General features: G+C 38.2%; 3 protein-coding genes and 1 pseudogene across 8 annotated transcripts; 1 reads left to right on the top strand and 3 right to left on the bottom strand.

Moving 5' to 3' along the window:
• Positions 1-9,563: 9,563 nt before the first annotated feature.
• Positions 9,564-55,286, bottom strand: crtc3 (CREB regulated transcription coactivator 3). 5 transcript variants are annotated; one of them, XM_077563644.1, is made up of 16 exons: positions 54,873-55,286; positions 54,103-54,279; positions 50,094-50,204; positions 45,293-45,421; positions 42,007-42,068; positions 31,348-31,410; positions 26,005-26,108; positions 24,685-24,735; positions 24,507-24,592; positions 23,826-23,875; positions 23,042-23,262; positions 21,022-21,257; positions 18,885-19,046; positions 18,687-18,770; positions 14,892-15,099; positions 9,564-12,798 (listed from the first exon to the last, which is right to left on the bottom strand). In XM_077563644.1, exons 2-16 carry the CDS (start codon positions 54,232-54,234, stop codon positions 12,593-12,595), a joined length of 1,905 nt encoding a protein of 634 aa, XP_077419770.1. In that variant the 5' UTR covers positions 54,235-54,279; positions 54,873-55,286; the 3' UTR covers positions 9,564-12,592. The 5 variants fall into 5 exon arrangements, with proteins under 5 accessions (XP_077419770.1, XP_077419769.1, XP_077419771.1 ...); XM_077563643.1 differs by having other exon boundaries at positions 54,103-55,286; XM_077563645.1 differs by having other exon boundaries at positions 24,685-24,723; positions 54,103-55,286.
• LOC144050264 (uncharacterized) lies at positions 34,650-35,255 on the bottom strand (annotated as a pseudogene).
• An 855-nt stretch (positions 55,287-56,141) lies between the features above and the next one.
• On the bottom strand, positions 56,142-101,771 carry iqgap1 (IQ motif containing GTPase activating protein 1). Of its 2 annotated transcripts, XM_077563372.1 has the most exons (37): positions 101,476-101,771; positions 100,420-100,522; positions 87,103-87,259; positions 86,126-86,203; positions 84,906-84,982; positions 83,636-83,703; positions 83,125-83,238; positions 82,431-82,609; positions 81,395-81,482; positions 81,157-81,314; positions 80,992-81,076; positions 80,342-80,505; positions 78,766-78,926; positions 78,564-78,688; positions 78,307-78,470; positions 72,490-72,580; positions 72,227-72,394; positions 70,934-71,076; positions 70,680-70,850; positions 70,132-70,215; positions 69,960-70,031; positions 69,645-69,714; positions 69,196-69,560; positions 68,842-69,005; positions 66,575-66,799; positions 63,828-63,968; positions 63,647-63,731; positions 61,699-61,931; positions 61,469-61,601; positions 61,230-61,332; positions 59,886-60,021; positions 59,701-59,788; positions 59,051-59,260; positions 58,327-58,493; positions 58,125-58,244; positions 56,893-57,001; positions 56,142-56,800 (listed from the first exon to the last, which is right to left on the bottom strand). In XM_077563372.1, exons 1-37 carry the CDS (start codon positions 101,519-101,521, stop codon positions 56,687-56,689), a joined length of 4,959 nt encoding a protein of 1,652 aa, XP_077419498.1. In that variant the 5' UTR covers positions 101,522-101,771; the 3' UTR covers positions 56,142-56,686. The 2 variants fall into 2 exon arrangements, with proteins under 2 accessions (XP_077419498.1, XP_077419499.1); XM_077563373.1 differs by lacking the exons at positions 87,103-87,259; positions 100,420-100,522; positions 101,476-101,771 and adding an exon at positions 86,559-86,716.
• A 3,160-nt stretch (positions 101,772-104,931) lies between these two features.
• On the top strand, positions 104,932-106,692 carry cartl (cocaine- and amphetamine-regulated transcript-like). Its single transcript, XM_077563375.1, has 3 exons — positions 104,932-105,185; positions 105,958-106,032; positions 106,355-106,692. The coding sequence occupies exons 1-3, from the start codon at positions 105,048-105,050 to the stop codon at positions 106,460-106,462; spliced, it is 321 nt and encodes a 106-aa protein (XP_077419501.1). The 5' UTR covers positions 104,932-105,047; the 3' UTR covers positions 106,463-106,692.
• Positions 106,693-122,799: the final 16,107 nt, after the last annotated feature.

Here is a 122,799-nt window from a genome sequence, read left to right as displayed (position 1 = left end):
ATCCAGTTGCACCCGAAAAGCTCCACCCATGCCCTTTGCGCTAGGACCCAATTCTGCTCAGACCTTTTAATATCATGCAAGGCTGCAGTCTTTAGACTTAAGCATTAATACTGATGAGGAAAAATAGGTCAACGAACCAATCCCCAAAAGAGAATACATTTAGCACTGAATGTAACTTTTTGGCTAACTGATGAAGTACAGTTGTCTGTCTTGGAGACTGGGCTTCAAGGCCCAGTGCGGGGAACCATCAGCTCGCTATGCTGCTCAATGCATGTATCTTTTAAATCTTGTATGCAGGCCAAGTGGAATGAGGTAAACACACGGGCGTGGGAGGAGTTTGGTGAGGACATGGAAAATGACTTCCGGATGGCTTCAGGGAAATTCTGGTTCATCATCCGGCATCTCAGGAAGTGGGAAGTGGTGCACCATCAATAATGTTTAATGTACAGTGGTCGATGAGGTGCTACTGACCTCAACTCAGGACGCTGTAAGGCAGTGGGAAGAATACTTTGAAGACCTTCTCAATTCCACCGACTTTTGATGGAGCAGTCTGGGGACTCTGAGGTGGTAAAAAAAAATCATTGTTTTTTTTTTTTAAACCTGCATAGTTATTTGTGTCATCTCTTGTGTCATACCTAAATATAAAAATTAAAATCGGTTGACATTTTGGGAGAGTTACGCAATCTAAAGCTATTTGAAAGTCTGTGCTCCATTGACTGATTATCTAGCAGTTACAGTTGCACAGATTGCCACATTGTTGGTTCTTTTTTTGTGTGTGTTTGGCCTGCAGGGGCAAATGTGAGTTAGGGGATCTGATTATTCGTTTGTTTATGGTTTTGTTCCTGCTATTGCCTGTGACTATTAGGGGTGGGAATCTTTGAATGTCTCACGATTCGATTCCAATTTTTGTGTGCGCGATTCGATTCGGAATCGATTTTCGATTAAGAACAATTTTTGATTCAAAATGATTTGATTGACAATGATTTTTGTTTCAATTTATAGATGTTCAAGGAATCATAAAGATCTACTCCAGTCCGACTCGCTAATGCTAATTAGTGCGCTACTCACGGCACTTTTATCACTCAAAAGAACGTTTCCACGCTGCAAAAAAATACTGCTTTTATTGGAATAACTTGATCGGGACTTTTTCCTTCTATTCTTTAATGTGGCTACAACTTCACAGTGTATCAGACTGCGTGGAACCATACTGCCCCTAAGTGGCCAAATCGGGTACAACATGAACAGTGCTCTCAATAAAGGCACACACAAACAAAGGAAAGACGGTATAAAATAATTTCAATAAAATCGATTTTGGGACATTTAAAATTGATTCTGAATCGTACTAAATGAGAATCGCGATTCTTATGAGAATCGATTTTTGGGCACACCCCTAGTGACTATGAATAATTATGTAAATTACTTTTTTCCAACATCACAGCTGAGGACTTTTTGTTTTCGATCCAATAGAACCATCGAGACTCTGAAGTGTGATTTAAGACTCCAAGTCTATTTTAGTTTGCTCTTAAGGTCAGCGAAAGTAAGCAGAGTCTGCATGAATAGTCATGTGTCTTAAGTTTCGTTCATGTTCTCTCAAGTCCTCCTTTATACCCAGTTTTAGTTTAATAAGAAATTAATTAAACGCGTCGTAAATTTGACACAAGTCTTTCCAGCAAGTCATTCAAGCAAAGATAAATGTCATCTTGAATTGCAATAAAATGATTTTGTCTGTTACACAGTGGTGTCTTTCAGCTGTCTTCCTGTCCCTGCTTGTAGAAAGATTTTCCTCATAGTTTCATCCTGACAAATGGTGAACCCACTTCATGCTTTAAATAGTGAGTTTGCTGAGAGACAGCGACTGTCAGGACGCATGTTTACAGTAATCATCACATTCATACACGTGTGTTTGGTATCTTTTTCATTATGTGCATTTGGCAGCATGCCGCTCTGTAATCAGAAGCAACAGAGCCCAAGGAGGCCCTTTAGTCCTCCAACATGACATTAAAGGGCCTTCCTCAACCCCCACCGTCCTTTTTCAGTCTTTTACCGAGCTGGCAGTCTGCCAGTATGACTGCAGACTCTTGATGGATGGTACAGGTTTCACACACTGATAAAATACTGCCAGCGTGAACAGTCATACCCATTACACACAGCCGGGATGCGTCGAACTAACAACTTCGTAGATGTACTCAGGAGTAGGGATATTATAGTTTTGGAATTTTCATTTTAGTTACAGGGAAGTTTTTATTTCATTTTGAGTTCTGTTTTTTAAAATTAGCTAGTTTTCAGGGGGTCTTCTGTTAGTTTTATTTTAAAAATGCTTAGTTTTGGATTAGTTTTAATTAATTATTTTCAGTATTAATTTTCGTTTTATGAAATGTGTGCAATATTTAATAAAAACCATGGTAAAAAAAATAATAATTTCTTACCGAGCGTTGCATTTCGGCTGAGTTAAATGAAAAAGCAGGCGAGCTGAGCCATTGGAGCCAAAAGCCCCCCCCCCCCTTTTTTTTAAAATAAACTTTATTCAACAATCTTAACTTTGCCCCCCCCCCCCCTCACTTTTTTTTTTTAAATATTTAAAACAAACTGGTCAACGTACGGAAGCATATTGCATTCACTTGGGGAAAAAAAACCCTCCTGTTTTTTTGACTAGGGGTTATTTTTTTGGGTTGCTTTGTTTTTTTTGAGTATTATTTTTTTTCTTTCTGTTTTTCTGAATATTTTTTTTCAGTTTTACAGATTTTTTTTTCTGTCAAAAAATATTCAGAAAAACAGGCTGAAAAAATTTATTCAGAAAAACAGAGGAAAATAATAAAAAAAGAAAGAAAAAAATATTTAAAAAAACAGAAAAAAAAGTATTTAAAAAAAACAGGGAAAAAAATTATTCAAAAAAACAACGCTCCCCCCCAAAAATTAGTCAGAAAAACACGACTTTTTTTTTCAAGTTAATGCAATACGCTTCTGTAATGTTCTTAATTTAATCATGTCAATCTTTTTTTTAACCAGCTTTATTGAACCATAGAATAAGTACAGAACAGTATACCCGAAATAAACAAAATGAAACATTATATATTAGTATACTAATGTACAATATAAAGGAAACAAATCAAAACCACCAAAAAAAACAAAAAAAAAAAACAATAATGCCAGGGGTTTTATATAAAGTTTTCAGAGCCTTTCTGTTATGAGAGTCATTTAAAAGTCTAATATAGGTGATAGTGTCAAAGCGAAAGTGTGTGAAGTTGGTTTTTGATTTCCAAAGTTGCATTTATGATTTTGTTGTTGTTGCCCAAAGTATTAACAAATTAATAATAGTCAAAAGTCAAGCATGTAAAATTGTCAGCTAGGAGCGACGTCATATGAAGGTGCTTTTCTTTTGTCTGCTGCTGCAAGATGACGTCACGTCTATGCGACACACTTTCAAACATCCTTATTCCAGTGAATGTCGAAATAAATAAATATACTTAAACTCACATTTAAAATCACCCCCAAAGGCACATGTGTTAAATTAATTACCAAAGACTAAAACGAAGGACGTCTGGGAGGCAGGTGGATCGGAGCAGGGGGATATCATTTCCCTCTGCTCCATCTCACCTGCTCCCAATTTTAATGCACCACACACACTTGTATATACACTGGGTGGGGTCACATTCACGGTGTAGGGGTAGAGTTCGCCAGCTCGCCGACTGGTGAACTCAGTAACAGGGTTAGCTTTTACTAAGGACGCTGGCGTGACAACCGGGGCCTTTCCCCGCTGGGCCTGGGGTTCGGGGGTGCCGCCCGTCCCCCGGTGCTCCCATCTCCCCTTCTGCCCCCAGTGCTCCGTCCCACCACGCGGCTGGAGGTGGGGTGGGCACGGGCGCCCTCGCCGCTCCGCTGTTTGGCCCCTCTTTTACCGAATGAACAATACTGAGCTCTCTCAAAAAAAAAAAACATTTTTGTTTTATTTTCTTAATGAAAAAGTTTTTTGAATTTTTATTTTAGTTATTTAGTTATTTTGTTTCGTTAACTAAAACAACCTGAGTCAGGAGTAGGGTTTTGTTATCTGGAAATAAAAATAATGAAATAATCCCCTCTTGTGTGCGTGTGTGTGTGTGTTTACTACCTGTATTTGTTGTTGTAGGTGTTGTATTAAATTTTTCTTTCTCACATCAGCATGATTATATCAGGTTTATGCCAAGACTGGTAAAACCAATACAGACAAGGATGATTAAGGATAGAGATGGAAAACAAGGGTGCCAGTCGTGTGCTCCATAGATGAAATGAACATTTTGAGGAGTTGATGAATAAGGAAAATGAGGGAGATGGAAGAGTAGAAGAGCCAATTGTGGTGGACCAGGAAATAACAATGTGGAGAATGAGAAAAGGCACTAAAAGGTCCTGATGACTTATCTGTGGAGGAATGGAAGCATCATTTTGATTCCTCAGACTTCTGAGGAATGGAGTAAAAATGTCTCGGTGCCCATTTTTAATAACAAGGGTGATGTGCAGAGTTGCGGGAACTATTGAGGACTCAAGTTGATGAACCACACAATGAAGTTATGGTGTAGCGTGTAGTGGAAGATAGACTCAGGACAAAAGTGAATATTTGTGAACATCAGTATGGTTTCATGCTAAGGAAGAGTACCACAGATGCTTTATTTGCCTTGAGGTGTTGATGGAGACGTACAAAGAAGGTCAGAAAATGGTGTATTGTGTCTTTGTAGATCTCGACAAAGCCTATGACAGGATAACCAGAGAGGAACTGTGATACTACATGAGGCAGTCAGGAGTGTCAGAAAGTGTGTTAGAATAGTACAGGAAATGCAACAGAACAGTGGTGAGGTGTGCTGTAAGTGTGACAGAGGACTTGAGGTTGGAGGTGGGACTGCATCAGGGATCGACTCTAACCCCCTTCCTCTTTGCAATAGTGGTGGATAGTCTGTCAGATGAGGTTTGTCTGGAATGCCCATGGACGATGATGTTTGCCTATGCAATTTGGTGACATTCGATTTTAGACTTGCTAAAACCAGGTCTAAGTGGTGACATAATGCGATTTGGGTGGATTTGAATGGGGTGCTGCCAGACAGATTCTCAGCTCGGCGGGCCCGTGTGGAGCTTGTCATCCATTGTCATTCATAAATATGACTCTGAATCAGTGTACAAATCAATCGAATGCAATCATTAGATCCAAATAATCTTTAGTAAATTATTTATTTCCGGATCACTTTATATAATAAGTCAATTTCTCCTTTTCATTCAATGGCTTCTTGTACTGCAGTGTCTTGGAAAGCAGATCACATAATTCTGAGTGAGTTTAGCATCACTGACAATTAATCTTAAAAGGCTTAAAATACCGTTAAACTTAGATGGCAATTTGAGTATTGTAATGCAACAATGACCATTGAATTTTTTTTGTGTCAATCAAAGACATATACTCCGTTGATTACTCAAGACTACAAATGCGCAGCTATCATATTGCGCAAAATTGGAAGAGTAAACAGAACTATTGGCGACAGATATGTGCAAAGAGCCCATTGACGCCCACCCAATAAGGTATGTATAGTAATTGACCATACAGTTGATGCCATAAGCACTTTTTTCTGTTAGTATAGATGGCATTTGCATGGGTCATGTGTGGGGTGCACGGAAAATTGCAAGGATATATCAAAAAGATTTCCAATCAAGTCTACCAAAGTGTGTTCTGACCATTTTGATTAAGAGTGTACTTGTAAGATGGTTAAAATGCATCTTACTGTAATGCGATCGTAATATATGTGTCCTGCTAGCCATGGCTAGCTCTGGCTAAAAATAGATCTAAGTGGTCAAAAGTTTCCATTTTGAGATTTCTCCAAATACCCTCCTTAAGATATCTATTTTCCTTTCCCAGCCGCCCAAAAGCTGAAATTATAGTCAAAGTGTATGAAAAAAAAGAAGTGATGAGTCAACAATGTTGTTGTTCTAGCATGCTAGCGTGTGTAGCTAGCATGGTCGAGGAACTAGCTAACTTGGTTACAAAATAACCCAAGACTCGTCGCCTCTAATTCACAAATCATAATGCACGTAGCAACTAATAAAACCCGAAAGTACAGAAGGCGCAAGAATATCCGTGTTTTGTGATCGAGCCATCCTACCTCAGAACACGCGTGAATGTCGCCATGGACTTCGGACACCGGTAAATGTTTCTAATCCAATTGAAACCATTAATCAAATGTTTCAGCGTGTACCACTGCATATGTCTTCTTTACATGTTTGAAGAAGCTGGGGATAAAAAAATAACATTTGGCGTAAACACAATGTGAACACTGCGAAGTAGCCTACGCTGAAAAGTCGTCACATCAGATGGAGTCGACTTGCGGGCCGTGACGTTGAATATCATCAATTACTAAATGAGGCTCTTCAGTTCACTATCATGGGCTCTGGGTAGCCCCCTGCCTGGAAACCACAAAAAAAGTTAACCATTATTGCTTAGCAGTAAAATGCCACCAGATGGAGCCACCACAATATTTTAGTTGCAAAAACATTAAATGTGGTTAGTTTTTCAATAAATAACAGATATATGCGAAATTGCCAATGCAGAACAGCATAAATGCAGAGGTTCCATACTGTACAATATATCAGCTAGTATCAGACAGCCATATATTAAGGTAATGATTATAAAAACAGCACTGTAAGGTTCGTGAGCCAAGTACAACTAAGCTAACATAAATAGTTAATTTTGCAATGGAATCACTGCTTTATAAGTTCTAAAAAGACCACCACTTGCCCCCTCAAACTAAGGATCACTATCAAGAAATATGGGGTGTGATTCCTCAAAAGTAAAAAGCAAACAAAAAAAGCATGTAGTGTTTATTTTTAGGACGTTGGGATGCAGATGGTGGGAGAGTCTAGAGAGCTGCTGTTGTGAGGGTCTCAAATAACATAATGTCACTCAAGCCAACAAACTTGATCCCAAAAGGAAGGAAGCAGCGTGTGATCTGTGAATGGAAGCCTTGACATGCTGGACTGGACTGGCTTGTGGCCTTTGTTTACATCCTTGGCTGTGTTATTCTCACCCAATCGGATCGCATCATTGCTCCATGGGAACAGCTGCTTGCAATAAGCCACACACAAATAACAATTTGGTGGATTTGATAGATAAGAAGTTATTTTTACATGCTCAGTGGCTGCAGCTGTTATTTCTATTGCGATGTGTGAATGGAGAGATTTGTCAAACTATCGCGCCACTGACATGAAACTGCTTCCAGCTAGACACCTATGCGTATGATTTAGGGGCTTCTGGGTACATCTCTGACACTGTGCACACTTTGGTGGTTTATTCCACTTCACACGCAAAGGAAAGACCCCGAGGTAACATCCGTGTATTGTGGACAGAAGCAGCACATGTTTCTCATCCAGATTCTTTGGGTGGACCAACTCTACTCACGGGTCACCTTGGACATGGAACACAAGTCTTTTGTATCTATCTATCTATCTATCTATCTATCTATCTATCTATCTATCTATCTATCTATCTATCTATCTATCTATCTATCTATCTATCTATCTATCTATCTATCTATCTATCTATCTATCTAGCTGGCTAGCTTGCATAAGGTGACTAGATTGTGGTTATCAAAAAAGAGGACCCCACGACGGAGTGCCATAACACATTTTAAATGCTACTCAAAAATGAAAACATGCAAAAACAGTGCAGTCAAAGTCAAAACAAAACTGTACACCTATTAATAATAATGTCTTTTCCCAAGACATTTACTCCTGTTTGCCACTTACTTTTCAGATGATCTAAACTTTTGTAGAAGTCTTTCATTTCCTGCCAAGTATAAATGAAACTCTTTGCATGACATGCGCTTGAAATTGTACTAAGTAAACAGAAGTCCCTTTAGTGAGTCAACAGACAACTTATTCCTATCCTCCAACAGTGGCTTATTTGTAATTTAAAAAATTATTATTTTTTTGCTTACCGGGTAGTTGAACTCATATGGTGGTCCAAATCGCTGGGTCCCTTTGTTGGCGACGGAGATGTACGTGCCAGCTTTGCATACCAAACATTCTGCCTCGAATGAATCCCGACCAAAAACGGAAACAGGTGTATATTTCTTCTTGAGGTTGTCCGTAAACAAACATACATTGTCGTTTTGGCATTTTGGAGGTCTGGCCACGGTACAGTATACGTGAATGTTAGATCTTTTTTCATCCAATCAGATTTCCATGTCGATCTAATCTGCCCCAAACCTTCAGAATAAGAAGACAGTGCAGGCCAATCAAACCTAAACTATATTAAAGATAACACAATTTCATTAACTAATTACTTTGGAAATTCGGCACACAGGGGCAGTTAGTTAGCCCACAAAAATGTTAGTATTGTTCAGTCCTCTGTGATTGGTTGGTCAGCGTAAGCGGTCATTCATAATTAGCATTCGGTGAGTATGATGTTTTCTATGTTTATGTTTGATTTTAAAATATTCCAGATCTTGTAGGTAGGACTGTTACATTTCAGTTTTGTACAGTATTGATAATTGTGACATGTTAATAATGGTGGTAAAACTCACCACTGAAGGCCCAAAAACCAAATTGAACATTTGACTCCTCTATAAAGCCCAATTGTCGTGTAATCTGTTTTGGGATGCTTGGAACAAATACAAAATCGGTGTTGTTTAGTTTTCATTACACCCTTTGAAATAAGCGACCCATAAAAACAGAAACCAGCATTCCAAGATGTTTATGAATGTTGTATTCTTAACATCAACTGGAATCAATATTTTACAATTACCCGGGGACATATTCAAATACTGCTTGGTTTTCCAAGGTGGGGTAAAATTTAATTCACTGGCCGACCGCACTCACTGGGCCACATGAACACAACAGCACATATGAGCACTCGAGGAGGTAGAAGTCAAAAGGCCGTTCAAGCTGTAAAAAGATGAGCAAACATACAAAGAGCTCAATGCAAATGAATGAATCATAATGTTAATAATTGAATTGTTTAGTCTAAAAGTCAAGACATTCACTGGTTTTGCAACAACACAATTTTTTTCTCTCCCCAGTTTTAGTTTAGTTATTTCATTAACTCTAATAACACTGAACAGCTTAAGGCATAGACAAAAGTTTTTTCTAAGTTCCTGCTTTCTTGTATAATTTAATTTGATGCTGTAAAATCCATTCAAACAGATTCCAATTGTTGGTTGATTGCATTGATGTGAAATCTTAATTGAGGTAGGGAATTTTCATGAAATTAACAGCGTGTGGGATAATTTAATGGGAAACGAGCGTCATTGTCTCCAGTTTTTCCACTAATAAAAGCCCAAAACAAAATGATCACATCTATCATGATTTGTTTAATTCTTATAGTTTTCTATGAATCTTAAATTATCTACCAGGAGATTTAAGGACAATTACAAGCTTCCAAATGTGTGAAAATCACCTTGGGAAGGCCCTTTTCTGTTCCAACTTAAGTGCCTCACATATTAAAAGCAAGATCAGATTGGAAGGCAAGTCCTATAAAAAAATATTGGACAAAATGCTGAAGTCACACCTGTGCCTTTACTGCCATCTAACGGAAAAAAAAGGAACATCACCAAGTATCATTCTTGAAGTACACAGTTATGACATTTATTGTTTATATTAAACCAAAAGGGTGAGCACTAACATATATCAAAAACAAAGACAGTTTAATTTTATGTGAAAGGGAAAAAAAATAAAGATGTAGATCAAATAACAAAATAATCATAACACTAGTGGACATTTCTTTAAATAACAGAACTGTACATAATATGTCGCTAAAAAGTAAGACACACACACAAAAAAAGTGATACTAAGTGACAAAATAGAATTACAGGCAGCTGATACAAACAACCCAGGCTATGAGGAAGCGGTGGCTAGCTGGAATATAAAAAGTACAAATACACATGTAAGGCAGCAGAAGGTAGGCAATTGAGAGACCGAAAAGCAGGAAACAGGCAGGGCATAGACAGAAACACAAAAAGAAAAATGCACACAAAAGTGGCTCCATCACTCAGTGACCCCCACACCGTCTCACGCTGTTTACAACATAGCCAGTACAAATGTATATAGAAGCTCAAACTAAATATAAACTCTGATAAACAACCCCCCCCCAAAGCCCCCTTCATTTTTAACCACACATCATAAAGGTGAAGCTCTTTTGTACCCGTGCATCACCTTCTGACTGAAATGTAAAACGCAAACAGTGCCATTAAGGGGAGTTCTAAATTTAGTGCCGTTCCTATGGCACTGCAGGCGCGTTTTAAGTTCTCCAGATGGCGACACCCACCCAACGCTTGCAAACACTGTGGACACTGGACACATGTAATATTGAGACTTAAAATTATATATATATATATATAGATATACATATATAAACTGCATGTTTAGTTCCACTGCATAGTGTACATGTACCTGTTCAACAGGTGGGGGGGGGGGGGGCTAAATCAGAAAACAATTGCATAGCTGAAAGAGCAAAGCCAGAACAATGCTTTGTTTTTATGCTTTCATTAAAAATATAGTTCCTGACTTTCAGTGAAAACAGACAACAGGGGCACTCAATGCCCAAAGTGGCGCATTTCTCTAAATCAGATGGGTATAAAAACATCGCAATGGTCCTAAATATGTATACATGTGGTGTCCAAAATATGATCCAGTAGCCATTTGCGGCTCGCCCTTTTTCAGTGGCCAGTGAAATACACCAAAAAATGTCATTTGACACAGTTAAAGGGGAAGTACCCATTTTTGGGGGGCAGTGGGTGGCGGGGTGGGGGCAATAACATACTCTATGCAGCTCCACTAATCTAAATAAGGTATTCAAGATGATATTGCGTTAGTGGAATATGAGTTGAGCAGCAAAATCCAGCCGTTTTTATCCATCTCAGGGGGCGGCCATTTTGACACGTGCTGTCGAGTGAAGATGGCATCAATGTTGCTCGGGTAACAACCAATCACAGCTCAGCTTCAGAAAACAGATGAGCTGTGATAGGTCGTTGCCTGAGCCCTGAGCAACTGTGTTGTCAACAGCAAGTGGCAAAATGGCCGCCCCGAGATGGATAAAAATGGCTGGATTTTGCTTCATAACTCTTTTTCCACAAATGTAATATTAATCAGAATGTCAAGTTAGTGAGGTCACATATAACATATTATTGTCAAGAAATGTTTAAAATTGACTTCCATTTTGAAATATAAAAAAACATGGTGCCACTATTACAAATAAATTGGTTTATTTACTAGATATGCAAAAGCACAAATTAGTACCAATTTCTTTTTTTTTTAGGACTAAACACAATTTTTCTTCATAACATTATTGGCCCATGAGTTCAGATTTTCTGTATTTGGCCCTCAAATGGAAAAAGTTTGGACACCCCTGATGTATACTGTATATATTTAAATATCCTCTATATTTTTATCATAAAAAAATCAATAGTTGCTCCATTAAACTTAAAATTCTCATTCTCAATTTAATTGACACCTTCTTCATAATGGCTTCATTCAACTTCTTTGGGTTATCAGGTAACATAATCACATTGGAGCAGGTGTAAGACACGTGAACCAATCAGTGCAAAAGACGTGAAGTGCAATGTTACACGATGTCCCGCGTCCACGTGAGTCGTCTGCACTCAGTCACGCACGCACACGCGCGGGGTTTTACCGTACTGCAAACACAATTGATCCACAGCAGTACAACGCATGCCCTTTATCACAACATTTAAGCACAGTGCAAGCGCCAGCACAACTTAGTACAAAACTTAAAATACAATACACTGATGTAAAAAAAAAAGAAGAAAAAAGTTATTTTCATCTTTTAAAATTGATGCATACAATGTTTCCCTGTTGAGGGGGTTATATAGGCTTTATGCAGCATATATGAGAATTTTAGCTCTTAGTTATAAATCCAAACATCTATATTCTTTAGTAACGTAGGTAAAATATCTTTGTAAACAGTTTGCCCTTTTTGTTTTGTAGTACATTCTAATCATACTAAAATTGAAACTTATATTAGTATCTCTCTCAAAAAATAATCTGTTCTCGATTCCAAACATCATCTGTGATCTTTTTTCTGATACGATTGTTCGAGAGCGTGAAGCTGTTTGATACCTCAGCTGGAAGGAAGCGAATGTTGACCTCGAGCACCTCTCATCTGGCATTCCCTTACTCACGGGAGCTGTGAGAAAAGTCAATTGTGGTGGGTTGGCATCTGTGCGGCTCTTCAGCACATTCATAGGATTGCCATGGGATGTAACCTTGGCAACGATGCTACCAGGGTTACGAGGGTTGGCTGTGAGGAAGAGGAGGGTGAGAGAAGAAGGATGGCCCAGGCTCCTCAATGGACCAACTCACTGGACTTTTGGATGTCAGTGGGCGAGGCGGCCTGGTGGATCACTCCCATGACCACCAATGTCGGACAATTTTGCATGGAGCAGGTTTCTTTAATATCCAATTTGATGCATTTTATGATTTTTTTTTAGTGGCTGCCAATGCATGGCGCAGTCGGCCAAATGAATACATGCATTTTCAGATTCATGCTCTTTATACTGCAAATGTGACTGTGTGTTGTCTGTGTGTGTGAGAGTTCACGTTTGCAAGAAAGGGGGATAAAGTGTCCCGTTCAGAGTCTGTCACTGCGGAAAGTATCCTCGACTGATGGGTCCGGCAGCACCATGTCAGGATCGCTGAGCATGCTCAGACCATCCAGGCTGAGGGGCTCGATGTGCAGCTCGTCCTCCAGCGGGAAGCCTCCTTCCGAGTCGAAGCACTCTGGCATCGTCGACAGCACACCGCTGATGTCCTTTGACAGACTCAGGTTGGACTCATCTGTAGGGAGAGGGGGAGACAAATTAAAGTGGTTCAAATTCACTTCCACCTGCTGCTTCATTGACCTCACGAGTACTCATATTTAAATGACACTTATCTAGTAGCCCAGAATTGGTTCACAAAATATTTGCATACTAAAGGTTTAGGGGGGGTCTTGCATAACAGCCCAACACATCTCATTATGATTCATGGTCTTTCATGCCCTTGCTGGTTATTTATTGACAGCCAGTCGTCTCTGTAGAGGAGGATGGATTCTTTGTCATTTGTTTGTCAGTCTGTCAAGAATATCATAAAAGTGAGCACACCCCTCACATTTCTGCAGATATTTAGTATCCTTTCATAACAGAGTAACTGTATTGTTCCCTCAAAACACAGCCATAAACTCATTCACTCCCAGCCATTTTCACGGAAGCAATCACCTTTGCTCCCGGCTGTTTTACTGGATTTTGACTGATTTTGCAAGGCCCTCAGAATATTGTGTTCTGTTACTATAAAAAAATATGAAAGATTAAAGTCTCTTCTTTTATTAGGAAAAAAAGGTGTATTTGTATCTCTTTCAGTTTTTTTTCTTTCTTTCTGGAGAACTCAGTAATGTTCATTCGGTAATTTTACCGATTTGACATGTCATCATCATTGCTCTCCTTTTTTTTTTTAATATATATATATATATTTTTGTATTTTTCTTTATCTTTTTCTGTATCTCTTTCCGTTTTGCAGCAATTAGCATTAGAATATAGCTAAGTTTAATCATTTTTCACAAATCTTTTAAGAATTCTGAGTAATTGAGGGTTTTTTCAACATGGTCCTGGTTCATTTCCTATGCTCTGCTGCCACCTGCTGGCCGCTTGTGTAATAACTACCATTTCTTCAACTGTTCTGTGCAGTTGAGCGGCTGCATCAAACCCTTCTGTATGCTCTAGAATAAAAAACATTTTTCCCTCCTTAGTCTTATATGACTAAGTCGTTAGTGTTAGCACAGGTCTAAGGTGTGAATACGGATCTGGTGTGTTAAATTGGGTGAAGTGTCCCGGGCTAGCCAGACCCATCACTTTACCAGCGAGCGAGTCTGCCCCTGCGACCCGGACCAGACAAAAATGGATGGATGTAAGCTTAAAATCCTAATTGGTTTTAATTCTATGCATGAAAATGAAATGCAATGGGAAGGCTGCTTATTCTATTCCAAATCGCATGATTTAAAATTCCTCTAGAGTTAAGCCTAGAGGTATCTGTGAAAAATAGTCTTATAGTAATTTATCTTTACAACCCAAACATTTACTTGACTATAAAGGAATAACAAATTTGACATATTTCCCCAAGTTTTGAATTGGAATGGAATGAGCAGCCTTCCAGATACATTTGTGTGTATTGAATTAAACATTGAATTAAACTTTTCAGTTGTAGGTTTGCCTCAAATATAGATTATTATCTCTTACATTGAAGGATGATGAATTACATGGATTTTTCTTTCATTTTATGTTACAGTGGAGGTCGAATTTAAAGCGCCCATCACATTTTAATGATAAGAAAAGCCATTATCTTTCGACAGGCAGCAGTTAATAATACATCTGAAAAGTTTTCTCTACATTTTTTAAGCAAATTACATACGCAAAATAAAAAGAGGATATCTCTGCAACCACAAGGTCTATTCGAATAATTCTTGTGTCATAATAAAGGAAATGCTTGTGAGATTTGTATATATGTAACTGGTTAAAAGTAAATAAAGATGTTACACAGCACAAATGCTAATTAAATTAGTTGGCGTTGAAGCTGTGTTTGAGCCCGGGGCATGTAAAAATGGCTTTTATATTCTTGTAGCTCCAATTCTTCAGTTTAATTTGATGAGTGACATCCTTATATTCTTTCATGATTAGCGCATTGTTTCACACAATTTCTTCTTCAAAGTCAGAGAGGCCGCCAATTGGGGGCGCTCGGGCTTAAAGGGCTAGATCCGACCTAACCTTGAAATAAAGGTATTCCAAAAAAAAGGGCAGGTTATAATGACCATTTTTATCTTTCAGGCCTGAATGTAACATTACTTTGTGTTGTAGTTTCAATCTGTTGTCTTCTGCAGAAGTCTGATGGTGAACACTCACCAGTAAGTATGATGTTGGGCAGTCCTCTGCTGCAGTTGGAGTACAGCATGTTTGAAGGCATGTGCATGGGGTCATGCAAGTTGCCATGGCTGCCACCCAGCCCTGCCATGGCCGCCTGGGAGGAGTACAGAGAGGATGGAGAAGGGTCGAAGCAAGATCCGCCTGCTGTGGAATTCATCGCATTTTCCAACAGACTGAACTGGTCCGACTAGTCAGCAGATGGTTGACAAGAGGGCAAAAAGCAGAAAACAAAGTGTCTCAGTATTCCATGCTTCTTAACATAATCAATTACAATGATAAATATTCATTACAAACATTGCATATTCATTCATATCACACATTCTGTTTTGTTTTGCTCTACAGGGTTCCTTAAGGCAAATTTAATTTAGGACTTTCTTTTAGTGAACATTTTCATGGTTCGCATGCCCATCAAATTACATTTCACCGTTCTCATACATACATACGTCTGAAAATTACAGGTTGATTTTACAGCTATGAATATTTGTTCTTTCCACTGTAATATGGGAATACAATGAATACAATGTAGTAATTAAAACTCCCTAGCGAATGAATACTGCTGTGCACCTTTAGGATATCTAACAAAGAAAGCTATAAAAGTGAAATAAAGATGGATGAATACAAAAATGACTCACAACTAAACATTATCTAAAAGAGGGTAGTACTTGTGTTTTTCCATTTGGTCAGAAACACACTTGTTGCAGTCTTATTGCTAAATTATTTCTGAGCATCTTGTCAATTCATTCATCAATCATAACTTTTCCTAATCTTAACCACCTCCTTGTAATCCTACAGGCAGCACTAAGAATCTGAAATAGGAATTTATCATTGGAGGACAAATGTCCTGGTGCCATTTCCCTGAGATAGAGAGAAACAAAATTAAATGGAATATAAGTGGGTAATATTTGATGCATATTTTGATCGACCTCCTGAATAATATGTAGTGTTCTCTTCGCTACTTTTCAGTTCAGTTACTGCGGATTCACTGTATCCCAGATATTCATTTGTGACCAATTTGTGACATTTGTAATCCGGTTTCTAGTTAAGGTAAACCATTTTGAGATTAAAAAGAAAAATCCTGAAACTGTTGATCAGACATATGAATTGGAAGGGATTGAAAGAGATACAACATCCTCAGCATAATCATTTGAAGTGATTCAAGAAACTGTACCAGCTCCCATCTTTTTACGTCTTCCTTAATTTTGTTGTTCAGGCGGACAAAGTTGAGTGAACAATTTGGGAAGTCTGTATGTACGTACATTCACCCCGAGATAACTTGTGGAATCAGTTTCCCATCTCAACATTTCTGAGGGGCTATAATTGAAAGAAGGAATTTGTGTTTTGGAAACAATTTATAGCCTGAACAAGATAAAAAAAAATTGTTCCAAAACTGAAAATATCTGTTCAAGAGATTGCTCTGGGCCGGATAACTGAAACAACACATCATCAGCAAACAAGGAAATCTTTTATTCTCTTCCTTCGATATTTATTCCTTTAATTTCCTTATTTTGAATAATCCAGGGCGGCACGGTGATTGACTGGTTAGCACATCCGCCTCGCAGTGCAGAGGACGTGAGATTGAGTCCGGGCTTCGGCCTTCCTGGTTGGAGTTTGCATGTTCTTCCCGTGCTTGTGTGGGTTTTCTCCGGGTAGTCCGGTTTCCTCCCACATTCCAAAGACATGCACGGCAGGTAATGAGTGCTTAAGTGAACACTCCAAATTGTCCATAGGTGTGATTGTAAGTGTGGATGGTTGTTTGTCTCTGTGTGGCCAGTGATTGGCTGGCAACCAGTTCAGGGTGTACCTCGCCTACTGCCCGAAGCCAATTGGGATAGGCTCCAGTGACCCTTGTGAGGACAAGCGGTTAAGAAAGTGGACGGAGCGGATGAATAATCCACTGGCTAGGGGGCTCAATAGAAATTGTGACTAAAAGGGGACTAATTGGATAACATTGTCTCGTTCCATGTTTCAGTAAAAAGGAACTTGAAACCCATGTATTAATTTAAATCACTGAAAGCTTGTATTCTTTTAACAAAAGAATTATGGAAACAAAAATGTTTCTTTAGTTGTTTTTAACAAACCAGATTTACTTAAAAGTGCTGTTTTAGCTGGCAAAGTTGCTAGTGTGGTTCTTAAGCTATATTCGTCTCACAGCTCAAAATCTCACTAATGTAGCAGAGCCCAACAAGTCAAGTTGGATCGTGTTATTATAAGAACAAGTAATTATTTACCTTTAGTAAAAAATCCAGAAAGGTTGTCATTATTTTATTATTGTTATTTTAAATAAAACAAGTAGCTTGGTTAAGTAAAGCCAGGAAATACTGTCTTTATTTTAGTTTTCCAAAAAACTTATTATATGTATTTATTATTATTTTTGGATTAAACATTACTGTTAAAAATGCACTTCCAAAGAGCTGGCAAAGTTGCTAGTGTGGTTCTTAAGCTATATTCGTCTCACAGCTCAAAATCTCACTAATGTAGCAGAGCCCAACAAGTCAAGTTGGATCGTGTTATTATAAGAACAAGTAATTATTTACCTTTAGTAAAAAATCCAGAAAGGTTGTCATTATTTTATTATTGTTATTTTAAATAAAACAAGTAGCTTGGTTAAGTAAAGCCAGGAAATACTGTCTTTATTTTAGTTTTCAAAAAAACTTATTATATGTATTTATTATTATTTTTGGATTAAACATTACTGTTAAAAATGCACTTCCAAAGAGCTGGCAAAGTTGCTAGTGTGGTTCTTAAGCTATATTCGTCTCACAGCTCAAAATCTCACTAATGTAGCAGAGCCCAACAAGTCAAGTTGGATCGTGTTATTATAAGAACAAGTAATTATTTACCTTTAGTAAAAAATCCAGAAAGGTTGTCATTATTTTATTATTGTTATTTTAAATAAAACAAGTAGCTTGGTTAAGTAAAGCCAGGAAATACTGTCTTTATTTTAGTTTTCAAAAAAACTTATTATATGTATTTATTAATTTTTTGGGATTAAACATTACTGTTAAAAATGCACTTCCAAAGAGCTGGCAAAGTTGCTAGTGTGGTTCTTAAGCTATATTCGTCTCACAGCTCAAAATCTCACTAATGTAGCAGAGCCCAACAAGTCAAGTTGGATCGTGTTATTATAAGAACAAGTAATTATTTACCTTTAGTAAAAAATCCAGAAAGGTTGTCATTATTTTGTTATTGTTATTTTAAATAAAACAAGTAGCTTGGTTAAGTAAAGCCAGGAAATACTGTCTTTATTTTAGTTTTCAAAAAAACTTATTATATGTATTTATTAATTTTTTTGGATTAAACATTACTGTTAAAAATGCACTTCCAAAGAGTGTTGGCAAAACCGGTAATCATTTTTATGTTGCTGAATGTAGCTGATAAAGTAATTTGTCCAAAATTTGTTACCGGAACAAAGTGTCAATCAGCAACAAATGTTTGGTACATGCAGTAATACGAAAGTGGCCAAACATTGGTTTTGAGTGTCACAAAAACGGTTTGCAAATGATTAATTATAGATTCTAGGGAGAAATTTATGTCTCACCCAATTTTTGTGGTCGACTTAACCTTGTTAGCTGATTCCCCCACCCCAGCCCGAGTAGCAAAACTGCTTGTGTTCATATTCAGGCGAGCAGTGTCCACACATTTGACTGTATCATTTAAGCAGATAACAATTTTTTTTTTCAATAAATGTTCACAGTTTAGTATTTTTTTTACTGTCAAATCTGCTATTTTTATTGACAGCCCAAGTGTCTGTCCATCGTTACAGAGTCGACCAACCTGGTACGGAAGGGTTTTGTTGTGGTGACTGGAGAATTGTTGCTCCATGAATGAGTCACTGAAGAGCGGAGCAAAATTGTTGTGCTGTAAGGAATGAAACAATGTTCAGAAAAAGTCATTCATTTCTAACTGTACAGTGACAAGTGACATGTATTATGTGTGTAATATTGTGATGGAGACCATCTTCCTGGCACTGACTTGGCTTGGGTTGAAGTCAAGTGCGACGCTTTGCAGAGGGGAAACACGCTGATGTTGATGCTGGCACTGACGCACCTGGTCCACTGCATGCTGGGATTGCTGGTAGAGTGGATAGGGAGGGGGTGGCTCCCTTGGCATATTGCTGGTATCTAAAGCAACTCCCTACAGAAGAAAAAGAAGCCAGCAGGGGTCACTAGTGAATGATTATAAGTTCATTCAGAGTTAAATAGGGGATCATCCGTTTTTTGGTGGGCCCCACATACATCAGGTTCTGAGATTACAAACGTTTTGTTAAATATTTATGTTTTTCAAACAAATAGTTGCTGCAATTATGATATTGCATTAGCATCGGATTGTGATTGACGACGTTCCAACTTCTGTACAAATTCAGGTTACACCAATATTGGAACGGAACTCTATAGTAAACCAAAATCCCTCTGACTGGAAAGAGATCAAATTAACTTAGTAACTATGGTATAACTTGAAACTGGAACAGCACTTGAACTGATGATTTTTACAAGATTTTTTTTTTTGGAGCTATATTGTACTTTTGTCTGATTGTTTTCATACTTGTATTTTTTCCATTTATCTCATTACTAGATTATGCAAAATCGTAAAGGGGACGCCAACCCCCATTTTTTTTTGACAATAATATATTCTATGCAGCCCCTCTGGTCTATGGTATTGTGGTTAATAGTGCGCTAGTGGAATATGAGTTAACCCATTTAGGCCTTAAGTGCCTGGCGAAACATGTCTCTAAAACCTATGGGTCACTTTTGAGTCACTGCCGAAAACCTGAAGTTTTCCTGGAAATTCAACAATATTTAAAAGAACTGATATCAAAGCTCTGCGATTGGCTGGCAACCAGTTCAGTGTGTACCCCGCCTACTGCCCGAAGCCAGCTGGGATAGGCTCCAGCGCCCCCCGCGACCCTTGTGAGGAAAAGCGGTTAAGAAAATAGATAGATGGATGGATGGATATCAAAGCTCCTGAAGGAGATATAAACATAATTCCAAAAACATTTCAGAGCTTACACTTTTGGTGTTCACACAAACCTAAGTTTATTATTAAAAACATTTATTTTCATTTTTTTTTAATCAACAAACAAATGTCGCATCTGCGGGTATATAACTCCATATATATTTACCTTCAGCTTTAGAGCGTAGTTGTAATAACCTCAGGGGATCGAGTGGTAATTATTCATCGTTCATTCCGTTACAAAGCCGCCCAAATTTTCAACATACTCAATGTCTACAAACAAATTTCTTAACAGTATGTCACTGTCGACTCGCTACACTGATTTGAATTCCTCCCGCGGCGGCGTCAATCGCGTAATTTATTTCATAACTCCTGCAAATCTGTGTCAACCATAAATGCTCGGATAAAATTCCAGGACATGCTATGGAGGCCCACGTCACCCTCTCGTGCACATTCTGATGCATTTCATCGGCTAAGAGACCAAGAATTGGTCAAAACAAAACAATATGAAATATCCACTCTCCCGGATTTAAAGAGAAAAAAGCGCAGGAGTGCTCCCGGCTTTAATGGGTTAAGCAGCAAAATCCAGCAATTTTTATCAATATAAGAAGGCGGCCATTTTGCCACTTGCTGTCGACTGAAGATGACATCACAGTTGCTCAGGTCTCAGGTAACAACCAATCACAGCTCAGACTCAGAAAACAGGTGAGCTGTGATTGGTTGTTGTCTGAGCCCCTGAGCAACTGTGATATCATCTTTAAGACTCAATGCCAAGACTGCTTCATTAAATAAGATAATTAAGTAATGAGTATCTTAAAATAAGCAAAATGATCTTGTCTGACAATTTTGTTTTAAGAAAAATAACTTCAGAGCAAAATAAGCAAATTTAGGTGACATTTAAGAAATTATATGTTACTTAAGATTTTAGTTTTTGCAATGTAATGGTCTTTGAGCTCTGACTTCTATAGTCAAATATTTTCACATCAGAAAATATATCCTACACTGTTTTTTGACATGATAGAGATTTGCACACACAGGCCAGATGATTTTAAATCCACGCACATGCCTGTGTTGTTTAATTAAGATGTTTGTTTGAGTATTTCCACTTAAATAAATGTTACATTGCCACAGTATTTATTAAAATGTTTGGTATGTGTACCTGTGTGATGGGAGACAAGGATGGGGACATGGTGGGAGACAACTGCTTTGACAGACCCCGACGCTGCTCAGCACCTGGAGATAGGGTGAGGGGGCTGATGGGTGCTGGTCTTCGCCGAGGGGAGTTACCAGAAAGACGCAGAGAAGAATTTATGGAGGGATTGCTGAGAGAAGACTGCAATTGGCAGTTGTTGAGGGAAGCTTGAATTGTGGGGTTACTCAGAGAAGAGGAGAGGCCTGCAAAACAAACACATGTAAGACATCAAACCATTGATCAGCCAGATTCAAAAGGATAAACTGAGTCATGTTCCCTTCAAATGTTATACAGCGGTTGGTCTTTGAAATAGCTGCATCAAATATGTAAATACTGCATAATTAGGCCATGTCAGGGTGGCACAACTCAGGAATGATATTCAACAAAAAAGAGGGATTTTACCAGGAGCACATTGTGACAATAGCAGCACCAACTGGATTGCACTCAGCTTAACCAAATTGCGTTGCTTGGTAAAAACGTAATTTAACAAAGCCATGAAACCGAGGCAACTGAAGGCCTTTGGAATCCCAGAGAAACTGTGGGTGCTGCAGTTGAATGCATTATGTATTACATTTCTGGCATGCTTTCCAACACCACGTTAACGACACCAGCCCCATATTCTGTCAGTGGGGATTTTTACTGTGTGATTGGCAGGAAAGTAAGGCAGCCAATATGAGAAAACAGAGGCAAAATAAGTGAGAAGAAAAGACCTCATTGTAGGGACCAATGGGTCAAAAGTTCCTGTGTCCCCGCTCACCCAGGCTGAACTGTGTTCTGCCGCGCATGCGTGGCAGCCGAACTACAAAGTGAGAACGTTTGTGACAGAGAGATCATTCACTGAGCTTTCTGTAACACATAGTCGGCTGGCAGAGATAAACATCTCAAGCTCAAAGCAGTGGTTTTAGTGTGAAAGCACCCGGCAGAAACTGGCTGGAAGGAGAGGAACTCACAAAAGAAAGAAAAAAAAAAGGTATGTGATTGGCCAAACTGTGTCACATGTATTATGGGAATGGGACTAAAAAGGACAGGACACTATTGTCTATGGTAGTGTGCATGACATTCTTAAGGGGTTGTTTACAATCTCACAGTCACTTCTAACTAAAGCAACACGCCACTGAAAATTCATTGTCTTCATTCGATTAAGCAGTGCGTAGAAACTATAATAGTGTAAATATCAATTGCATCTGAGTCCCTGAAAAAAAGTTGAATCCAATTAAGTAAGCCTGTGCAGTACCATTTTGGCCAGTTTTGATCACTATGATGTCGTGCATGCTGTAACATGGCACTGTTCATGCTTTTTTTGTTTCCTCGTCTACTTTGCTATAAAAATGCTGTATGGTGTCGTCAAGGATTGCCATCTTAACTATGGAGGACCAAAACTGCCAAAATGAAAAATAAATAAATAAATGACTAAAAGAATAAAAACAGATATATAAAATACAACAAATATCTCTCTCCTGCTCGGACTTCAAACTGCATGTACAGTAGTCTACTTTTCATCACCAAATTGCTAGATGCACTGCGGATGGGTGAGGACCAATTGCCATTTTTTGTGATGGTAGGTCGAAGGCATGTTTGTAAGTATCACGCATTGTGCGGCAGCCCTAACGTACAGTATGTTTGTAAAATGTGGGAGTAAGCCAGAGTACCCAAAGAAAACCCACGCAAGCACATGGAGAACATTAAAAACCTACACAGGCAAGTGTGATTCAAAATTAGAGTCCAATGCCTCTTGACTGCTAGGCAGCTGTTCTAACCACAATTTACTGTGTAAGAAAACATGTCACATGGACTCAAACACCAAAGTCTCTGAACAGTAGATGGAGGACTGAAATGTCTCTGTAAGCTTGTTTAGTTTACTGAATCAACAAAAATCAAAAACATATGGCGCATTTTTAGAATCTCTCTGACAGCTACGTGGGTGGGAACACACCAGTTCACCAACGGTACTCTTGTGTAAATGGTGGAGCTCTAAGCTTCAACTCACCCTGTGAATTGCTAATGCCAAGGTGCATCATGGCAGCCGGTAAATTTCCAGTACTGCTACCTCCGCTGAGATTGGGGTATCCGCCATTGTCCTCGGGGTCCAATGGAGTTGAGAGAGGGGACGGGAAGTGCAGGTTGGTGAGATCGGGTAAGGAGCCTCCTGTATTTAATGAACCCTGGTAGTGGGAGAGACCAGGGTTTTGCTCCGGAGATGGGAAAATACTGCAAGAAAAAAAAATCTTACACAATCTTGCTTATCCTGGGCATTGTAACAGTTGAATCTTTCCCAGTTGACTTCGGTGGGCAAATGACAGACGTGGTGGACTGTTCGCAAGTCAATTGCAGGATGCACATAGAAAAGCAATTATTCAGTGACATTTAGACCTATGTGCATTCTAAGTCCTCAATCACCAACCATTAAAACCACACAGATGTCAGCGCTGGATTTGAAGCCACAACTAACTGCTGCTAACTAAAAACTATAGGGGTAGTCACCCACCCCGGGGTAGTCACCCCCCCCCCCCAAAAAAAAAAAAGTTCTTTACAATAATATGTTCTATGCACCCTACTGGACTAATATGTGTGTGTCTTTGCTACATTGTGGGGCCCATACACGTGTGTTTTTCCAGGTTTAACTACTATTGTGGGGACCGACTTGAAATTGTGGGGACATTTTGGTGGTCTCTCTTTTTGAGGGTCAAGACTTGGTTTTAGAGTTTACGTTTGAATTAGGTTATGGTCGAGGTTAAGGTAAGGAATAGGACTTTTTTTTATAAAACACTTACTTGATACCAGGCACTTCACATGATTTAGGCCTCAATGCGAGAGACTGGGCCTGAAAAAGAAGTGTTTTCAATTAGAGTAACACATAAGTATGTACTCATTCAGTATACAGTATACTTTTCAAAGTGAAGAGCTGCGGTCTAGTTAAATGTGTTGGTAATTTGTGAAAAGATAAATATTTAGTAGCATCGCTATCGTTATGCAAATACAGTAGAATTAAGATGACACCGCTTTTCTGATTCCTTCTCGTAAAAAATAGGTTTCCAAATCACAAAAAATATCAACCACAATCTCGTGTGTGGAAATATTTTTGCATCATACACAACTTGATGTTGATCATTTTACTTTATCACAGCTGAATAGGGCAATAGGGCAAAACATTTTTTACCTATCTGCAGTGTGAATTAATGAGGTGGGGACAACTATTTTCAGAGATCTACGGTAAAAAACACCTTAACGTAAGATTGTATTTGTATTTCATTTTCTCCATAATGGTTTCCTCGCCATTGTTTTTGGATTCAGGATATCAGTTTGCAAGATGCATTAATAATTACGGAGGAGGACACTTGAGGACGGATGAGGATCAAAGTCCCTTGGTTTTCATACTTACCTGCTTTTTTATGGTTCCGGTAGATTTTAGAAAGCATTAACATAGCACCAAGTACAGTATACGCCAATCTCACCTTCTTGGCTTCCCACAGCTGCTTGGGGAGAAGTTTATTGACACCTATGAGACCCTCCTCATTAGACAGGGAGGGGAAAGAAAAGACTGCAGAAAGGATTACAAAGTTGAATTATTGATTTTGTGCAGAATAATACAGACCTATTACATATATAATGTGTAAGGAACATACTACTTACCGTCACGAGACCCATCCAGCTCTGCCTCATTTACACTAGCTGTATGCCAGCCTCCATGAGAAACACATGTAAACAAGCAGAAAAAATGGCATATGTAGAGACAATCAATAGAGAAATGAGAAAGAAAAGAAAAACACATACAATGTGTATGTGTACCCCCATTCAAAGAATGCAACATATTGGCCGCTAATCCCAAAAGTAGCGTGACAAGGGTGTGTGAATTTGCTGGCTGGCTAATTCATTTAAATACATGTATTAGTACAGGCAACATATTACTGGTGGTGAGTGACAATCACAAATGCATGCAGCACACTTCACGTAAACATACATATTTACCATAATACCATTAATTACATTTTGGGAATTTTGCCTCTATTATTTCAACAGTAAGAGACCTAAGTGGAGACTTTGAAACGCCAATTTTTACACATCATTAACAAACATCAATAATGACGCAGACTTTCATTTCTGTAGCAAAGGTAACATTGCAGAAACCAGTAGAATGTGTCAAGTTGTGCTGCATGCTTAGAATGTGAAAAGTGTGAACACTTGTGGGCAAACCCAAAAATCAAATGCTAGAGATCAAAATTTAAAGGAACACTGGCCAAATTAACATTTATAGCTTGATTGGTAATAATTATTCGTGCTTGGAAGATTGCCTAAAAGATGAAAAATACGTCGTCTATATTGATTTGCGTACTTTTACGGCACCATTTTCAATTAAACGGTGTGTCCGTATTGGCCGCTAATCTTAAAAGTGGCACAACTGTAAGTTTGGCGTATTATACTGACCATTCCTGATTACTGTGGACGAAATGGTTGACCCACATGCCTTTGATTTTACTTCCTTTTTGGATTTTGCTATTCTATTTTAACGGTTGTGTTGTTTTTAATTCCCTGTGCATTTTGCTTTTTTTTTTTGTGTGTCAATTTTAACCCAGCCAACATGGACGTATAACCAGGTTGAGCTTTTGGTGGTAGGCCTTAAAAGCAGCTGGCGAGATTGACTGTGTTTTCTGTTAATAAACAACCAGTAAAACAGAAACACAAACACCATAAATGATTACAACACTGGTCTCAGTCTATAGAAGTTTAGACTCAGATAGGGCACGCTGTTTTACATCAAATTAAGAATAAAATGTGAATGGATAACAAAAACATGGCGAAGCTGTTTAAATGAGAAGTACACATGAGAGGGCATTTCTCATTCTGATTATAGTTATTGTATTATTATAAGTATGACCATTAAATCACAACGAGAAAGCATATGAAGAAACAAGCATCTTGTGCCCTAAGTGCCTGGGTGAGTGCTACCCTCACCATTGCGCTGTGGGGGACCTCGACCCATCTGCTGATTCATGCTGAAGGGGTCCTGTGGGTTTGGGTTCATCGCACTTGTATGAAGAGCAGAATCTGAGTTGGTTCTGTGTAGGAGTATGAGGACAAATATTCATTGAGTTTTAGCACCTTGGACAGAGGCAGATGACTTCCTTGGGCCATACATTCAGTGAGTTATTTTGCCTCCCCCGCATTTATCTGTATGCTCCTACGGACCCAACATAAAAACAACAGGGGAAAAAATCCTGCAAAGTACAGTGAAGGACAGTGATTGTGTGGTATGTGTACTGCTGGTGGTACATGGAGTTCCCTCTGGTGATGACAACCATTAACATGTGCAGTACCTGCCCTGGTAACATACATACTGATATAATCTATGATAGTGGTCGATTTAGCAACATAATTTTCCAGAATTTTTGGCACTATCAGATCATTTCTTATTTTATACTTTACACATTTCAATCTTTTAAAAAACATCAAGTTGTCTTTTAACTGTGTGTACAGCGCACCTGGAAAGCATTTACAGTGCTTCACAATAAAAAATGTCCCACAAAAATTCTACACACAACACCCAATAATGACAATTAAAAATAAATGCAAATCTATTTTTAAAAAAAGAAAAGAAAAAAACCCCAAAGAAATCACATATACATAAGTATTCATAGCCTTTGCCATGAAGCTCAAAATTCAATTCAACTCAAACTGAAAATCCTTCAGTGGCTTTAACAGCTACACTGGAGTCCACCTGTAATAAATTCAGTTGATTGGACATCATTTGGAAAGGCACACACTGTTTTCACAAGGCCCCACAAGTGACAGTGCATGTCAGTACACAAACAAAGCATAAAATCAAAGTAATTGCCTGTAAAATTCTGAGACAGCAATGTCTCAAAGCGCAATTTTAGGTAAGGATATAGAAAAAAACCTCTGTTTTTTCCAATTAGCACAGTGGCCTCCATCATCTTTAAATGGAAGAAGTTCCAACCCACCAGGACTCTTCCTAGAGTTGGTCGGCCGGCCGTCTAAACTGAGCAATCCGGGGAGAAGGGCCTTTGTCTGGGAGGTGACCAAGAACCCAGTGGTCAGAGGAGAACCTTCCAGAAAGACACCCATCTCTGCAGTCCTTTACCAATCAGGCCTGTATAGTAGTTTGGTCAGATGGAAGCCACTCCTTAGTAAAAGGCACGTGGCAGCCTGCTTGGAGTTTGCCAAGAGGTACCCGAGAGACTCTCAGACTTAAGAAAAATATATTCTGGTCTGATTAGACCAAGAATCAACTCTTTGGCATGAATGCCAGGTGTCATGTTTGGAGAAAAGGAAACCAGGAACCACTCATCACCTGACCAATGCCATCCATACAGTCAAGCATGGTGGTGGCAGCATCACGCTGTGGGGATATTTTTCAGCGGTAGGAACTGGGAGTTTAGTCAGGATTGAGGGAAACATGAATGCAGCAATGTACTGAGACATCCTTGATGAAAACCTGCTCCAGAATGCTCAGGACCTCAGACTGGGACAAAAGTTTACATTTCAACAGGACAATGGCCCTAAGCACACAACCAAAACATGTACAGTAGGAGTGGCTTCAGGACTTGAACATCTTTGGAGAAATCTGAAAATGGCTGTGCACGAACGCTACCCATCCAACTTGTTGGAGCTTGATACAGTGGGTGTACCAAGCTTGTGGCATCACAACTTGTATACATCCATGTGATGTCTTAGTTTAATTTTAATAAGTTTGCAAATTCAAATAAATAAATAAACTTTTTTCGTTTTTGGGGGGTTTGTGTGTAGAATTTTGAGGATTTTTTGCGGGATGGTACCCATAAAAGAAAAGAAAAAGACTCACAGTGGATTGGTTAAATTATTATTATTATTTTTTGCATATTCCTTATATTATTTGTACTGTATATGAATTATATTAGTATAATAGTACATTATTGGACACATGCACAGCAGCAGCAATCATGAAAATATACAGTACTCTTTTATTTTTACAAATAAAATCAATGATAAAAAAGAAAACTGAGAAAAACCTTGACACTGTAACAAATCTTTTAAGTCAGCACATTGAAAATAAGTACTTATTTTTCGGTTGCACATGATTAAAATGTAGTTAGAATGATGTAATATTCCCCAGCTTTTCCTGGAAAATAATCAAATAAAATGTGTTAGTTTATCACATTTTAATCACATGCAACATGTGTTCATGTTCGAATTAAGTAAATTCAGAGGACGTGTTTTCTGTGGATCTGTGTAAAAAAGGCTTTTCTTCACTCGTGTGTTACTTTTCCTGAAAACAGTCATTGAAGTTTTGGATAGAGTAAAACATTTCACTTGTAACAATGCATACGCAGCAAGTTTGAATATAACATAATTTAAAATTGTTCCACATTATCAAGTACAGTTGTTTTATATTTTTTAGGAAATATTTGAGAACCACTGTTTGAGAGTAATGTTAATGTTCGAAATGCATAATGTTTGTGTCTGGTAGTGGCCTTCCTTTTAAATGCACAGTATTTTCTTTAGGAATAAAACCTCTGCTCCTTTTTTTCCTTCTTTTTTGTGAACACTTGGGCCTATGTTACTGTATTTTAATGTTAGCCATCATGGTGTTACTTCGAGTGCAAATTTTTTTTATGTGGTACTTCGTGTAAATAGTTCAAGAACCATGCTAAATGTCTATAAATGATAAAGATGTATTTTTGGAACATAATTACGTAACTGGGACCGTCAAATGTGAATGACATTGAAATACACAGCAAAAGAATTGCAATTTAATTGTCTCCCATTTTACTGTTATTACTGAGTAAAGTTTATTTTTTAATTAACACAAATTGTGAGAAAAAAAAAGTAAAATATGTGTCACTTCTGTTTATCACAAGGTTTCCTCAATAAGTAAAATCTCATGCTTTTATTATCATATAGTTAGGTAGATGGGAGATTGGACAATACATGTTTGTTTTTCCCTCTAGGACAGAGGTGGGCAATCTCGGTCCTCGAGGGCCGGAGTCCTGCAGGTTTTGGAAGTTTCTCCCTTCCAACACAAGCTGATTCCAATCAACAGTATCGTTATCAGGCTTATGCAGAGCTTGCTGATGAGCTGATCATATATTAGCTGTGTTGGAGAAGGGCAACATGCAAAACCTGCAGGACTTCGGCCCTCGATGCCCACCTCTGCTCTAGGATGTCTCCAGGACATTTTCAGTGATGATTCAACTAGGACAACAAATAACGGATGATGATAAGATAAGAATGATAAGATTTTGGGATGTGAGAAAAAAGTTTTTAAATTCCAAGCAAAAGAGAAATTGGACACTTCACTTGGGTCACCACTGGAGGCCAATATCACCTTACTTCTACATATCTTTTTATTAGGCACCACTGCTTTTAAGTTGATCTGTACTGTCAATAAAGCTTACTATAGGATTTGCAATTTAGGCTTAGGTAGTAAAATAACATAAAATTGCTAGCACCCATTCATTAAAGAAAAGAAGAAAAGAAAAAAAAATCCATGGAAATAATGTAAACCTGTCAAAGTAATAAATACAAATTTACTGAAAATTAACTACTTAAACTCAGTCATTGCTTTTTATGGGTCCAACCAAAAATGAAACTGGCCTAGACAAAAGCAATGGTATCCTTAACCTAATACACTGTAAATCTGCAGGAGCAATCATCGCAACAAAATGATTTAAGCAGCACATGTCTCTCTTGGATGGTTTAATAGCCATATTTTATTGTACCTGGCACAGATTCAAGACACAGAACGCTAGATGAACAAGCAAGCCTCTGGGTAAAGATGAAGATACGCTTTTTTGTCCTGGACACTATAAACATGAAATTTGACCTCTGCATTTGACCCACCACAGTGAACACACACCGTTAGTGGCACCCACTGTAGCAGGTGGGCTGCTTAAGCGCCTGAGAAACACTTTGGAGTATTAGTGTATTGCTCACGGACACCGTAGCTGTGTATGTGGGGATGGTCCCCAGGTGGTAAGTGACAATCTTAAGCACTTGGCCATGGCTTCTTTGTACCCACAGCAAGGGATATTTGTTGCTACCCTTTTATTAAAAAGAAAACCCCACAATCATTACAATAATTGTCCCAGAAGCATTGTGGCTTCTCTCATCAGTTAAGTTATTTCTGTGAAAATTGCAGGTTTTTCCTTAACAGAAGTATACCAACAATTTTGCTAATGCCATGTGTACCCCAAAAAATAATTAAACAAAACACACACATCAGAGGTGGGCACTTCCAATGGACTGTCCACCTCTGAAAAAGAGAACACTCCACCTATTCTGTGAAACATGAAGGAGGCTCGGTTATGATCTGGGGCTGCTTTGCTAATCTGGCCCAGGGTTTTCTTGAATCTGTGCAGGATACAATGAAATCTCAAGACTATCAAGGCATTCTACAGAGAAATGTGCTGCTGTCTACGGTCTCAGTCGGAGGTCATGGGTTTTCTAACAGGATAATGACCCAAAACACAGATAAAAAACACCTAAGAATGGCTCAGAGCAAAACATTGGACAATTCTAAAGTGGCCTTATATGAGCTATGACCTAAATCTTATTGAACATCTGTGGAAGGAGCTGGCATCTGGAGAAGGCATCCTTTCAAACCTAAGATAACTGGAGCAGTTTGCTCGTGACAGTGATCGCCTTGTAAGGCTGGCCAACAAAATATCAAGTTAAGGGTACTATAGTTTTTGTCCAGATCTGATTAATTTGTTTGTTTTTAAATTGGTTGGACCACAATAATAAAGCGATGTGTAATTTCCTCTTACACCCTTTCGCTAATGGACGGGTACCAACAATTTTGTCCACGTATGTAACATTCACGAAATGTGAGTCAGTTTAATAGACAGTTGAATGAAGTAGTTCATAGAAATCAAAATGGAAACATAACATTGTTTAGACAACAAAAGAGAATGACAATATCAAAATGTAAATCATTATGCTGGATGCTAGCTTGGAGGAGGCCTTGACTCTAAAGATGTGTTAGTAAAGGAGAAATGGGTGATTAATGTCTCAGCTGCCACACTGCATAGAAAATCGGGAAACAGTTGGGAGAAAAAAATACTGAATAAATCATCCAAAAAGACATTAGTTGAGACTTCGTTGCATTTCAGTGCTACGGAGGAAAGAGAGAGCCATTGTGATGTTAGAAAAGAAGCAGAAAGAATTGAAAAGCAAGACACGCTAGCCAAATGAGATTGCAATATGACAACATGGTGGTGGTTATGTGAGCGTGGGATGAAGCAGTCACCAGAGACTAGAGCAAAGTGATGATAGAGGGGCAGAGAGGTCAAGTGTCACCTGTTGAGTTGTGATACTAATCTAAACCCAGGGCGCTTTTCCTCACTCCACGGGGGCTGATCCCTTCAAAAGAAACAAATGTATTTGGAGTTAGGCAGAGACCTGAGGTTGGAGAGAAATTGCATTGGCCGCTGTTGATTACTTGTTCTGTAGAACAATCAACAGAGACTGGTACACATATTGCCGGGTTTTACTGCCGTTGTCCCAGAAACTATAGCACAGGCAAACTGACATGCCCATGGGACAAGGACAACTCAACAGAAAAGGTGGCAGAAAGCATGGACATTAGCTTAGCATCGTCGTAGGCACGCAGCTCAAAAGGACTGTAAACATTTTTTTTTATCAAGCCCTTCTCTATGGCATCCAATCGTAACGGAGATGGAAAAAAAAAACATACGTGCCTACATTGTGTCTCATGAATCTGCTATTCATTTCCGTACAATATTTGATGCTTATTCCTGGCCCACGCCATAATTCTCCAAATTCCACAGAAAATGATTCAGTTTATTATTATTATTATTTATTATTTTGTTTTGCTTTTCTTGCAGTTGAAACAAACCCATTAAAAAAACACATGGGTGAGACTAACTCGTAAATGTCTCAAGTTTTAACCTTCAAGGTATCAAGGTAGTCCCAAGTTACTGTGGCAAAAAGCAAGTCAAGTTGGGCTCCTACTAAATTTCAAGACAGGTCAAGTCATGCCTTGGTGAATTAAGCAAGCCAAAGTAAAGAGTTGTTGTTTTTTAAAGTACACTGATGTAATAAAAGTTTTGCCCGTTTTGCGTCTTGTGGCGTAAACAAGATCAAAGCCAATAAATAACAATAAATCCATAATTGGAATTGCAATTTAAATCAATGACACAAAATTAGAAAACAACAACTGGCGATGTATTAATATCTGCACAGCATGATGCTGCCACTCCCATGTTCCACAGCATGCATCAGGAATGGGTATTGTATTAATTTTAATGATACTACTATACTCTCAACGATACTGCTTATCGATCCGGCACTTTCAATAATAATTATAATAATAATAACAATAATACATTTATTTATATAGCACCTTTCAAGCAATACAGTACAAAGTGCTTTACAAACAAATAAAAACACATACACATAAAAGCAACCAAAAAGCCATAAGGAAACTGGACATAGAAAAGATTGATATGATTTAAAAAAAAAACATACATGCAAATATACTAATACAACAGGATAATTCAAACTGTAAAATCAGTAAAAGCAAGCCTAAAAAAATTGGTCTTTTAAAAGCGACTTAAAATATGTTAAAGAATCTGCATTTCTAATATTGTTCGGGAGGCTGTTCCAGAGTCTAGGAGCCTTTTTTGTTAAGAAAAAAAAAATGCCAGACTGCCATATACAGGTGCTCGACAAAAAAATTGAATATCCTCGAAAAGTTGCATAATTTCCGTAATTCCATTCAAAAAGTCAAACTTTCATAGATTATAGATTCAGGGCCCACAACTCAAGTGATTTCAAGTTTTTATTTGTTTATTTTTACATTATTTGGGCTTCCAGCTCATAAAACCCATGAAAACAAAATGTCAAAAAATTTGAATAATGTGAAGAAATCACCATTCATACTTCCCAGTGTTTTGCATAGGGGAGTAAAAGATGGATGGATGGATGCTAATTTAAAAACGATATGTCAATCTTCAATAGTTGGTTGGCTTCCCTTTGCCTTAATCACTGCCTCGATGCGCCGTGACATTGCCTGGGGGGGTCCTGGAAACCCAGGCTTTATTGATGCTTGCTGTCAGCTCTTTGTTTTTGGGCCTGATGATCCTCATTTTCCTCTTGATAGTACTGTATTAAAAGAGGAAAACGAGGGCCACTAGAATAAAAAACAAAGAGCTGACAGCAAGTATCAAGAAAGCCTGGGCTTCCAGGATCCCCCCAGGCAATGCCACGGCGTATCGAGATAGTGATTTAAGGCAAAGGGAATCCAACCAACTATTGAAGATCGTTTTGAAAAAATACCATACAATACCCCCACCCCCCAATGCAAAACACTGGGAAGTATGCATGGTGATTTCCTCACATTATTCAAATTTTTTGACATCCTGTTTTCATGGGTTTTATGAGCTGGAAGCCCAAATAATGTAAAAATAAACAAATAAATACTTGAAATCACTTGAGTAGTGGGTCCTATGAAAGTTTGACTTTTTGAATGGAATTACGGAAATTATTCAACTTTTTGAGGATATTCAAAATTTTTGCCAAACACCTGTATTCTCTTAATTAATGATTTAGCTTCCACCTTAAAATAAAAATAAATAAATACTGCCTATAATGAATTTCCCTTAATTCCAACATGAGCTGGTAAACATATCGCTGGCGTCGGGCTGAAACCTCATAAGTCACGATTTGGTATATTTCATTTTTATTTCATATTACTAGTGTGAGTGTTATTTTAACAAATTATTGACCAATCTAGAGTGTTGAAAATGGCTTGCTGATGTAATGTTAATGGTTGAACAAACGTAACGTTTTTGGGGTCTTCTGAAAAGTGACTATTTTGGAGGTACAGTACAAGGTTTCGGCCCAACGCCAGCAGGATATAAGAAGATTTCTGATCTTAAACAACATCAATGATCACAGTGATTGCATTATTCCTGCGCTCACACATTTACACTGAGGTGGTGGTAAGCTACTTAAGTAGCCACAGCTGCCGTGGGGCAGGCTGACGGAAGCGTGGCTGCCAGTGTGCGCCTAAGGCCCCTCCGACCACCACCAAACAATCACACCTTTCATACACCAGTGTGAGTGGCACTGGAGGCAATGTGTGTGAAGTGCCTTGCCCAAGGACACAACGGCACATGACTTGGGGAGAGTGAGGATCAAACAGTCGACCTTCTGGCTACTGAACGAGCGTCTCTACACCCTGAGCCACGGCCGCCACAAATTTAGTACAAAAGCCTTTGTTTACAATTATGGAGGTCAAACGTTTCCAGGTAGTTGTTTACCAGGTTTGCACACAATGCAAGAGGAATTTTGGCCCACTCCTCAGTACAGATCTTCTTTGATCTCTTCATGTTTCAGGGGTGTCACTGAAGAACACAAAGTTTCAGCTCCCTCCAAAGATTTTCTTTTGGATTTAGGTCTGGAAACTTACTAGGCTACTCCAAAACCTTGACGTGCTTCTTACAGAATAATTTCTTGATTACACTGGCTGTGTGCTTTGTTTGTTGTCATATTGGATGACTCAACCACGACCCATCTTCAATACTAGACTGAGGGAAAGAGGTTGTTGGCCGAAATCTCGCAATATATGGCCCTGTTCATCTTCTCCTTAATACGGCGCAGTCACCCTGTAACTTGCGCAAAAAAAAAAAAACAACCTTCACAATAGGGATGGTCTTCTTGGAATGGTACTCGTCCTCTTTCTTCATCCAAACATAGCGAGTGGAATTAAGACCGCAATTTTTTTTAGGGTCTTATCTGACCACATGACTTTCTCCCATGATCCCCCTGGATCATCCAGATGGTCTTTGGCAAAATTCTATTGAGCTTTGGCATGTGCTGACAGGCGAACGTTGCATGCGATGTATGATTTTATACCATGACGTCTTAGTGTATTAGCAATAGTAACCTATGAAACAATGGTCCCAGATCTCTTCAAGTCATTAACCAGCTCCTCCTTTGTAGCTCTAGGCTGATTCCGTGCCCTCACTGATATCCCAAAAATTTGAGATCTTGCATGGAACCCCAGTCCAAAGGAGTTTGACAGTCATCATTACCCTCTTCTATTTTTCATGCAATTGCTCCAATAGTTGATCTTTTTTCACTAAGCTGCTTTGCAATTGCCCTGTAGCCCATTTCACCCTTGTGGAGAGGTCAACTATTTTGTTCCTGGTGTCTTTTGAAAGTGCTTTGGTTTTGCCCATGGTAGCAGTTGTACTTTTGACAGATTCATGTACAAATGTTTTTATTCACCTAACAACCTAAAAAAGGTGTTGCTACGTTAGATTAATAAGTGGATCAAAGGTGGACTTTTTGAAGGCACAGTAACAAGTCTTTGAGGGACAGAATTTTTGTTGATTGGCACATGGTCAAATACTTATTTTCAGCATTAACATACAAATAAATAATTTAAAAATCATGCAATATCATTTCCTGAGTTTTTTTTTTAATTTAAGATTGTGTCTCTCACAGTGGACTTGCACCTACGAGGACAATTTCATACCGCTACATAATTTCTAAGTGGATGACCTTGCAAAATCGCAGGGTGTTCAAATACTGTTTTTCCTCACTGTATGTTAAAACCCATGTACATGGATGTGAGATAATTTGTCTGCTGTAGAGTGAGAATTTCCACTTATAGCCAGAGAAAAAAACTCACTGTGTGTGCTTGCTGTGGGACAGCCAGGTAACGTTTACACAACTTGGCCAAACGGGCTAACCTGTCCTCATTCTGGCCCATCACAAACAGCGTGTTCTGCAGAGTCAGAATTTTCTGTGTGTCCAAATAATCACAGAGCACTGCCTGTGTGGTGGATAATTCCCCGCTCTCCTTCCACTTTGATAGCGTGGGCAGTAATACTGTTCAAAATATTCCTGAAGCCGAATGTGTTTATTTATTTTTGTGTATGTAAATGGTACTTCACTTATATAGTGCTTTTCCACCTTACAAAGCCCCAGGGCTGGGGGGAAAAAGTCGACCAAATCGACCACAAAAAGTGGTTGACTAATATTATTTGCCCCGAGGCATTGTGTGCTATACACACAGTAATTTCCAGGTCACATTACGCTCTCTAACCCACTCATTACCATTTCACACCCCATTAGCAGTCTCTCTTGGTGGAAAGCGGACACTGCAGTCAGTGAGATTTTCCAAAGGTATTAGGAGCACGTTTCGTCAGCTGTCTGTCGCTACAGTGTTCCATATAGTTTTTACATTGGTCAGTGCTTTTAATCTATCATTGCTGGTTAGAACATAGTTTATCGCTAGTTGGAAAGCACTGCATGGTGTTTGTAGACTATATATCATGTTAACATGTGTGACAGTTGGAAATGGAAACACATAGCTTGAGGCAAATCTGTTGTCAACACATCACTAAGAAAGTGTGTATGAGAACTAAATGGCAGTGTTTGTTTACCTTAAATGGGGAATCACTAGCGCAGTAATCACAATCGCTAATTGTTTAGCATAGACTAATTTTGTTAGTTTTGAATAATGCATATGTACATAAGATAATTAATGAGTAGTTATCCACTCAATTCAACTCACATTCAACGTTTTTATGAAAAAAAATTATGGGGGAGTGGGACGATTATTCAATGGAATAATCCACAGGATAATTGATTTTAAGAAGATTCAATAGTGACAGGCAGCCCTACGAGGCCCTCAAAGTGCTTTTCATTTTGACGATTCATTCAGCTACTGATGACGCAACATCAGGAGCAACTAAGGGTTCAGTATCTTGCTCAAGGATACTTCGACATGATTACAATGGCCTGGGATTGAACCCATAACCTCAGGGTTGTGAGACGAACACTCTACCACTGAGCCGCGCCGAACACATATTGATGGTAATTCTTAAATTGTCTCAAACTGAAATGTTTTTTAAATTGAACCAGCTATAAATCTTTACCAAAAATCTAATACATTTCAAGCTACAAACATTGAGAAGTGACATAATACATAAGTATAATATAATACACAAGTATTTTATCAATAAATAGTCATTCCTTTTCATTGTTTCTTTTCATTTGTTTGAAAGATCGTCAACAATGAGCTGCATTGGTGGCAGTTTGTGCTGATATTATATAATGAATGCATTCATTATATCAGAATTCAGGACATTATGAAAATGATGTACGGTACAATCATGTTCTGTTTTTGCAAAACAAAAGCAGACTGGGTGGTACATATTAAATTAGTGCTGTATAAAACAGTTCAGCAATACTTTTCTGTATTTCAAACCACTGCACTTTGGTTATTTAACACAGCTATGCTGTAATAGGATCTCATGTTTTGGTATTGTACTTACTAACACAAACTGACATTTTTGAAAAAGGGCAGCAATAAGCCCACCTAGCACTTGAAAATGCAAAAACAAATGCCTACACAAAAACTAAGAGGGAAAGCAGACATTTTAAAATCTCTCTCGTTTGAAGGCCGTTCTACAATACAGTGCCATCTCCAGGGAGCTCGGTCTGGGATTTCATCCCAAGAGAGGCTTGTACAGGAACAGAAGGCCAAAGTTTGGTGAAAAGAAGGGGGAGAGCGTGGGACTATATCATGGTTTTGGCCTTATAGGAGACACACAACTCCACTATTCCACACCACATCAAGCGAAATGAAATGACAATCATAAAATGTGATCTGCCAATTATTATAATCACACTACGTTATCACAGGCAGCTCTTCTCAATAGGTGTTACTAGACATGATTTTGACAATTTTTTTTTTTTTTTTGTCAACAGGTAGCACAGCTGCAAGCAGTAGTGTAATTCAAGTCAATGAAGATGTGCTGTAAAATGTAGATTGCACTCGAACCAGGTTCAGATTTTATTTTTATTTTTTTTAGATCTGTAGGACAATAGGTAGAAAACTGCAGCATTTTCCTAACAGAACCCAATTCATCAAAGCTACACATACATCAATGAACAGACTTTACGTAGAACAAATGTAATTTAAAAAAAAAGAGAAAGACACCAAGTGTATTAATGTGGACTCAAATTTGAGTGAGCTCTCTCTGTCAGATTTACTCAATTTTTGTATAAAACTGTATAAAACTTGACTGGTCACGCAAACATATGTGGAAGTAGAATTACTTCTGTCAAATTACTGTGAGTCTCATTTTGCACATTCTGAGAGAAAGACACGCACATAGACAAATGTGAGAAAGGGCAATGTGATTAATCAAAACCGAGACAGATTGTGATGGCCTATTTTGCATCTTTATACTGCTTCTGAAAGGCAGGTGCGATCTGGCACTGCGGTGCAAAAGGAGAGTCGGCAAGGAGAGCTTTTCTGCTTGCCAGAAACAAAACATATCACGACGTGGTTTAATCGGCAATTCAATTTTGGAGCTTGTGAGGGCTTAATCAGAGCTAGTCAGAAGAAGGAGTCATGCCACATCACCTACAGCAAGTGTTTCTCAACCCTGGTCCTCAAGTACCCCTATCCAGCCTGTTTTCCATGTCTCCCTCAGCCAACACAGCTTAGGACCGTTATCAGGCTTCATGCAGAGCTTGCTGATTAGCTGAAAAACCTGTGTTGGTTGAGAGAGACATGGAAAACAGGCTGGATAGGGGTACTCAAGGACCGTGGTTGAGAACCACTGACCTACAGTATGACAAGATTCCTTTCAACTGCTCATTGTCTTGCATCTGGGTCATTTCAGGGCAGTGGGACAATTGTTTGCTTTTGGCCTCTTCCAGAGAAGTTTTTTGGGTGTCACAGTAGATGCAAAGGTTAATCACACACTGTGCATCCAATTTTATAACAATGAATCTTGAATTTTAACTGGAAATTGCTACAGCCTGCATTCCGTATAATTGCTGAAATACGTTCGGAAAGTAGTAGGCACTAAAAGCAATGCAGGTGTTAAAAGAGCTTTCTTCCCTAGATTGCATTGGCTGTAATGCAATACAGATGTGGTTGGCGTTGTAAACACTTCCCACCCCACTACCCCCCCGAGATAGAGAACCAGGCAATTATTCCCGCATAACAAAACAAAGCAAAGATAATTTCCCTGGATGGCTATTAGAGTGAGCCCATGATCTATTCTTTAGAAAAAGCGGGTGGAATAAACAAAGAAAACATTAGTTATAAACACAATAGTTTTTTTTAGAGAAGTCTAACAACAATTTCCATCTGTGATGCTTGGATTTACCACCTTCCTACTGGAAGAAGAGTCATTTTTATATGGAAAGAGTTGAGTTAGTGATGAATGGAAATAAAAGGGCTGGTGAACTGCATCAGCAATCCGCCACTCTTAACATTTATCTGGTTCTACACAAACTCTGTGTAGGTTCTTTGAGCCGATAACCTCATTATTCATTAGTTATGCAAAAATCAGTTGCAAAAGGCTAACTGACATTATAATCAACATAACCAACCATAGTCTGAGATTTTTAAGAGGCAAAAATTTAACTACAGTACAATATGATAAACTGATATATTTATTCCCTTTTTTGCTTAGTAAACTGTTTGCTTTGGAAGCTAACATGTTATCCAATATGTTATAAGGTGTGTATTGTTTTGCTGATTGTATTCTCCCCTGAGGGATGTCCACTCAGAATTCTGGTTATGTAATGCTTGTGTCGAAAAAAATTATAATCACATTGCCACAATATCAAGCTGTCCTCATGTTACATCTTTTCAACAAATGTTGAATACATTGTGGATATGTTGTGCTTAGTCCACTTGATTGATATTGCACTGGGCCAAAATCCACCACTGACGGGGAGGTAGCCATAATTCACACTGTGGCTACAATCTGTTGCAGATTTGTACAGGAGGCTGTTAGATCTGAACAGACTACACAAATCTGTGCCAATCACTTAAGCAGCAATAAAAATATAAATAAATGATTAGAGTAAATGTGGAAAATTGTGTCAGTTGTAGGCCTACAACTAACAATTATTTAACAATCAATTGCCGTTTAGCAAACCACGCCCCCAAATGGTCAAGGTCCGTCAAGGTCCGTCAAGCTCGTGTCCGGCCTATAGACTTCCATTTTAACAGTGAACAACAAAATTTCTGTCAGCTGCCATAAAACTTTACCCAAAAAAGTTCCAACAAGCTGTGGACTTCCAACAAACAAAAAGGTGAAGCGATGTGCTCATGGATTATGTAAATCGGACACCAAGTATCTCACGAGTTTGTCAGGTAGAGTCCTATTCTTATGCCAAAAACACAGCTGGAACGCTGCCTTCAAAGGATTAAATAGTGTGGAACAAACATTCCTATGTATGCTCCAAGGTAAGGGCCTGTAAAGTAGCTAGAGAGCTAGACTAAAGCCATCGCGGATAACTAGCAACCAAACGAGCTAAAAGCTAGCTTGTTGTCAAATTAACTTGGATCATGGGCATGAGATCGTGGGTAAAAATCTGTTGCTTCATCGGTCAGTCATCACCGAAATCGGCGAGTGCTTACGCATTTTCAGCAAGTTCCTTATCACACAACGCCTCGTAAAAATACACGGACTGAAAAGAAACATCTGTCCTTACCCCGATCGACGTACGTAATTGACGTACGTAAACCTGCTTCAGTAATTTTTTGTGAGTTCTTTATCACACGATGCCTCGTAAAAATGCACAGACTGAAAAGAAACATCTGTCCTTACCCCGATCGACGTACGTAATTGACATACGTAAACCTGCTTCACACTGTGCTCAGTTTTGCATCAAAAATTACTCGCTAAGTTTAGCTTGATCATTGTTATTAATGTTAGCTGGGCAACTTTTGTAAATTTTAATTAAGAATTCGATTATTTTCGATTCTTTAACGAATTGGATTTTTTTAAAAAGGGTTTATTACCATCCCCATGTTAAAAATAGGATCTTTTTTAAGATTGCAGTGCAGACAATGCACAAAGATTAATTACAATTCAAGCACTGGTTTTGTCCATAACATATCAGAAAATAGGCAAAAGTGTTGATCATTGTCTTTCATGTGAAAGCAGATGTTTGCATCAATTATCAAAAATAATTATCGATTAATTTGATAATGCATTGGTCGTTGATTAAGCATTGCAAATGCAAACAATTTTAATGATGTTCATCCGTTAGGTCTTGGCAAAACCTACATTGTGTCATGCCCTAATGCATCAAGTTGCAAAGAGTAAAATACAATCTAAATCATTAATCAAGACACTTTTTAAAACAAACCAGTTTATATTATGTTGAGTCATATGGTGCACACAGAAACACACCTACTCTAAGAAACCCTGATGTTAGGTTGCTCTGGATGTTTGTAAGCCAACCTGTTTTGTGGCATCAACAAAGACAAGTGGGTGAGGCCCTTACTCATTCTTCAGCAGAAGCTGGTATGTTGCGCTCAACACAGAGGCCTAGTAAACGGCTGTTTTGGCACTATGGAAGACAAGCAAAACTCACGTCCAGCCAAGCAAACACTGAGAACTCAAGAGTAAAGGAAAGTGAACAGGGAGGAGCCTAGCTCAGCTTTTGAGGCAGTAGATCTTAATTAACTTCCTTGTCAACAGTGTGGCAAAGATGCCTATTCTGACTGCTATACAGTAAGTACATGGGCACATCCAGGGATAGAAACCATTCTCTTCAAGTAGTGCCACTAGACTGTTTTAACTTGAAATGGTTGTTTCCGAATGTCTGCAATACTGGAGGTTGGACTCAGTGTTTGTTCAAGACAAGAGAACGTCCAAGAACACCAAGACAAGTACTGTGGGGCTTGACCTGTAATATTAAAAGTCTGTCTACGTCTCTCATACACCTTTACATCCTGAGGGTAAACACAATGAAGGCCAACAGCTACAACTGCTCAACGTACATCACACTGTATATCCACCATACAGTCATCATTCATATTAGCGTATGAACAAGAGAAAAAAAAACAACATGTTTGTATGCAAAGAGACACAGACTGCAAACAGAAAAGTAAAACATTTTTGGAAAAAGAAATAGCATTTAGTCAAATGAGACACTCACCTTCTCCAGTTGTTGTCTGGAGGTGGGGACAGGTATACGGTTCCATATGGAGAACTCTCTATGTGGGCTTTGGTCAAGGAAAATGGTTGGTGCTGGTAAATGAATATTGTCAATGGTCAACTACATTACGTTGCCTTTGAAAAGAAGCAAATAAAAACCAAAGAATGCAAGTAAAGAAAGTCAACGATAAAAAAAAGAAAATACTTTGCTATATATCACTGTGTTGCTTTGTGTTATATTCCAATCATAGATTGATAAAGTACATTTGTGTGGCTGGTATTATAAGTATGACACTCTAAAATGATCATTCCTGTGCAGTCATTTATAGCTATAGTCAAAAAGTTCATTAGGATCAAGTTTTTGCCACAGTTCCCTGGCGCGTCTCTAAAAGCTGATCTTTGCTATGCAGTGTGCACACTAGGCACAGCGCTGGTGGTAAACCAGAAGTGCTGCTGACAGTAAAAAAATCAAATACAATAAACATTACCATCCAGTATAATAAAAATATCATTTTGGTTTACATATGACTGTTTTCATAAAACTATATGTAATGTAAAATATCAGGATATGCATCGCCTTGAAGGCCATCTATTGGGATACATTAGTATCGCGTGACCCCTGTATTGTGATACGCATTGTATCGTGAGGTTGTTGGCAATACCCAGCCCTTGTCATATGACACAGGAAGAACTCTTTTTCACTTTCACAAAACGCACAGGTCATTGAATCATTGCTATCTTCTGGCAAGAGAAAACACTCACACTCATTCAAATGCTATGGCGTTGGGGGTGTACTGTTGGATCAGTGGGCAATATGTGTTACATGCAAATGTAACATATTGGGTGTGAATAACCCCCCACCCCCATCAAATTCATCCAATCCATCTTGAGATCCTTCCTGTATCTCTTGGCAACCGTTAACCAATAGAAAGAAAATGTTCCCGTATTACCTTTTAGGTATAGATCATTTAAAATATAAAATATTTTATTATATTCTATATAATCAAGTGGATTGTCTTGCTGATGAGTCAAATATTCATTCGCCCAATGTACTTGCTTTGTACGCCGCTATTTTGGGTTCTGTGAGAGCGTACTCACACCAGGACATTCAAACATTACCGGACTTGGCTGATATTCATCACCCATTTCCTGTCCCCCATTGGCCTGGGCTCACAATGCTCATTAAACAGTCAGGCTTGCAGCCTATTTAGGTGTGCCATCAGTTCAGGAAATACATGGATGGATGCACCATACCTTTATTTCCTATACAGGTTATCTGAAAGCGGGTGATCTTGAGTCAACTGACTTTAAGCGAGAGTCAATAACCTTTGGCATTGTGTGAGCAATTCAAGTCAAAATTATAAGATTCCTCATGTTAGTTAAGACTCAAAATTGTCATTCAGTGTAAAAGTGAGTGTGAATGCTTGTTTGTTTGTATGTGCCAAGCGGTCAGTTCAGGGTGTTTTCCACTTCTCTCACTCGCAACCATACTAAGGATAATCAGCATAGAAAAGGGATGTCCTCAACTCCAACTATATTATTGGGTGGGAAAGTGTCAAAGCACCTCCTGATATTTTCTTATTTTGTTAGGAGGTTGCATAAATAGGTACCACTATTTTTTCTTAATTTTCTCATTCATGCATTTCACAGTGTACGTTTCACGTAATCACAGATGTAGTTTTGCATTTTTACGACAGCAGATGGCAGTAGTAGTAGTCATCTTAAGTCTACTGACAATTACAAACAGTATTCTATGTCAGACGAAGAGTTATCAATAAAAGTGTGCTAGACCAAAGGCTAGTGAAAAGGATTTGAAAAGTGGCTGTATAATGTGTGTATCACACAAGAAGAAACGTATTTAAATCAACACGTAACATTACACCAATTCAATCCAAAAACACGACTTTATTCCCATGACATTTTTCCCTGAAAATATGACTTATTTTGAAAATGTCACAATTTTTTTTAATTCTTGTAAGATTACAATTTTAATCTTGTAGGGTAATTAATTTTTTTTTTCCCAGTCTGGCTCTAAAATTCCTTTGTATTATTTGATACCCATAATCCTCCGGCCAGAGTCGATTGTACTAATCACTGTGTTAAATTTTATTGTGCACAGTTACAATCATCTTCTCAATTTTAGTACAAGACAGTATGTGCTGCTTTGAACACCAGCTTTTTCTTTTATCGCTTAGTTCCTTAGAACCCCAATATTAGATTTGGCAGAGGCATCTTTTATTGAATTACAGTTTTAATTCTTTAAAAGAAATATACATGTTTCCTCCTGTACATGTTTATACAAGTATTTAAGGCAAGTTGTAAAATGTCTGAAGTCCTCTTGTTGATGTGTAACAAATTTAAAACATCATAAATCATGCTGCAAGTACTGTCTCAAATGTTCTCCAATTTTGATACTGTAAATAGGATCGTATGCTGAGAAACGTGTCTTGGGAGGAGCAATATGGTGGCCTCGCGGCCACAAAAGTCTGCGCCTATCGGCTATCCAGTAATATATACAGATCAGTGGCACAATAACACTAGCCATAGACTACATTTTAGTGAGCGGATCATAACACGGATAGCCATGTATGAGTCAACTACTATATATATATAGAGAGAGAGAGAGAGAGAGAGAGAGAGAGAGAGAGAGAGAGAGAGAGAGAGAGAGAGAGAGAGAGAGAGAGAGAGAGAGAGAGAGAGAGAGAGAGAGAGAGAGAGAGAGAGAGATTTTTTAAATTTTCCGAACATGTACAGGTACATATCGACTCGACTCGACTGTGGACCATTTGAGAAAGTAACCCACTGACAAATGATGTCATAAAATGTGGCTAATTATACTATTCACACGACTTTGGCTCATGAAATCCGGCTTCATGACAATACTCAGCATTGTGTGTCAAATATGCGGAAACATTCTAGGCGAATAGATGAAATGGGTTGAATTGATGTTTTGCGCAAACGCCTATTCTGCAGGTTCTCCAGAACATTGACAACATTCATCACATTCAGCGTATGCAGAGAACCACCTATTGCAATGTCCACCAGGCATATATCTTCCTCACCGTCTCTGCATCCCTGCAATCAACGTGTCTAGTTCTCTTTAAGAGGCTATGACTGCCTACAATTGTATAGACACTCTTAAAACTGCACTACAGGTCTTTTATTTTTTTTTTACTTTACAAACATAACTACAAAGCACACTATGAACAGCAGATTAACATCCAATGATGAAAATTCTATCTGTGTCACAAATCCTACTTTTAAAGACTTAAGATTTGGTAGGATATCTGCCGTCCATGCTTGTCAATGGGCCTGCGATGAGGAGAGTTGATGCGGTTACGTTCCCTGTGGACCCTCTCAACCAGCCCGTGATGGCGAGTACCTCTTACAGAATCCAATCCTGCTGGAAAGCCTCCCTGACAAATACAGAAGAAGACAACGTGGGCATTAGACTGCCGTTTTTAAAATGCATTCACATATAAAGGGATACTCAATTGTAGCCAGCAGTTCTAACAAGGATTGACATTTTGAATACTATTCTGAATGGGCTTAGCCAAACTCAACAACATTGAAAACAATTTACTGAATGGCATCAGTAATAACAATTTTGTTCTGACCTCAAATGGGAATAAATGTGAAAGGGGCTTTGTACTGTAACTGTTCTAATAAACCGAATGCTAGATTATTTTAAGTAACAATAACAAAGATACTAAAAGTTGAAGTGACTGATTGCATACAGAACCACTTAGCTTAAAAAAGAAGTCAACCCAAAAATCTTCTTGACAGTAAAATGTTTTATGAAGCCTCCCTGATCTAAACACAGTACTTTGATTAATATTGTCTTTGAGAAATATGAATAAAGCAGCAAAATTCACCTGTTTTTATCCATCTTACGGGGCGGCCATTTTGTTACTTGCTGTTGACTTAATGGCTCACCTGTTGTTTGAGTTTGTTCAAGTGACGTTTGCAAGCTTTGCTGAGAATATAATCAGAGTACCATGTTTAGACCAGTGGGGCTCCATAAAATTGTATAGAACATTTTTGGGTTGACTTCCCCTTTAAAATAAATTGTACACAATTCCCATTGTATATTATTACTCATCCCTGTCTCAGGCCACATTGTAGTTTTGTTTTTCCTAAGTGTGCTGTAACTGCTATTATGATGATTTGAAAACTATATGAATGTAAAATCACCTGTTTGCATTATTGCATATAGACTGCTGTACACCCCAATTCCAATGAAGTTGGGACGTTGTGTTAAACATGAATAAAAACAGAATACTGTTATGTCTGTTATCTGGTGTCCTTTGTCTCCCCCTATTGCAGAGTACTGGGGAGCAGTGGGCGGTGCCCTGGCAACACACCTGTCACCTATCTGCAATCAGCAGCTATTTAAGGGTGACTGCAAAGGATTGCTTGCTTTCTCCCATGTGCCCGGCAGCTGTCAGTGTTTAGTGTTCTTTGTTGTTAAATACATGTGCTAAGTTTTTCTTTTTCTTTTGCGTTTACCCATGCTACCGTGAGTACGTTATATTTTGCATCTAGAACTTAGTCCTTTTGTGTTGAACTTTTAGGCCTACCTTTTGGCGAGCTGTTGTGTTCTTTTCCCTTCTAGTTGCGAGCGTCTTTTGTTCTTTTCACGTGTTTCGTGCGCCTTGTGTTTAATAAACCTTTTTGTAAATTTTTGGAGTCTGCTTTGGGATTCAGTTTACTTTGCATTGCCGAACTCATACCAAATGCAATGATTTGCAAACCTTTATTTAATTGAATATACTACAAAGTACCAAACTGATAAACTTTTTGTTTTTAGCAAAACAATTTTTTTTATCAAACTTAGAATTGTATGGTTGCAACACATTCCAAAAAAGCATGGGCAGGGTCATGTTTACCACTGTGTTACATCACTGTTTCTTTTAACAACATTCAATAAACGTTGACGCTTTGTAGGTGGAATTATTTCCCATTCTTGCTTAAAGTTGCATTGTGCCGATTTAAAAGGGTAATATTAAAGCTATATCATGCATGCTCCACTAATACCCAGATGAGTATGAAGAGCCCTGACTGTTTTACTCTGCATCTATTGGCTTTTATCTTCCCTTTATAGTAGAGTGTGAGGACCCACACACTCCACAGTTTCTTTGGGGAAGGGAGGTGTGGAGTAACCTTGCTCTGCAAGATGAATTCTTGCGGTGTTTGTGAGTTCACAAACATCGGAGAAAACATCTTGTAGCGAGCCCATTGATTTTCATCGATCCGACAATCATGGAGCGACATTGTGTTTGGGGTGGGATATGCAGCTGTGACACACGATACCAGGCAGCACGGACACACTGGGAAACAAACTAACGTAGATGCTGTAATTTATTCTGTTCTTGCAGAATTATTCACCGATTCCTTGTTGAATGTTGAACAGCGAAAGGCGTTTCATGCATTTTTTATCTGGTAATGATGTTTGCGCTTTTTGGGCCAGAGGTGGCAGTTGTGAGTAAAAAAAGTGACAAACTGCACAAAGATCCTTTGATGTACAGCTTCAGCTGTTCAACAATTCAGGGTCTCCGTTGTATTTTACGCTTCACAATGGGCCACACATTTTCAACTAGAGACAAGTCTGGACTGCAGGCAGGCCAGTCTAGTACCTGCACTCTTTTACTACGAAGCCACGCTGTTGTAACACGTGCAGAATGTGATTTGGCATTATCTTACTGAAATAAGCAGGGACATCCATGAAAAATACGTTGCTGGGATGGCAACATGTTTCACCAAAACCTGTATGTACCTTTCGGCATTAATGGTGCCTTCACCAATGTGTAAGTTACCCATGCAGGGATTCCATTAAATTCATTTTGTAGCAATGGTACTACGCTCCTAAATCTTAGCTGCTGCTCCTGCAAGGCTGGGGGAGAGGGGAGTGCACGCACGCAGCGGTATGCCGGATTGGTAGACAAAAAGAGGATCAAAAAGTTTGCATGGCGACAAAATGAACGTGAATAGTAATCACTGCTCTGATTACAGGGATTAAAGTTATTTGTTGATCCGACTGATTTCCGTCATTTGTAAAAGTTAAAAAGAAACAAAACATTTGTGCACTGTGTGCGCTCTTTGACAGACAAAAATGTCATACAGTATGTGCATGAACTGTTAAAGTAGCACTTGATTGTCACACCCACCTAAACGTTGTCGCACCTTGTCACAATAAAACTGTTCTAACAGCTAGAATACGTACGTACATTTATTTTGTAAGTGTCGTGGGAAGTGCTCATTTAATCTTTATGACATGTGGGAGAGGACTGGGGTTTACTTGAAACTTGACAAGTTGCAGCGGTTTACTTTTTAGCTAACTTGGCTGGAAGCTGTTATGAAATGTACCGCGTTGGTAAACACCGACAGGCCTGAAAATTACGCACCTTTCGTAACATGTGACGTGGTGCTTACGTGCAGTAAGCTCTAGGTTTGGGTAGGTAGGCAGTTGCTAATTGAGACGCACACATCAATTACAAATTTGTGTGTCGGCAGGCGAGTTTTAGATTCTCCAGAGTGGCGTCATCTTACCGCTTTGCTATGCACTAAGTGTGTTTTGAATTCACGAATGAACGTACGTTCGCAAAGGCTGCGTAGCAATCTGCCTATTTGGGTAAAGGACTTTTTCTACTGGGAAACTGACTACGCATGCGCAAACACACGTCACTACGCAGACAAGGCTGGGAAAAGCACAGAAGGGGTGTGCCTTCAGGAGGATCATTTTTGCAGCATTTTTGCCTGCAGGCCAGACGAAGTAATGAGACAATTTTAATTGCGGGATGAAAATCATCTAATGTCACTTTTAAACATATAGGTAGTGTAGGCTTTCTGAAATGAAAGAAATTATTAAAATAAATAGAAAAAGCCAAACGGTTTCAACTTTCATTTCAGCCTGGGGTAGGCAGTGCCTACCGTGCCTATCCTGACCGCACGTCACTGCATGTGACCTACGTGAATTGCGGAGATCTGATGAGAAAGTAGGGAGTGGGACTGCTATTCTTTCATACCCAATAATGGCACACACATGTTCCCAATTAGTGTGTTCAACTGTGGGGCATTCCTCAACCTTCTCGCGTCTTTTTTTGCCACCAGTAGCTTTTTGGGAGCGTGTTACAAGCATAAAATTCTAAGTTAATTGTTATTTGCTTTAAAACAATAAGGTTTATCAGTTTGAACAATCAATTAACTATAGGTTGAACATGAGCTGCAAATCATTGTATTCTGTTTTTATTTATGTTTAACACAACGTCCCAACTTGGGATATGACCTTAACTTTGGTTTTGGTAATGATCTTAAGGTAAGGAGATATAAAACAAATAGACAAATAGAAGTCCTCTGGTTAAAAGAAAAGCACCACAGTATGCCAGGCCAATAATTAAAGCACCCAGATAAATGTAGGGCTGTGCAATTAATCAAAATTAAATTACAATTTCAATTATTACACTCCACAAAATTGGCATAATCATAAACCAAAATAAAAGATTATTAATACTAATTTTGAGTTGTTTAAATGTATACATTTACACTTTAATTGAATTGAATACATTTAGTTTGGTAAAAAGAAACTTGCATAATTAAACTGTTTCAAAGAAATTGATTTGTCTTAATATTTTTTTTACATGTTAACATTTTCTTGATTTGCACCAAAGAACAAATGATCGTCCTAATCGTGATTTCAATTATTACCACATGAATCATGATTAATATTTTCTTCATAATCGAGCAACCCTAGAAAAATGCACATATAATATAGGAGTGTGCACAGGCCAAAATAGAATTCCTTCCATAAGAAATGGCTTGAACAAGATATAATCCCTAGAAAATGTAAAATATTACGTTTGATTCTATACTGGAAAGAAAAGAAACCCTCCCATAAACACGCAAAAAAGTTAACTACTTCCAAAGTTATACTGTGTATAACATCATAACTTTTAACAATTTTGGGACATTTGCTTTACATGATTTCCAGCAGAATGGGCAGTATGAGTAATTACACACTAACTTAGTGTGTTAAAAGCATAGTGATACACTTTTATAGAGTTGTGAATATGTTAGGTGACGACTTCCCACCTGAAATTCAGTGCTTGTGTTGCCAATCTGATTTACATTGGGCAAAGAGCCGCCATAGTACTGTGGTCGTGATTGAGACAAACGGAGCTGCTGGATTTTCTGGAACTGCACCTGTTAGTCAAAAAAAAAGGGGGGGGGATCACATTGTTCAAGTGATGAGGACACACAGACTACGTTCTGATTAGAGGTTTGAAGTAGGAATGAGCGTAATAAATTAGATATTTTTTCATCTTTAAGTAGTCTGACGATTGTGAAGAATTGAGTGCATGCATCTCGAACAAGAGTTAAAGCAAAAAAAAGTTATATTAGCTGAAATTTATGTTTAAATTTGACTAGGGCGCACACTGATTATTTTTAAATAATAATATTTAGTATATAATATAATAATATAATATTTAAGTGATAAAAATGTGACAAGTATTCGACAGTAACAGTGGACCCCAACTATTTGCAGAAATAGAGACCAGGCCGGACTGCCAATAACGAAAATCCATGTGTAATTGACTCCCGTTTGGATGGATGGATGGATGGATGGATAAGCACGGATGGGTGGTGAGCTGTTGTGTTCACCTCATGAGGGAAGTAGATTTGCTTTGTCCATAACAGTTGTTGCCATCATAACGTGTGACATGGGGAAAAGCGGAAAAATAACGCTTATGAAGGCAACATTTACAGATTTACACCCAAATAACCTTGCCTTCATCTCTCACAAAGACGCATAATAATAATAATTATGACCTAATTACGCTACGACGATGATGACGATGCGTTACATCAACCGCAAAACGAATTTTTATCCCAGTCGCCAGTTTTTACATTTTTATTGTTAATATGGTGTTTAAATAGTACATCGGTGCGTGATACGTGAGGAAGGTGGAACTCTGACTCACGTCAGCATGTAGCAGGTTACAACTAGCTCCTCCGTTGCAGGACGTCGCAGCACGCTGACAGTTCAAACTTTTTCCTTTTCTTCAGTGAGTAAGTTCCAAACAGTGATTTACGATTAAAACTTCCTCTTTCCTCTCCTACATTCAAATTGGCCGCGTAGTGTGTGGAAGACTCGACTCTCGACATGTCCCGTCCGCAATGCCACCCTGCACTCTAGGGACAGACAACTTCTCCTAATATGGCTTGCTGCTTCTCCACGGAGAAAGTACACACCGCATGAAATTTAAGATCTCACCCAGATATTAAAATTCAATACTTTATCAATAATTTTTAAGGTGGTATTTCCAAATTAATCAATTCATTGCGTGAAAGCATTGTCAATTTAGTGACGGGATCATAAACAACAAACGTGCAGTCCCCATGGAATTTTGTTTATGAGGTGCACCCTTGTCTCATTTTCAAAATGACGGAAATCCGGCCCCACGACGGAGAAATGTAACCGCTGATCTTGAAACAACTGGGTCAAAAAAAAAAAGAAAAAGAGTGCACTACTAGGCAGCAACTATAACAGAAGCGCTGTTGACTCCGTTTGAGGTCAAGAGAAGTACAGTATTATCTCAGTTATCATGGGGGTTACGCTCCAGGAACACCCCAACCCCCTTGGAGACTAAAGTCCGCGTAATAGTGACCATATATTTATTCATTATGTACGCTCCCTTTGGTCGTGTCTATCTTTGACCACCCGTGGAGGGATTACAATACATTCTAACTAGTGTTGGTGGGCTGGTATATTAAATTTGCGTACAATGTTTACTTTACCATAGCCGTGCAGTCATGTAGGTCATTTCAGCTTTGCAGAAGACACTTTACACATTACCTTATTTTTTGTTATCTTTCCAAATGTGAAATTATCCCAAATGAAGATCACTCTTTTATGGACTCTTTCTTCCTGGCTCGCACTTACTACACGAGTCTGCAGGAACAGGTCATGTAGAAAAATGATCACCGTCAAAACCTGCACCTGCAGTATAGCCAAAAATCCCTGACTTAAAATTAATTACATATGATGAAAATTCTGTGACACAGCGAAAAGTGAACACCACATAAGTGTGATTCGGCATTTGCAAATTCACAAAAAAAATTCAGAATCTATACCCCGTTAAAAAACACACCTGTTATAGACAGCTCTATGTGATTTTAGGGGGATTAACTGGAACACCTCATCCAAACATACTGTGTTCAAAGAGTGTGGCCAGACACAGGAGAAGAATCAATGTGGCTTTAATGCTGACCCCGCAATTCCAATTTTACACAGACAGGCTTAGATCAAACAAAAAATATATTAACTGCCACGACACACTCAACATTTATGAAGTGAAGAGTGGAATGAGTAACGCTAATCATCAACAATAAGCGAGTATAAAAGTGGTTGAAAAGGTAAACTATTTTAAATGATGAATAATGTTATTACTAATTACTAGGGGTACACCGATCAATCGGCCGGGATCAGTGCTGATTTCCTTAATTTTGGGGGAATCGATGATCGGCTAACCCTTAACTCATTCGTTCCCAAGCACATTTCCAGGATCTTGTTCTTTCATTCACGACCCACAGTTCATGAACATAGTGAGGGTAGGAACAGAGCTCGACTGGTATTGAGAGCTTTGCCCTTCGGCTCAGCTCCTTTACCACAACGGACCGATACAGAGTCTGCATCACAGCATAGGCTATGATGGGACATTTTAGGGGTCTATATCTTGGAAATGTTTTGTTGGTAGTGTTTCAACTGATTTATAATCATATTTGCGAACTCTAATATGTATTTAGAGAGTTTTAAGTCACTCAGGCCTCTGGTGGGGGTACAGAAGGGCTACAAATATGGCTATGGGACAAAATGAACATTTTGGACCCCGTTCTTCAGACCACAGGTTGGCCATGTGGGCACATGACAGGCGGATAACGAACGATATGCACCGGTTCATATTCATCGATGAGGTGGGTGGGTGTGATGCTTAGCCTGGTAGGTTCATGGGTTGAGCAAGAAAAGGTTTCCTGTGTGCTTGGGCAAGACACTTCACATATTGCCTCCAATATGCTCACGCCTGAGTGACTTAAAACTCTCTAATCACATACAGTAGTAGGATTCACAAATATGATGATAAATATGTTGAAACCCCACTAACACAAAACATTTCCAAGATATGGAACCATAAAATGACAACAAAATGTATTGTGTCATTTAAAAAATTCACTTTTTTAAGGGTTAATATCTCTACAAATAGGACATGTATGCTATTTTCAAGTGAAGATTATGAAAAACAGAGTCATAATACAGAGAAAGCAATTTAGAGGTCTATACCTACATTGGAACACAAGATAGGGGCCTCCAAATATGGTCCAAATTTTTGTGTGCGATTCCCGGATGCCAAAAGTGGGCGTGTCACCCACAAGGGCTATAACTCGAAAACGATTTTAGCTAAGAGGCTCAAACTTTGGATTCTTTCTGTTGACATCATAAGGCCATAATGGAATAAAAAACAAGCAATTTGAAGAGGTGTCACAGGGGAGTGGAGTGTGTGTGAATTGACATGAAATGACCCAGTGATTGAACCAACACATAATTGTAACTGAACTCATTGTCGGTATATGGCAATGTAAAGCCTCCTAATAAACCTCTATAGAAAAATAGCAAGTTGTGGTGTCCAAATTAAGGTATAACGAGAACTCCATAATTTTATTTAAAAAAAAAAAGTTCTTTGTAAGTTCCACACTCCCAGTGGAGCCCCTCACGGGTTCGAACTCAAGGGATTCAGCCAAAAGATGTGAATGACCAAATGCAAACTCAGCACAATTCTTAGGCGATTGCACTCCCTTTGGAGTACTTGAGAGCAAGGGAAACTAGTGACCACTGATGTTATGTCAACAAACTACTTTACCATTTTGTGTTTTACAGATAGCTACAATTTTCTAGTTTTTAGTTTGTTTCTTTCAAAAACTATCCTTGCTGTATTTAAAACCTACACATCACGTCAAATTCTAAGGGTTTGCAGCAGACACTGTTTCAGTCTCAGAGCAGCCAAAGTCTCATTCAAGAAGACAACAGAATAACAAGAGTATTTACCCTTGAGAGAGTGAGGTCCGTCATCAGCTGTTCGAAGGCTCGCGTCTCCTCTGCTTGCTTCTGGTTATGCAGGGCAATCTTTTCACTGAACTTCCTGGGGTTCGAGCCCCCTGTGCCCGGGGAGCCGGACATCGTTCTACAACTTCAGCTACTTTGGAAGAGAAGTCCGCCGTGGTGCTTAGAATATAAGTTTAAAGGTCTCTTAGTGGGCACTCCATTGGAAAAGTACAACATATGCAGATCAATGTTAGGATTATGGCGAAACGGTTAAAATATATATATATACATTGAGTATTTGCAAATATTAAATGTTTGCAAGTTTATGACGACTTTCACTGAGAAAGATTATTTTTCTCACGGTGTTTCGATAAAGCTAAGTTAATGATACAATAAAACTTCATACTGACACATTGCCAGTATCCACTTGTACGAGTTTGACGTTGACATAGCTTAGCTGTCAAAGCTAACAACATAATATGGAGGTGAACGGATAGAAGAGGAGCTGCAGCTAGTAGCTAGGTTAGCTTAACTGCTGTCAAATCCGCATTTTTTGCACAAAAGCACTTTGCCAACTTGTCGATACTTCGGCAAACATTTAGGAGACACGTATCAGTGTACGTTTCGCTCTAGATATTTAGTTTTAAAAAAGTAGAGTGCCCCGTTAGCAAATACGTTGCTAACAATGTTAGCTCAGTTCCCAAGCAATGGAGCCAAGCTTTTCTCGCTTAACTGTATTTCAACAAGTGTCCGCTGGTCTTATCCGGACTCACTCAGTGTCGAGTTTCTCCGACCACAAAAGGAGGAAAAACCTCCTCCACGCGCGCAACTGTTCGCACTTGAAGAAGGGTATCGTTCACAAATTCACTCTTTAACATGTAGATCACAGCGAAGTCGAGTCTTGCGTTAATCCACGGACAGCAGCAGGAGACCTCAAACTCCGACCCGATGACTCCATGAAGAGAAACAACCGACGTCAAAGGTTAAAACTCATTTCCTCCTCACAAATTGAGCCAAATTCTTCCGCCGGGGTGCCGGAATTTGGTTGCACCAAACTCACTAAATGTTGGTTGACACGGCTTGAATAAACGCAAGTCTGACCCGTCGGCTTGTTATCCAGTCTCAGTCTCTGCTGCGAGAAAAACATTGCCTTGTTAAATTCCTTCCGTTCTCCCAAAGACCACACGGAGGCGACAATGGCTGGCCATCACGCGAAACTGATTCGGGTGAACGTACAGTTCTGCAATAATAACGTGTTATTTACGGTCTTGTTTCAAAGTGAATTCGGCAAAGAGTATATTGTGTTAAGCAACAAATAAAGGTACAGCACACTTACAGGTACAGTATTGACAAAGAAATCACAAACTGTTCATTCATACTGAATGGACTGTTCGTTCCACTCACAAAACCCCTACATAAACTCAAATGTGTACAAATTCTGCTTGTTATAATTTACACATAAAATGTGCATCCAGTCAACATCTTACATCCATTAGATTGTATGTTGTACAGATAAAACAGACATTTTTTTCTTTTCTTTTTTACTTTTGTAACATGATCACGTTTCTCTTATGACACAAATGAACATGAGATTTGAAAATAAATCTAATTCAATGAAAAATCAAATGCCAAAATACAAATGAAGCAATATAAGAAAGTGCAGGAATGTTGAGCCCTGATGACTTTCAAAGCCAGACATTTTTCAGGATGAAAAAAGGAAGCCAAGGCAGAAGCTGGCTTCTGACTTCAAGGAGCTTTCATTTTCACTTTCAGCTGCGTCAAATTGTTTGTTAGTAGTCTGGGTAATTAGATAGTAGAAGACGTTTGCTTCTAAGATGATTTACGTTGAATCTATTGGATAGGAACAATATCGGCCGCAGTTCCAGCTTATCAAATGTCACATGATGTTGCTATAGAAAATATTTTTCCACATATAGGGCAAGGTTGCTCAAATCCAAATCTGTGAATAAGGTTTAAAAACAACAACAACAATATATTGTTTCTCTTTTTTGGGTTGTTTCTTTGGAATGTATATATATATATATATATATATATATATATATATATATATATATATATATTATTATTATTTTTTTTTTTTTTAAATCAATACAAAACACACAAATACCCAGATAGAAGTCTAGGAATATACTTCTTCCACAGCCCTGCTGAAAGAGGGGCTTATCAAGCCTTTATCAGTCAGGTCAGCAAATCAATAAGCGGCAAACAAAAACACAATCTCGTTACATAAAACATCTATTTTATAAGTGATCAAAGCCTGTGCACAAGATATTGTTCATATTTTAAGAGAAAAAAATACAACTTTTTAACATCTGCCAAGGCTGCATTACATAAAATTCTCAAGCAAATATATGTTTTGTGCCACAAAAAGTGACCATTAGGAACAAAGCTCATATGGTGATTTACATATTTAAAATAAAATTAAAAAACATATATTTGCAAAGGCACATAAGAAAAGTGCGTCGGGGAAAGTGTTAGACAACCATAATCATTTAGGTCAAGGCTTTCAGAAAGCCTACTTGTGGTCAAATCAGTCTGTTGCCCTCTTATGAACTTTTTCCCCCCTCTATTTCCCATAAAATTTCTTGTTGAGTAAGAAAATAAGTAGGTTAACATTTATTGTCGCCTTGTCGAAGAGTTTCATCACTGCCACACCTTCGTACTGCAGTTGGAGAAGATCCTGAGAGCAATAAAAGAAGCAAGAAAAATCTAAATGAAGTAAAGCACTTACAGTATTTGTACTAAAAGTCTGTTTGTAAAAACAAAGCGTACCTGATATTCTAACTGTAATGTCTCCAAGTGTACCCCCATGAACTTCGCCTTCACGTCAAAGACACCAACAGCCTCGGCTGGAGAAATCTCAAAAATAGCATTCTTGAACCTATGAGGAGAGCAACAATACTATAACTTTTTAACTTGACTAAAGAACACCCATTGACATAGTTCAAAATTCAACATTTCAATCCCACACATTTATTAATATGTCCTATTATTACTTTAAAAATGCACTGCATTCAGTTGACTTGCTGTCCACTGAAGATGACATCACAGTTGCTCAGGTAACAACCAATCACAGCGCAGCTTCAGAAAACAGATGAGCTGTGATTGGTCGTTGCCGTGAAACCTGAGCCACTGTGATGTCATCTTCAGTCGACAGCAAGTGGCAAAATGGCCGCCCCGAGATGGGCAAAAATGGCTGGATTTTGCGTTATAACTCATATTCTACAAATGTAATATTAATTAGAATGTCATGTTTAGACTAGTGAAGTCACATATAACATATTATTGTCAAGAAATGTTTAAGGTTGGCTACTACTTTAAAATGTGAGATATTTGCAAAAAGAAAGTAACGTTCATCAGTCTGAACATAGTGTACTCAATTGAATATAGGTTGAAAAAGATTTGTAAATCACCGTATTCTGGTTTTATTTACATTTTAAGCAAGGTACCAACTTCATTGGAATTGGGGTTTGTACTCTCTCATAATGTGGGTGGTGTCTCCATTTTGAACACCACCAAGGGGAAGTCAACACCAAAAAATTCTTTACACTAAGATGTTTTATGCGCCCCCCCCCCCCCCACTAGTCTCAACACAACATTCAGATTATATTTGTGCACTATGAATTAAGCATCAAAATCCACCTGTTTTTATCCATCCCCGCAGGCGGCCATTTTGACACTTGCTGCCGACTGAAAAGTTGCTCAGGACGAAGGTAACAGCCAATCACAGCTCACCTGTCTGAGTTTGGTCATGTGACGTTAGCAAACTGAGCCGTGATTGGTCGTTACCTGATCCCTGAGCAACTGTGATGTCATTTTCTGTTGACAGCAAGTAGCAAAATGGCTGCCCCGAGAATAAAAATGGGTGGATTTTGCGGGTTAATTTATAGTCCACAAACAGATTATTCAAAATGTCGTGTTAAGAACATGATTATAAAGAAAATATTTGTTTTGACTTCCCCTTTAAGTTACAAATATGGTTTGTTGGCAAGTGCAAAACTTACTGATTAGGCTGCAGATCTTCTATTGAAATCAGTACTCCCTTCTCATATAGACGCGAGGCAGTGTATTTCTGTGAAACTTGTTTACTCTTCTTGGCCTTGTTGGCACCAGGCTTTGACAACCTGAGAAGAAAAAATCATTCAGCATACAGCAAAAGATTCTTAGGCTCAATATTTGAAGTGATGAATAAAAAAAGACACTTACTTGCCCTTACTGGCCAAGTTGTCCATGCACGTTTTAATATACTGATTGTATGAATCAATCTGTATATTGTAAAACCTGGTCTTTGAATTCAGGGCCGTGTTGGTTTGCTGAAGCTTTACAAGTTCAGCTTTTCTGCGTTGGCGATAACGTCTCTGATTTCTAATGTCCTGTAATGCACAGACAAATTTTAATGCAATGTACGGTTTGATAATTGACAACAAGATTATATTCAGGGGTGCACATAAAATTTTGGGTGTTGCTCTCAAATGAGCACCAGATGTTGTTGCTTTTTTTTCCCCCTTGACCCACCAACCTCATGGATGAACCTGAAGACTTATAGCAGGGAAAGGTTTATTATTGATATGTGTAGACATGTCATTTTAATATACCTGAATAAACTTTCTGTTTTTTCGCCCCAGTTTTCAGTTTTTATTTCCAAATTCCAACAACATAATTAAACCAGGGCTACACAATGGCAGTTTATTAGAACAACACAATTGAGTTGCATGGCCCGTTTGAAAATTATTTGCCCGGCTCTGTCTTGCAGTTTTTGACCCTGTGATAGATAGATAGCTTAACACAATTATTTGACGGCAGTTATATTATTCTAGTGTGCAAAAGCACGATGCCAGACTTAAACTGGAGCACGAAATTCAATTTTCAGTGGTCATGCGCACCGGCGCACCGCTTATGCGCACCCCTGATTATATTGCATTCTTTTAACCTTGGCTATGTCGTTAATGAGGTCCTGATAGCGGTTCTCAGGATTAACTTTGCCAAGCTCTGCTAGCCGCTGCAGGTTACTACTGATCTTCTCCTTTTTCCCCTGCAATGTTAGGCTGTCGTCCACCACTCGTTTGACTTGCTTGATCTTCTCTGGAGTCTTTGCATCACGGATGGCCCTCCTCTGCATCACACGCTGGTATTCTGCTGCCTGTTACCACAGAACAAAACATAGTAAGCGTAGCCGCAATTTTTTTATTGCACCATGACTTTGTTTTGTCTTATCAGAGACACACAAATCAAGATTTGGTGCACTCAAAGCAAATAGTTTCACATTAGCATGAGGACAGGAGTTCCCGAACTGCAGTGTGCGATCTGATCCTGGTATAGACGGCTTTGTGAGATGGTGTTTCCGCACGTGATGCTTTGTACCCAGACTCTGATCTTTGTCATTGAGTGATCTCTTAAACTTTTACTTGTGTATGTTTGGATACGTATGTTTGGGCTCTTTTGGGTGGTAGGGCTGTGGTGATGGTGGCGAGATGCAGCTCTCTGTCTTCTAGTATAGGTCTGGTTTGGCTACGGTCATAACTCAGTGAAACTGACTGACAAGAAAACTGACTGACAAGAAAACATTTAGTATATTATGACCTGTTCTGGACCAGCTGACGAATCCAGTATCTCAGTCAGAGTCTCCCCGGGCTGGAACCGGATCACATCCACAATCAGCCTTTTGGTGCTAAAATGACGTGACAAAAAATGTAATTTGTGAAGCAGTGACATTAATCTAAGGTATAAAAAAATATACATGAATAATGAAATGGTATGAACTTTACTTGAGTAGGAGGGTCTTGGCATCCACCTCACTATTGGCCTCACCAGGGACATCAAATTTGTTGGTCAGTGTAAGAGAAACTTCAGTCTTGCCCATTATCTCTTTGTTGGGGTCACCGGGTGGAAGAGGATTTTCGCCTGTTTAACACAGCATAACAACAACTTTGACCATTAACTCATTTGCTCCCAAAAACGTATAAAATGTTCAATTTTAAATATTGCCATGGTCCTAAAAATGTATTTATACGTTTGTAATTACAGTACACAAGGCTTTGATGCAGCCTCTGACCTGAAGCGGTCGCCTAAAGCAATGGTAGAAATTACAAAAAATGGCCAGCAGATGGCAGCCGAGTATAAGAGCTCAACCAGGGCCATGTTGCAACAAGCTCGTTTCCCCAGTGTTTTCAACAAGTTTGTGAATAATGATTAAACTAAGCTATATTCTAATGCTAATTGCTGCAAAATGGAAACAAATACAAATATATTTTTTTCCTGATGAAAGAAGAGACTCAATTCTTTCTTTTGGTAGGTTCCATGTTTTATAGCAATAGAACAGAATAATCTGTGGGCCTTGCATAATCAGTCAAAATCCAGTAAAACAGCCGGGAGCAAAAGGGGTTTATTTAGTGAAAATGGCTGGGAGTGAATAAGTTAAACAGTTCTAATGTTCTATATTCATGAACTGTTTATTTTATTCCTGCACAGTCACTGCGCTAGCACTGTTGTGGTACACGCAGCATGACATGGGTTCGATTACCAGCCAATGCCCCAATACCCAGCCACTGCCAGCCTCAAGCCCAGATAAATGGGAGGGTTGCGTCATAAAGGACATCTGGTGTCAAAACTGCGGCCCAAAAAAAATCTTACTAGTAACACGCTCCAGCAATCCCTGATGAGGACGCTCTGAAAATCACAACAACACATGTAATATTCTATTTCTGGTTGCTGTTATTCATTCATTCTTTTCTACCACACTCGCTAGTGAGCCTCTCCCAGACAGCATACAGGAGGAGGCAGTTTATGTTAACAACTGAATTCAACTTTCTATAGTATAGTTGTCAGAATTATACAAGACTTGCCTGTTCTTAAAATAGGCAGCACTACTGTGTCACTTGCACTGTACTGATTGGTTGCAATTATGACGAACAGCTGGGTCCAGACACACAGAATTTAAAGTGCATAATACCAACAAGAGATTTTGAGTGGGGAATTTCAGATCTTAACTGAGCTTGCTATCCCTTCACTGCAGTCTCCTTGTTTTTGGCTCTTGCTGCCTTTAACCGGCCAAGTATTTTTGGAGCTTTTTTTTCATTTGCCTATCACTGCCGACTTTTATATGCACTCACCAATGAGAGACTCCACAGTGGGCACCTCTCCCAGGTCCTCCAGAAGCTCGTGAATGGGATCATTGTGCTCTGGTGCAATGGCATCCTGATGGTCCAGAAGAAGCTAATAGCAAAGAACAGTCAAATCATAAGTGACAAAATATGACACTGATGATAAAACTATGGGTTACAATAGAGGAAATCCCATTATGAGGGTCATTTTAGAAAGATGCAAGATATTGAGGCAAAACCAAACTCACTGTGTGCGTGTTAATCATCTCTCCAATAGAGATGTAAATGACAGGTTTGGTGACGGTGACCAAGTCAGAATACTGATCCACATTAAATTTATCTTCAAGTGAGAGCACGTCACACGCTGTCAAAAAATACCGCCTGTGAAGAAAAAGGTACAGTACATTTGCAACAATGTGAAGCACAAATCACAAAAGATTCCTCAACGTTTTTTTTCTAAATCAAAAAAATACCGCACCTGAACTTTTGATAAGAGTTGCTGAGATATTCATTGATGGGATTCAGGTGGGCATTATCTCCAAGAAACATCTTGTTGGAGGCAGCGTGCTGCAGCATCTTGGCGACAGAGCCTAAGTTTCGGCGCTGCTCAGTTGTTAGCTGACCACCTGCCGACATCTCAATTATGTCGAAGGCATCCGGGGCAACAATTGCCGGGTTCATGTAACGGTAATATAAAAGGTTGCCCACGATCTGAAATAGCAAAATGGTTTCATTTCAAAGAGGTCAGTTCAAAGGATTCCAAATTGATCTTTTCATGTTTGTCATATTATTGAAACAAAAGAAAGACTGTACAATCATGTTCACGTGTTGATGCAAGAGGGTATCAGAACACAGCTTGTGCAGAAGGAGGAAGAGGTCAGAGAGATGAATAAGATAGCTCACCTTGTGACAACAGCTAGAGAGGAGAGAGAGGTACGCCTCAACACCGAGGGGTTGGTAAGGTGGAAAAAACAGAAATTTAAGAGACAAAACAAGAGAATGATTATGAAACAAGAAGGTCAGGCGGAAGAGAAAAGGGAACGGAAAAACAATTGGGAGGGTGCTACATTACTGAACACTACATGTTGTGGCAGAAAATGTGGAATTGGGACAAGCTGATTGGGTGTAGCTGGCTTCCGAATACTCCGACAGTAGTGAACCCCCTCAGTCTGATATATCTCATCTGAGTATAAAATGAATAGTCAAATATTTTTTTAATTAATATGAAGCGTTACACTGTTAAAATAAATACTTAAAAAATAAAATAACCAGATTTTGATGTATATTTTATTCGATTTTACAAATCTTTCCTATATTTTAAAAATGTCATTTAATTTTCATAAATAGACTGTAATCTGTGATGCTGAATGTAAAATAACATGACATAACTATTTCTGTTTTTAGTAAATTGTCACAATTTTAAACCCAATATCTAGTTGTTTAACAGTTTGTTAGCATGTTTTGATAAATGTAAGAAATCACATTATTTTTTGTGTCATATACTGTTATATTGCATCAAACGCAAATTATCATACAACCTCTTTAAATAAAATCATGTCATTTAAAAACAACCAATAACAGCACATTTCTGTAATTTTAAGCATTACTATTCGTAATGCGATGTTTACGTACTATATTTATAGGTAATTTAATTGTTTTTAAAATGTGATAATGTTTCTAATTTAACATTAAAAACAACCTGATGAGGCAAAAACTTGTTGAAATTCCAACTATAAACTGTATTTTATTTAGGGAAAACAACGTTTTTTTTTATGAGAAGTAAGTAAGAATAAGTTTGTGTTATTTCACTATATTTTTTGGGTGCTCCAGCTGCCGGAAAATTACAGTTTTTATTTATTTATTTTTACATATATTTTTTTTTACAGTCTACTTTAACTCATTCACTCCCAGTCATTTTTACAGAAGCAACCTCCTTCGCTCCCGGCTGTTTTACTGTTTTTTGCAAGACCGACAGAATATTGTGTTCTATTGCTATAAAAACATGGAACCTACCAAAAGAAAGATTAGAGTCTCTTCTTTCATCAGGAAAAAAAAAGTATATTTTTATATGTTTCCGATTTGCAGCAATTAGCATTAGAATGAAGCCAAGTTTCATCATTATTCACAAATCTGTGGGTAAATGAGCTTTTTTCAACATGGCCCTGGTTGATCCATTTTGCTCTGCTGTCACCTGCTGGCCGTTTTTGTAATAATTCCCATTTATTCAACCGTTCTCTGCAGTTGAGAGGCTGCATAAAAGCCTTCTTCTGTATTCTCCAACATAAAAAAAAAACATTTAAAAAAAACTTTGAAATACGTCTTTGGGACACTTAAAACAACAAAATAGAACGTATTCATACGTTTTTGGGAGCAAATGAGTTAAAGACTATGTTGCGTACAACAATGTCGGGGTGAAGTCAGCAAACCTTCAGCAGTTCATCCTCTGTAGCATCTGGGAACTTCTCATGGAGGGAGTCTTTAAGGACCTTGGAAATGAAGCGCATCCCATACCTAAATGACATCAGTGGACAGTGAGTCAGATGCATTTGCACTCAAGTTAAATTCATGTTGATTTGAATTGTCTGACTAAAGACACTATATACTTACGGAATTTTATCAACAGAAACAATGATGGCAGATAGGAACTTGTCAGTGACCGTCTTCATGCTCTTGATGGAGGCTTCCAGTCTATTCCGGACTTCTTCATGGGACATTGCCTGCTCAGGCGTTACATCATATGGCAGCTTACTGTGGACGACAGGTAACCAGAAAAAGAGATACTTTGACGTACAGTAGTTTCCTAAAGTATAATGTTGCCTTTATTGTAAGAACTGGGTATTTTTTTAATAGCAAATAATTTAATATTTAGGGTGAAAAAGTTGACTGGTGAATTGCTTGTATAGAAATAGTTGGGTTTCTGGAGTGCTTAGCAACCCATCGTGTGAAATAAACAACCAAGTAACTTTTGAAAGAATAAATTGTATTTGAAGAAAATACAGCTACTCATGTCTAAAAGTGTTCTTGAGTAAGCCTTTCTAAATTTTGCTGAATTGTGACAGGCAATTGGATTTTTCCAAACAAACTCAGTGACTTAGAAATTAAATGTTACACACTCTTACTGAACATCAAATGGTTTAATAGAATATCAAACAATGAGGTATGGTTGAGAATGAACATGGCAGATATAGCACAAAAAGATACGTAGAGCGCAGCAGACTGTTATGTAAAGAAACTGATGTCATGATCCATGTTTGCTTAGTTTCGTATTTGGTTTTGCATCATGTAATGTCTTGTTTTCTTGTGGTTCATGTCTTTCTCATTATGGTTTTGTGTCCACCTGTTTGTAAGCCCCTGTCTCTTTTGTCTTCCAATCAGATCCCTAAGCCACTTGTGTCATGTCCAGGTGTTTCTCATTGTCTCGTTACTTTGCTTGCATTTAGGCCCCGTCCACACAAAGCCAATTTCAATGTATCCTCACAAGTTTCTTACCGTTTAGGCCGTTCGTCCACACGATGACGTGGATTTAGAGCTTGAAACCGATCACTTTTGAAAGAGTGTAAAGATTTCAAAACGCGCCCCATACGCGTCCATCTGGACACCATATGCAGGATACTCCTCCAGTGATGACGTAATGGTCGCAGCTCGATGACGACGCATTGTCGCACATTGATGATGTATGCGGCAATTCTCGCGTGACCATCATTCTGTCAACAACAATGACGGATAGCCCTGCCGTAGTCGTTTTGAGCAGCCTCCTTAGCTTGCTTATGCTTTTGCAGCAAAATATTTTGCTTCTGTATTCCCACGTTCAACAAGCGGTGTTGTACTTGAATCACCCGCCATTGTCACTTCTCCTGTGTTCGACTTTTTCATGTTGTTTTGATACATGGAAAGCCATGTTTGTTCTGTAAATTGCAAAAAGTTAGAAAAAATGTGTTCGTCTTCTTCGCTGATTCTTCTGCTACGCTTTCTGTTAACGCCCTGTGGCTGCGCTACAGCGCCACTCCAGACTTGGCATATACATTACAGCCGTTAAACGTCCTCAACGTCCTTCTTTTGGACACACGCAAGTCTTGAAATGCTTCTGTATGTACGAGATTTGTTTGAGGAACAAAGCCGGGTTTGCTTTCGTCTGGACAGGGCCTTAGTTCCTGGTTGGATCATTCGTGTGTGTTTGTCCACATCTCCATGTTAATGTAACTCCATTTTATTGGTTTCTTAGTCTTAGTGTTTTTTTGCGACAGGGCATCTCACGTTTCGACAGAAAGCATTAGAGAGGAAAATAATGACCTGCAAAAATATGTCGCTCAGACCAGGAATTGAACCAGTGTCCACTGTGTAATGGTCTAAGCTTAGTACATGGTGCAAGAGCGATACCACTGAACCAACCACAGCACGCATAAGCCTTTAGACATTTTATCATTTAGGGTGATGAATCAGCAGGTAGAGCAAATTTTTACATACGAAGTATACTTAGGTTGGATATATTTTAGATTCAAGACAATTTCATATAGTGCAATGGTAAGATTTCATTTCATTTTAGAAAAGAGATAACATTTGCTGAAACAATGTGACGTTTGGAAACATTTGGTGACGTAATTGAACACGAAAGGCAACAGTCACGTGACATTGTGATTCTGAGACAGATAGGAATGCGATTCGAATCACAATCACCGCCTGGGTTTCGGTACATACCAAATACAGTTTTCGATTTTGCCATCACTAGCATTCGGGTCCTCAACCCCCTCGCTACATAACACCTGAAAACTGCCAGACCATAGACTCATCAAAAACAGCAGACTTTAAAGCACAAATAAACTTGTAATACAGCAAGAATAAGTGCAAATAGAATTGTGGCTAAGTAAGACCAATTGCCATCAAGAGAGATACGTGGAGGAAATTTGTGAACTACTCAAATGACACCCATGGGGAATGGACCCATGGATAACCCATGGATATGAAGTCAAGTAAGTCATGAGCCACACATGGGGATCCATACACTAAATTACAAATGCAATTCAGAAAGTTGGTGAAGTGCTGACGACACACGGGAAAACACAATCCATATGGAAACCAAATGGGTAGTTGGCATTGGCTCAGTATATGTAGCAAGGGGGCCAGTGGCTCACACGACCACACTATAAATAAAAAAAAAAAAGTTGACAAAGCGTTCTGTAATTGTCTTACAGCCATGTTACTAAGATAACAGGAGACAAGTTCAAAATGTGAAAAAACATATTTGTTTGTTGTTTTCATTCACAGACTAACTTAAGTCATGTACCATTTAAATATTGACTTGGATGAGTTTGTTTACTTAATGATAACATCTTTTGACAATCTCCCCTCGATCTCACCTGGCCTCTCCAGTCTGTGTTTCCATCTGGTTGACCCAGCTCTTATAGATGTCCACTGGGTCGGTCTTGATGTTGAGTGTTTTGTCATCCATGATCTCCTTCACAACCGGGGCCAAGATCTGTCTCAGTGCATTCTGGCCCCTCGCACCTCGGTGGAAACTTACCACCATTTTAATGACAGTCGGATTTCCTGTGACAATCTCCTTCATCTGGTCAACTTTTGACCTGCATACAGTTAATGAACGTGGTGAAGGGTTATGCAACACCTTTTTTACATAATACATAATATTTATATTTATAAATAATGTATTTTATCTTTTACAGCAATTCTATTAATTTCATCACTTGTTTGTTAATATAACATATTTGTCAGTCACATTTCAACTGTAAACATTCACAGACCTTTGAATATGTTGTAAATTGGTTTTAAATTAGGGTCGGGACACGTTAATTTTGATGAATTAATTGCAGCACAAAACTATCCATCCATTATCTGAACCGCTTATCCTCACAAACACATTTAATCACAAGTTGTTTTTTGTTTTTTTTCTGTAGTACTCCAGGCAACCTATGACTTTTCTCAGTGCCCTAATTTCTGGCTTACCTATGACACTGATGCACAAAATAAGTGATGTTAGCACGCTAAAACGCTCGGCTGATGGCAAATGCCAAATTTTATCTTTTTTTTTGGAAGGGGGGGGGGGTATTCATGCCCTGAAGACCATGGTTACACAATATCTGCAACAAAGACTTTTCTTATTACCAAGGCATTTAAAGCCTACACTATCACATGAATGCAAATCATGTTGCAACCAGAATAGACAGTGAGGTAACATTAGCGCATCAGTAAGCACAAGGCTAGTTTGTCTTTAGAAGAAATAGACGTAGCAGTATTGTGAGGCCAATGAGTATTATTATTTTTTTATTATTGTGCATAAACAAGCCCAAGAAAGATGGAAAAAATTCCAAAAGGCATCAAATTAGAGATGAGACATTCTTACATGTCAAATAAAGCTAGATTATATTTCCATCATTTCCACCTTCAAAATAATAGAAAAACAAAAATAATGGTGTCTGCAAAAGTTTGGGCACCCTGCAGCGTTTTTAACATGCACTGCCCCCTTTGGAAAGCTGAAACTAGATAATGTCAGGGATTGCTCACAATTATTGAATGGAAAGATTCTTAAAGGTTTTTTAAAAACGCATCTGACCTTGCCCCAACAATGAGTATAGAGTATTTAAAAAATGTCAGGAAAAGCCTACATAAACAACTGAAACTGAAAATAAGTGACCCTCACAATGCAGGAGAAGGCCATAAGAACAGAAGATAGCAAAACGTTTTCTTATGCCAATATCCTCGGTTCGGAACGTAATTAGAAAATGTCAGTCATCAGAAACAGTGGAAGCAAGAACTGGAAGACCAAGAAAAAGAACAACTCGCAGTATTGTGAAAAAAGCAAGTCAAAACACACGTTTGACTACAAGATCTGGCAGGTGCTGGAATTGTACTACTGCTACACTATTCCACTAAAAAGAGATACTTGTACAAATGTGGTCTTCACAGAAGAGTCTTCAGAAGAAAACCTCATCTACGTCCTCATCACAAAAATCAGTGTTTGAATTCGCAAATGAACATACAAACAATTATAAAATAATAATATAAAATTTTTGATACGGTCAACTTGAATTTCTGATTTCAGACTAGAGCCTTGAGAGCACAGTCATTAACTTCAGCTTGGAATCATATTCTTATCATTGCGCTTTGTAAGAAAAAAAATTGCACGAATCTTTTTAGTAGCAGAATGGAAAATAAACAGTTTCCATTGACCTGTATATATCAATTGTACAAGTCGATTTCAAATATGTGTCAAAGATTTGCATTTAATTATAAGTATATGCATTGTTTAAGGGGAAGTCAACCTTAAACATTTCTTGACAATAATATGTTTTATGTGACCTCACTAGTCTAAACATGACATTCTGATTAAAATTACATTTGTGCAATATGAGTTATGATGCAAAATCAAGCCGTTTTTATCCATCTCAGGGGTCGGCCATTTTGCCACTCGCTGTCGACTAAAGATGACATCACAGTTAACCAATCACAGCTAACCTGTTGTCTGAAGCCGAGCTGTGATTGGTTGTTAACCTGAGACCTAAGCAACTGTGATGCCATTTTCACTCGACAGCAGGGGGGGGGGGGGGGGGTTGACTTTTCCTTCAATAATTAATGAATTATAAAACCCTTATTTAATTATACTACTCACTTGATTTCCTCCTGCAAAGCAGTCTTAAAGAGCTTGAGCAGCAAGTACTCCTCTCTCTGGTTTGAGGCATAATTATAGATGGTGAAGATGACAGAATCCATAAACTTTGTTGATTTATTCTGAGGCATCTGGAAGATCAACTTGGCAAGATATGTTGGATTGGTCTGACAACAGGCAATAATGGGTGGTTAGAATATAATCGAAGAGATGAAGTAGATGCAAAAAGTAATGTGTAGACTTTTTATATCCACTGAATCATGGGCGCATACACAAAATATGTAATTGAAACCTGTAATCCTCATACAAATTCACAATTTCAATGATGCAATAATACAAAGTAGTACAAGTTAGTACCTGTAATAGGTAGAAGAGGTGCTGGTAAGCTTCCAATTTGATTCTTTTCTCCTTGCTTAGGGCCTTGAGACCACCTCTATGTTTGTTCATCATCATCATATCTGACAGCTGACCCTTGTTTTTTTTGGTCAGCTTCTTGCTGTGTGACACCACCTCCTGCAGGGTGATTTTGTTTTTCACCAGCAGACCGATCTTGATGTCCATCAGGTTCAGGTCATTCTCCAGCTGCTGATTGGAGCGGATGTTGGTGACCACCTCCTCGCGGAGCCGCATCAGCTCCAGCTCCTCTTGGAAGTCCTGGTCACTGTGATCCAACAGATGCACAAACTTCCTCACCACCGCCATCGGGGGATCTTCGGCACTGACTGAGTGGAGACGTTTTGCAATGTTAATTAAGGAAAAGCTAAAACCAGAGATTTGTTGACATAAATTCAGGATTTCCATCTTACTCAGTGTCTTGTAGTCATCCCTGGCCTTGTTGGCTCTTATGAAAGCCTGAATCGTCACCACATCTTTAATCTGCAGTAAAAACATCTATCACTCGGCCGCTCAACAGTCCACATTATTAACAGCACAAAGCTAAGGCATACTAAATGATCTCCATGCCCTAAATGCCCCCAAGGACCTTGAGTAAATGTCAACAGATGTTTCAGGGAAACGTGTGTTACAGTATATTGGATTGGATTTAAAAAAAAAAATGACATTACCTGTATAACATCACAATACAAAACACGCACACAGTCACATATACATGTAATACTGACGTGATCCTTGAAGTACTTCAGGCGATCCCTGTACTTTTTACGAGCTTGATGCATCCGAACCATTGATTGGATCTGAGAGACAAAAAAATTGATTATTTATGCCTAAGTGGAAAGTCTAGTATTTACTTCTGATTGCATTGACATCATAATTGCCATAACAGATTTATTTCACCTTTACAGCGTCATCACTGTGGTCTTCTAAATACTTCTTGCGGTCCTTGAAATCCTTCCTTTGTTTGTAGCCTTTCCAGTGAGCCTAGAGAAAATAATCAGAGAGCAAAATGTATTAGGAGTGGGTCATATAGCCTCAAAATGACAGAAAATTCTTAGCAAGTTTTGCAATATTGATGTTGCAATACATCACTATATGGCTTTTTGCATTGTTTTCAGTAGGCGTGTCCGGCGATTACAATTTTTAATTAAAATTATTCGCATGGAATGAGATGAAAGAATATTTTTTTCTAAGTTTTCATACTCTTGTTAACATAAAAGTGGGAGGAAAAAAAGTTAAACTAACAGAAATATATTTTTTAGTCATTAATACAGTAATTTCATAATTCATAAAATGGTGTAAAAATTAAAAATATGTACTGTACTGTAAATTAACACACTAATTATGACAGCCCTGGTTTTGAGTAACAAAACACAGTAGTCTAGAATGTTTTTTGCTGTTGTACCTCAGACTCTGTAAATGCGTAAATGAAAAGGCCTTGATCTCACCTGTATCTGTGTAACAGCTGGCTCTTGTGATTTTAGGAAGTTTATCCGTTCCTTTAGGCCCTTCCTCACCAGGTAGCCACGACAACGAGCTTGCAGCTTGGTAATGAGAGTCTCGTTCGCCAACCACAGCTGCTCTCGATTGTAAGCTGTGGTTACCCCTGAAACTACAGACTGAGGCGAGCAATAATAAAAAAAAAAGTTAAAACAGCTAAACAGTGGGGACTATACAGCGTTGCACACGTACAACAACATACCTGAATGTCCTCCTTGTTGAGCTGTGTGTTGTTTTGTAGGAAACCCTCTGGTTCCACCCAGGTACCCTCTTTTGTATTCAGGTTGTAATAATAGTTGTGTCCACCTTTCACCCAGTGTTGTACCCATTCACTGCCGTTATTACCTGGATATCATAGCAGAGTTTAAAACAAAGCTAAATGTTCAATCTGGGCATAAATTAATGTAATTTTATCGTACACTGATAGATGCCATCTGGTGCTCAGGTCTCACTCACATATGCAGCTTGCCCTTTACACGCTCAATTGACCCCTCTGTTATGTCTGGTTATATCAAAATGTAGATAGACTATACAGCAAAAATATTGTGACACTCATTTTTATCCATTAAGTATTCCTTCAGGGTTAGACTTTGAGAAGGCAGTTTGTGAAATGACTCTTTGCAGGGTTCTGGAAGGAATCACCAAGTTAAATTGGAGACCTTTTTAAACCATTATGACAAACTGTGTGACAAATTTAGACCAACAATGATGATTTGCATGCCTGTCGATGTTTACCAACGCGACACCTTTCAGATGAGTTTAAGACAAGTACGTTAAAAAGTAAACCAGCAAATTGCAGCTACACCCCCCTTCCACACGTCATGAAGATTAACTTAACACTTCCCGCGGTATTTACAAAATAAAAGTGTCCACATATTCCAGCTGTCAAGACAGCTTTATTGTGACAAGGTGTGACAACTGTGCATGCAACGCTTTGTAGATGAAATATTTGTCTGTCATATAGCGCAGTCAGCGCACGCCTGTTTTTTTATTTTTATTAATTATGATTAATTTTGAACATGTACTTAATTTCTCTGTACTACAGATGGATGGAGTGGGTATAAGAATTGTAAGACTTGTGTAAATTATATTTTAGACCTGCGATGAATATAGGGTGTGCGGGTTTTTTTAAGACTGTGGGAACCCTGTCTTTGTCTTTAAACTGTGCACAAAGCTGAATTACTGGTAATTTGGTGAGAAAGAACTTGACTGATATTGCTCGACTGGCCATCCGGTCCCAACTGCCTGATGGGATGAATTGGCCAAAATTCCCACATGAGCACAACAATCTTGTAGACTGTCTTTCCAAAAAGCACAGATGTACTATATGTCCCATTATGGAAGCCCAAAAGTGTCATAATTAAATAAATAAAAACAACAGTTTGAAATAAATGCCCTTTTGGTAAATAACAGACAATTATGTAATATGGTCATTAAATTGTAAAATGTAGTATAAAGTTATGTAATTCTTAACCCTATTCGGATCCTTCCTCACCATCTTTCTTCTTCACTTCTTTGACTTTGGTCAAGTCATCCTGGTAGGTGTGCGCACATTCAGAGGTGACTCCATACAGTCCTGCTCCAGGGTTCCGCAGAGCTGTGACTGTCTGAGCTGCATCGCCATTATCCACCGCCTCATTTATGGCGTGAATAGACTGAGAGACTGTTGACACAAATACAGCATACAAAATCGAGCCAGCGCAATGTCGCAAACCTTTTGTAATCTTCTAAATGTGTGTGCCATGAACAAATGCTTACACAACAAGGCATCCTTTGTGTCCTGGTTAGCCTTGAGAATAGCATCCTGGATCTCATCCAGCCAAAGCACAGCAGAAGGATCTTGTGTCTCCTAGATGGACATTGAAAACCATGTTGAGTTGCATATGTACTAACTAAGGCTGTGACAAAAATAACAATTTGGATAGAAAAAATGTGTAAAAAATTTGAGTGCCTCAAATGGTACTGAATCTTTAAAATAAATCGAGATAAATATTGAATCATCTTTTATTGGAGTAATTTATCTTTGAAGGAAATAACACATTTACAATACTGATAAGTTCATTCATAAATGTAAAACGACAACAAGAAACCTGCATCATACCCTCTTAAAGTGAGCCGTATTATAATGAATCAAATCATAATCCCACTGAATCAAACAGGATCAAATCGATATACACCTCCGGGCTAGTGCTAGACCTAACTGCTTCATTTGTATCATTTTTTTGGCTTCACAGTTTATCTCTGTTGTTGTCTTGAGCAGAGATAAACTGTGAAGCAAAAAAAAAAGATACAAATTAAGCAGTTAGGTCTAGCACTATGTATATAAATAAAGGCTAAATTACATATTTTTGAAAATGCTTTTAATTTTTTATGCATACATTGTTTCCTCGTTTTCCACTGGGGTTAGGTTCCAAAAAATACCCGCAATAAATGAAATCCGCAAAGTAGTTAGCTTTATGTTTTACATTTATTGTAATTGTTTTAATGCTCTAAAACCCCTCACCACACAGTTTATACTTTTTTTGAGGCATTTACTTGTTCTCACATTTTTCTCTTGTTCAAACAATCTCAATGTTCAAACCTTCATATTTTTTATAAAATAGGTATAGGTACATTACTGTAAAAAAAATAAAATAATAACAAAAAGCATGCAAAATTGCACTAAAAAAATCCGTGAAACAGCGAGGCCGCGAAAAGTGAACCGCGTTATAGGGAGGGAACACTGTCTAAGATAATGTATCTTTAAAAAATGCTTAAGCTGCATTTGAGTTACACAAATTTTGAGTCACTGGAAAAGTTTGGCCACAACTGCCCTTTTTTACCCCACAATATTACAAAACTTAATCAGATCAACCAATAAAAGTGAGTTAGTGGATAAATATTAATCAACCAATAAGTGTTGCAACACAGGCAGGCAAAAACAAAAACAAAATCTCATACCATGAAACCTTGGTGAGAAAAACTGTAAGGTCACGCCAATAAACCACATAATATAGTGTAGTAACCCTTTATTGTATCCAGATGGCGCACTGTTTCTCTATATAAATGACTTCTGCTCTCAGTCTAACAGCCACCTCAACTCGTTCCAGTCCTCGCCCTTCTTTCTGTGCCGCATGGCAGAGGAAAGGAGAGAGAGGAGGTGTGTGCATTTGAGGAAGGGGCGGGTGAGTCAAACTGATACCTGATCTGAAATCCGAAGGGGCGGGCAGGCAGCTACCAACATTTGTAGCAGCATGCCGCTCAAGTCTACCAAAGTATCTTTGTAGTGTACAGTTAAACCTGAGAGTTTGGATGTTTGCAGTAGGTGTTAGTACGTAGTATTTGCAGAGGCAGCCAGTAAGGGTGTGGCACTTGAGCAGTGAGACGACTGGTGCAATAACTGTGGCACAGCTTGTCACATATTACCAACATGTCATATAACTAAAGGGGAAGTGAAAGCTGGAAGGGCAGAAAATAACTCTTCATCCTGAATTTTGCTTGCATGCTACTCACGTTTACTTCCTTAGTAGCCACGAGCTGATTAAAAAATAATAATAATAAACACTACAATTTGTGTTTAAAATCCACAAATATGAATGTTTCATACAAGCTAGTTTGTGATAGCACTATGTCAATATTAAGACTTGTTAGAGCTTGCTAGTAAACTGAGCATAAGCAGAACTTCCTGCTGTTTATCCCACAGTAGTGTTAATTTTATCAGGCATTTTTAAATTTGATCTCAGTTTTAGTCCAGTTTCAATCATGTTTGTTAGTTTTTAATCATAGTTAATCAACATCATCGCATTTTTATTTAGTCAACTATATAGCATTTTAGTCTTTTAGTCCAAAAAAACATAATTTTATTTGTCTAGGTTTAGTCAACAAAAACTGTCAATGTTTTAGTCTAGTTTTTGTCAGGACAATCATTTTATCCCTGTATATTTTTTGTCAGAAGATAATGTTGACTTAAAACAATTTCACACCAAATTGTCTCTCATTTTTTTTATGGAAAAACAACTTCACACGCAATTACAGTGTATCAACAAGTGGCTACTATGGCTCAATGCTACGAGCTAGTAAATTAGCCAGCATTAGTTAGTGGTCGGATTAACATTATTGTTGGAATGTTATAGCCGTTGGATTAATGTTACGTTATAACTAAAATGCACTTCTATTTTATTTTTTTACCGTGAATCCACCCCCTGTCTGTTCCATGTATTTGTACATGTTGCAACCATTAGCTGCAGATTTGAAAGGGTGTGTGTCACTCAAGGTTATTTTAGTTAACTAAAACTAACGAAAAAACTAAAAATAAATTCAAAAAACTATTTTGTTAACTAAATGAAAAAAAAACGAAAATGCTTTAAAAAAAAACTAAAACTAACTGAAACTACATTTTATAAACTAACTATAATTATAGCAAAAATGTCCTTCATTTTAGTCTTTGATCATTCATTTAATACATGAGTCTTTGGGGATGATTTTAAATGTGATTTTAAGTGGCTTTATTTTTATTTTAGCCGAAATAAGGACGTTTGAAAGTGTTTCACACAAAAGTGACGTCATCTAGCAGCATCCGATAGAAAAGCACCTTCAGATGATGTCACTCCAATGGTGTTTTTTAAATATTGCGCACAAGTAATACACTTTTTTTTAAACTATAACTAATACTGAAACTAACTAAAACTAAGCATTTATGAAATAACTAAAACTAATAAAAACTAACAGAACCACCCTGAAAACTAATTAAAACTAACTAAATTTAAAAAACAAAACTCAAAATGAAATAAAAACTAACTAAAATGAAAAATTCCAAAACTATAATAACCCTGGAGTCACTATGTGTCACATGACACTGTCACAGTGACAGATTAGCAGACAGGATTTTATAAAATCCTATGATTTTTGTCTCGTCTTTGTTCAAGTAATGTACATATTCATATCATCTTCATTAGTCGACGAAAATGCATACTGATTTAGTCCCAGTTATTGTTTATTAATGAGGGTTTTAGTCTAGTCTAGTTTTTGAACAGTGAAAAATGTGTGTTCACGAAAATATTTTTGTTAAGTTTTTGTTAACAAAATTAACACTGTCCCACAGTCTGACACTTTCTGTCTCTCTAACAGGTCTAATACTGTAGAGGTAATGAGGAACCATCGAGAACCACGTGTTGTTTCATCTGACCTCATATAACCTTCAGCCTGACAACATCTCCGCTGTAGCTTTGAGTCTCCACTCAAGCCTCAGAAATCCAACATTGCAATGTTCCTAACCATGTTCTCTTTTTAAAACACCTCAAACTGCCTCAGTAAAGACTAGAATGTTGCGCTCATGGGTGTAGTCAATCAAGAGTAGCAGTCAACTTTCTGTCCCTTTATGGAAGTAAGGCTATGGAGGTTGTGCTTGTTATTTCCTGTCAAAAAGGCATGCAAATTGTTCTCTTTCAATCGTTGTTTTCTTTGTCAAGAGTCCACATATTAAGTATTTAAGGGTTTGTGTGAACGCTGCTGTTGATATTTGTGGATGAGTGGGCTTCATCCACAGATTTAGGCCTGATAAGCAACTTTATTCTTTTTTTTCTTTTCTTTTTTTAGGAATTCTCAGAGAGCTTGAAAAAAACTCAGCAAGATAATAAACTGATAGCCAATGTCCTTAAAAATGGCTTTTGAGAAATACATTGTCATCAATTCAAAATGTGATATGTATTAAACAGCTCTGAGGGGGAAAAAAAGTTAAGCATTACTTTGGTTAGCAATTTATCTTTTGTGGCAGAGCACCAAACCAAATCTTGTGTGCAAATGCAAAAACAAGATACAAAGGCCAATGAGTCAGAACTGGTTTTCTAGACTCGGATCAACAATGTTTTGTCTTTGATCAAAGTTTGCACAAAGAAATCCAAAGAAAGGTATGTAAGGAAACAGCAAGGGTTAAGGAAGTGACAGGAAGTGGGAGGAAGTGATGATCACAGCATGACATCATCCAACTGCACGAGTCATGTGCTGCTCATAGGCCTGAGTCAAACAGAGCCGTCTGCAAGTGTTATGTGACTATGAGCTCTGTTTTCACGACACATCGATCCATCTAAAAACAAATTCTGCTATTTTGTTTTTGAAGTAGTACAATGAAACCAATCTAGGAGGCATGGCACACCAGGCAACACCAGGAAGACAGCACAACTAGTGGTGCAACGGATCATCACTGATCCGTGGTCGGGTCGGATCAGGCGCAAGGTTCGGATCGTGCACGATCCGCGGATTTGTTGGTGGGGAAAAAAAAACAAAGTGCGCACTCACAATGGATACCATTCTGACATGTCAAGGAACGCTAAGCCTAACTTCAAAGTAACGTTTACCAAATACAGTAATACATTGACGGTAGTAAAAGTGTACTAAGCCTATTTATGAATGCAAATAGCCTTAGTATATTTTTACTTTGAAGTTGGCCCACGTCGTGGCGTGATGGCTAGCTTTACTTCCATTGTAGTTGCGACCAACATCAACACAACGCTATCCCGAACTCATGTTCAATCGCTAATTTAGGACGCCAAATAACCTCTAAATATTTATGCCATCATTCTATGATACGGCAGAAGTCTCCGAGGTAAGTGGCTAACTAGTAGCATTACCAACGACGTCTGGCTGGTATCTGTAAATGAGTTTGACAGCTGGTACCTGAGTTATTTTAATAATTTTAATCAATATGCTGGACCAGGGCTACTTTGTAATTCACTCTCCATGTTTAAAGGAAGAAAATGTGCCTTAAATTGCACGTTGAGGTATTTTCATTATTAAAAATAGATAAATAAATAGAACTTTGTGTTCATTTATTTTATAAAACACTTTTGCCCATTAAAAAAGAAAACCATTCAACTCAAAATGTCAAACTTAGTCGTTTAGATTTTAAGAACACAACGTTAAGTCATTAATACCTTGTTATTTCACACATGGACCATGTATAAAATAAGAATGTTTCTGCCTCATATTGCACTTAAAGTTGTGTTCCTAAATCCTATAAATGGCTATATTTGATATTTTGAATAGATTTTTTATTTAATTTAAAGCGAAAAGCGTTTTACAAAACAAATGAAGACAAAGTACTATTTATCTTTCTTTTTTTTGCTGATCCAAAAAACGATCTGATCCGTGACTCATCCATGATCCGAACCGAACTGCGACTTTTGTGCTCCGTTGCACCACCTGAAAGTCTGTCCTGTCCGAGACCAAGACCAAACCAAGTAAAAATGCCTTCAATTCCGAGACGAGACCAAGACCCTTAAAAAGTGGTCTTGAGACCAAGACCGATCTCGAGAACTACAACACCGTCAACTGCATTGCTTGGGCTGGGTAACACAAAATATAACAACCATGATGTTTATTGTCGTATCAACTAAATGTATGGCAAGTAATAAGATGACATTAACCAAAGCCAAGTAGCAATGAATAGAAAAAAAATAAGTGATAAATGGTGTGCTACATTATTTGTAATCTTTTTTTTTTATATATATATAACGTGATAAATGGTGTACTACCTTGATTGAAATATTGTGAAACCTCTATGTGTAATGTAAAGTACATTTGCGCTTATAGTGATCTTACATGAGCCTTCTCCCTGCGGGCCTCCAGCAGCTTGTCGTGGTAGTGCTGAGCAACAGATGGGTCCACGTCTGTGAGCTTGGCTGATGGGTTCTGCAACATGGCCAAGGTCTTCAAGGGATCTCCTTCATCCAATGCCTCATTGATCAGTCCGATAGCTGCAATTCCTACAAATGATATTGTAGGATATTGTAATTACTAGAAATTAAAATGTTTTGTGTAAAAACTGCATGTGAGCGTATACTGAGTGCATTTCTTACGTTCATGCTCCTCCTGTACAGACATGTTGACTTGATCAATACAAGCTTGTATATCATTCCAGGTGAGATAATCACAGCCCTCCTCCCTGGCTGCTGCCTTAAGACGAATCAACTCATCCATGTACCTACGACGTAACAAGAACAACAGGCATAATATTGCATTGTAAACCAATCAGACATCATCTTATTAATGCCTACACACCTTTGTGCATATTCAGGCTCCACATTACTAAGCCCTGTGATGGAGCTAGACAGTTGTCTCCAGAGGGTGGCCCGGTCTCCAACGTCAATGGCCTCATTGATCAGCACCACTGATGACAGCATCTCAACGGCAACAAGAAGCTCTGGATGGGATAGAGAGCTCTGCGGAAAAGACACCCAAAATTGTCCACACTGTTCATGTATGTATGTAGCTTCCCAAAGCTTAGAAGAAAACAAGCATCATTAAGTATTCGTTTCTCATGCTTGGAAAATGAAACACTAAAATTCAAGCTTAACACTATCAAACGCACTGATCGACAATTACATACGACATTAAATTGTATTTAGTTGTTTGTTTTTTTAACAGTCTTTTGTCTTCATGTCAAACCGTGTGTCTTGGCTGGGCAGGTTCCAGTCGTTTGTGTTTGTTTGTTTTGGTCCAGATTTCAGATTCTACTGTTTGTGGTGCCATATCAATGTAAACATTCCAGGTCCTTCAGACTCAATGCCAAATAGACAAAAATGGCTGGTTCTTTTTTTTCGGAACCACTCCGATTTCAGATTCAATAAACAATGCCAGGTGGACAAGTTTGCTGATAGAACTTTTTCCACATAGGTATAATGACTAGGGATGGGTGAGAATCGATACCAAGTATCGGTATCGGGCTGATACCAGGCCTCATTTCAAGGTATCTGTACTCGCAAGTCATGACGGCATCCAATACCAGTATTGACTGACCTGTGGTGGCCGTTTTAGGAATAGGAACAAAAAATTAGCAATCAGAAGAATAGAAAATTGCCAATAATTTAATGAAGATGTGAGGGAAAATGCTATATTGGGCTGTGCCAGTCTTTCTTTAAAATTATCTGTCATTGTTTTGTTTTGTTTTTTTGGGGAGTGGGGGTTGTGTATAAGTACTAGTGTTATCGGTACTTGGTATCGGTAGGCTATTGGTGACTACTTAAGAGTTGCGTGCTCGTACTGGTATCGGTGTGGGGAAAAAGTGGCATTGAACTTACAGTATGTGTGACGTATACATGTCATGACATACAGTATAATAAAAGTGGGGATGTTCAATACCACTTTTTTCATACCAATACCAGTACGAGTATTCAATTTGAGTAGTCAGCGTCCAATACCTATACCAAGTACCAGTAATACTTTTAATGCAAAAAAATTCCCCCTAAAAAACAATTACATTTTAAAGAAGGCCTATGTATTTCAATAAAGTATTTTTTTTTTAATTGCATGAAATTAATGTCAATTTTCAATTCTTCTCATTTCTAATTCCTGACACATAAAACGGCAACTACAAGGCACGAGTACAGATACCTTGAATATGGCCTGGTATCGGCCCAATACTGATACCTGGTATCCGTATTCACCCAACCCTAATTCAAAGGTAAATCAGTATACCCCACCATCATAAAATACAGGATATGGAATGTATGCTATACATACTGATTTGTGTACAGTATCAGTGGCTAGAATTGTGCTTTTTTATTTGATATTAAACAAATCAACTAAAAAAAACATTGCACACTTCCTGTAATTGTGTGTGTTTCATTGTGGGTACCTCTGGGCTTTGCTGCTGCAAGCTGGACAGCTCTCGCTGGTAAAGATTTGCAGCACTGGGATAGACTTCAGGAAGCTGAGCGTCAGGGTTCATCAGCTCCTCCACAGTCTTCTCTGGTACACCTTCCCTAATGGCAAAGTTGATGCGCTCCACTGCCTTTAACACTACCCGCATGGACAGCAAATTAAAAGGAAGGAGTTACAAATTGTATTTGCTTAAAAAAGTCAATATTCTCTCAGTCCACATGTAAATAAAAGATCACTTGAATATTTGCAAGGATAATGAGACATTCCGCAAAAAATCTAATTATACGGCCTTAAATAATTTACTATGTCTAGGTTACACCATCAAATAAAAAAAAATCCATCCAAATGAACAGCCTTAGAGTAAATTTAATAGTGATCCCTGCAGCTGTTGTTTTGATCGGAGCTGCGGGGCAGGGCCAACTGGGAGTTTTGTTGGAAACGCAGACGATGTTGGTCATGTAATGACTGGAAGGAATTATAGCATGGAAAGCCTGAATAGATACAAACACAATGCGATAAAGCTTTGATTTTTTTAGAAGACCTGATACAATATGATACAAGTGGACAGAATATCAATACTGTTGTCTCAGGAAGACTCGGAGTGTGTTCTATGGGTGCACATACTTTTTATGTAGCTTTCTGCTAAGTCATTCGCCACGTCCACACCGGCCTGCAGTTCATCCTTAGTCAGCGCTTGGCCTGGAGATGCCTAATAAAGAAGATGTCTAGATGAGATCACATTAGCAACAAAGACACAAAGGATTTCAATCATCTCAACATGCATCCTACTAGTTCTTTGTTCTCTCTGTCAGCCAGGAGTTGTTTCAGGTACCAGCCTTTGTTATGGGCCAGCAGGTTCTGAATGCCCATGGCCTTCAACGCCTCATATAACTTGTCCTCATCCCCTTTCAGCAAGGCCTGTTCAGCAGCATTTATGCCATTATTCACTGTTGGAGGGGAAAATTCACATTTCACTACAGATCTAAAGGAAATTATTGTTCAGTTAAAACTAACCACTGGCACTTACTATTGACTTTGTTAACATTGCCCTGGATTTCAGCCTGGGTAAGAAGCTCATCGTAGATATCTCTCTCGGCGTCGACATTTTCCATTTGCTGTTTGACCAGAACAACATACGTTGAATTAAATTCCAGTATATTTGTACAGCCCTATGGAGGACCAAAACTGCCCAAATAAAAAAAATAGAAATGAATAAAACAAATAAAACAAAACAAGTATAAGTGACTTGTCCCTTTAAGTCACATGTACGCTTAGGATATTGGTCAAACTTTTTTTCCCCTGAAACATTATTGTCACGGTTGGCTTTGGTTTTGGACACAAGTGTGGGGAGGCAGAGCAAGGTAAAGTCCAAAACAAAAGGGTTTTATTAATTAAACAAAAACAAGGTGGTGCACAATGTGTCAACAGGAAACAACAAAAACAACAAAGTCCTAAATCGAAGCAAACTCAAGTGGCATGACGAGGAACTGGCAAGACATGGCAGAAATGACAAAATGTGGAAACGACAATGGACCGACACAGACTGAACAAACACAACAGACTAAATACACTAACTAATAAGACACACTTGGGGAACACAATAGACTGAGGGCACCGATTGGTCAGATACACTAGGAAGGGAAGAAACACACAGGTGGACGTGATCAGACATAACGAGACAAGGGGAGAAATCAGGAACACATGACAAACACCAAAAACAACAAACACACCCATAATAAGCAAAACCCAACCCCTATAAAACCGAAACATAACAATTATGCATCCCAATCTAATTTCTGTTGTTAGACACAATAAGTCAAAGAGATCTTCATGCATTGCCCTTCAAGACCATAAATATTCAATTTGATGTTGTCTAGGTGCTTTGTGTGTTGCCTTAGGCTGCTTCACATTTAATTAATATATATCCTCCATTTTGGATTCAAGAGCTTTTCATTTTCTCAAGACAAAAAAAAGAAAGCTTCAGGCTACCATTCATATGTAGTCAACTGAAACATCTGCACATCATTAACCGCACACAACTGAGGATGTACACAACATCATACCCGTTTGCGCGAATTGGCCACCTTCTCTCCCTTGGCCTGGTATAATGTGTGATGATACTGGCGGGCAGAGTTGCGGTCCAGATTGACCAGCATGGCGTTGGGGTTTTGCATGGCGGCCATTGTACCCTCCGGGACGCCCTGATCGATAGCCTCGTTGATGGCGATCACGGCAGCGTGTACTGAGGGTGAAATGAGATGCCTGGTGAGCAAGCGCCTTCACCTGAATTAAGAAGGGCTTTCATTTAATTAGGTTTATTAAAAGTCATAAATAAATATTATTGATCAGTAGTTTCTTTTCTGTACTGCTTCTTGTTTAAAAAAAGAGAGCAGCACATTTCTCTCTGCAGTGTCATCGCATTCACATCACTATTGTTTTCTTTAATAGTTTCCTTGCGGGTACACAGTAAACCTAATGACCCTTAGGAATGCAATAATTGAAATTTATTACAGTAAATAACCTCCCTGCTTATTTATGTTGCTGTATTACTCATGAAGAGGTGGTCAATGTTGATTAAAAAAAAAAAATTATCGTATTTATTTTATTTTTTAATTATTTTATTTATTATTATTATTGTTTATTTTATTTTGACTTTTTAATGTAATCAATTTACTCATTAAAAATTGTTTTAACATAAATGTCAACTGAGCCAATAAAGGCATTCAAAGGGTTAATGGGACATCGAGCAACTCTCACATGCAGCTTCATCCACTGAGAGCTCATTGGCCAGGATTCCACCAATCTTGCTGAAGGCAGGCATCTGGATCCCATACTTTTCCAGCTCACTCTTCATGTTGTTGATCTCCTCCTCTAGGAAAGAGAAGACACAGCACAAGTAAGCCACCAACAAAGGTGGTGAAAAGAGAGATGCAAATGCACATAAATAAGCCTGGTTAGAGAGCCGGGACACTCAGAAGACAGACTGTCCCTGGCTTGCGTGTGATAATGTGCATTCTGGCTCTGGGACCGAGTGGAGCTGTAAACTCCACACACAGGAAAAGCTCTCACAGTTACTAATGACTTTCACATTGCCAGAAGCTCCTGCGCACTTGCGCAGCAGTTTGCTGGAAAACATTAAAACCCTGCGCTTTTCTTCTTATGCTCAGTATAAAGATACATTCAACACATGCATGTTAACTGTGCCAAAGTGGTCAAATTCACAGAATCAAAGACAGAAGGAGGCTTGTTTGCAGGTTCACAGTCTTACCAGTGAAATCGACTTTTCCATACAGATCCTGAATCTGCGGTGCAAGGCCCAGCTTAAACAGGTAGAGGCTGCAAAAGGAAGAAAACAAAGATGAAAAGACAAACTAGCACCTGCAAGACTTTGAACTGTCTGTTTTATATATTTTTTTACTTTTTACTTTTACTTTATTACTACACTGTAATAAAGAGAACAACAGCCATCTCCTCACCATGACATCATGGCATCAGTCTGGTTGAATATAGACTAAATTCTATATTTGACCAGCCTGAATAGCCCTCATGTGGCAGTGCTAACGTAATTGTTCAGCGTTGTGTGCATTGGTCGTACAAACTCTTGCACACACTTAAGAAGAAAACATTTGATTCCAGACAGGTTGTTCTTTTTCTTTTGGGCTTTCAGAGATAGTAAAAACTTGATTTAAGGTTTGCTTACTTTAATAGTGACTAGGGCTGAACAATTAATCACATTCAAATCGACATTGCCGTGTAGTGTAATGCAATTTTTAAATCACAAAGGCTGCAACTTGATTAAAAAATGAATACATAAATAAACAGCTTCATTCCAGTTGGCCAGGATGCTTTATTTATTTATTTATTTTAAATAATTTTTACCTATAATTAAGTAATCTTTCAAATTAATTAATGGTTTTATTGCCTTTATTTGAGCGTAAACCCAACAAATAAAGACCATTTATGCATTGTATAATATTTTTAAATAATCTGATATTTTATTGTATTATAGATTAATGTATTACACACACATACACGTTTGTTTCCTTGTGGGGCCATCTCATTGACATAATGCATTTACTAGCCCCTCCCCCTAACCCCAACCATCAAAGATGATTGCCTACTCCTATTCCTTACCCTAACCTCAACCATAACCCAATTCAAACCTAAACTCTAAAACCAAGTCTTGACCCTCAAAAAGAGGTCTAAACTTGTGGGGCCCAGCAAAATGACCCCACATGGACGGGTGGGCCCCACAACTCTGTGAAATCCCGAAATGTTGGCCCCACTATGTAAAAAAAAAAAACAAGGCCACACACACACACGAAGAGGAGGGTGATACAATATGTATATATTACATTGCAATATTGAGGTGGAAAAAAATTTGATTATTTTTCAACATCATTCAGCCCTAATAATAACTCAATTGACAAATTTACTCATTCAAATAATAGAATTGGAATTAAACTGAAGTGTCTGAATGCTAACTGACCCAGTTTTGAAATAGCGAGAGAGAAGAATTCGGGAAATTAAAGGAGTACCTTAGTGCATGTATGCAGTAAATGCAGCGTGGCATGTTCTTTCTGTCGTATATGTCTGTCGTCTCGGGGTAGAATATCTGAAACATCAGGAACAATGATTCAATTCCTGCTGCAATACAATGATAGAAGCACATCCACATCTTACAGGAGGTGACCTGCGAGTATGATTTCAATGTGTTCAATTTCTTGTCAAAGTCATTTCCTTAACATTACAGAACAATGGAAAATGAGATTGCGAATAATGCACCATTTGGTGTGTGCCGCATACCATCTTGCTCAAGAGTACTTCAACAGAAGGGGGGACTATGGAGAGGAATTCACTATAGGGGACTGCTACTGGCCACTATAGCTACAGTGCAAAACACTAAGCATGTGATTACAATAGAAGAGTTACTAGAGCTGTGTATCGATTCAGATTTCCAAAATGTATTCGATTCCATTCACAGAGGCCCAATTCAATTCAATTGACGATTCAAATTGATTTTTGATTCAGTTAAGGATTTCATGCCTTACCAATTTTGCTTTCATATAGAACACAAGCACCAATGCTGAAAATAGTAGAAACAACTTGATCTTACACAGCACAGCGTATTAGTAAAAATATGTATATTTACATTAAGAATTTAATCCAATGCCATTTTATTAATCAATGTATGTTTTAAGTGTTTTCATATTTGTGATATCAGTTCTTTATATTACTACAAACTTTCACTGTTCTACAAAATATGACATCTCATTAAAACTGTGTGTGTAAAATAGTATTTGGCACAGCCCCTTTGGAACACATTACTCTGCTCATTCATTATATGACATTAAAAGAGGAACATTCAGAGAGCACGATTTTCCCCATCTTTAGGTACAGTAGGGGCTTAAACTCGACTGTCAATGTCTGTTGTTCAGTTTTACTTTGTGACTAAGTACTTCATGTTTAAGTGTTAAAGTAATTGTTTCATAACAAACATTCTTGAAACATAGAAATTGTACGTGGCAAAACACATTTAATTAAAAAGTGTTATATGATTTTAAATAATAATAATTATTATCATTATTGTTGTTGTTGTAATGAAATAATAATCAACGATGTGCCCTGCGATTGCCTGGCAGGCAACCTGTCCATTCCGGGGTGTACTGCTGAGCTGCCATTGCAGATACAGCAAGAAACTGGCGTATAATATATATAATATAATATAGACAACACAAAAACATATTGCCATGCCCACCTTTGGCAGTCCCTTCTCAGACATAGCATTGAGCCACTGGATGACATTGTCAGTGTGCCTGAAATGGAGCCCTGTCGCCTGTTAGAGAGAGAAAAATAAAAGAGTTGGGGTCATAATGACAATCAGAGGCGTACAGCAGAAACAGAGGCGTACAGCACTTTAGAAAACAAAACTGGCATGTTAGTTGAGCCATTGCATTGTCAAACAGAGCACGTCATTTTCTGCATTAGATTGGTCAATATGCTTTAAAAAAGAATATATATATATATTTTATAAATAAAATCACACATCCCCAAAAATATTAAATTGACCAAATTTGGATATAGGCGGTTTGCGCCCCACAGTAAAGTTATACAACCTCAGCTCTCGTGGTGATGTAGGCAAAATCATAAAAACCTTCCAGAACAATAATGGCATGTTCAACAATACTTGCATGTTCATACAGCACCCAGAAACCGTCTGACGTAAGAAGAAGAATTTAGCAATGATTGGCACCACTTGCATGTTTCATACAGATTGCTTCATTCAATTTTCTGCATACAACAGTCGCTATCTGGATGATTATTTACTTTGCATACATCAGACACTCAAGGGATGTTTCAATATGATTAACAATCTTTCATGTGTAAACGCCTTAATAACAGGACATTCCTATAGCCTTTTATCTGTAAAGGAACCATATTTGGCAACTTTAGTCGTAAACAGATTGTGTTGTCAGAAATAGTGCAATGCTATATTACAATATATTGTCACTAATTGCTGCAAAACAGATACAAATATATATATTTTTCCTAATGAAAGAAGAGACTCTAATCTTTCTTTTGGTAGGTTCATGTTTTTATAGCAATAGAACACAATATTGTGTAGGCCTTGCATAATGAGTCAAAAACCAGTAAAACAGCCGGGAGCGAAGGGGGTTGTTTTAGTGAAAATGGCTGGGAGTGAATGAGTTAATGAAATATACATATTGTTATCACCTTGTAACGTGTCTGCTCGCGGTCGTAGATCTTCTTAACGGAGACGGTGCGCGGAGCGAAGAAGTTGCCAAGTTTGGCCAGATAAACTCCATTCCGTAGACCCTCTTCCAGCTCTGTAGTAGGCGGTAACTCTTCATTTAAACAGGCCTCCATCCACCTGCAAGGATAGCAACATTACATCCAAGTCAGATATTTCTTATAAAATGACCATTTGAGGTAATTGCAGCTAAGAAGCGTTTATCATAATTATTAATTCATTTGCTCGCAAAAACGTATAAATACGTTCTATTTTAAATGTTTTACGTATCCCGAAGACGTATTTATACATTTTTTATGTTTTTTTTAAGCTAGAGCATACAGAAGGCTTTGATGCAACCTCTCAACTGTAAAGAATGATTGAAGAAATTGTGGTTATTATTACACAAACGGCCAGCAGGTGGCAGCAGAGCATAGGAAATGAACCAGGACCATGTTGAAAAAACCCTCAATTACTCAGAATTCTAAATAGATTTGTGAATGATGATGGAACTTAGCTATATTCTAATGCTAATTGCTGCAAAACAGTAACAGAAACTTTGTTTTTTCTGATGAAAGAAGAGACTTTAATTTTTCTTTTGGTAGGTTTCATTACATTTTGCTGAACTCAAAAATGCTTGCTTAATAATGAACCTTTTTTATTGAAATTCATAGATCATTTCACTCCAACTTCACTTTAAGACCAATAAGACAGCACAGTTGAACCTGCCATCCAGAGTTTCCAGCATTCCTCATGTGTGACCTTTCATTTCTTTCATGTCATACTGTGAAGCCACATTCTTGCCGTGTGTCAGCAGCCTTCAGCCATTGGGGCCTGCTGAGCTCTCCGACATGGACAACCCTGTTGTGACTGAATTCCACTAGTTTATGTCTTCACCACCTGGTAACTATGGACCAAACAGGTTATGTTGTGGAACTACATTTTTCAGCAGAAAAGGTTGATTTTTTATTTCATTACATCTTTGATTTTGTCTTAAAATGATCAATTTAGAAATATTTCTATGAATACGTATGCGTGTGACTGATGTGAATTATAGTATCTCTGAACGAGGGTTTTGTCAAATTATTGTATTTGCATAATTTTAATTGCAAATCATTCAAAAGGTCTTGGTTTCACAACACTTTCATGGGTGTGTTGCTTTGTGTGGCTACATATAGTTCTGTTCAAATGAATGTGATCAAATCAATTAATAAGCAGTTACATAAACAGTGCCAAACATGCAACTGAGTCACAGATTAAGTCAAAGAAAATTATCAGCAACTCTGCAGGCCAACTTGGCCCTTTGGAGCATTGAAGTGACATTAAGCAGTAAGCACGCTTCAATTGTTCAGTCAATTATTTATTTTGTTATTGAAATGTCAGACGAGCACTAGTTGGAGGGCACAAATTACTTTTCCCACACTACACTATACTAATATAGAAAACACTTGAGAAACTAGGATTAGAGTTTCAATGTCAAATGTATAAATTAGTTGAAAGGTTAAGAAATCATTGATATAATAATTTGCTGCAGCTCTACCTTGCAGTTGAACAGCCGGCTGATGTCAAATGCCTGTTGATGGCTGCCACTATTGAATATTTTTAGAATTGATTTTTCCATGAATCAATGGAATAATCGGATACAATTTTATTTTGCATTAAAATGTATTACTAAACCATCGGTCATTGCTTTCAAAAGTAAAAGCAGATGTTTGCAGATGTGTGGTCATTGATTAAACAAAAAAGATAATCAGTCTGCTTTCATGAAGGACTTCAGAAATCAGATAATAATTACTGTTGAGAGGTTGAATTCAGAGAATTTGGACATTGTAAATTAAACAATGGCTTGAAATGATTACACTGCTAGTCTTAAACAGGTTTGTCTTAGTTTAGCTCTACTTGCTTAACGTTGTGGACTTCGGTTTTCCACTTAGCACGGGAAAACTGGAAAAACCATACCATCAGCCAAAACAAGCCAGTTATGACAAAAACTGATCATAGAAGGGAATGGTCGTTGTATCTACTTATTTCCAGGCAGGTTTCTGTACACGTTCAGGAGATTTGTTTTGTCCAAGAGGTCAAGAAAACTTGCTAGAACTACACTTAAAACTACACATACTCTAATATAGCAACATGACTGAATAAAACTGAAGAATGTTTAGGGAAGACTTACACATGAGATGACGTGGACTTTTAAAGTATTACGCCATAGCCACTTTCAGACATCAAGGACAGATTAGCATTGGTTGACTCTGTAGGCTGCACATGAAATGGTAGTGTTAAGACTGTCGGGCAGCAGACATGATACTACCGTAAAGATAAGATTATTGGCAATGAAGAAAGGACATACAAAGAGGGCACAGGAAAGTTAAAACAATATCATATTTGCCCAATCATCCTATAAGAGTATAAACCAAAGCTGCTTAGCTAAGATAATATGTAAAGTTGCATTAGTATTAATCATTGCTCCTTCCTCTGATGCTCTTTTTTAGATTATTTTATATTAAGGCCTTCTCATATCAACTCTGATTAGGAAAGCCTTGAGTTTATCTTTGTTGGTGAGGAAACTCAAGACTGAGGGCAGACAGAGTGAGGTCACACTTGGCCTACTGGAAACAGACACAGTCTCACTATTTTCATGCTGCTAAGAAAACACTCCCACTCTTCCATAACTAAGGTCTTTGTCAAGCAACGGCATGGTTGAGACATTTAAAGATGATTCCCACCTAACGCTCACCTATTTCCACAACTATGCTATGTGTTTGTTATTTGGTGTCGTAATCTATTCCAGCCTCGTCATAATCCTAAACTATTTTTCTCCTATCTTTTAAAAAGATTTGAGATATTTGGACCTCGTAAACACGCCTACACAACAACATGTTGCTCTGCACAGGCCAGCGCCCTCTCAGCTGAAACAACTCCCGTCTCGGGATGTTGAGACACAGGGTCTCCACACAGGCTTGCTATTGAAGTTGGGGTGGCCAGACGGGAACAAACTCCCCCTTTCACTATGCACTGGAGCAGTGAAAGGCTCCATGAAGACTAATGACTCCTTTATCAGGCAACACACCCTTTCCAGCCTCACACAAACACAGACACACCCAACACTAAATCTGTAAGACAGCAGCTATAATTGGGATTTTTGAGCATTGATGAGTAGTTTGAACAGCAGTGGCAAGCAGCCAGAATGCGTTTGAAGTTTTAGTTAGTACGCAACAGGCAAGTCTCAACTAAAATAAATAATGGTAGAAAAACACAGTAGTTGAATTATTTGAAGATCTTCAAAAACAAATGTTGCCAAGGATAGTGTATCATCAAGAGTGTATTATTGTGGTAATTTTAAAAGTGTTTCTTTTCTGTTTGAATGAGTTAGCATGCCACTTATTTAGCATTTAGCAAGCACACAAGCTGGTGTAGGACCAATGGTATGTCTACTATCAAAGCAGAAGTCAAGTCTGAAATGTTATGTTCTATGCGTCCCCACTAGTCTAAACACGGCATTCTGATTAATATTGCGTCTGTGGAATATGAATTACGCAGCAAAGCGCACCCATTTTTGTCCATCTCTGGGGCCGGCCGGCCATTTTGCCACTCTTTATCGACTGAAAATTACCTCATAGTACAAAAGGGCCCAGGTAACAACAGTCACGGCTCACCTGTTTTCTGGGTTTGGTCATGTGACGTTCGCAAGCTGAGCCCTTCAGCAATGTGATGTCATTTTCACTCGACAGCAAGAGTCAAAATGGCCGCCCCTTGTAATGGATATAAACGGGTGGATTTTTCTGTCATATTCCACAAACGCAACATTAATCAAAATGCTGTGTTTAGAGTAGATTAGTGGGGCTCAAAGAAAATATTGTTGTAAAGAACATTTTTGATTTGACTTTCCCTTTAAACTAAAATTAAACTACATGACACTGAACTACAACTACTATTAACTACTACATATTTGTAATAGTTGACCCTTAAATGATCAATTTCACACATTTTTCTTAATTTAGAACAATTCCCATGTGTATTAACAAAGGTCTGACATTCTTCAGTCAAAATAAACAAGGGGTTAAAAAAAAAATTATAACACATTTGTCATAGTCAAAATGAGGTAATGGCAGAGCAGTAGCCTACTCAGTGTTGTCAACTTAAAGTCTGCGGGGAAACTCAAGAGCCAAAATACTCCAAATATTCTTCTACTTTAAAGCAAAGTGGCACGTGAAACGGACTAATCACGGTAAAATAAGCCGATTTACGGCAGGCCAAGACTTTCTTAGACCGGTGACTGGCCAATCAAATAACGCTAAAAGGAAATTTGCCAGTCATGGCAAAACAGCCACCTCAATTTACATAACAGTACTTGTACTTGGAAAATTAGCAGACAGTTGGAGGGGATGACAAAATCAGACCTCGAAGTTGACAAAAAAAAGTTTTACTTTTCTACTTTATCAACACATAGATTTACATTTCCAGAAGTATTTGATTCAAGGTAGAAGTTTTGCACATTGATTAAAAAGAGTAGAAATATGGTTACTTTTGTTAACTGATAAAATAAAAGCAAAACTTGTTGTTTTGTGTAAAAATAATAATAATAAGAACAATACTACTACTAATAATAATAATTATAATAATAATAATAATATAAAATCGGGAAAAAATCGTAAATCCAATTTTTTGTTAAAAAATCTGAGATTTTATTTTTAGGCAAAATCGCACAGCCCTAAAGGGAATAATCATTTCTTCCTTCTGTGCAAAAGTAGGAAACTGGCATTGTGCTGAGGTCACAGGTCAGTCTCATAGGAAGAGGTCTGCGACTGACCACTGTCTCTCCAGGAAGAGATCAGCACTCCTTCTGCCCACTGCTGTGGAAATGAATCCTCTGTTCTACAGCACGATTTACATCCACATGACACCTAGAGTGACCTTGCTGACTTCACATCCATACAAGCATCCTTCTTCATATGATTGTGTCATGGACACACGCAGGGCTTGAAAGTTCATTTATGCATCCATCCATTTTCCGAACCGCTTATTCCTCGCAAGATCAAAGTTAATAATTGATTTAAAAAACCTTGTCAGAGGGCCTTATTAACTGACAAGACTAGCAGATTAGTTATTGTAAGGCTGTGGAGTGCTATTCTTTTGTTTATTGCAGGAAGGCCCCGAATGGGCACAGCAATGCCATTGTTTAGTGAGCACTCTGGCCTATAAACAAACAATGAAAGTACACTTTATTATGCGAACTGACAAAACATATCAGTCAACAACATATTTCACAGCAAAAAATAATAATCCAGCAGCACAATTAGACAACATCCAAATCTGGAATACGTTAATTCAAAGCAAATTAAAACACAAAGCTAACGAGATTTAAAATCAGACCAGTGTTTACTATTACATTTTGTACAATGCCTAACCAAACTGCAATTGTACATAGATACTGCCCTCAGCTATACTGTCAGTGAGGAGCTTATTCAGAAAAAAACTCAACATAAAACAAAACACGACCCCACCTAAGGGCTTATGTTTAGTTTTAAGAAATAATAACAAGAAACGGAAAGCATTAAAAAATAAAAATAAAAATAAAAAAAAGGGGGGATGAATGGTGCTTTTATCATAGAAACATAGAGCCAAATGGTCCATTACATGCTTTGCTGCAACAGTGGAATCTGGGCACCCACAGGTCGCTCCCTGCAGCAACTTTTGACCAGCCTCAGGATTAACACTTCCTTGTTGTCTCAAATCAGGACTTTTGGGGAGATCTTAAAGAATGTTGCCCCAAACCTAAAACACAAGTCATGTCTTCAATAGGGATATCCAAGCCAGATTGATAATTGTGTTTCACTCAAGGGACTTCTTCACGTTATCAATGTGGAACTTCACTTGGCAGATCCGTTTGGGAAAGGTGGTACATTCTGTACGAATACTTTGAGCTGATTGGACGATGCAACATCTTGAGCGCGTTTGTTTTGACCAATCACGGCAACGGATGAAAATGTCGTCTTCGGTTTCATCTTGGGGGGGGACAAAAAACACGAACATCTTTACCAGATATGAATGCACGAAGGCACAACAGAATTCCACAGATTTTGACTCCTATCCTAGAGCATAATTTCTCTCCTATTCAAATTAAAATCGCTTGGCCTTTGCCAGTATTAGGGAAGCAGCCAGTTACAAACCTTGTGTCTTATAAAATTTGCCATTATAACTGAAGAGTCGTCATATGAGTTGTGTACAAAAAGTGCAAGTAGAAGATTGTTTTCCCATTGCAACAAGCATGCTGTGACAGTGCTCACAAAAACAATGAGTCAGCAGTATTTTAGCCTTTTTTGGCCGCTACTAAAACCACCTCAACACAACTACCAGCTGGAAACAAATGTGAAAAGCTGTAAAAACAGAAACCTAAGTGTGCCTGGGGGTCGGAATCAGGTAGAGTTGTTAATCAGGTGGAAGTGAGGGAGGGTACTCTGAGGGTATGCGCAGGGGGGGACAGAGCTGAGACCACAGTTTCATCCGACTGACAAGTTCCGCCATCACCACTCTCGAAGACAATGACTTTCCCCGTGTTGTCATCCAAGCCAGAAGTGTAACTCTCAGCCTTCTCAGGTTGCGCAAAAATCTGAGGCGGGGCCATTCCTGGCTTGACAGAGGCTGCATGGATCCTTCAACTCTGAATGTGTTACTCTATAGTAACCATTAGCATTTACTGAACTATTTGAGCTCTTTCTGATTTGAAAAGGGGAACTAATTCTCTGTCAATGTGGCCCACAATGAACATTATGATATACTTCACTGCTTAGTCAAGCTACAAATATGTTTTTGCAAAGAATGCTATCGTTCATCCATTATGAATGGACATATTTGAACAAATATTGGCTGGATTTGACTAAATTCAATGAATGTTTGTTCTTCAATGTGTGTTGTGGGCTTAACAATTAATTAAAACAACAAAATTCTCTCAAACTTCCTGGTAATAAAAATGGTTGTTTGGTTTAGTAAGTGCAGACACCAATCGAATATTAGTCACCCAAGGAAAGGTCATACCACTAAAATAACATTATAGCTTTCTTGTTCACAGCAGTGCAAAGCTGGTTTGGTGTTTACAAAATGTGCACTTCAGCAGCAGCCATCCGCAAGAGTATTTGGACATACTGTAGTTTGAAAACAGGAAATTACAAGTAAATGACCTGATCTTGAGGAGGAAACTGGGTTTGTATTGCGCTGGAGACTCAGAGAGAGAATATGGTGCTTCCTTATGTGGAAAGAAATTCTATCAGGATGCTATGGCATCATACATATAAGTCCCTTGATGCAATTGCGTGTTTTGGAGAGCGTTGATTAAGAGTCGGTCGGCATCCAGCTGACAACGCGGTTGGAAATTGGGATGGATGTCAAGATGCAAAAGAGATATGATCTAAAACAACATTTATCTGTGCATGTTGGATTAGAGATAATTTTTGTGTTTATTGTCAACTTGACCTGTTAAAAGTCGAGTTTACACTAACATGGTGATGGGATTGTTTGATATAACAGCAAGTTTACCAAAGAGCCTCCTTGATTTTACTTAATTTCATTCCCACTTTACTAAGCATGTTGCATACATACAAGTTACAGAAGTAGTGACCACGGTGTGTCATGCCAAGTTAAAGCAGCAGTTAGAGATAATTGCTTAATTTGCTTGATTACGGGATGTTTTGCTCCAGGCCATCCATTCAGTTGTCAAGTGTAAATTACGTTGAAGTTACAGTGGCAAGTACAGATCAACATTTGCGAACACGCACTCCTTTTGACTAAACAGCACAAGAATAGATTTTGTGGGGTTGCCAACTTGCCAGAGTAATGGCAAATGCTAACAAAATAGGACAAGCTACAGAAATAAATTCTTATTTGTTTGCATCTTTAATTAAGATAACTGCTTAAGCATCACTTCAGAGATAAACCTCTGACATTAACATCTGGTGTAAAGCAAAATTAGTCTTGACCTCCCATAATGAATGTAGCATCCACATTACTTTGGCTAAACCGGTGATGACTGTTGCTAGATAAGAAAAGCCTTTTTGTCCTCTCTACTCTTTCACCAACATTTTTTAAATGTTTCTGGTGAGGGATTTTTCTGTCACTGTTTTTACTGTCAAGTAAAGCTGGTGCAATATGTGACTTAACTGACAAGTGTCGATGATGAAACCCCATGCGATGTACAGGCCAAATTCATTTCATTCTTTAGCCAAGTTTGTAGGCCTACACACATTTTTATTGACATTGTCGGAAAGGTATTAATGTATACTTTTGTCGTGGTTGTAGTTTGTAGTACTGAGGAAGTATAAAGTGTATCTGTACCTTGTATAGCCACATGAGAAGGATAAACTATTACAAGCATGTATGATGCAGTGTAGTTTTACACCACTGCCTACTACCAAAAGAATAATAAACACACAGCTTCAAGCAATGTGTTTACATAAATTTGGGGCAACATTCTGATGGCTATCTTTAACATAACAATGTTATCACCTAGGAGTGGGGCTGGGCAATCAAAATAATTTGATTAATTTGTCATTTTACAATTCAACGATTTGAAAATTAGCCAAAACGTAAAATCGAGGAAAGGAATTTAAGAGTTGAATTTGAATCATTCAAAGCTCATGGCGCTGACTATTGTCATTATTTTAGTATGCAGTCGTGTAAAACTGTACCACATCATGCTAAGAGCTCAAATATTTTGACTCCCGTGTAACTTAATCAGATAATGAAAATATTAGTATGATGCATTTCCGCTCTACACCACTGCGAAATACACCCGCAATATGTTAATCAAAACAGAGTTACTGTTACTGCATTACACTCTTCCCAAACGGAGGATTTGCATGTATCATCTCTCATTTGCTTGTCCTAGTGCTCATAATGTTGTTCATCTGTATATTTACTCAGCCAATATGAAAATTGCCTCAAACCACACTCATATTACTGTGTGAATTTTAATTAGACCACTATAACAACCAAACTCAGGCATGAATCATATTGGCAATCCCAAATGTTTCTCATTAAAATTGGTGTAGTGACGCAAGCTTCACACATTAGATGTTGTCATAGACAACAAGCTGTAACAATACATCTATTTATACAACAACTCTCAAATGGCACAATGTGCTTTCAGATGCACTCTCCTATGTTCAAAATGTCATTTAACTACCAAGCAGTTGTACTCTACGGGTATGTATCCCATACTGCTATTGGCACATTTTAAAATAAAGATGAAGAGAACAATAATGCAGTATGCAAAACTTTAAAAGGGTGAGGCTTGACTGCTACTGTTTCATGACCCGCTCAGCTTTTTGTCAGCTGGTTTGTTGCAATGATTCTTATCTGTTTCAATCAATGTTTAGAAATCACATCTGATACAGACTCTCCTCCCTTGTAAGAAAACTGCTGGCTGGGTGACTTTGATTAGCTTCGCTCCACGATGGAAAATGAGCCAGACAGGTGCAAAAAGCATTCTGGTAAAACACTAATTTGCCTTGAGGAAATGCATTATTAGAGCAGCTGAAAGTGCAATCAGCAGAAGACACTAATCAATAATTACGACATGTTTAACTGCATTCCCCAGCTGGGTCGAAGAAGAATCAAAAGACTGATGGTTTTATTTTGGTGTTGTTGCTTCTGTACGAAATCAAATGTAATTGACTAAAATATTTATATAACCAAATATTTTGAAGAGGTGACCTTGTCCTTTATGATATTCACTATTTGTTTCTGTTTTTGAATGTTTATAGCTTTGGCAAAGAGTCAGTAATTGTGAGAAATATTGTAATAATTCAAACGTGGAAACAAGGATTCCAGGGCTCTAGATTGCCCATACAGTAAAGGGTGACATTTTGCCCCTAAAATTGGACACAGTGCAAGTAATTTTTTCATTTACTTGCTCATCTGCGACCAGTAAATTAACTTGAAAAAGGATCATTTATATATTATTCATTTATTGCTGACAATCCTCTGCTCCACACTTCAGCTAATTTCCATCCACCCATCCATTTTCTTGACCGCTTTTCCGCACAAGGGTCGCGGGAGCCTATCCCAGCTGGCTTCGGGCAGTAGGCGGGGTACACCCTGAACTGGTTGCCAGCCAATCACAGGGAGCACAGAGACAAACAACCATACTCACAATCACACCTATGGACAATTTGGAGTGTTCAATTAACCTGCCATGCATGTCTTTGGAATGTGGGAGGAAACTGGAGTACCCGGAGGAAACCCACGCAAGCACGGGGAGAACATGCAAACTCCACCCCGGAAGGCGGAAGCCGGGACTCGATCTCACGTCCTCTGCACTGGGAGGCGGACGTGCTAACCAGTCAGCCACCCTGCTGCTTCAGCTAATTTATTTATCAGTAATATAGTGAAAATGAATGGAAATGTGAATATTTGCAGGACGATTTACAGTGTGCGCTCTGAAATGTTCCATTTATGTTCCTGAAATTTCTGGTTAGGGGCCACTGTGCTCTTAGTAAAAACGGTCTGGACTCAGCCCTGAGGATATATATTTAACAGTTACAAACATGAAAAGCAGTGAGGGGCAAAACACAAGCAAGGTATGCAATGACGTACAGTACAAACAAGATTGATCTGTGATGTGTTTGAAAACCGACATAAACAATGTCAAACTCAATGCTCGTAAAGGCGTGTTCCTGGCAATTTAAAAAAAAATGTCTTAAAGCAAGCCATGAAGGATTTCTATGCTCCAATAAATAAACGTCAGAAATAGTTACAATAAAATGCCACAGTGCATTCCTTCAGCTCAAAAGGTACACACGTTAGTGTTCTCACACACCCTGCTGTGCACCTGCAAGAAGAATTCCCACCATTCCGCAAGCGGCCAACCGCGATCCAGCTGACAGCACGCAGGTGCCACACCAACATGAGCAGCTTGTTGAAATTAATCCAGCGTGACATTTGGAGGCTTTCTTTCTACCAAGGTGACATTAATGAATATTAACTGAGGAAAAAGATGCAAATAAGGTAAGAATCTAGATTTTGATAAAGTCTGCATGCAAAGTCAAGCATGAAATATGCAAATACTGAACAAGATCACTTCAAATCAGTCCTCTTAATGATAGTGTTCCACATAATTGTGATATGTTGAACAAGCCCCATCATTATAAGTGATGATAACCAAAGATAATGCATACATGATGACACCAATTTTCCGCTAACAAATAATGGAAATTGTGGGTCATGGTCATGATAAAACCTAAAACAGGCAATGTTTAAAGTGGAAGTCAACCTTAAACATTTCTTGACAATAATATGTTAGATGTGACTTCACTAGTCTTAACATGACATTCTGATTAACATTACATTGGTGGAATATGAGTTATGAAGCAAAATCCAGTCATTTATAATATCCATCTTAGGGGTGTGTCCATTTTGTCAACTTGCTGTCGACTGAAGATGATATCAGTGTTACTCGGTTCTCAGGTAACGATCAAACACAGTTCACCTGTTTTCTAAAGCTGTGCTGTGATTGGTTACCTGAGCAACATTGATGCCATCTTCAGTCGACAGCAAGTGGCAAAATGGCCGCCCCTTGAGATGGATAAAAATGGCTGGATTTTGCTGCTTAACTCATATTCCACTAACACAATTTAGACTAGAGGGGCTGCATAGAACATATTATTGTCACACAAAAAAGGATTGACTTGCTCTTTAAAGTAATATGTTCACATTCTTAACAGTTGTAAAATTATAGCTGTAAATCAAAGGGGAGTTGCATTTTGCTTTTTTTTAAACAAACCTTATCCAAGGAAAAACAACCTATCAGAGAGAGAAAGCGTGACAGACAAGTTGTCAATCATTTACCAATCAAAATGACTCCCGAGCGCGGCTCCTGCTGCTGCTCACCGCTCCCTCAGGGGATGGGTCAAATACAAAGAAAGAATTTTGTCCCACTTAGGTGGTGGGTGTGACAATCAGTGGCACTTTAACTTTAACTTGACTATCCAAAATGAACTGCTATTAGAAATGGCCAAGTTTGAAAATCGCATTGCAGCTTGCCTTTGATTAAAAAAATCATCTTCCCCCAAAATTTTGGTTGAAACTCAAAATTGTCCGAATCTAGGAACATTTGAATTTGATGTTCCAATGCATGCAGTGACACAGTGGGGAAACATTTGAAGAGTGGGCTGAAAGAGAATACATGTGCAACCGGGCTGGCAAAACTCTTCCAACGTGACGTGTAGATTTCAGAGGAGAAAGCCTGTCATAGCGTGGTCTGACACGTGTGGGTGTGTGGTGGAAAAACCATGACACGGAGAACTTGGGAGGACATTTTTAAAACATACAACATATGTGTTGCATGCTTTACACTATAAAAAGGTTGTAAGATTTATCACTCAAGAATTCCAGAACACGAAGGCTGAATGATAAATGCAGAGTGGATGTTTACATACTGCCATTGAACTATTTTTAATGAGAGCCTCTACTTTTGCAGCAGCGCGCACTTCGGCGCTTACACCGGAACCTGTTGCCATGACAACAGCACGTTTCTGTGGCAACAGTGATAAATACAAAAATCAACGGGGGACTGAGTCACTTCCTGTCTCATACAATCCTTCCTCTTTTAAATCTGTGAGCCTGTTGTTGCCGCAGTCTACCCCTGAGGCACCAAAAGCAAACAGACTCAGCTGTTAACACACTCTCATGAATATATGTGTGGGCAAACAAAAGAGCAGGCCTCACCTGCAATGGCATAAACGGTAGAAGCTATTTTAAGTATACAGTATACATTTTAAATCATCAGACTGCATCAACAAAGAAAATCCCCCAAAATATCCTGATGCAGTCATGTTGTAGTTTTATATTTTTAAAACGAGCCTCATAAACAACTTAATTATGTGTGGACTCTATTTAGTAGCAGAGACAAGGAATAGAGAAGGAAAACGGATGAAAAGCCATGACCTGAAAGGTGGATCCATTTCACACAGCAAAGGCATGAGTTTAAATGGCGCTCACCTCGTAATGAAAAGAAACCTCCAAGCCAGTTGCAACCTGCTCTAAGTGCATGAATGGGCCTGATCAAACCTGGTACAAGACAATGAGCACTAAAGGTAACGCACGTCTCCTGTATAATTCAGTGCATCCCTATCATTCAGTGAGATTCACAATGACCAGGTCCAAATATATATATATATATATATTTATTTATTTTAAACTAGCAATATGACAACGCATTCAAGGTCATGCTCATTGTCAAGTTATAACAAAGTTACAATCCCAAATCTAGTTGTCAGTTATATGACCTTCAGACTTCTAGCTCTAACCTCTTTGCCTCTTCCAGATGACACAGATACTCGTAGGCCATGTTCTGCTGTCGCCTTTCATCCATCTCCTCCGCCGTGAGTCGCTCCACGCCATCCAGAACAGCTGGAGCATGAGAAAGATATATGAAAAGATTTGTATTTGTTGGGTTGCGGAATACAGAATAGAAATCATTTGTGAATTTAAAAATGTTCATTGTGACATGACCTTTTTTCCACAAACAGCTTCCTTGCTTGCATAATGTTGCCCACTTTCCACATAGCTTGCTGACTTTTCTAAAGTTCCTCTCACAGGGAATTCACAAAGGAAGCCTGGCTTGCTTATTAGTCATCTGTGTGGCTGGTTAACACAATTGAGCTCTGGGTTGCTTGCCTGTATGATGTGGGTATGCTTTTGTGCTTATTTACACAAATAAAAGGGGGGGGGGATAATGCATTGAATGTTTGTGGAGTCATTATCGTGAGGGTACAGAGCGCAACTGTGTTTCCTAATTATGGGGCGAGATTGTGGTGAAAGGGGGGCAAGTAAGACAGAGGCCCCTTTTAATCCTCTTGTCATAGGTAGACTTGTATTGCACCACAGGCCACATCATCAGCAGATAGATCCTGTTCTCCAAAACAACAGGAGCAAAGTGGTGTGTGCATAGGGACTATGTTGACGCTTTTTGCTCTTTTCATTACCACATGTAATAAACTGATAAGTTATCCTTTCCCAGACCATTGAGAAATTGGCTTCAGATTTTTAATTAGGTAACATGCCGATGTGTTTTTAACTAGTAAATAAAAGTAAGTAAGAAAGTGGAAAAAGTCTGTGCTGTACAAAGGAGATCTCTCAACGCATAGATTATTGAAAGAAAACGCGGAAGTCTGTAAGCATGCTGCCAAGACACACACACAGAGCTGGGTGTGAGCGCTTCATATTAGATCAAAGACACTTTCCTCAAGTGTTCTTGCTTTGTAGCAAAGCAGACTTGAGGTCTGGAGCTGCTTACGTGCAGTGTACGCAAAAAGGTGCCAGTCTGGCATTAAAAAAAAAAAAAAGCAAGAATGACAACTTACAGCCATATCGTGGCCGCGGCCCGTCTGTCTCGTCTGAAGCTGACATCCTCGTCTTTTGACAAACGTCCACCTTCTGTTCACTTGAGTTTAACTCCAAACTCAACAGGACGTACAAGCCGCCACACTTCGGAGTCGATAACCGAGTTCGAGCGAAAGAAAACCGACAAGGACCTTTCGGCCCGCTTGTTCCTTCACTGCACACTTACAGTTGAAACTTTTTTTTTTCTTCAAGCCTCACTTGTGTCACTGGGTGTGTTCTTCCTAATCCAAAAGTATGCGTTTCAGGAAACGGAGTTCTGCGAGCTCTGCCGCGCCAAACCTGACGGCGCAGCGACCCCTGCTGTCTGCTGCAGGCAGCAGGCAGGGCTGTGTGCCCTTATTGGCTTTACTCCAACAGTGTCCAAATATTATCCTTTGGGGTACGTACGTATACACAAAAACTGAAGGATGCAAAGGCCACCTTGAATTTCTTCACATTTACTTCATTAAACACGCTAAATCCATCCATCCAGCAAATACCTGAACAGTGTATATATCGGTTTTTATATGAGGTCCTTGTACTACATTCTACTAGACTAGACTAGACTAGACTAGACTAGACTAGACTAGACTAGACTAGACTGCACTAGACTACTACTCGTCTGGTGCATGTTTTATCATGCTCCTTTCTAGTAAGACTATTCATCCCACGAGTAGAAAACTTACGTCTTTGAGTTAAAACAAAACAAAACACTGTTGCCTTTACAGCAAGGATGGGAGGATGGAAGGTGACCACACAAAAAAAACAAAAAACAACACAAAAATGGGTGAGTAAGGAATTATAAACATATTTACTCTAATATTTTTTTTATAAAAAAAAAAAAAAAGACCAAAAAAAAAGGGTGAGTGAGGAATTATAAACATGTTTTTCCTCAAACCACCGTTTTCATGAAAAATGTATTTTGGAAGTTTGTTGTTTGTTTGGAAGCGTTTTTTTCGTGAGCTAGCCCTGGTACCTTCCTATCCCACGCAAATAGCCGGGTTCCAATGTAAAGTTCGTTGTAATGTAAGCATTCACCACTAGATGTCAGACATTACTTAGTTGCACCTTGCACCTGAAAGTGACAAAGCCGAATAGATTTGGAATGAGATGCAGGACAAACACACAATACCTACAATACCATGCTACAATGTAATTCCATTTGTGATGTAGTCACATGGAAACATCTGCCTCCTAGGTCTACTGTCGATAAATGTAATGTTCCCATTGAGAATGACAAAGTTACTATGTTTCATTCAGTCATTCAGCTTTATAGCATCACTTAAATGTGCATCCTACAGTGCTTATCCTCATTGGGGTCACAGATGAGCTGGAGTCTACCCCAGCTGACTTTGTGCAACACAAAGTATACACACAGCAAAATCGCCAGTGTTAGATTAACACTGAGAGTGTTAAATCTGCACTGGTAAACACTGACTCTACTCTACACTAGTGTCAATGTTGAACATTTAATTCTGCCAAACTACACTTAATTCTGGTGTTTAAACAAATCTGAGTGTATTGCACTAGTGTCATTGTTAAAAATGTAACTCAAACTACACTTTACTCTGGTAGATGGCACTTCATTTACATAGCGTTTTGCCTCCTTACAAGGCCCTCAAAACACTTATTGTTGGCATAGTCACACTGGCTTGGGATCAAACCCACACTCTCAGGGTCATGAGAAGACCACTCGACCACTGAGCCATGCCACCCCCAATATCAACTGAGATATCGACAGCACGCTGGAAAATTGGAAAGCTTCTTCACCGGAAATGAGGGTGTGGTCAATTTAACACCAAAGGTCGTGCTATTCAGGTTACACCCAACATCCACCCCAACACTCAAGGAAATTTACTCTGACAGCGTAACCTTTTATCCTAACAGTGTTAAAATAACACTGCTGCATATTTGATCGAACACTGGAAATTTAACACTAACCAATTTGCTGTGCATCCTGACTGGGCTGGTTACTTATCAATCGCAGGGCGCATACAGAAAATCCACCATTCTCTTCTTTTCTTTTTCCTTTTTTTAATGTAGCGCTTTGTCTACATCATATGGTGCCCAATGCCTCACATTCACACACTAGGTGTCAGCTGCTGCTATGCAGGGCGCGACCAGGTAAACTGGGAACAAATCAAGGTTCAGTGTCTTGTTCAAGGAAACTTCGACATGGTGACCAGGGATGAGGATCGAACCCACAACCTCTCGGATGAGCGATGACCGCTCTACCACTGAGCCATGCCACAGACCCATACTTACATGCATCCCTAGGGCCAATTTAGAGTCCTCAATTAACCTAAAGCATGTTTATTGGAATGTGGGTGATGTATTGTTTTTCTTCCTTTTTGATATTGTTGAACTATTCTTCTTTTGTTTTGATGTGGCTTTCTGTTGAAATTATCAAGAAATGACAAGTAGAGATTTCTGCCTATATGCAATCAAATTTGAATGTCACTGATGCAAAGATTGTAATTTTTACCCCCTGAACACTGGTTGTTTTACATACAGTACTAATTGCTACTGAATACCCACACTTTCTCAACCTTATGAGGTTCATTTCTTGTAACTACTGTAGTTATTGATGGTAGCAATTATCATGGAGGCTAACGTGATTGGTGGCGCATCAAGCGAGACCTAGTGAGGGATTTCCTGCTGTCACTATACCCAAGGGCCAAAACATAATCACACAAAACCAATCTTTGTCAGACCTGTAATATTACATGGAGGCTTTTCAAATAGCAGGCAATCTCGTCATCTCCACTCATTACAAGAGCGTCAAAAACATTATGTTTCATTATCATTCACACATTTGATTATTATTGTTATTGTGATTATGGCAATTATATATATCGAATAAAAAAGTAATATCTAAACATTATTTGTCATCTGTTCTGTATTTGTGTGTATAATCAAACAGAAAATATGTAAATATATGTAAATAGTATTTATCTTTTTTTTCTATTATCATACCTGTCTTAATGAGAAAAAAATATCCCTACAGTGAGGATTTGAGGTATATAAAATTGGTATCCATACTATAACCTACTATAGCTTATTTTAATAATAATAATAATAATAATAATAATAATAATAATAATAATAATAATAATAATAATAATAATAATAATAATGATGATGATGACGTCCCTCCCCAGCTAATGATCAAGTGCATTGTTCAGGAGCATCTCAGCAGTGTTTGGTGACATTATACTTAACATTAGTTTATTCCAATCCTCGTATAAATGGGTTTAGCCTTTTTTAAGTATAAACATATACCATAAGATGGGGAAAATCAAACATAATTTTTTCCTTCCCAGCCTCAGGCCTTTCGCTGTGCTCGAGTCAAACCCACTAAGCAGCAGCACACTCCAACCTGCCGCAGTGGCCTTTCGGGCGGGGCCAAATACGTCTGTATAAAAGGGCAGAAATCATCTGACTGTTGGACAGCCTCACATGAACCCGTTCACGACTTGTGCCCCTCTACTTGTCCCGCCTCCTCTCTCGTGACGACCTCGGCGCTTCTCCGTCCACTCAACGGAGCAGAACCATGGAGAGTTCCGCTGTTCTCCGCGGGATGCTGGTGGTCAGCTTGCTGGTTCTCTTGTGTCACGGCCAGACGTCCCAGGAAGTGTCGGTTGAAGACTTGGAAGTAGACAGAGGCGAACCAGGAACAGACCGAGACCTGGTTAGTGTACATTGATAGGTTTAAATGTTTTTCTTTTGCCCTTGTTTGTTAGTTTGTTTGTTTGTTTTTGGTCACTTTTTGTCAGTTCCTGTATTTTTACATTTCACAGAATCCCACATGACATTTGTAGTACATTTTAAAATCATTTTTAATTTATGTATCGTTTTTCATACATTAAAAATGCAAAACAAAGTGCTGTGTAAAGATAAGAACAATGATAATTTAAAATACTGTACAATACTTTGGGTGGCGTAGAGCTTCAGTATAAATCTGATGTCTAATTTGTTTGCTTGAATGTGAATTTTGAAAAAAGATTTTAGTTCTTAAAATAAGTTTTTCTTAATGCTAAAATGAGATGTTGCACAGATATATTTTTTTATATTACAAAATATTCCATGTAAAAAAAAAATATGAATAATCTTTCTCAGTGCATGCATATCCAGTGCTCAAACGATGGCAATACTAATTTTCAAAATGTGGGAAAAAAATTGAATGCTTACAAATTTGTTTTTTACCCATAAAAAATCCTATGATATGAATAATTTTGGTCTATTGAGTAAACATCCAGTTTTAAATGACTTTCAGTAAGCTAAATAAAAATAATACTAATAATTAAAAAAAAAAAATGAATTTACATTTTAAATGTTGCACATTTCACTTGACATATTTACTTTGTATGTTACATTGTGTCACAATTTTGTTTTATGTTTTATTTTGTATTGGCCCATGATGCAGAAATTTCACCTTGTGTTCTGTTGATCTTGTTGAGCAGATCGAAGCACTGGATGTTTTGCTGGGCAGGATGCATAATAGGCTTTCCACAGAGAAGAGAGGCAGCATCCCACTGGTAAGGCAATGTATTGACAGATTTATGCAAATGAGCCCTTGATACAAATCCACCTAGTTTTCTGTAATGAAAGGCTGAGTATATGTAGCGACACGATAGTCAATGCTCATTTAGTGCAATGTGTTTCATTCATCATTCCGTTGTTGCTAATTAAACCAGTGTGTCGCCTGCCTAATTAAAAAATAAAGTTAAACAGTCTTTCAGTCCGTAGTTACAGAACAACTTTGATTGCTTTCCATATTAAATTAGCTGAGATAGAAGGAGCAATTATACCTCTTGAAACTAATACGTTTGTGTGTGTCTGTGTGTGTTGTACCCTTAGTGTGGAATGGGGGACCGGTGTGCCATGAAGTTCGGGCCACGAATCGGGAAGCTCTGCGACTGCGGCAGAGGAGCCAACTGCAATTCCTACCTTCTCAAGTGCATCTGAACCACTCCTAATTTGAAAGTCATGTCTGCAGGAAGAATGTGCACATTTTTAAAACCACAAACCTTCATTCTGTTGTCGGCCTGCAGTACCCTCATTTACAGTCTGTTACGCATTACAGTTGTTTTCAGATGTTGTTGATGTTGGATGTCCAGCATGAGTTGATGGCGGGGACCCTCCAGGTTTTAGCATGCAAATGTTTCACATTCAATAAACAAAGACATTTATCAACATTGGTTGTTGCTTTCTCTTGTAGTTAACACATAGTTCTCTTATTTATATATATATATATATATATATATATATATATATATATATATATATATATATATATATATATATTGATATTAGCCCATGCATGCGTCACAGTCCTCAGGCAGACGCTATTAAGCAGTGGTGTCCAAACTCGGTCCTCGAGGGCCGGCGTATTGCAGGTTTTGGATGTTTCCCTCCTCTAATGCACCTGTTTCAGGTTCAGGATCATTACCAGGCTTATGCTTATAAGGTTGATGATGAGCTTCAACTGTGTTGGAGACAGGAAAAATCCCAAACCTGCAGGACTCTGGCCCTCGAGGACAGAGTCTGGACACCACTTGTATAAGGTCTTCTTTATAACAAAGCTTATCTTTACTGAAACTGTATTTGTTTGCAGTTTAGGAGAAAAGAGTTCAGTACAGACCTCAGCTTTGTGCTCTCTCTGTTCACTACCACTGAGGGTCTTCTGTTTTTTTTGGAAATGAGTCACAGTTCTTAAGCACTCAATATTTTTTCCTCTTGTATTTATAGGGTAGACACGTGCTGTATTTATTTATTTATGTAGTTGTGGTTCATTACAACTTTGACAAATGAAAGCAAACCACATACTGTATCTAGGATGTGACCAGAACCATGCAGATACAATATGCGTTTGCTTCATTAGTCCCCAAAGTCTTAACCCACTAAACCATGACAAGCGATGTAAGACTCCCTTAGCTCCACTGGGCTTTGAGCGAGAGAAGACACAAATAGAGCCTCATGTTGTTGTTGTTCAATGCCTGAATCAATTTAGTCTGTAATCACACAGGTCAATAATGGACAAATTAGCTTCGCTCTTGATTTTGCTCAGGGAAGCTTTCTTGTATTTCCTGATGCAACTGCTTGTTTACATTTAAAACGGGGCAATTGCTACTTTGTACGTTGTTGTTTTTTTTGCTTCGTTTTATTGCCAAATTAAGAGCACTATTTAAAGAATGGGGACGGGGGGCTATTGCAAAAGGTCAGTTTCCTTACATGGAAAAATAAAGGTTAAATAAGCAAATACAAACGAGCCACTAAGTGATTAGAAAGTTAATGTTTGGGCTAATGGTTATAGTGCTTGGTCTGCTATTGACTTTAGCCCCCATTTAGAACAGTACAGTATAACCAATGCCTTGCTCACACTAATTGTCTCAAAGGCGATGAATTACACATGTTAACAACACACAACAACCATCATAAGAAACTACATTGTTCAGCAATTGTTAGAGGGGAGCAGTGGGGAGAATAAAACTTCTGAATCTAATCTGAATATGAACCATGGTTAATAGTTTTTTCACATGTATGACCTTGATAATTATAAAATGTTTACTGTAACAAGGTTTTATGATTGCAACAGTTTGATGATTTCTATTTCCATTATTTGCTTCAGGAAAAAGTTTTGGGAATTATAATCTGATGAAAGGTCAACACGTGTCTATTGATGAACAACTTTAGTGACCTTCTTCACTGCTGTCCTATATGGACTCTTCTTAAGCTTGGCTTTGCTTTCATGTGCTAAAGAAAAAGGGCGAGATTCATTTTAACTGACTTTTTTTTTTTTAATCAATAGAAAATCATTTAGGTATTTATTTGTGTGCTTTATTAACGGGATAGAGTGACTTTTACTTTAAGACAAACTGTGCAATACAGATCTTATATATTATGCTCTGAGCTGAATATTTTAATGTAACTAATGCATTAATTGTCATGGAGTTTGTTCGTAACTCATTTAATTAATGATGTTATTATCTCACTGATGGATTATTGTCCTGGAAGCACCAAACAAAAGTTTTCTTTTGTTTTTAAATACAATTTGAGTGAAAGTAAGATTCATCAGCAGTGTGTGCATGCAGTCAGTATTATTCAGACAGCATTTCTGAATGCGCGCATGAATTGCATCCCACTTGGATGGGTTGTTACATGCTTGATGATGCGGAAAACCTCAATTATCTTTGGTGGTTCAGCAATCAGCACCTGTGTATGTCGTCGAAGAGAAGAGTTAAAAATGTGTGCATTAATAAATCACAAATAATAGAAACCATTAATTATGTAACATCACAAAATTAATCCATAGAAATTATATTAATGATTAACGTTGTTTTTTTTAAACTGCTTTATACTTCATACTTTATTTATACTTCATCCTTCATTTCCAGTCAGAAGCTTGCAGGAGTAAAGAGTGCAGGTTAATCTGCTCTTAGAAAATGTTTGATTCATAAATGGTCAAATATAAAGGCGATTGTAAAGATATTTTTACACAAAATCCACTGTAAAAAAAATCCACTGTAAAAAATAAAAATATTTACTTGAAAAAACCCAGTAAAGTTTTTTCACTCAGAAATTCACTCATATATAAATATATATATATATACACATACATATACGTACATATACACAAATACACACACATATATATATATATATATATATATATATATATATATATATATATATATATATATATATATATATATATATATATATATATATGTATATATAGAGAGAGAGAGAATTCAAATAGTTAATATCTAGAGCTTCACTATCGGTACTAGTAGCATGCAGATGTATATATACTAACTAACATACAGAAGGGGTGGCATGGCTCAGGTGCTAAAGTGTCTGTCATACATATATATATATATATATATATATATATATATATATATATATATATATATATATATATATATATATATATATACATATATACATATATACTGTATATATACATATATATATAATATAATTCAAATAGTTAATATCTAGAGCTGCACTATCGGTACCAGCAGCATGCAGATGTATATATATATATGACAGCCACTTTAGCACCTGAGCCATGCCACCCCTTCTGTATGTTAGCATATTGCTGGAGACAGATACCTCCAAGAGACCGGTTTTGGTCTCATCTTGGACACACCAGCAATGTAGTATAGTGGCAAACAGCAAAAGTGGCAAGGCTCGGGTGGTAGCATGTCTGCATGTCTCCCAAGCTGAAGGTCATGACTTCATTCCTCAACGCTTACATCGATTTTTTTTTTTAATAAACTAGTAAAATGTACTAAAATTTCTCCTTGTAAAATGTACTTAATTTTTTAGAGTGAAAAAAAACGTTACTATGTTTTTTAAGTAAATATTACTCCCCATTTTTTTTTTACAGAGAAATATTCTGGAGATTTCATTTTAGCTTTTGCAAAACGATAGCATGTGGTTCACTATACTGTATGGTGACTATTCTCTATGTTTGGTGCAGTATTACACTGAATTATCATTTTCACGCCCATTAGTTTACCCAGAATTTCTCCATTGTAGGATGGATTTATTGTAGTTTATATAATCCATTTTAGATCAAATTTTGGAATTCTTGATGATTGTGTGCAAGATGAAATGGTGAAAATACTCATGAGCATTTCTGGGATTTTAAAGAGTTCATTCAACCTGCATATTCTATAGAGTGCAATGCACGCTATACGGTTCGTGTCTTATCAATAAGCATGTGTAATTACCTCACTGAGCAAGTGTCTGCTGAAGTGCTCAAAATCAATCGCAACACAAACATGGAAGTAAAAGATAACAGAAAATGCTGACGTCAATGCAGGATGGATTTCTGGAGACATCAAGCTTTTCTACAGTGAATGATTTATGAATTGATCCGTGGTGACTACGCAAAAGGATTTAAAAAATATATGCAAAGCTATCAGCACGATGTGATAGTCGGTAGCTCGTCTAAATTAGAAGTTTGAATCGTGTATGTACTCTGAGTCTCTGTGCTTACATGAGTTATGGAAAAATACTATATTGGGACAGACATCTCTTTGTTTAAAATGATCTGTCATTGATTTTGGGGAAATTTTAGTATTTGTGGTATTGGCGTTTGTTATTGGTATCAGTGACTACTCAAGAGTACGCCTACTCGTATAAGTCTAAAAAAAAGTGGTATTGAACATCCCTGAAAAATACCTTTTCCCCCCAATTTTTTTTTCTGTTTTTGTCTTTTTGGTGCATACAGAGTACTTATTTAACAAAAGTACTCTGCAATATAGTTTTGGTACATCACAATGGAAGTACTCGACCTTCCACCCACAATCCAAAAGCAACACAGGTGTGTGTGAGCATTATTATATTATTATATTATTATATTATTATATTATTATATTATTATATTATTATATTATTATATTATTATATTATTATATTATTATATTATTATATTATTATATTATTATATTATTATTATATTATTATATTATTAATTATTATTGTGTGAGCATGACTTCTGAAAAAAGCAACAACAACAAAACAAAAAAGCTTCCTCACGCCAGAAAAAAATCTTTGTCCTTTCAGTGCAATCACATTGTAATACTCATTGTGCAAAATTGTTGTAATTGTACTTATAGTCCAAGTCCTCCACACACTTCACTACCTGCTACCAGAAGATGGCAACGTTTCATCACATGCACACTGTGCATTTTGGTGTAAGACTCGTTAATTTCCTTATGAGTCAGAAGCAACCATACACGTGTGGGAGATGACGACTTACTTTGTTTTGGAATATTTGACATTATTTAATTTTTGAATTATATTTTTTTATATCTGTTTTTATTTTCGCTTTTAGCCATTTATTTAGTTGTTTATTTATTTGGAATTTTGGCAGTTTTGGTCTTCCATAGCTACATACAACATCACCTCATACCCGTCACAAAACATCCCATCTGTTAAGGGCAGGTAACGACCAATCACAGCTCACCTGTTTTCTGATTGGCTGTTACCTGAGCCCTGAGGTGGCAAAATGGCTGCCCCATGAGATGGATAACAACAGGCGGATTTTGCTGCTTAAATAATATTCCATAAACGTGATATTAATCCGAATGCCGCGTTTAGATTAGTGGGGCTGCTAGAGCATATTATTGTAAATAATATTTTGGGGTTCACTTCCCCTTTAAAACCAGTCAATGACTAATTGACTCTGCCCTGTGTGATTGACTGATCACCAGTCGTGCGTCATCAGCATGACAATGTCAGTTGAAATGGACACATTTTTTGTTGTTGAATTTGACACATACAGTTAAGCCCGAAAAAGTTAAACCTGCCCTAAATTTAAATAGTATATTCATTTGGTGAATGGATATTTATTTGTTTGTTATTTTGGTTGTTTTAACTGGAAATGACACGAGAATGCTGACAGGATTATATTGGGGGGAAAAACAACTATGTATATTTTGTATTTTCTGCTCTTGGACAAAAAGTTCCATTTAAGGGAGCAGATAAGGGAGAAAAGTCTTTGGTTGGAACAATCACGATAGTCCTTGCATCTGCAAAGTTATGAAGAGTATCAATGTTTTTAGTTGAGTTTAATTTGATCCCACTTGAAACATAAAATGGACATTTGTGGTAAAAATTTACCCACCCAGAAGTGGAAACGGTCCACCTCAGATTTTGGTTCTGTTGATCGATGCAGAATCCATTATAGCAACAGCTTCAGATTTGATTATCGCCACATAGTTCCCACTTCAATCAGAAGAGGAGTGGCCATGAGAGAGGAGAAGTGGCAGTAAAAAAGACAAAAATCCAGATGTCAGAGGGCAAGGCAGGAGGCAATTTGCATACTGTACTTGGTGTGGTTTAAATAAATGCGACAGTGTAAAAATAAGTCTGTCTATGTGTTATGTGGCAAGTTATCTTTTATTATTATTATTATTTTTATTATTTTTTTCAGTGCAGCTCTCATATTATGAAAGACAGTGGGCCATGACTCAAATTAAATTGGTGATCAACAGGCATGAAGCGCTTGTCACTACTGACATATGGCTAGTACAATAATTTGTCCCCAAAATGCTACTCTAATTTCTACGTCACGCAGAAAGACGATCAAGTGCCAAGCAGTAAAATTGAGAAGTTTTCAGTGACAAATGTGAGTCAACATAACAGCTCAAGATGAATTATTTACCCATACAACTGTTTTCAATAGTGTGCAATTGTGTAATCACCATTTATGTTGTATTTTACAATCTGGATTGGTTGTTATCCAATCCCAGGTCACATAGAGAAAAACATCCATTCACATGCCTATTCACATCTTTTGGACAATTTATTCATCAACTCACCCTTTAGGCAGAACACAAAACTCCGCACCTGGCGCTGAAATTTGAAACCCAAACCTCAGAACTGTTGGTCAAACAGGCTAACCACTAGCATACCATGCTACCTAGTACCCCGATTTACAGGTATTAATTCTTCAAAAACTCAAGTTTGATGGACAAGAGAGGTGTTTTGCTTTTGCCACACTGTAAACAATATCAGTGGTGAAAATATGTATTTTGGTGCCAATAATAGATGAATGCAAACGAAAGCTGTTATGGAAAATAATAATTTAGCAAGCATCAGCATAACATTTTTATTGTGAACGCCTACATTTTCTACAATGAGCCTTTTACTTCTTGGTCATGAAAATTCAGTGTGAAGCTAGAACGATATGATCTTTGACTGATAAGCCTGCTCAAAAGAGAAGAAGTACCTCTTTGTTTTAAGACTGCTCTGTTCCTGACTCTTTACCTCACCTCCCTGACGGTATCTCAGGCTGCATCAGAATCTTCCCATAATACTTTTCTGCACACTCTCTCACAGACCATATCTTGTAAGACTTGTGATTAGCTGTAAGAAGCTTCAATCAAATATCAAGAAACCCAAAAGACACATTTTATTTGGAATAAGATTTTTTTTTTAATTAGCATTATTGATCTCGCCTATCTAATGAAAATTCCACAAATAAAGGATAGTTTAAAAAGAAAAGAAAAGAATAGCGCCTGCTTATCAGAGGGCCTGGCTCAGGGTGTAGAGACGGTCGTTCAGTAACCAGAAGGTCGGCTGTTCGATCCCCGCTCTCCCCAAATCATGTGTTGTTTTGTCCTTGGGCAAGGTACTTCATACAGATTGCCGCCAGTGCTACTCACACTGGTGTATGGAAGGTGCGAATGTTTGGTGGTGGTCAGAGGGGCGGTAGGTGCACACTGGCAGCCCCGCTTCCGTCAGCCTGCCCCAGGGCAGCTGTGGCTACTTAAGTAGCTTACCGCCACCAGTGTGAATGTGTGAGCGCATGAATAATGCAACCACTGGGAAGCGTCTTTGAGTGTCCAAAAAAGCACTATATAAATTTAATACATTATTATAATTATTTATATTACACCTAATCTTTTAACTAGGGATGGACGAGCACCAGGCTTTGGAATCGGGCCATTTTGGCGGCCGATACCAGTATGAGCTGCCCTCTTGTGACTGTTTTACCATCAGAAAGTAGAACTAATGAATTAGACCAATAGAAAATCTCCATTAAATTTCATGCAATTTTATGGAAAACATGCTATATTGGGATGTATAGGTCTTTCTTTAAAATGATCTTTCCTATTTTTTAGGGAAACTGTATGTATCAAAAGTACTACAGTATAATGGTATTGGTGTTTATTCAATAGTTGAGTAGTCGTACTAGTATCGGTCTGGAAAAAAAAGTTAAATCGAACATCTATACTTTTAGCTAACAATCAAGGAGACTAATTACTAAAACATTACTGTATAATTTCAGGGCTCAAATTAAAATGACAGATTCAAATAACAGGATTTTGTGCTTAATAAAAGTCTCTTACTTCTGACCTCCAAATTTTGCCACGCCCTCCCTGTGGTAACGAGATGGATCCATTAACAGCTTTCCGTCAGTAATAAAAACCTCTCACAATTCGAAAAAAACAGCCATCAGTGAGTCATTTACAAGAAACGGCTTACTAAAAGCATTAGTGGAAGAATAAACATTTTCTCAGGTCTGACCAGCAATGCAACATTCCCATTATTCAAAGTGAAATGACACTAACATCGGCACAGACCATTTCACTGCCTGGGATTTTATATTGAAGAGAAAAATAATTATAAGTGAATGTGATACAGTGGATATAACAAGTCTACACACCCCTTTTCAAATGACACGATTTGTCTCGTTAATAAAATTAAACCAAGATAAATCATCTCCAAACATTTTCCATAGTTCAATAACTTACTCAATAACTTCAATAACTGCAATAGTATTTAAAAAAAATAATCATCATTTGAAAATCTTCTTTGTTATACTTGTAAGACAGTTAATCAATTCTGGGAATAAGATGCCAGAGATATTTGCACTTTTTTTTTCTTTATACGCAATGCCTAATCACATACTGGAAAATTAGTTATAAGTGGTGTGTTCTTTTTTTTTAATTTTAGCTAAAACATTCCCTGAAGGGACAGTTAATAAAAGTGTTTATGGTTGTAATTTGACTAAAATATTAAGAATTTAAGGGTCAGCCATGGATCTATTTTCACATTCACTAGATGTTAAGATGTTTAAAAATCTACTTAAATCTTAAATCATCTGATGTGAGCTCTAACTATGGGCATGTTTTTCACACAGATATAGAAAAATGCAGATAAATAAGAAATACTAAACAGCACACATTCATAAAAGCACAAAGCAGCCAGTTCACCATCATCATTTATTTGACATTTAGGTAAACTGCATTGTGTTCTAAAATAGTTTCAGGTAAATGCATCTGAAACCTCAAAGCAGATTTATGAAGTCTGGTGTTTTTTTGTTTTTGTTTTTAAATAAAATATGGTGACTATTTGGGCAGATTATTAAACTGAATTTGGTGTTTGTTGGAATGGAGGCAGTGACATTTCTGTGGACATCAGCATAATCCACGAAAGATTAGAATGCGACGTCAGTATTCCAGTTCCTGCTTACCCGACTGGGGAGTTAGCTTTGTATATATTTTCTGCCTTAGCAACAAGAGAATCAACGTGGAATACAGTTGAGTTTTTCATCATATTAGCCTGTCCCCAATATTCCTGATTATGAATTAAAAAGTGCCCTTGGCAACATAACATTACAGATTTCTCTGTGATATTCAAGTTGTTGTAGACTGAAACACCAGTCTAAGATCAACACTGATTCATTAGCAAGTAACTTTAAAATATCGGTTGTGTTGTGTTTATTGTGTGTTTACGGTAATGGTAATAGTAAATGGACTGCTTTTTTAGCGCTTTAACTATGCATGTATATTGGCTCTGCACTGGAACCAAACTGGAGGTAGAAGACTGCATTATTAAACCACAAATGTGAAGACAGAAGCTAAAAGGTTCCAAACTTACAACCCTTAATTACCTCACAGTGACTGACGCACAAGAGGACCTCTGCAGGACGTTAGCTTGTCACAGTGAACCCTTGCAAGTGTGTGATATTTACCAATCTGGTGAACTTGACTCATTTTTGTCCTGTGGGTTCCAACGTAAAAGGGCAGAGTGAGGTACGTTACTTCATTATTAAGCACAATAGCATTAATATATATGCTTTGAGGTTATTTTGAGTTTTTTGTGTGTGTTTGTTTGCAGTTCAGAGAAGTTGGAATATTCCTCCATAAAGAAAAGGCAGATCAAAGCTGCTTCACCATCCCTTTAATGCGCTTGAACCATTCTGCAATGGAACGCTTGAACTTGTTGAAAGAAAGCGCCCACGCATGCAGCATCTTGTGTCTTGACTGAACTTGCCAGCCTCCAAGCGACTCAGCATTATGATTTAATGTGAGGTGATTGACAGCTTTTGCATTAATCATCTTCTCCTCGTGATGCACGTGCTTTTGCATCTCCACTCCCCATTTTAATAATGCAGAACGGGTCAAAATAAAATGTTTAAAAAAGAAAAAAAGTGGGGTTTGAAATAAAATGGATGTGACAGATCAAGTAAAGAGACTTGTGACGGGTGGTCTTTGTATGATTTAGTTTTCCAAGACATCTCTACAAAGGATGAGCAGTCAGGCCATCTTTTATTTCACTAATTGGAAGAGCATTGACATCATCAATAACAAACGTACAGACAGAAAACAGATAATTATGTTACAATCATGGTTAGAATGGAGAAGCAGCTAAAGGCATCTTGTCACAAATGGACACTGCTGATTGATGCCTCAGTGTAGCACAATGGCAACCGCAAATCAGCATTAACAAAGCCTCATTATCACCCTTTACTTTCACAAAAGTGTTTATTAGGCTCTTCTTTTCACAAATTTTAGCTCACCTAAATGGCTTTGATTTGATGTAGTAATGTAAACACAGGATGAAAAACAAAAGGTTAAATAGCAGTGATCACAATTCAGTCATGTTTAATAATTGGACCTTAATTAAACCACAATGCGACAATGATGCAAACAGCGAGGAAAACAGAGAACTAAATATAGACACACTGAATAGACAACAAGAATCACGTGGTCAAGACACAAGTGGCTGCGGGAGCTGAATGAAAGACACATGGAATTTGGAGAAAAAAAAAGGGACACCAGGAAAACATGACATAACCAAAATCCAATCAAAACCAAAGATGAACAAACACAGATTATGACAGGACTAATCTGCATTTAAGAAAGGTGAGAAGTCAGACTTGGAATCTCCTAGTTCCGACCTTAAAGCATTCGAATCGAATGTAAACAACAAAGATGGCTGCATGACTCCGATAAATTGTTGTTATGGTTAACACATTCAGTCAAAATCACGTTACATTATGTAAAGTCGTTTTTTTTCTTTCGAATAACTAAATTAATGTTATAATAAATAAATGTAAAAAAAAAAATGTTTATAATCGTGTAAATTATGTTTTGCCATTCATGACCTTTGTCTTTTCAGGATTTGCCATTGTCAAATGACATCAAATTAAAACCGGTCGCTGAAATCGAGGACCTTTTTTCCCCCCACTTCGCAACTCAAATTTCCCAGGGGCGTTCCAGTGCATACTTCCTGGTATGAAGTAGAAAAAAAAAACTGATTTTCAGCCTTCTTGAATGCAGCATAACCAGCGGCAATCAGCACTTCGAATTATGGGCATTTAATCGTTGCCGTGCGACTCTAAAGCTGGGCAAATGCAGTGTGAAAAGGGCTTTAGTGTGTGGAACCCTCACTGGTCCAATGCATTTGTGTAATACATGACAGAACATGTTATAAGCATCATAAATGTGATGCCATAATGTCAATCATTTCATTTCAGCCTCTCTTCCTCCCACTCCAATTAATTGTAAGGCTATTCTGAAATGCTTTAAATGTGTTTTTTCAATTTCAACCCCCCCAGACAAGGCCAAATACTGAAAATGCTTATCTGATCTAAAATGAAAATTTGTGTTATGTATGATGTTGCAAAAGTGGAGCAACACAAAAAAAACATTGCTTTTTTTTTTTAAAATTTATAGTAAAAACACTACACTGACAAATATGTTCTACCAATGACCCAGCAATAATTGATGTCACTTATATGTTACCAGTATGGAATACCTGGAAGCCCGGCCCGGCCACTACAAATACTGTAGTGCTGCATATTTACTGGTTTCATAAAAGTCTAGCGTAAACTAATTAAGCTTGAAAGCAGTGCAACCAATTGACGCCATTGCAAGGCAATATAAAAGAAAGATAACTTACTTACGTGGTTGTGATAGTCCTTAAATATTTTAATTATTCATAGACAGCAAACTTTGAGGCTTCCCTTTAGGTATTTAGTGCCAATAAACACAGTTTTAACTGTCTCATATAACATAAACTTAGAGTCCCGAAGGAATGCTATGGCATTTACTTCATGGTGAAACGTGAAGATCAATTATTCCAAGTACAACAACCTTTGGCTATAAAAGTGAAGAATGTTTTCAATTATTAATAAGTCAGTTAGTAGAGCTGAATTATTGACAATGCCAGCACGGCGGGCAAGTGGTTATCACGAGTGTGCACGTTCTCACTATGCGCTCCAAAAACAAACATGTTAGCTGAATTGAAGTCTCTAAAATTGTCCATGGGTAGCTATGAATGTGAGTTTGTCTATCTATACCCTGTGGTTGACTGGCGACCATTCCGGTGTGTACTCTACGTCCTTCCTAAAGTCTGCTGTGACAGGCTCCAGCTCTCCTAATAACAGTTATTAGTACACTGTAAAAAAAGAAAAAAAAAAAGACGTAATATAACAGAATTTTACTTTTCATTTTACAGCTTTTTTTCTGTATTTCAAAAATATAATTTAATTTACAAAAATAAACTCTGATTTTACATGTCAAATGTAAAATAATATGAAATAACTAACTGTAAAAACACACACACACAAAACTCCATTGGAAATACATATATTGATTGTTAAAATACGTTCACAAATGTATCACAATTCTTTAATGACCTATAAATGGTAGCATTAATTGTATTAACATTTATTTTGAAATGACAGCTAATGAAATATGCACTGTAAAAAAATTGTAAAAACAAAACAAAACGTAACAGTAACAGTTAAAAACTGCACTTTTATTATGGAAAAAAAACTGTGTTTTTACGAAAAGGTGATTTTCTGTTACTTCACAATATTTTCTTCCTTTTTTTATTTTATTTTTTCAGTGTACCGAACTGTCGCATCAGCTATCCACAATACTCACATGATTACCATACAGCATGTGATCTGTAGTGTTTTGTTTCTTTACTCAAAGATTCAAATGTCCACACAGCAGTAGCAAGTTTCAATGCAGTTGGAGTGTTATCATACGGACAGCTTTCCAATGAATGTGATTTCAACTAATTGTAGTAGGAACAAGTTTTCACATAACTCACTCTGCCATAAAATTGGATTCAACAGCCACCAGGAAGGCTGGCTTCTTTTTTTTAAATGAGACTTTATATCTCATTTTTTGACACCAGAGCTGTAATGATTCACACTAATCCAAGCCTATTTCACAGACTCTGATGCAGCAATTAGTGATGAGTCACCACGGGAATTAGAAGTCCACCAAGCCGGTTCTTGATGGTACGCCGGTTGATGACCAATCAAACTAATGCACGGGAAAGACATAGTGATTTATGTGCTGAAGAGCTACACGCTGAGAGAGGAGCTGTGATGTGATCCGCTTATGTCACCTCGTCTTCATTACGCCTTTCCTTCCTCCCATTCCCTTAAGTTGCTGTTTGAGGGGTATTGCGTGAAAGGAAGATGCAACGGAAATAGTGCAAGCCAAACCTACAGGCTCATCATGAAATTTACAAAGAAAAATTGTGTGTGCTCAAAACGAGAGAGATGTTTTTCTAAAATCATTGCAACTCCTGTGTCCTATTTACCACAGAAACAGCTTAACAAACCCTTCCAGTTTTACTGCCCTTTGAATGAACTTGCACATCTACAGTAAAGTGTAATGAGTTTGTAATATTCTTTAATGACAAAGTTCAAGACATTAAAAATGCAATTAACTCAACAATTTCCCTGCAGCTATAGGCACATAGAGATTCTACATTTTACTGACAAAACAGTCATCTGTCGGCATGTTCCCTTGATAAGCTTCCCACTAGACACTATTTCCTTATGGAGTCCAGCGTAGCCCTAAACTGGGCCATCTGGAGGGTCAGGATACAGCCCACAGTTTATAGCACTGTCTGCCTGCCTTTATAACTAAGGGTGTCACCAAATTACAATAATTTAATACCAAAAGTAGCAAAACTTTAATCCATGAATAGAAACAATAAAAAATGTAACTATATAAAACATTGTCTGTACAAAAATAACAGAAAAGAGGCAAAACACAATCACAAGTGTTACTAGTAACAGCAACAAAGCATGATGGGAAAGCCTCCTATGATTACCGTTGCTGTCTTCATGTTAGCATCAATCAGCTCAGTAGTGTGAACCAGAAGTGGAACACATTTTCAAAATAAGAGTACTAACAGGAAGTACAGTGTTAGCTGCCTTAATCTTGCTGGTTTAACTACATTTGTAAATGAAAATGGGTCCCAGTCCGGCCCTGGGCCAGCGCATGTACGCTCGGCGTAAAAAGTGTCACGTCGACATTTTCGTGTCATTTTTTCAAGTCTGGTTTTCCGTGTTTGAGAGTTTGGCAGACCGTGCTGCGCCTCGCTTGGTGTACCAAGGGTGTTTTCTTTATTAGATGCTGTTGCTTTTGTGAGGCAGGAACTCATCTGACACATTACCACTTCCAGTCGAGGTGCCCCGTTACTATAACAACACTAAAACTCATGTAACAGTGAAATTAACACATCTTTGATATTTTAACAATAAAATATGAACATGAGATTATTAAATATAAAAGAACAGGTATGTTTAACTGTAACACTTAGCACTTTTAGAAGTGGGCGGAGCATACTTTGATGAACTCTCTGCAGAGTTGGTTTAACACTAAATAAGTCATCTGTGTCAAATAACTCCAATACTTACCTCCATTTAAATCAGACAGTGTTAAAAATACAGTTTTGGGGTTGAAATCAACTCCAAAACATTTAACACTCTAATTTTTGCTGTAGTAGTATAAATCCTCATGCGAATGGAGAGAGTGAAAATCACGTAGAAGCGACGGATCAAGGATCCAGGAGCGGGGGACCCAGGAACGCTCCTCAGGACCATAACCCTCCCAGTCGACTAAATATTGCACCCCCCGGCCCCTTCTCATAGAATCAAGGATAGCATTAACAGTGTAGACTAGCTCACCATTGACAAGGCGAGGAGGAGACACCTCCGGAGGACTCAAGGGGCTGGAAGAAACTGGCTTGAACAAAGACACATGAAAAACCGGATGGATCTTCATCGACTGAGGCAGTAGGAGTTTCACAGGGACAGGATTCACCACAGAGTCAAGAGTGAACGGCCCAATGTACTTCGGGCCCAACTTCTTGGCCCCACCGGCCAGGTGCAAGTCCCTTGCCGACAACCAGATCTTTTGCCCCGGAGAATAGGAAGGAGCTGGCCTCCTGTAGCGATCGGCGAGGTGACTGTTGCGAGCGGCAGTACGAGCCACTTGTGTCCCTCCAAATCCAGTGGGCCCGTCTAAGGTGAACCTGCACAGAAGGGACAACCACCTCACCCTCCTGTGAAGGGAATAATTGGAGGCTGGAAACCATATGCTGCCACCTGGTGGCCCGGTTGACCGCAGTAACCACCACCCCCGACCGCCCCGTGCCAATCGACGGTTCAATCATCAAACCGTAAATAAGAAGCACAATGACACAACAATCTCCTTAATTCTTCACGTTACTTTTTGTTTATATTTGTTGGGCAAAGTTGGTAAAAATCAGCTTTTTATTTTATAGAACCTTGCTGTGGATGGCCACCATAACGCTGCGCCCCTTTGTGTTTCATTCTTTGTCCTGGTCCTGTCACGTTTCCATGGCCAGTTGTTGCTAGGCAGAATTGATTCTGCTGAATCAATAAAACACACCTTTCAAAACCACGGGTGTTCTCCTGGCAATTATGGCCAGCGGCTCTGCTGCCACACACAGCAAAAGTCAGGAGAAGCACAAGAAATTTGGTCACCACTGTGTATAAACAAGACAGATTAGGAGACTAGTTTATTTCTGAATTGTATATTAATTTTATAGTAATATCAAATTAGTTTTAAGAGTTTAATTTCTGCATATATTTTTTTAAATCTGAAGGAGCACTGCCCTACCTGCTTTTGATGCAGAATTACTACTAGAACACAAACACTGGATAAAACTAGAAAAATGCACATGACTTAAGCAAATATTAATAATATCTGAAAACGACTACATGTGCAACTTCCAGCCAAGTGTTGCAATGCAAAGTTTAAATGTTGCAGATGGGCAGGTGCCTGCTGCCTTTTTCATCCTTTTGTGTTTCCTGGCTACACTACACTGATCTTCTGTCTGCTTCTGTTTGGACGGAGATGGAAGAGCATAAAACTTTGATCATGCTCGAGGCGGCATGACTCACATCCCCCGATTTTTTAATGAGTGGGCGATCGATTTAACTTTTCATTCACAAGCACAATTTCATTAGTATTTCTGTCTCAGAGTCGTCTTTGTATCCTGAGTTTGTCCTGGGGTGCAACTTTAGTTGGCGGTAGGTGATTCAGATTCTGCTATTGCTGATTTAACACTTCAACTCAAAACAACCAAATAGTTTGTAAAAGTTCTCATTATTCAATCTTAATATTATAGACAGAGGTGGAAAATCCAGGTCCAGAAAGTAACGCAGTTTGGCTTTAGCCCCTTGTGCTAGCTAGCTAGCTCTCTAGCAC

The sequence above is a fragment of the Vanacampus margaritifer genome, chromosome 4 (genome assembly GCF_051991255.1).
Source record: "Vanacampus margaritifer isolate UIUO_Vmar chromosome 4, RoL_Vmar_1.0, whole genome shotgun sequence".
Taxonomy (NCBI): Eukaryota; Metazoa; Chordata; class Actinopteri; order Syngnathiformes; family Syngnathidae; genus Vanacampus; species Vanacampus margaritifer.
This window is presented reverse-complemented; position numbering and strand designations above follow the sequence as displayed.

Bases quoted from the DNA above. Each gene is read 5' to 3' on its own strand.
- crtc3 (XM_077563643.1), bottom strand. From the start codon at position 54,234: ATGTCCGGCTCCCCGGGCACAGGGGGCTCGAACCCCAGGAAGTTCAGT. The intron at 45,422-50,093 runs GTGGGAAGTCGT...TGTATTTGTCAG, and splicing joins ACACAAGCACTGAATTTCAG to GGAGGCTTTCCAGCAGGATT. The intron at 31,411-42,006 runs GTGAGTGTCTCA...TTTCTTTTGAAG, and splicing joins CCAGACAACAACTGGAGAAG to GGATCAGCCCCCGTGGAGTG.
- iqgap1 (XM_077563372.1), bottom strand. From the start codon at position 101,521: ATGTCAGCTTCAGACGAGACAGACGGGCCGCGGCCACGATATGGCT. The intron at 63,969-66,574 runs GTGAGATCGAGG...TGTCGTCCACAG, and splicing joins ACACAGACTGGAGAGGCCAG to TAAGCTGCCATATGATGTAA. The intron at 60,022-61,229 runs GTGAGTGCATAT...TGTGTTAAACAG, and splicing joins CACTGTGGAGTCTCTCATTG to GCGAAAATCCTCTTCCACCC.
- cartl (XM_077563375.1), top strand. From the start codon at position 105,048: ATGGAGAGTTCCGCTGTTCTCCGCGGGATGCTGGTGGTCAGCTTGCTG. The intron at 105,186-105,957 runs GTTAGTGTACAT...CTTGTTGAGCAG, and splicing joins CAGGAACAGACCGAGACCTG to ATCGAAGCACTGGATGTTTT. The intron at 106,033-106,354 runs GTAAGGCAATGT...TTGTACCCTTAG, and splicing joins AGAGAGGCAGCATCCCACTG to TGTGGAATGGGGGACCGGTG.